The following is a 144179-nucleotide window of genomic DNA, read 5'->3' on the forward strand; positions in this document are numbered from 1 at the left end:
AATCAGTAGTTGTCTTGCACTGTAAGTCATGGGCTTTTACTTATCACATCTGCACAGTCACCTGAAAATGGGTGCGCTTCCCTGCCAAGGCAAATGTTTCTGGGCTGCTGGGACCCCATCTTCAATTTTTATATTTTTGCCAATGTTTTTGTTTTGCATTTTGTTTGCCAAACATCATATTTGAAAAAATCATTTCTCCCATTGCCAAACCAGTTGGATTTGGTAGTGCTTGTTATTTCTGGCAGATACATGTTAAATCTGGAGGTGAAGCAAAAACTAAATTCTTATCAGCTTTTCCTGCTCATTTCTCTGCCCTTTTTTTATCTCCCTCCTTATTGGGTATGTGGGCCACTGTAATTTCAGTGGGGGAAGTGGACCACACGGCCCCCCTTCCCTGGACGATTTTGGCCCCAGTGACACCAACTGGCCTTCAAATGCTGGGTGCCCTGGAACCCACCCAGGGCACCCAGCCACCACATTTGGGGATCGCAGGGGAGTCTGAATGCCCCCTCTGTCCCTGCCTGCATTTTGCAGAAGCTGGAATTGCTCTCACACACATGGAGCTGCTAAACATGCAGCTGCCTCTGTGTAAGAGCAGTCCTTTAGTCTGTTTCCCTGCGCGCGCCTGAGTGACGTTTTGGTAGCTTTACGGAAATGCAAAATCATTTTCATTCGGAAAATCAAAAATACTGTTTTTATAAGTATGGTACTGAATGTCTTGCATTATCATTTAGTTTTCATACATATTTTTTTACGAACGCAGAATTAGCGCTCTCGCTGCGCTCTCAGGAGAGCTTACCAGTGCGCGCACCCTGAGCGCTCAAACACAAAATGATACGGGTAAGCTTACCGGTGCGAGCACCCTGAGCGCACCAGGAAAAAATGATAAAGAAATATATATACATTGAACAAATAAATATAATTAATAGTTGTAAAAAACAGCGAAAAAAAAGAAAAAAAAATAGTAGGTTGCAAAGTCGATATACAAAGGAATTAGCTTTTAAAAAAACTTTGAAATTCACTGGAAAAACCATAGGTTTCACAAACGTTATAGTTAGGAATTAGCATTTAAAAAACCTTTGAAATTCACTGAAAAAACCATAGGTTTCACACTCGTTATAGTTAGGAATTAGCATTTAAAAACCTTTGAAATTCACTGAAAAAACCACAGGTTTCACACCAGTTATAGTTAGCTGAACATTTTACTCATACAAAACCATTGAAATTCCCACGTTATAGTTAGTTGGACTCACTATAACTCGCGCGCCCGCAATCCACTGCTGATGATGTCACATATTACATCATTCATGACATGGTCAGTGACATCACTGATGACATCACTGATGACATCTCAAATGACATCACTGATGACATCACTGATGACATCTCAAATGACATCACTGATGACGTCACTGATGACATCATCCATGTGAAAATATGATGCACCTCCTCACACTCTAATCTAACCTTTGATACCCCCAATGTTAAATACAAACTACCATTCCTGAAATTATTGACACACCAATACCAGTAACTACATACGCACTCACTGATTTCTAGGTCTACACACACATCCACTCATTCACTCATACAATAACTCATACATACATTCACTCATCAATAGAACACTATCTTATGCACTGATACACCTATAAAGACACTCACACGCTGACACTCATCCACAGAGTTACTCACACACCTAGTCAGTTATGCAAAGAATCAATCACACTCCCATTTCCTCAACTACACAGTTATACACACTAAACCTTACTTATTCAAACATATACTAACACATACTTACTCTCTTTCACAATCACTGATACAAGTACACATTGATCCGTACAGTCACTTACGCAATCACAGGCTCTCATTTATAGTCATTTATATATGCCAACTCTCACATGCACTGTGTTTTACATATGTACTTACTTGGACATGGAGCACTGAGATAGCAATTCACTCACCAGCACACCCATGCACACAGTCAACCACCCATACAGCTCTTTCCACATGCACTCTTGAACCCATATACCAAGTGAATCAACTGCTCACACATATATGCACAGAGTCACACACCTCCCAGCCACCCACACACACACTCACCCTCACATACAAATACTTGGGCAACCAATCAATAACCCATATAGCCACTCATATAGCTACTGATCAACACATGCAGCAGCTTACACAATAACAGACATACTGATGCACACATTCAGACAGTTTAGTCACTAACCAATGCATTCAGTAAGACACATTTAATCACTCACTCGTACAGTCAGTCACGCACCTACTAAATCCTTCATCCAGACACTCATACATCCACTCATTCTTCAATATATAAAACATATTTTACTTTTCAAAAACACACATTCACTGGATGATGTCATCAGTGATGTCATCAGTGATGTCATCAGTGATGTCATTTGAGATGTCATCAGTGATGTCATCAGTGATGTCATTTGAGATGTCATCAGTGATGTCACTGACCATGTCATGAATGATGTAATATGTGACATCATCAGCAGTGGAATGTGGGCGCGCGAGTTATAGTGAGTCCAACTAACTGGTTTTGTATGAGTAAAATGTTCAGCTAACTATAACTGGTGTGAAACCTGTGGTTTTTTCAGTGAATATATATATTTATATATATATATATGTATTATGAATGGGTGTTTACACATATGTATAAGTATCATGTATTTGTAGATATTGATATAGAGAAAAATGCAGACTAAGTTAGAATTACATTTTAAGCAAACAGTGAAATGAAGTTGGACAAAGTAACGTGTGTGGCAAGTTGCAGTGTCTGTTGTTTTGCTTTTTCTGTGTCGCTTTTTGGCATGGAGGAGGATGAGCAGAAATAGGACATGGACCCCCCTCATACTCCTCAAGATATGCCACTGATGACAATTCCTTTCTTCCAGGTGGCAGATAGATGAGCGGTGAAAGAGAGGGAGGGCAATGAAAAATAGAATTGCATGTGTGAGGCCCTTAAAGGGCAACTGGCTCACACAGCCTGATAGAGTAAATCTGTCTCATACCAGAGTGTTGCAATGAGAACCTCTATCTTGAAGAAGTGATAGCTGCACAGTCAGAGGGTGACTCAGGGCGATGCTGCCTGTATATTAGATTGTGACTGTAGCAGTCTTCCGGGAAATTAGGGTATTTCAAAGAGGACCTGAACACTTAAACCCTTGAGTGCAGAATAGTCACCGTGATGTATGTGACAAGCTTACAAGATAAAATGCGACTCTCTTTAAATTAAACAGTCATGTAACATACCCTTTATCGCAGTATAAGACCCACTGTAAAGGTCAAGTCCAGTGTGCTTGCAGTTTTTATGCTAGCTTTAGCTTCTCTCTAACCAGCGGCATATTGTGAAAAACATAATGAAAATACATATGTATCTGTATATACACAGGGTGTTTCAGCAGTCCCTCGCCATCCAATAGTCTGTATAAGGGTCATTCACATTTTTGTTCTGCCCACCACAGCTTTGGGCAACGAGTCATCCTATTTCATTTAGTGACTGTCTTGCACTGTAAATAATGGGTTTTTACTTATCACAACGAACACAAAGAGTTGGAGAGTCTGCTAGCAAACAGTGCTGAGTCTAAAAGGTCCTGTAAAGGAGACCACTCCTTTGCATTGCACTAACCCAGACCTAGTGGTCACATGACACTTGCCTCTGGTCAATATCCTATCAGCCCACCCATTTGGCGGAGCCTCGTCATGTAGGACGTCTAACCAGAGTGGTTAGTCAAAGCCCAGTTGAAATGGCCAGACAACACACACTACTGGTACAGATTGTTGAAGTGTCCATGCCACAAAGTGGTGCTGAAAAAGTGCAGTGCAAAAAATAGGGAGTGAAATAAGTGATATTAAAATGACGGTCGAGGCAAAAGAAACATTTTTATTGGTATTCACCAGGACGCCAGGTTAAAAAAGAAGTGTAAAACAGTGTGAAAAAATCACTGTGATGCTTTGCTGTGTTATGAATTAGGCCAACATGTTTCTGCCTATGGTGAAACTACACCGGCATTCTTCAGGGCCAGATACAAAAGATATTGCTACTGCAAAGATACACTCAAATGTTAAATGTGTAAATCAAAAAGAGAAGGACAGACCAAATCATTTGTTTAACGAACTGTCCCAACAGGTTAAGTGGTCATGTAGACCATCCTACCGTATCCATCCGAATCAGTAGTTGGATAGAGAATGTGATCCTGTAAGTGGAAACAAAAACCACAACTACTGTTTGTTCTAAAACATAACAAACTTGTCACATGTACAAAACATTTTATAGACTCAGCAAGGCCAATTCATACTAGAACCGCCAGAAACAGTAAAGGTTGCATTTAGAGTAAACCAGCAGTCATTGCTGAACAATAATTTCGAAAATGTATGCGACTTACCCAGCAGTATGTGGGAGTCAAGCCTCACCTCACCCGGCAACGGCTCGGAGATTGAGGCCCCGCTCTGTGCACAGAAGAAAGTAGAGCATGTAAGCCAAGGTGACTCAGGGGTCTCCCAAGTCTCTCTAGTCAGTGATAAATTATACTATCTGTGCATATAAAAAAACTAATTGTGTGTCTGCCCATAAAGATCGCTGTCCCATGGAGAACAAAGAAGGGTAAAAACTGTTAGACAAAACTAGTCTCTGACTGACCGGGTCAACCAGTAATGTATGCCCCCATTACCCACACACAAATTATGAGGTAGGCAGTTAATTAATCACTCAGAACCCTAACACAATCAAGAGATAGAAATAAACTGTGTTACTCAAGAGTGAAATTAGATGGGTGATAGAACTGAGTGACAGGACCTTAGCCCTGTGCTTAGCTGTGAGGGAGTAACAAACACAACTCAACCTACACTTGTAACCATCAACTAATAAGTAAAGAGTCCCTCAGTAAGCCTAAAGAGCCTGGAGGAGCGTGCCCTGGTCTGTCTACTCACCTCTCCGTCGGTACCTCTCGGCAATAACCAGAGCCGAAGGGAAGGCAACGAGGAGAGGTCAGGCTCGTCTTTTTATATTCCGCTTAATTGGCAGAAACGACAACAGCTGTTAGCCTATCTCCGTTGTCGATATTGCGAGAAAACATTCAGCGCGCATGCGCTGCAGAGTGACGCTACTCATCCTACAGTGTATGAAACACCGGGCATGCGCGGTACCATGAAGCCTGCCACCGGGTACTGGAGGTGTGTCTGAGGTTGAGACGAGCGCACTAGGCATGCGCGAAGAGGTAGCGCATGCCCCAGACTCGGTGACCAAGCGTCCGTGGTGCGCGCATGCCCAGCTGTATGCAAGCAATGCTCAGACACGGCCATCGTGAGCCTCTCAGAAGGTGCTTTGTTGTGTCGGTGTTCAATCAATGCCTCTCGATTATTATTGAAGGCTCTTTTGTGAGCCCGACGTATAGGAACTAGGGTAGGCTTTGGCTGCTCCACTGCTGTTCCCATCTTATGTAAGCTACAGGTTTAGCTGGCTCTGTTTCCAAAGGTGAGGGCTTATCCGACCCTTAGCGACCTAATTTTCCTAGGTTTAGATCCATTCTTGTGAGAAGGTTTGATAGAAGTCTGACATAAAGTGCCCTCTTTCCAAATGTTCACACATTACGCCAACATTTGCACCATAGCCCTAACTAACTTTTTGAATGCAGGGAACATTAGCGCATAACAGATGATAGCAGCGCCTGAGTTACTTTTGGTCCATTGAGTATATTTGGTTCTGCCATATGGGCGGTTGATGATTATTAAATCACCAATTGCCGCTTTGTGATTTCCTCGGTTTGATGATCAGCCATCAGCTGCTGGGAAACGATCGCTAGACCACCACTGGCCGTGTCTGAGCATTGCTTGCATACAGCTGGGCATGCGCGCACCACGGACGCTTGGTCACCGAGTCTGGGGCATGCGCTACCTCTTCGCGCATGCCTAGTGCGCTCGTCTCAACCTCAGACACACCTCCAGTACCCGGTGGCAGGCTTCATGGTACCGCGCATGCCCGGTGTTTCATACACTGTAGGATGAGTAGCGTCACTCTGCAGCGCATGCGCGCTGAATGTTTTCTCGCAATATCGACAACGGAGATAGGCTAACAGCTGTTGTCGTTTCTGCCAATTAAGCGGAATATAAAAAGACGAGCCTGACCTCTCCTCGTTGCCTTCCCTTCGGCTCTGGTTATTGCCGAGAGGTACCGACGGAGAGGTGAGTAGACAGACCAGGGCACGCTCCTCCAGGCTCTTTAGGCTTACTGAGGGACTCTTTACTTATTAGTTGATGGTTACAAGTGTAGGTTGAGTTGTGTTTGTTACTCCCTCACAGCTAAGCACAGGGCTAAGGTCCTGTCACTCAGTTCTATCACCCATCTAATTTCACTCTTGAGTAACACAGTTTATTTCTATCTCTTGATTGTGTTAGGGTTCTGAGTGATTAATTAACTGCCTACCTCATAATTTGTGTGTGGGTAATGGGGGCATACATTACTGGTTGACCCGGTCAGTCAGAGACTAGTTTTGTCTAACAGTTTTTACCCTTCTTTGTTCTCCATGGGACAGCGATCTTTATGGGCAGACACACAATTAGTTTTTTTATATGCACAGATAGTATAATTTATCACTGACTAGAGAGACTTGAGAGACCCCTGAGTCACCTTGGCTTACATGCTCTACTTTCTTCTGTGCACAGAGCGGGGCCTCAATCTCCGAGCCGTTGCCGGGTGAGGTGAGGCTTGACTCCCACATACTGCTGGGTAAGTCGCATACATTTTCGAAATTATTGTTCAGCAATGACTGCTGGTTTACTCTAAATGCAACCTTTACTGTTTCTGGCGGTTCTAGTATGAATTGGCCCTGCTGAGTCTATAAAATGTTTTGTACATGTGACAAGTTTGTTATGTTTTAGAACAAACAGTAGTTGTGGTTTTTGTTTCCACTTACAGGATCACATTCTCTATCCAACTACTGATTCGGATGGATACGGTAGGATGGTCTACATGACCACTTAACCTGTTGGGACAGTTCGTTAAACAAATGATTTGGTCTGTCCTTCTCTTTTTGATTTACACATTTAACATTTGAGTGTATCTTTGCAGTAGCAATATCTTTTGTATCTGGCCCTGAAGAATGCCGGTGTAGTTTCACCATAGGCAGAAACATGTTGGCCTAATTCATAACACAGCAAAGCATCACAGTGATTTTTTCACACTGTTTTACACTTCTTTTTTAACCTGGCGTCCTGGTGAATACCAATAAAAATGTTTCTTTTGCCTCGACCGTCATTTTAATATCACTTATTTCACTCCCTATTTTTTGCACTGCACTTTTTCAGCACCACTTTGTGGCATGGACACTTCAACAATCTGTACCAGTAGTGTGTGTTGTCTGGCCATTTCAACTGGGCTTTGACTAACCACTCTGGTTAGACGTCCTACATGACGAGGCTCCGCCAAATGGGTGGGCTGATAGGATATCGACCAGAGGCAAGTGTCATGTGACCACTAGGTCTGGGTTAGTGCAATGCAAAGGAGTGGTCTCCTTTACAGGACCTTTTAGACTCAGCACTGTTTGCTAGCAGACTCTCCAACTCTTTGTGTTCGTTGTAGTTTGATTAGGGGTATTGAGTTCGGATGGTCTATAAACAGAGTCCCTTTGACCCTCCTTCAACCATTGTTTTTCAGTTTTTTACTTATCACACCTGCAGTCACCCTTGATATGGGTGCACTTCCCTTCTAAGGCAAATGTTCCTGGACTGCTGGGCCCCATATTTAATTTTTATATTTTTGGTAATTATTTTGTTTTACATCATGTTTGCAAAACAATATATTTGAAAAAAAAACATTCATATCATTGCCAAATCAGTTGGTTTTGGTAGTGATTGTTATTTCTAGCAGATAAATGTTAAATCTGGAGGAGAAGCAACAACTGAATTATTTCTAGCTATATCTGCTCATTTCTCTGCCCTTTTTTCATCTCTCTTTAATGGGGCTGGGGCCACTGCAATTTTAATAAGGGAGGTTGTCCACACGGCCTCCTTCCAAGGCCGATTTCAGCCCCAGGGACAACACCCGGCCTTCAAATGCTGGGTGCCCTGGAGTCCACCCAGGGCACCCAGTCAACACCATTGGGGACCGCGGGGGAGCCTCAATGCCCTGGCTGTCCAACTGGTTCCTCGCTTTTTTCAGGAGCCGGCATTGCTCTCACACACATGGAGCTGCTAAACATGCAGCTGCCTCTGTGTAAGAGCAACCCTTTATCTGTAACCCTGCACGCAATTCTTCAGTCAGGTAAACAGACGAAAACTCCACTCTCAACAAGCAGGAGTTATTTCACAGGTCTTGCTTGCTGAGAGCAGAGCTTGTGTTTGTTCTTACTTTACGGGAGCTGTCGATGCCCTCTCCATCCAATAGTCTGTATAAGGGTCAATAAAATTGTATTTACGTCCACTACAGCTTTGAACAATGACTCATCCCATTTCAATCAGTCTTGCACTGTAAGTCATGGGTTTTTACTTATCACATCTGCACAGTCACCTGAAAATGGGTGCGCTTCCCTGCCAAGGCAAATGTTTCTGGGCTGCTGGGACCCCATCTTTAATTTTTATATTTTTGCCAATGTTTTTGTTTTGCATTTTGTTTGCCAAACATCATATTTGAAAAGATCATTCCTCCCATTGCCAAACCAGTTGGATTTGGTAGTGCTTGTTATTTCTGTCAGATACATGTTAAATCTGGGGTGAAGCAACAACTAAATTCTTATCAGCTTTTCCTGCTCATTTCTCTGCCCTTTTTTTTTATCTCCCTCCTTATTGGGTATGTGGGCCACTGTAATTTCAGTGGGGAAAGTGGACCACACGGCCCCCCTTCCCTGGACGATTTTGGCCCCAGTGACACCACCTGGCCTTCAAATGCTGGGTGCCCTGGAACCCACCCAGGGCACCCAGCACCACATTTGGGGATCGCAGGGGAGTCTGAATGCCCCCTCTGTCCCTGCCTGCATTTTGCAGAAGCTGGAATTGCTCTCACACACATGGAGCTGCTAAACATGCAGCTGCCTCTGTGTAAGAGCAGTCCTTTAGTCTGTTTCCGTGCCTGCATCTCTGCAGGCAGGGAAACAGACGAAAACTACACTCTCAGCAAACGGTAGTGGTTTCACAGGTCTTGCTGTTGAGACCAGAGTTTGCGTTTGTTCTGACTTGACAGGAGCTGTCAAAGCCACTGCCAATTCAGAGCAAACAGCTATGTCCCGGGTGGGCATAGGAGGAGCTGGCCCTGCGGGGCGGAGCCCCAAGGGCCATATATGGCTCCTGTAGAGGGGTTGTGCAGCTCCCCCTCCTTTGTTGTTCATGGGCTGGCCCCATGGAGGTGGTGGTACCCAGCCTGTAAATGGCCCAGAAGGAGCACCGCACAGACCCCTCCCATTTTACAAATGTTATTTTGGCCCCAGTGAGCTGGTGGTCCCTGGGGGGTCCATGAGGCCTCCCATTACCTTCAATGTATTCCCAGAGAGATGGTGATCCCCAGGGGGGCTGCAAGGCTGCCCATTTCTTTCTCTTTAGCCCCTGGGAGGTGGTGATGCATAGGGAGCATCGGGGGGTCTGACGCTGAAGCTGAGCCCCAAGCAGGAAGTGTTGGCAGCCAATCAGATCTCAGCACAAGATTGGGAGTGTTCGCCCAAACTCCACATCCCTAGATATCTGAATCTAGTTTTTCTTCAATATATCCTAAACTGCTGAACGTATTTATATCAATTCAAAAAAAGTTTCACTTTCTGAACCAACAGTTATTTATTTGCCAAATTTGGTTGAAAATTCCATTAAGCAGTTTGGGATGAAACCATGACTAAAATCCCTATCTGAATTTGCATGCCCCCTTTTTCTTGTCCCCTGCTTGATGGATTACCCCAAAACTTTCAAGACAGCAGCTGCAGTGAGTTTCTTAATAATTTTGAACATTTTGCAAGGATTCGTCAAATGGCACCAAAGGTATTGGCAAAACAAAAGGCGCTCTACCTATGGAAACATGGGACTAATATGTATATATATATATACATATACATAATTGTCCCATGTTTCCATAGGTGGAGCGCTTTTTGTTTTGCCAATACCTTTGGTGCCATTTGACGAATGGGACTAATATATATATATATATATATATATATATATATATATATATTCACTGAAAAAACCATAGGTTATAGACCATATATAGTTAGGAATTAGCATTTAAAAAACCTTATTTTACTCACACAAAACCATTGAAATTCCATATATAGTTAGTTGCACTAACTATATATCGCGCACCCGCAATCCACTGCTGATCATGTCACATATTACATCATTCATGACATGGTCAGTGACATCACTGATGACATCACTGATGACATCTCAAATGACATCACTGATGAGATCACTGATGACGTCATCCAGTGACTGTGTGTTTCTGTAAAGTTTAAATATGTTTTACATATTGAAGAATGAGTAGATGTATAAGTGTCTGGACGAAGGATTTAGTAGGTGCATGACTGAATGTATGAGTGAGTGATTAAATGTGTCTCACTGAGTGCATGGGTTAGTGACTAAACTGTCTTAATTTGTGCATCATTATGTCTGTTGTTCTGTAAACTGCTGCATGTGTTGATCATTAGCTATACGAGAGGCTATATGTGTTATTAATTGGTTGCCCAAGTATTTCTATGGCAGATTGAGTTTGTGTGGGGGTGGCTGGAAGGTGTGTGACTCTATGCATAGATGTGTGAGCAGTTTATTCACTAGGTGTATGAGTTCAAGAGTGCATGTGGAAACAGCTACATGGGCAGTTGACTGTGTGCATGAGTGTATTGATGAGTGAATGGATATCTCAATGCTACATGTCATAGTAAGTACATATGTAAAACACAGTACATGTGAGAGTTGGCATATATAAATAACTGTGCATGAGAGCCACTGAATGAGTGAGTGGTTGTGTCGATCATTGTGAACTTGTATCAGGGATTGTATAAGAGAGTAAATATGTGTTAGTATATGTTTCAATAAGTAAGGTGTGTTTAACTGTATAGTTGAAGAAATGGAGGTGAGATTGTTTCTTTGCATGACTGACTGGGTGTGTGAGTAACTCCATGGATGAGTGGCAGTGTGTGAGTGTCTGTATACACTGAGTGTATCTAAGGTTATATTAGAGTCTGAAGAGGTTTATCGTATTAGCACAAGAATGATGTCAAATGAGATGTCATCAGTGATGTCATCAGTGATGTCATTTGAGATGTCATCAGTGATGTCATCAGTGATGTCACTGACCATGTCATGAATGATGTAATATGTGACATGATCAGCAGTGGATTGCGGGTGCGCGATATATAGTTAGTGCAACTAACTATATATGGAATTTCAATGGTTTTGTGTGAGTAAAATAAGGTTTTTTAAATGCTAATTCCTAACTATATATGGTCTATAACCTATGGTTTTTTCAGTGAATTTTCAAGGTTTTGTAAATGCTAATTCCTAACTATATATGGTCTATAACCTATGGTTTTTTCAGTGAATTTCAATGGTTTTTTAATAGCAAATATCATAAGCTGTCGAATGTCAAGTACGTGGTAAGTGAAAACATTTTCGTGTTTATGCACACTGATCTGCTTTGAATGGTGCCCCCCCCCCCTCATTTCTATTAGGAGTACTCTCTCTTTGCAGATAGTGAAAGGTAGTTAACGCAGGCCTTTGCCCCCGTTGTAATCCGTCGTGCCTGCTTCTCTCTCCATTTGATTGATTGTTATCCAAGTATTTACTGTTTTAGAATTAGTTCTCTTTGGTTCATTCTCTATTTACAAACAAACACAGAGTCGCAATACTCTGTTTAGTCTTTGCAGATAACGAAAAATCGTGTAAAAAAAAAGAAAAGGAATCGAGCAAAATCAGTAGGCCACTAATGGGATCTCTTTTTGACCTCGCTAAAATAGAAACATTAGGAACAACCCCTCATGACAAATACAAAACTAGTGAGATGAACTGAACTCCACACAATGATGGCTGCAAAACAGCTCGGCTCCGCCACCCACCCCGCCCAAAATAACGATAAAGAGCGGCTGCCATGATTGGTTGCGGAATGGCCACAACGGAGCTACGAAATGGTGGTGCTCTCATGCTAACCCCAGCTTCAGTCTGAAACATCCAGAAACACTGTAGACTACCAATTCGATCAGTTCCGGTAGCGCCCCAATGTAACCCGGTAGAGAAGAACTAGCCCTCCCCTCTTTGACTGATGGTTCTTGTTGCCTGTCCCTTCTGTTGTCATTTAACAGAACTATTTAGCCTGCTGAAAGGGGTTGTGTTTCGACCGCTGGTTGGTGGAGACATTTTGACTATATTCTGGACCTGCGTTGTCGCGTAATGCGTCATATGACGCGCCGCGTTAGCGCATCCGGAAGTCATCCGGGGCGCGCAGCGCGTAACGTAAGCATAACAAGTCATGTGACTTGTTAATAAAACTTTTCATTGGTTCATTTTACTTTTCTTATTCTAATGATGAAAGCCTTGGTCATATCACCTAAAAATTACGCTTTTAATTACTTCCGAACATTATTTTTTCTTAAATATATGTTATAATGTTCCAGGCTAATGTACTTTCCCGGAAATTTTACAACTGTCCTGCAAGTAAAATATATTCTTTTTTCGAGAAAAAGAGCGTTTCTTCGTCCCATGACGGAGCCGTTGAGCAAAAGAGGGTCGACCTGCTGTCTTAGTCGCCGATACGCCTGAATATGAGATTCTTATCGATCACTTTATGTTGCAGGAATAGAAAACACAACAGCCCTTGACCATTTATCTTTACTGCGTTCCTTCGTATTATACCTTTTACCCTTCATGTAATTGGTCTGCTTTATTTCACTTGCCTTTTAATGATTCTAAAACAGTGACTATTATTAAAAACTTTACCAATGTATATACTACTACCATGTTTTCTTTTAAAAACCTTTATTGTGAAAATTTCATTATACAAATACGAGCCTATAACCACGTGGGCCTGCCACGGAGCAAACTGTAATCGTATATGATGAATAGACATTTACACTGTAGAGGAACGTAATGGGCGGGCCATTAGGTTGCAAGAACTAAGGTGTCTAACAGTTACGGAATCGGTGGACGTACATTTTATAATTAAAATACGACAGGGCCAGTTACAATAAAATTATCTAGATATACATTTGCGGGCAAGTACCATGGGTGACGTTAATTCGAATTTTCAACAGTACAGTAATCAATAACACATCAGAACTTAATATCAATAGGGATGTCGAAATATTCAATCAATTCTCGTCCCCGCCCGCCATGTGCTTCAAAACTGCATACGTATCTCGTGATTTCAAGGTTCTGCAACCAGTACACAACAAGGAGTTACGAGTCCCATTTATTCCGGCGCCATTTTGGGCGAGGACGGGCTGGTTCCAGGATATAGTCAAAATGTCTCTACCAACCATCGACTATGATGATGTTCATATGCTGTATTTATTAGAGTAACACTCATCTGTCCACATGAAATTAATTTGCCACAATCTAAACATGTCATTTTAATCTTTCCAAAGTTCTTCTAAATATTTGGGACCGTTTCCCTTGCCTCTGAAGCTCTCAGTGCCACTTCTTTGATGAATGTACTAGCAGGTCAGGGGTTCTCCTCCAAATCTCTCTTTTATGCAGCACTATAATTAATTGGTGCCACCTCTCCATATGACGATGCATGGTATAGTTACCACAACTATATTTTTTTTCGGTTCCTCTGGAGAGTTCATCGTGGCAGATGAAGCGTGTAACGTACCGGGCATTTACCTTTTTTTGCATGTACAGGAAAGGAAAAAAAAATCGAGCGTCCGAGTTCTAAGGTGTCCCAGGGCCATTTTAGTGGACCAGGCCCAAATCCAAAGAACAGGCCGCCATTTTGAGAGTCCTCTTGCAGCCGCCTGTCGCTGTAGCATCAAGAGCAGCCGAAACTCAGCTGAATGGCAACTGAAACGGTAAATGGGCGCCCCACTACATTTCAGCATTGTAGGATGACCACACCAGTACAGCAACTTGCTAGACATCACCTCGGTGCCATCCGGATCTCGGCGCCCCACTGCAGATGAAGTGCCTCTCAACTATGAAATCACCACGGTGACATCCGGATCTTGGCGCGTTGTGCTGCCTTCGGCCTATTCGCACATCGGTCCGCTACTGACGCCATCTCACAGGCTAATGGGGTGACCCACGCCGAGTTTCAGCATTGTAGGATGACCACACCAACTTGCTAGACATCACCTCGGTGCCATTAGAATCTTGGCATCTCAACGCCTAGTGGTATCTTCCATACAGAAAATATTGTTACGCTGCCTTTGGCCCCATTCGCACATCAGTCCGCAACTTAGACATCACCTCGGTGCCATCCGGATCTTGGCATCTCAGCGCCTTGTGGTGTCAGTCAGAAAATATTGTTGCGCTGCCTTTGGCCCCATTCGCACATCAGTCCGCTACTGACACCATCTCACAGGCCAATAGGGCGCCCCACGCCGACTTTTACCATTGTACGATGGCCACACCAGTGGCACAACTTGCTAGACATCACCTCGGTGCCATCCGAATCTTGGCATCTCAACGCCTAGTGGTATCTTCCATACAGAAAATCTTGTTACGCTACCTTTGGCCCCATTCGCACATCGGTCCGCAACTTAGACATCACCTCGGTGCCATCCGGATCTTGGCATCTCAGCGCCTTGTGGTGTATTCTCTTCAGAAAATATTGTTGAGCTGCCTTTGGCCCCATTCGCACATCGGTCCGCAACTTAGACATCACCTCGGTGCCATCCGGATCTTGGCATCTCAGCGCCTTGTGGTGTCTTCAAATCAGAAAATATTGTTGCGCTGCCTTTGGCCCCATTCGCACATCGGTCCGCAACTTAGACATCACCTCGGTGCCATCCGGATCTTGGCATCTCAGCGCCTTGTGGTGTCTTCAAATCAGAAAATATTGTTGCGCTGCCTTTGGCCCCATTCGCACATCGGTCCGCTACTGACGCCATCTCACAGGCCAACGGGGCGCCCCACGCCGACTTTCAACATTGTAGGATGGCCACAGAAGTGCGACAACTTACTAGACACCACCTCGGTGCCATCCGGATCTTGGCGCGTTGTGCTGCCTTCGGCCTATTCGCACATCGGTCCGCTACTGACGCAAACTCACAGGCCAACGGGGCGCCCCACGCCGACTTTCAGCATTGTAGGATGGCCACACCAGTGCGGCAACTTGCTACACACCACCTCGGTGCCATCCGGATCTTGGCATCTCAGCGCCTAGTGGTGTCTTCTATTCCGAAAATATTGTTGCGCTGCCTTCGGCCCCATTCACACATCGGTCCGCTACTGACGCCATCTCACAGTCCAACGGGGCGCCCCACGCCGACTTTCAGCATTGTAGGATGGCCACACCAGTGCGGCAACTTACTAGACACCACCTCGGTGCCATCCGGATCTTGGCGCGTTGTGCTGCCTTCGGCCTATTCGCACATCGGTCCGCTACTGACGCAAACTCACAGGCCAACGGGGCGCCCCACGCCGACTTTCAGCATTGTTGGATGGCCACACCAGTGCGGCAACTTACTAGACACCACCTCGGTGCCATCCGGATCTTGGCGCGTTGTGCTGCCTTCGGCCTATTCGCACATCGGTCCGCTACTGACGCAAACTCACAGGCCAACGGGGCGCCCCACGCCGACTTTCAGCATTGTAGGATGGCCACACCAGTGCTGCAACTTGCTGGACACCACCTCGGTGCCATCCGGATCTTGGCGCGTTGTGTTGCCTTCGGCCTATTCGCACATCGGTCCGCTACTGACGCCGCCTCACGTGCCAACGTATTTTCTCTGCATTTTACACCCTATGCCGCATAACAGGTCATGTGACTTGTTTATAAAACTTTTCATTGGTTCATTTTACTTTTGGTTTCCTAATGATGGAAGGCTTGATCATGTGACCTAAAAACAACACTTTTCATTGGATGAAAACTTTTTTTTTTTCCCAAACGATGAAAGCCCCACCTTGTTTCTGGATGTTTCAGACTGAAGCTGGCGTCAGCATGAGAGCACCACCATCTCGTAGCTCAGTCGTGGTCATTCCGCGAGCAATCATGGCAGCCGCTCCCCACCAGAAGCCTGCAGGAGTCGGAGCCCCCAAAACTTTTGATGAATTCTCAAGGCGGAGGGGACGCTTTCGAGAATGGGGTCCAAGACCTAGCAGACAAGCGTCCGATTTCCAAGGTGTCCCAGGGCCATTTCAGTGGACCAGGCCCAAAAAGGAAACAGCCTGCCGCCATTTTGAGAGTCCTGTGACAGCCGCCTATCGCTGCACCGCACGAGTGGGCGCAACTCAGCTGAATTGCGGCTTTTGACACAGTGGACCAAAAACGGACGGAATGGCAACTGAAACGGTAAAGGGGCGCCCCACTACAACAGATGACACTCCACCTGGAGAGGCCCGTTCACGCCGCCTCCCCCGGGGCGCCCCACGCCGTTATTCGGAGCAGCATTGTAGGATACCAAAACCAGTGCGGCAACTTACTGGACATCACCTTGGTGCCATCGTTCTGCTGCCTTGGAACTATTCGCGCAACAGTTTGCTACTGATGACCCACCCCCCGCGACGCCCCATGCCGTTATTTGCTGGGTGGCAACTTACTAGACATCACTTTCGTGTCATCTAGATTTCAGCGCGTTCTGCTGCCTTGGAACTATTCGCACAACAGTTTGCTACTGATGACCCACCCCCCGCGACGCCCCACGCCGGAAATCTGGACGTTGTGCTGCGTTGGGACTATTCGCACAGCCGACCGCTACTTCGTTGTTTTTCCCTAAAAATGTTTATATGTTATTACTATTTTTGTTTTCTTGTATATATTTATAAATTATTAAAGTTTTATAATCTTACTACTTTGTCGGAGTGCTATATATTTTTAATGTGACACATAATTGTAAAAACTTTGATGTACAAAGAGTCATCCCTGGAATCTTCCGCTTCAGGCTCGGTCCCCTCCCCAATCACAATACAGGATGGTTTTCAGATAATAGCAACGCTTCTGCTGTGACGGATCTCATCGAGTGTGGGCCTTGATCTACTATAACTCCTTTGAAGAGGGGTGATTCTTTACAGCTGTGGCCATAAACTACATCTGCAGGGCTAGCTGATACCCTAGGACCAGCCTGGACAATCGGACACAGAGGAAAAGGAGTGTCAGAGGGTGCGGTAGTGAATAGGGCGAAAGGGAGGTGTCGGGCGGGCACAGGGTGTGATTCTCAGGGAAGAGCAGCGCAGATGGGGGGAGGTTTATTACCCATGCATAAGACAGAGAGCGGGGGTGACCACTGCCTGGGGGAGATGCTTGCGAGGGTGGGGAGCCATGCTAAGGATCGACAGCGTGCACAGAGTGGGTCTGGTCAAGGCATCTAAAATGGCTGCCGTGCACGACAAAAGTGTGGCATTTGAAAAAAGACAAGATGGCGCAGACAATGTTTTTCAACACTTCCTGATTTCCTTCGAATCGAACGTTAACAGACGTTGGGGCATATTACCAAAGTTAAGCGATATTTATCCCTAACGATGCTTAGCAACGATTTTTTTACCGTCAGAAATTATCGCAGATAAACCTTGCTATTATCAAGGTTTATCGGAAATACGATAAAAAACGACCGCAATGCATTAATATCGCTGAAAACTCAGCGATATTCATGCATTACCGAGCTAATGCTCTTAGCCATGTTATCCACCTCCCATTGGATAACATGGCTAAGAACTGCTCAGGGCAGGTGGTAGCTTTTGGAGATATTCGCGCTTATCTCGAATATTTCCAAAAGTTGATAATAGGAGATAGCGATGTTGGCATGCCCACTTTGCATGTCATTAGTGATAAATATCACTCACATGCAAAGTGGGGCCCAAGATGGTCGCTATATTCTACTAGCCGTCGCTAACTGGTGTTAGCAACAGCTAGGTAATACACATATAATTTTATCTCCGCGAAGCGGAGCGCTGTTACAGATATATATCTTGTTTCTGAACGTTAATTTCTCAAAATGCACTGAAGCACATATATTGAGACCTAGCAAAGGCACATCGGGCTACCAGTCCCTACAATTTTGCCAAGTTTCGTGCAAATCCATTCAGCTGTTCGATCCTAGCGAGAGACAAGATGGCGGCCGCTACGGACTGTTTGGAATGTTTACAGACACCGGAGAGCCAATCAGCTTCGCTTCGCAAAGCTCCGTAACGCGAAAAGTACGCGAAGCGGTGCGCTGTTACAGATATATATCTTTTTTTGAACGTTAATTTCTCAAAATCCACTGGAGCACATATATTGAGATCTAGCAAAGGCACATCGGGCTACCAGTCCCTACAATTTTGCCAAGTTTCGTGCAAATCCATTCAGCTGTTCGATTATTATTATTTTTATTTTTTTTTGCCCCGCGGGGCCCTTTTAAAACCTCCACATCAAACCTAGGGGGTGAGCGACAATGTACTATGCCCCCTTATGGTCATTTGCCCCTTCGCTTTGGCCTCCTCTTGTCTCTCGATCCTACCGAGAGACAAGATGGCGGCCGCTACGGACTGTTTGGAATGTTGACAGACGCCGGAGAACCAATCAGCTTCGCTTCACAAAGCTCCGTTGCGCGAAAAGTACGCGTCCTGGGGCGCTGCCCGGTCCGCTGTTACAGATATATATCTTTTTTTAAACGTTAATTTCTCAAAATCCACTGGAGCACATATATTGAGACCTACAAAAGGCACATCGGGCTACCAGTCCCTACAATTTTGCCAAGTTTCGTGCAAATCCATTCAGCCGTTCGGGCTAAAAGTGAGGCCAACCGCCCTATGGAAATTAACATGGGAAAAACGCGTTTTGGGACCCCCCTTTTTTCTCGGCCCCCCCTTGACGAACCCCCCCAAAATTTTCAGGGGCTGCTCAGAAACAAAATGTGCCATTTTCCTGAAAATTTCAGCCAATTCCGTCCACAAACGCCAAAGTTATTAGACATAGAATTTTCAAAAATCCCATAGGGAAAAAATCCTAACTATATATACCTACTGGCGACCGCCAGTAGCTAATATATATATATATATATATATATATATATATATATATATATATATATATTACCTACTGGCGATAGCCAGTAGGTATATATAGTTAGGATTTTTTTCCTATGGGATTTTTGAAAATTCTATGTCGAATAACTTTGGCGTTTGAGGACAGAATTGGCTGAAATTTTCAGGAAAATGGAACATTTTGTTTCTGAGCAGCCCCTGAAAGTTTGGGGGGGTTTCGTCAAGGGGGGGCCGAGAAAAAAGGGGGGTCCCAAAACGTGTTTTTCCCATGCAATTTTCCATAGGGCGGTTGGCCTCACTTTTAGCCTGAACGGCTGAATGGATTTACACCAAACTTGGCAAAATTGTAGGGACTGGTAGCCCGATGTGCCTTTGCTATGTCTCAAGATATAGGCTCCAGTGGTTTTTACGAAAATTATCTTTGAAAAATATATATTGGGCTACATTGGGCTATATATATGTTGGAGCCCAAATGTAGCCCAATGTAGCCCAATGTAGCCCAATGTAGCCCAAAGATGGCCACCAGAGACAAAAAAAAACAAATGTAGCCCAAATATCAGCCAGATGTAGCCCAACTATAGCCCAATGACAGAATGTCCCAGAGTGTTCTAAAGAACAACTAGAGTGCTAACAGTCCTACTTATTACAAAGGTATGGCACACCTGAAGCCATCTTGATTGGAATAAAGTGGTAACTCTTAAAACATTTAATTTAAAAAGGAACAAAATGAGGGGGTTCATTTTGCCATAGAAAGTATGATTAGCGAATATATGACGAAATCCCGCATACCATCAGTCCGCAAAAAAAATCCCGCATGTACTATTAGGCCGCAAATTAAAATAACGAAAACTTTTAGAACGAATATGCCTTTAGCATACACTAAACAACTAAACTACCCTAAACCCTAATACACTACCCCCAGCATGACCCTACACTACACAAACAGTACAACACTACCCTAAACCCTAAAACACTACCCCCAGCATGACCCTACACTACGCAAACACTACAACACTACCCTAAACCCTAAAACACTACCCCCAGCATGACCCTACACTACGCAAACACTACAACACTACCCAAAACCCTAAAACACTACACCCCAGCATGACCCTACACTACGCAAACACTACAACACTACCCTAAACCCTAAAACACTACCCCCAGCATGACCCTACACTACGCAAACATTACAACACTACCCAAAACCCTAAAACACTACACCCCAGCATGACCCTACACTACGCAAACACTACAACACTACCCTAAACCCTAAAACACTACCCCCAGCATGACCCTACACTACGCAAACACTACAACACTACCCTAAACCCTAAAACACTACCCCCAGCATGACCCTACACTACGCAAACACTACAACACTACCCTAAACCCTAAAACACTACCCCCAGCATGACCCTACACTACGCAAACACTACAACACTACCCTAAACCCTAAAACACTACCCCCAGCATGACCCTACACTACGCAAACACTACAACACTACCCAAAACCCTAAAACACTACCCCCAGCATGACCCTACACTACGCAAACACTACAACACTACCCAAAACCCTAAAACACTACCCCCAGCATGACCCTACACTACGCAAACACTACAACACTACCCAAAACCCTAAAACACTACCCCGAGCATGACCCTACACTACGCAAACACTACAACACTACCCAAAACCCTAAAACACTACACCCCAGCATGACCCTACACTACGCAAACACTACAACACTACCCAAAACCCTAAAACACTACCCCCAGCATGACCCTACACTACGCAAACACTACAACACTACCCAAAACCCTAAAACACTACCCCCAGCATGACCCTACACTACGCAAACACTACAACACTACCCTAAACCCTAAAATACTACACCCCAGCATGACCCTACACTACGCAAACACTACAACACTACCCAAAACCCTAAAACACTACCCCCAGCATGACCCTACACTACGCAAACACTACAACACTATCCTAAACCCTAAAACACTACGCCCAGCATGACTCTACACTACGCAAACACTACAACACTACCCTAAACCCTAAAACACTAGCCCCAGCATGACCCTACACTACGCAAACACTACAACACAACCCTAAACCCTAAAACACTACCCCCAGCATGACCCTACACTACGCAAACACTACAACACTACCCTAAACCCTAAAACACTACCCCCAGCATGACCCTACACTACGCAAACACTACAACACAACCCTAAACCCTAAAACACTACCCCCAGCATGACCCTACACTAAACAACCACCACAACTCTACACTACACTAACACAACACTACACTACACAACACTACACTACACTACACAATCACTAACCCACGAAAAAATTAACACAAACCCACTTACCTCTCTCGTCATCGTGGTTTTCACAACGCAAATGCATTTACCATACATGCCTTTAAAACGTAATTCTTTGTAAAGGCATGCGCGATAAATGCACATGCGTTTTGAAAAAATGCGGGATAATGGTATGCGAAGTCAATGACCTTGCGGGATAATGGTATGCGGACTGAAAGTCTGCGGGATAAAAAATGCGGGAAAATGGCTGCAAACCATGATTAGCAGCAGACTTCCCTGGTGAGCACTAGCTTTACTACAGTGATCTAATGAGCAACTAGAGTGCTAACATTCAGAATTTATGGCAAATGTGTAACACATCTGAATGCCTTCTTGATAGAACCAAAGTAAACAAGCATTGAAAATGCAATAGATCTCGCCCTCGTTTAAGTTAAAGCCATTCTGTTTGTAATGAGGTGGCTTTTTAGCTTTGCTTTTATTAGTGTTTTTAAAACTTTCATGTAAATAACATGCATATGTATGCATATATGTATATGTATGCATGCATTTATATTTATATAGATATGCAGATTATATATGTTTATATATGTATATTACCTACTGGCGATAGCCAGTGGGTATATATAGTTAGGATTTTTTCTCTATGGGATTTCTGAAAATTCTATGTCTAATAACTTTGGCGTTTGTGGACCGAATTGGCAGAAATTTTCAGGAAAATGGCACATTTTGTTTCCGAGCAGCCCCTAAAAATTTGGGGGGGTTTCGTCAAGGGGGGGCCGAGAAAAAAGGGGGGTCCTAAAACGCGTTTTTCCCATTCATTTTTCCATAGGGCGGTTGGACTCACTTTTAGCTCGAACGGCTGAATAGATTTACATGAAACTTGGCAAAATTGTAGATATGGTTTGCCCGACGTGCCTTTGCTATGTCTCAATATATGTGCTCCAGTGGATTTTGAGAAATTAACGTTTAAAAATATATATATATCTGTGACAGCGCTCCGGTTAGCGCCCCGGTTCGCGTACCTGACGCGTAACGGAACTTCGCGAAGCGAAGCTGATTGGCTCTCCGGTGTCTGTCAACATTCTAAACAGTCCGAAGCGGCCGCCATCTTGTCTCTCGGTACGATCGAGAGACAAGATGTGGTGAAAAACGAAGGGGGAAATGAAGGAAAGGGGGCAAGGTAGACCACTCCTGACCCCCTAGGATTGATGAGGGGGATATTAAAGTGCCCCGCGGGGCAAAAAATAAAACATTTTTTTTCCCCGATTTTACGCCGTAGAGGCGCGTCCCGGTACGCGAACCGGGCAGCTCACCGGGCAGCTCACCGGGCAGCTCACCGGGCAGCTAACCGGGCAGCTAACCGGCAGCGTAGCTGTCAACATTGTAAACAGTCCGGAGCGGCCGCCATCTTGTCTCTCGGTAGGTTCGAGAGACAAGATGTGGTGAAAAAAGTAGGGGTAAAGAAGGAAAGGGGGCAAGGTAAACCCCTCCTGACCCCCTAGGATTGATGAGGGGGATATTAAAGTCCCCCGTGATTTTTCGCGGTAGAGGCGCTTCCCGGTACGCGAACCGGGCAGCTAACCGGCAGCGTAACGGGAGTCCGCCATCTTGTGTTTTTGGAGCGTCCGGTTCGCGTACCGGGTAGCGTCTCGGTAAGCGTAACAAGGGGAAAACCAAGAGAAACAGTAAAAAAAAAATTAAGGGAATAGATTTCCAGCAAACTTGGCAAAATTGTAGGGACTGTTTGTTTGATGTGCCTTTGCAAGGCCTCAAGATATGTGCACGTGTGGATTTTGTCTAATTAAGGTTAAAAAAAATATATATATCTGTAAGCATGCTCCGGCACGCTTACGTTACGGGTTTTGTTTGCGCTGCAGAGCCGATACGTCACGGTTATGCGACGCGTCATGAGGCGTCTCACGTGGCTACGTGATACGTCACGTAATAAAGAATATATTTTACAGCTATAGATATTAGCTTTTAAAAAACCAATGAAATTCACTGAAAAAACCATAGGTTATAGACCATATATAGTTAGGAATTTGCATTTACAAAACCTTGAAAATTCACTGAAAAAACCATAGGTTAGAGACCATATATAGTTAGCTGGACATTTTATTGACATAAAACCAATGAAATTCCATATATAGTTAGTTGCACTAACTATATATCGCGCACCCGCAATCCACTGCTGATGATGTCACATATTACATCATTCATGACATGGTCAGTGACATCACTGATGACATCTCAAATGACATCACTGATGACATCACTGATGACATCTCAAATGACATCACTGATGACATCATGACACACCAATACCAGTTACTACATACGCACTCACTGATTCCTATGTCTACACACACATTCACTCATTCACCCATACAATCACTCATACATACAGTCACTCATTATTACAACACTATCATATGCACTCATACACCTATGCAGACACTCACACACTGCCACTCCATGGAGTTACTCACACACCTAGTCAGTCCTGTAAAGAATCAATCACACTTCCATTTCCTCATCTATACAGTTAAACACAGAACACCATACTTCAGTGACATCACTGATGACATCACTGATGACATCTCAAATGACATCACTGATGACATCTCAAATGACATCACTGATGACATCATGACACACCAATACCAGTTACTACATACGCACTCACTGATTCCTACATCTACACACACATTCACTCATTCACCCATACAATCACTCATACATACAGTCACTCATTATTACAACACTATCATATGCACTCATACACCTAGTCAGTCCTGTGAAGAATCAATCACACTTCGATTTCCTCATCTATACAGTTAAACACAGAACACCATACTTTTCACACATATACTAACACATACTTACTCTCTTATACAATCACTGATACAAGTACACATTGATATGCACAGAGTCACACACCTCCCAGCCAGCCACACACACACTCAGTCTTCCATACATCCACTCATTCTTCAATATGTAAAACATATTTAAACTTTACAAAAACACACAGACACTAGATGATGTCATCAGTGATGTCATTTGAGATGTCATCAGTGATGTCATCAGTGATGTCATTTGAGATGTCATCAGTGATGTCACTGACCATGTCATGAATGATGTAATATGTGACATCATCAGCAGTGGATTGCGGGTGCGCGATATATAGTTAGTGCAACTAACTATATATGGAATTTCATTGGTTTTATGTCAATAAAATGTCCAGCTAACTATATATGGTCTCTAACCTATGGTTTTTTCAGTGAATTTTCAAGGTTTTGTAAATGCAAATTCCTAACTATATATGGTCTATAACCTATGGTTTTTTCAGTGAATATATATATATATATATATCCTGCTCCTTGCTTGTCCCGGTAAATGAGGGGCACTCTAACATACACAAGGCTTCAAGCACAAGTCTTTATTGATAGGTATAGAAATGCCTTGCTGCCAAATCCTTTCACAGTCAGGTTCACGCTGCCTGACGCGTTTCGAATAGTTTCTTCCTCAGAGGCTGCGTAGAAAATGAAAAGCACCTGCTGTTGGCGTTTGCTCCCTGATCTGCGTTGATGGCACGCCCCCTGATGGGCTGCTCTAATTGAGTCTGCGCCGTGCATATTGGGAAATGTAGTCACCATCAGCAATCCTTCCTGGTGCAGTAATGTTCTGTTGGCAAAAAAGACCCGTGGATAGGTCCTGGAAGCAGGCACTTCCTAAATCCAAGGTGTATGCCCCACATGCGGGAACCGGCAATTGTCGACCCCCGTAGTCCCCACATTATCGGGGTGGTGCCTCCTCGACGGCCCGGAAGCCGTAAAAATATCCTGCTCCTTGCTTGTCCCGGTAAATGAGGGGCACTCTAACATACACAAGGCCTCAAGCACAAGTCTTTATTCGAAACGCGTCAGGCAGCGTGAGCCTGACTGTGAAAGGATTTGGCAGCAAGGCGTTTCTATACCTATCAATAAAGACTTGTGCTTGAAGCCTTGTGTATGTTAGAGTGCCCCTCATTTACCGGGACAAGCAAGGAGCAGGATATTTAGACGGCTTCCGGGCCGTCGAGGAGGCACCACCCCGATAATGTGGGGACTACGGGGGTCGACATTTGCCGGTTCCCGCATGTGGGGCATACACCTTGGATTTAGGAAGTGCCTGCTTCCAGGACCCATCCACGGGTTTTTTTTGCCAACAGAACATTACTGCACCAGGAAGGATTGCTGATGGTGACTACATTTCCCAATATGCACGGCGCAGACTCAATTAGAGCAGCCCATCAGGGGGCGTGCCATCAACGCAGATAAGGGACCAAACGCCAACAGCAGGTGCTTTTCATTTTCTACGCAGCCTCTGAGGAAGAAACTATTCGAAACGCGTCAGGCAGCGTGAACCTGACTGTGAAAGGATTTGGCAGCAAGGCGTTTCTATACCTAACAATAAAGACTTGTGCTTGAAGCCTTGTGTATGTTAGAGTGCCCCTCATTTACCGGGACAAGCAAGGAGCAGGATATTTAGACGGCTTCCGGGCCGTCGAGGAGGCACCACCCCAATAATGTGGGGACTACGGGGGTCGACATTTGCCGGTTCCCGCATGTGGGGCATACACCTTGGATTTAGGAAGTGCCTGCTTCCAGGACCCATTCACGGGTCTTTTTTGCCAACAGAACATTACTGCACCAGGAAGGATTGCTGATGGTGACTACATTTCCCAATATGCACGGCGCAGACTCAATTAGAGCAGCCCATCAGGGGGCGTGCCATCAACGCAGATAAGGGAGCAAACGCCAACAGCAGGTGCTTTTCATTTTCTACGCAGCCTCTGAGGAAGAAACTATTCGAAACGCGTCAGGCAGCGTGAACCTGGCTGTGAAAGGATTTGGCAGCAAGGCGTTTCTATACCTATCAATAAAGACTTGTGCTTGAAGCCTTGTGTATGTTAGAGTGCCCCTCATTTACCGGGACAAGCAAGGAGCAGGATATTTAGACGGCTTCCGGGCCGTCGAGGAGGCACCACCCCGATAATGTGGGGACTACGGGGGTCGACATTTGCCGGTTCCCGCATGTGGGGCATACACCTTGGATTTAGGAAGTGCCTGCTTCCAGGACCCATCCACGGGTCTTTTTTGCCAACAGAACATTACTGCACCAGGAAGGATTGCTGATGGTGACTACATTTCCCAATATGCACGGCGCAGACTCAATTAGAGCAGCCCATCAGGGGGCGTGCCACCAACGCAGATAAGGGAGCAAACGCCAACAGCAGGTGCTTTTCATTTTCTACGCAGCCTCTGAGGAAGAAACTATTCGAAACGCGTCAGGCAGCGTGAACCTGACTGTGAAAGGATTTGGCAGCAAGGCGTTTCTATACCTAACAATAAAGACTTGTGCTTGAAGCCTTGTGTATGTTAGAGTGCCCCTCATTTACCGGGACAAGCAAGGAGCAGGATATTTAGACGGCTTCCGGGCCGTCGAGGAGGCACCACCCCAATAATGTGGGGACTACGGGGGTCGACATTTGCCGGTTCCCGCATGTGGGGCATACACCTTGGATTTAGGAAGTGCCTGCTTCCAGGACCCATCCACGGGTCTTTTTTGCCAACAGAACATTACTGCACCAGGAAGGATTGCTGATGGTGACTACATTTCCCAATATGCACGGCGCAGACTCAATTAGAGCAGCCCATCAGGGGGCGTGCCATCAACGCAGATAAGGGAGCAAACGCCAACAGCAGGTGCTTTTCATTTTCTACGCAGCCTCTGAGGAAGAAACTATTCGAAACGCGTCAGGCAGCGTGAACCTGGCTGTGAAAGGATTTGGCAGCAAGGCGTTTCTATACCTATCAATAAAGACTTGTGCTTGAAGCCTTGAGTATGTTAGAGTGCCCCTCATTTACCGGGACAAGCAAGGAGCAGGATATTTAGACGGCTTCCGGGCCGTCGAGGAGGCACCACCCCGATAATGTGGGGACTACGGGGGTCGACATTTGCCGGTTCCCGCATGTGGGGCATACACCTTGGATTTAGGAAGTGCCTGCTTCCAGGACCCATCCACGGGTCTTTTTTGCCAACAGAACATTACTGCACCAGGAAGGATTGCTGATGGTGACTACATTTCCCAATATGCACGGCGCAGACTCAATTAGAGCAGCCCATCAGGGGGCGTGCCATCAACGCAGATAAGGGAGCAAACGCCAACAGCAGGTGCTTTTCATTTTCTACGCAGCCTCTGAGGAAGAAACTATTCGAAACGCGTCAGGCAGCGCGAACCTGACTGTGAAAGGATTTGGCAGCAAGGCGTTTCTATACCTATCAATAAAGACTTGTGCTTGAAGCCTTGTGTATGTTAGAGTGCCCCTCATTTACCGGGACAAGCAAGGAGCAGGATATTTAGACGGCTTCCGGGCCGTCGAGGAGGCACCACCCCGATAATGTGGGGACTACGGGGGTCCACATTTGCCGGTTCCCGCATGTGGGGCATACACCTTGGATTTAGGAAGTGCCTGCTTCCAGGACCCATCCACGGGTCTTTTTTGCCAACAGAACATTACTGCACCAGGAAGGATTGCTGATGGTGACTACATTTCCCAATATGCACGGCGCAGACTCAATTAGAGCAGCCCATCAGGGGGCGTGCCATCAACGCAGATAAGGGAGCAAACGCCAACAGCAGGTGCTTTTCATTTTCTACGCAGCCTCTGAGGAAGAAACTATTCGAAACGCGTCAGGCAGCGTGAACCTGACTGTGAAAGGATTTGGCAGCAAGGCGTTTCTATACCTATCAATAAAGACTTGTGCTTGAAGCCTTGTGTATGTTAGAGTGCCCCTCATTTACCGGGACAAGCAAGGAGCAGGATATTTAGACGGCTTCCGGGCCGTCGAGGAGGCACCACCCCCGATAATGTGGGGACTACGGGGGTCGACAATTGCCGGTTCCCGCATGTGGTGCATACACCTTGGATTTAGGAAGTGCCTGCTCCCAGGACCCATCCACGGGTCTTTTTTGCCAACAGAACATTACTGCACCAGGAAGGATTGCTGATGGTGACTACATTTCCCAATATGCACGGCGCAGACTCAATTAGAGCAGCCCATCAGGGGGCGTGCCATCAACGCAGATAAGGGAGCAAACGGCAACAGCAGGTGCTTTTCATTTTCTACGCAGCCTCTGAGGAAGAAACTATTCGAAACGCGTCAGGCAGCGTGAACCTGACTGTGAAAGGATTTGACAGCAAGGCGTTTCTATACCTATCAATAAAGACTTGTGCTTGAAGCCTTGTGTATGTTAGAGTGCCCCTCATTTACCGGGACAAGCAAGGAGCAGGATATTTAGACGGCTTCCGGGCCGTCGAGGAGGCACCACCCCGATAATGTGGGGACTACGGGGGTCGACATTTGCCGGTTCCCACATGTGGGGCATACACCTTGGATTTAGGAAGTGCCTGCTTCCAGGACCCATCCTCGGGTCTTTTTTGCCAACAGAACATTACTGCACCAGGAAGGATTGCTGATGGTGACTACATTTCCCAATATGCACGGCGCAGACTCCATTAGAGCAGCCGATCAGGGGGCGTGCCATCAACGCAGATGAGGGAGCAAACGCCAACAGCAGGTGCTTTTCATTTTCTACGCAGCCTCTGAGGAAGAAACTATTCGAAACGCGTCAGGCAGCGTGAACCTGACTGTGAAAGGATTTGGCAGCAAGGCGTTTCTATACCTATCAATAAAGACTTGTGCTTGAAGCCTTGTGTATGTTAGAGTGCCCCTCATTTACCGGGACAAGCAAGGAGCAGGATATATATATATATATATATATATATATATATATATATATATATATATATATATATATATATATATATATATATATATATATATATTCACTGAAAAACCCATAGGTTTTAAGGGGTGTTATATTTAGCTGGACATTTCTCATACAAAACCATTGAAATTCCTCCGTTATAGTTAGTTGAACTAACTGTAACTCTTGCGCCCGCAATCAACTGGAGATGATGTCACATATTACATCATTTATGACATGGTCAGTGACATCACTGATGGCATCTCAAATGACATCACTGATGACATCATCCAGTGAATGTGGTTTGGTTTTTTTATTAAATATCTATTATATATTCACCAATCTACATTGAAGAATCAGTGGAGTAATTTATAGTGTTTCACTAAATATATTGGATAGTAACTAAACTGTGGGAATATCTGTGTTACTTGGTCAGTTGTTGTGTAAACTGCTGCACCAGTTGGTTACTAGCCAGACCCCCCAGGATATAGCGGCATGGATTAGCAAATTTAGCGGCACAAATATGGAAATTTTGCCGCACAAATATGGAAATTTAGCTGCATTTTTGCAGCACTTTATTTTACTCATAATCATTCATTTTCAGCTTTAAAACAATGGAAACTGTTTTAGCAGAGTATTCCACTTTGAAATAGGCCCTGATGTGATGTTATTTCCTGTGATGTCCCTTCCACGAACTCCTAGCATTTTAGTGAATTGACGCCCATGCTCTAGTTGCTGCCAAGACCTGGAACGACCTCCCCCCTCCAGCTCTCTACAGCCCCCTCGCCTGCCAGACTTCAGTCTTCAATAGAGACCATGTGCCCAGATACCCCTACGGGTGACAGTGTTGTGGTTTACAAATGCTGTTTGACTGTAACTATCAGACCACATATTTGAATTCAGTCTTCGGTTAACCTAGCCTATATTCACCTACTCTCCAATTGTAAACAGATGCAGGATCGGTCTGTCTAGAAGAGCAACCTGGTGTTAGGTACCAAAGTGCCCAGTGTGTAGAATATTCAGGTACAGCTCAGTGTGCGATCAGATCATGCCTCTATGTCTACTGTTAAAAGAGAGGAGTGTGAATTGGGATTTGTCAATCCACAAAACTGTGTTGCCTGTGTCCGAACTGGTTCAACCCCAAAATCTAATCTAATCTATCTTGAATTTGGATTTATGAAAATGTTCGATTGAAATTAGACTGTAAAAGTTTGTAAAACATATCGTTCGGTATGTGGTGTAAAACGTATAAGCTTTTTTACGTGTGATTGAAACGAAGAGAAAATAAAGGAAACAGAACAAACAAGTTGGAGTACGGAGATTAATTTTCGATAAAATTGGAAAGTTCGTTGACATAAAAGTGGGCTAACCCCAATTTAAAGCTGTGCACCTGGGTCAGGAGTGAAACTTCGCTCCTCCCATTCACGACATGAAATTAGAACATACACTTGAGAAAACATAGTAGCTACTAACAAAGTTGTATATGTATGCAGAGCTGCATATCATTTGCTTATTAGCATACAGCAGCCTGGTTGTCGTATTTTATTTTCAAAACGCTCACGACATGTTACAACATAGCAACATATTCTTTCCTAATACAAAAAGTCTAAATCATTACACATACCAATGCTTGGGACGTTGAGTTCCAGACTAAGTGCAACTACCAGGAACATATGTAACAGTACATAACAATAGGCACCACAAAAATCACACCGGAGGTGGCATCACCCACAATTGTCACACAATACTTTACACTACAATTCCTATTCTTGAAACTCTCTACTTTCTAGAACAAAGAAGGATGTACTTTGGTGCATTACTCTCACCCATAAAAAGAAGTAACAGAGCTATACGTTCTGTGAAATAGTAACTCCTGGTATGAGTAAAACCAGTCACCAGGATTTGCAGTGCCCTCCCTTGCAGCTACTCTGCCTTTTATTTGTTTTTGTAAAAAAAATGTAAATGATGTCCTTACATATTTTATCCATATCACTTTATTTCATGAGAGTCAACTATTCTTTGATGTCACTCCTTATGAAGTCATGAAGGTCAAAGGACTTGTTGGTTATGTGCAACAATTGTGGCGGGACATCAGCCTTAAAACCACTGACAACAGTGCCTGGACGAAAGATGCAAATATATGCATTATTAAGACTTCAAGAGATTGGCAACTAGAAGTTTGTTACATTGAGTTTCAAAATAGGGTAACACTACACCACAATCTGTCTGCAATTGAAATAGACAAAGACAGAAGATAGATTTTCCAATACCTTACAATGGTAGGTTTACAAACTATGCTAGTCTTCTGCAAACGTTACAGTTTACGCCCATAAACATGGAGTTCACGCCACTGCCACCATGCTTCCTTCTTATCTCAAGAACATTGGAGTTAGTAACATACAACGAAGAGAACCCATGAAGAAACATAAAGTGCAGATTTCGCCGGCACTTTTGAAAAAATGCCGCGATATTTACAAAATTGCCGATTTCTCGGACACTTTTGTAAAAATCGCGGCATTTTTTCAAATGTGCCGATTTCGCGGCAAACCGCGAAATCGCGAAATCCTGGAGGATCTGACTAGCTACGTGAAAGTCCATATTAGTTATTCATTAGTTAACTGACTATTTTTATGTGAGAGTGAATGTGTGTGTGGTTCGGTGGGGGATCTGTGACTGCCCAAAGATAACTGAATAGTTAATGCAGTTGGTATATGATGTTAAGACTACATGTTTTAATACTTGTTTGGGTGAGTGAATATCTTTATGGGTGTGGTGATGAGCAAATATATTTCTCAATGGTACATGTCCAACAAAGTGGAAAAAATATAAAGCAGTGTATGTGACAGTTGTTGTATATAAATAAGTATAAATAAAACTCATTGATTGCATGACTGTATAGATTACTGTTGTATACTTGTAATCGTTATTTTATAACACACATAGGGGCCTATTAGGATGGCGGACGTCCGCCATCCCCGAGATGGAGGGACCGTCCGCAGGGGCAGGGGCGGTCCCTCTGGTGCAATTAGGATGTGACCGCCACCCTGGCGGTCACATCCCATATTTTTAACCTTGCGGCGGGTGCTGCTTGAAGCGCACCCGCCGCAAGGTTAAAAATGCATGTTTTATATTTACATGCACAAAGCGGCAGGCACCGCGCGGTGCCTGCCGCTTTGTGCATGTAAATGCTGGGGGGTACCATAGGTACCCCCCATATGCACCCCCCACCCCCGACACCCTGGGGCCCCCAAACACCAAAGACCACATGCTTTTCCACTGCAGAAAAACCGCAGTGGAAAAGCATGTTTCCATGCACATCCTAATTTGGCTGATGGTGTCTTGCAGACACCCCCACCAAATAGCCCTCCACACCCCGCGGATCAGCGGCAGATGGACCTGCCGTCCGCCGCTGGTCCCACCGCAATCCCACCGCCATCCTAATCTGGCGGTGGGTGATGTCTGTGGCCGCGGCGGTGAATCCGCATCCTCCAGGCCGGCAGTGGCTTCCGCCCCTAAGTATGAGTTACTATCTATATGAATAAATGAAGTGGTGTTTGTATAAGTGTGGAGCTGAGTAAATCTAACTATGATCCATTGTTTGCATAAGTGAGTAGGATGACTGCATAAGTAAATAGTATGTGTGCTAGTGTGTAATGTCAATATAGGTGTATAAGTATATTTGATAGTGTTCAATTGATCATTAACACCATGTATGAGTGAATATATAGGTAATTGATTACATGTTTGTGTAGATCTAGGAATGACTGAGTGGGTGCTTAGATACTTGTATTGGTGTGTTAATGGATTCAAATATGGTACTCTGTATTTTACAGTGAGTGATGAAAGATTATAGTCAATCAATCAATCAATCATGCCATTTGTAAAGCGCACTACTCACCCGGGAGGGTCTCAAGGCGCTTGGGGGGAGGGGTATGCTACTGCTCGAACAGCCAGGTCTTGAGTTGTTTCCTGAAGGCGAGATGGTCCTGGGTCAGCCGAAGGTGGATGGGGAGGGAGTTCCAAGTCTTGGCAGCCAGGTAAGAGAAGGATCTTCCTCCGGCAGTGGCTCTTCGGATGCGTGGTACGGCTGCGAGGGCGAGGCTGGTGGACCGTAGCTGGCGGGTGGGCGTGTAGAAGGTCAGGTGGTCGTTGAGGTACTTGGGGCCCAGGTGGTGGAGAGACTTGTGTGCGTGGGTGAGGAGCCGGAACGTGATCCTCTTGTCGACTGGGAGCCAGTGCAGGTTCTTCAGGTGGCTGGAGATGTGGCTGCGTCGGGGGACATCCAGGATAAGTCGGGCGGAGGCGTTCTGGATGCGCTGGAGTCTTTTCTGTAGCTTGGCTGTGGTTCCGGCGTAGAGGGCGTTTCCGTAGTCCAGTCGGCTGGTGACGAGTGCCTGGGTGACAGTCTTCCTGGTCTCGGTCGGGATCCAGCGGAAGATCTTGCGAAGCATACGCAGGGTGTTGAAGCACGATGAGGAGACGGCGTTGACTTGTCTGGTCATCGAGAGGGAGGGGTCCAGGATGAAGCCCAGGTTGCGTGCATGGTCGGTTGGCTTGGGTGCGGTGCCCAGGGCTGGGGGCCACCAGGAGTCGTCCCAGGCGGAGGGCGAAGATCCCAGGATGAGGACTTCCGTCTTGTCCGAGTTCAGTTTCAGGCGGCTGTCCTTCATCCATAGTAGTGTATGATGAGGTGTATCTGATTGTCACGTGGATGATGTCATCAGTGATATCATCAGTGATGTCATTTGAGATATCACCAGTGATGTCATCAGAGATGTCACTGACCATGTCATGAATGATCTAATATGTGACATCATCACCAGTGGATTGCGGGCGCGAGAGTTACAGTTAGTACAACTAACTATAACGGAGCAATTTCAATGGTTTTGTGTGAGTGAAATGTCCAGCTAACTATAATACCCCTAAAACCTATGTTTTTTTCAGTGAATTTCTAAGGTTTTGTAAATGATAATTCCTAACTATTACCTGCCTGAAACCTATGTTTTTTTCAGTGAATTTCAAAGGTTTTTTAAATGCAAATTCCTAACCCAAACCTGCCTGAAACCTATGGTTTTTTTCTGTGAATTTCAAAGGTTTTTTAAATGACAATTCCTACTTATAATGTTGACCACTTCCCCATATTTTCAACAAGAAACTAAATCTGCAATGCCACCTAAAAAATCAGGCAATAGTTCCACTTACCACTAACAAATTAACATTTAAGTACTGTAAGAACGTCGAATATGTACTGCGTGAATTACATTCAACTCACACCCATGTTTAAAGAGCAATATGTGATAGAGGTTCTAATTATACACTTCCTACACCCAACAAAATTACAATACCCAGTGCCATGATCACCACAACCATCCCCACATACCCCTCCCCCTACTACCTCAGAGGCACCACAAAACAGGATAACGGACCTTTCCAAAATAATATATCCCCTCAACAGTACACTAGCTCAATCTACAGAGATGTGGCAACCAAGTATGTATAAGGGAAAGAACTCGAACATCAACAGTAAAGTACACACGGCTAAGACTACCGGTGAAATAATATACACAATTCACTATAGAAATCAAAAACTTTTCAGTGTGTAGATATACCATTGATATGTCTAGTGTACTGAATAGTGGACACAACCATATTATCTCAGACACTGGGGAATATTTCGGTCATGTAGCTAGCTGTGTTCACCCCCCGTTGAAACAGAAGCGGAGTGGGCTAGTCCGACGTAAACAACGTCAACATAAGCCTATAAATAATTAGTCTACGCCTTGGGCATGATTTACTTCTGCAAAGAGAACAGCCTGTGCCGCAGTGAAGGTCCGCACCCTGCCACGTGGCTGCGCCATGACAGCGTGCCTCCTCGATACAGGCCCATTGCGAACTCAGCGCCACACCACCGCAGACGTATGTCTGTGTCGACTAGTGCTTTCCATCAACACTGCGAACAGCAGGGTTCACAACTTGAATTCAACTTTGGATCTAAATTTGGCGTCGGTATATGTGCTGAGAACTGCCTTAAATCTACTCTGCGGTCAGTAGAATTACTTGATACCAGTTGCGCATCAGCACTACAGAAAACATAAAATTCAGTTTCGATTTATTTAAAGCAGAGACAATTGTTTTATGTCCTTAGATTTTGTTAAAGTTTGAACAGTAGGAAATTCAGCCTTCATTTATTAACAGCATTCAAGTTAGCCTTGATTTATGAAAGGCAGAGTCAATTTTGTTAATGGATGCCACAAAAAACGTTCATCTATGTCTGTACTAAGTACTACCTTCAAGTGTACCCTGCGATCAATAGATTTTACAACTTTATACCAGAAGCCGAGAAGCACTACAGACAACATTGAATTCATTCTCGATTTATTTAAGGCAGAGACATTGCTACTGTGTCGTCAGGTTATGTTAACGTATGTGACAAAAAAGCATTCGTCGATGTTTCTGTGGACTACTGCCAAAATTTACTCTGCGAACAGCAGGATTCACAACTTTAATTCAGCTTTCCATCTACACTACGGACAGTAGGAAATTCAGCCTTGATTTATGTAATGCAGAGACAATTCTACTGTATGTGTTTAGATTGTTTTTTACATAAGTCCCAAAAATCATTTGTCGATATCTGTGCTGACAACTGCCTTAAATCTACATTATGAGGGCTCACGATTCAGGTGGAATGGTGATTGCACATGTCGCATTCCAATAGCCAAGAGACATTGCGACCAGTGCGACCCGCCCAAACCACGAATCATCGCAGGGTGTGTACACGCTGAGTTCTTCAGGTACCACTAACTCACTGCACCACAAGTCATCTACCCGTGGCCTTATTAAGACAGAATTCACTAGGCAAAAAACATTACTCCCAGTGCGGCCTGCCCGGACTATGCATCATCGCAGGTTATATGCACGCTCAGTGCCAAAGGTACCAGTAACTCACTGCACCATAATTCATCATAACGTGGCTGTATTCAAGCATAATTCAATAGAGAAAGACATTGGTCAGAATGCGGCCCCCCTTTACCACTCATTATCGCAGGGTACGTACAAGCTCAGCGTCAAAGGTACTACTAACTCAGTGCACCAAAAATCATCGCCACGTGACCGTATTGAGTCAGATGTATTATTTAGAAGAAAATATATCATCGTTTTTGGAAATCTACTTCAACTTACTCCTGTGAATGGACAACCAGTATTTATTAAAAAACTTGATTTTAAAGACTTTGCTACCAGTGCGACCTACTTGGAGCACGCATCATTGCAGGCTCCACAGAACTTTGTTGCTTCAGGTGCCACTAACTCTTTGCACCACTTATCATCGCTGCCTGCACACACACTAAATTACCAATACTGTGCAGCTCTAATCAATGCCACGTAGTCGTGGGCTCTTGCTAACTGCTACCTCCTGCCTACAATGCGGTCATCAGAGCTCACAATTAATTACACTGTTGATTTATTATTTGCAGACTACAATACCAAACTAAGTATAACATTTATCAAAACCTATACAATATCCCTTTTATTATGCTTCCTTTAACACCTTTTTTTATATCACATATAGATTTACTTGAATAAATAATAAATTTCACGCTGCAAGTGCAAAGGTACACTTAATGATAGTCTACACTGTGGATAGCATAGGTCACAATTTGAACCTCACTTTTTCTTCATTGGAAACCTGAATTTCTTTTTTGGAGACAAAAATTCTACACCACTGGAAGAATAATCTGATTCTGATCATTTTGTTGCTGAAGAATTCATAACCATTGATAGCACTTTTTTTTCTCTCCCTCAAAGTACATACAGTCTAGTATGCAACATTCAATTCTTTGAGTGAGTCCATTCAGACCACGCATCATCGCAGGGTGAGCACACGATAAATACCAGACATACCACTAACTCAGTACACCATAAATACTCACCACAAGCCTTTATTAAGGCAAAATTGTGATGTCAAAAAACATTATCCCCAGTGCGGCCTATCCAGACCACGCATCATCGCAGGTTACGTATACACTCGTCCCAAAGGTACTTCTAACTCAGTGCATCATTATTCATCGGCACATGGCCATATTCAGGCAGAATTTAACTGATTCTTCATTCATTATGTATAAAGCGCAATACGAAATGAAGTAACCTCCCTCAAACCTACACAAAATCGCCACTTGGCCTTACTAAGCCACAATTCACAAGACAAAAAACATTACTATCACTACGTCGGTGCCCAGTCCACACATCATCATAGGCTCCACAAAACCTTGTTGTTTTAGGTGCCACTAACTCAGTGGAAACCAAACTAAGTATATCACCTATCACACCCTACACAATATCCCTTTAGTATGCTTCCTTCAAAATGTTTTTTATATCACTTATCGAATTAGTTGAATAATAAAATGCACGCTGCATACTTGTTCGATCTTCAAGTTCCACTATAATTGCAGATGATGCACTCCACCCTAAGATGTACACTGCGGACAGCAGGGTTTTCAACTTGAATTCACCTTTGCCTCTACACTATAGACAGTAGGAAATTCAACCTTGATTTATTTAATGCAGAGACAATTATACTATATGTATCCAGGTTTTGTTAAAAAAGTGAAAAAAACATTTTTCTACAACTCTACTGACTACTAGCTTCCATGTATTCTGTGCACAGTAGGGTTCACAACTTGAATATACCTTTTCATTCACACTACAGACAGCATTGAATTCAGCCTCGATTTATTTAAAGCAGATTAAAAAATAGTGCTGTTGCACTGCTAGTATGCGCAATTACCTTCAATCGTTGCAGTCTGTGAACTATGATAACAAAGAATGTAGAAAATTGCGCCAAAATGTACCTCCACCACCGGCAATACCAAGTACCTCTTGGGTATCACCTTCAACATCGCCACCAGACATACGTTCCCATTTTGAGAAAGTTAAAATGCACTATGTGAAATGCAATTGTTTAATTTGTTATGGGAGGCAATCAGTAGACCTAGTTTACAGAGCAATTGATAACCATCAATGCTAGTTTTTTTTCCCCCTCATAGTTCATATAGTCCAGTATGCAACAGTGAGTAATTTCAGTACAGCCCGCTCAGACCACGCATCATCGCAGGGTGAGCACACGATAAACACCAGACGCACCACTAACTCAGTACACCGTAAATAATCGCCACGTGCCCTTGTTAAGGCAAAATTCAATAGTCAAAACACATTTTTACCAGTACGGTCTGCCTGAACCATGCATCATCGCTGGCTCCACACAAATCGCCCCTACCTCAGTGCACCGCAAATCATGAACCCTTTATGATAGAATGTTCTGTGTATTATTTCACGTACAATGCTCCTACCTTTGTACAACAGAAGTCATAAACCGTTATGATTAAATATCTGTATATGATATCATGATTACTATTCTACTTGTTACCAACAACAACGTAATAAAATGGAGTCGAGCACACGTGCCCGTACCCACTTCAACTATCTATCTGTGTCTGTGTATTTATTGTGTTTGTAAAATGCTGCTCCTCCGCCCTACCACATTATATTGTGCTATAAATAGCGTATGCAACCAACTTACCTGTGACAGTCAGTGTGAGCTTTTGCTCCTTTTTTTTTAAAGCATATATATATATATATAGCGCAAAATCAACCCAAAACTATATCAGCTATTTACATGAGCACCGTATTTACAATACATTTTCAGGCACGCGTATATTACGTCATTACTCTACAATAACAGGATGTGGACTCGAACACTGATTTCCAGCATCAAATTCTACAGTCTACCTGAATGACCACATTTGTATATATATTAGCTGCTCTTCATGTGCCAAAAACTTAACTTAAACCCTTTCACAGCCCTGTATTACTACAGCTACAACACTCCACTGAATTTACAATAAACATTCATGATCGCAGAAATACGTCATGTCCACCATCTTTTATGTATGCAACTATGAACGAATAAAGGGTCAGTGATACTCCGTACCTTCCATGTTGGCCAAGTTGTGGAACTTTACAGATATAATGATACATTTGTTTTTAAGACCCGGGTGATGTCAGCACTACAAAACGGACACCAGAATAACTTAATTTCTCATAAAGCTTACGACGGGACCACGCCCATAGCTCCAGAATCATGCTTCAGAGCCTCCCGCAGCACTAGCTTAAGTCAGGCCAGCCCACTCCACTTAAGCTACCAGGAAAACACAAAAACGAAACATGGCCCAGATTTCCATTGCAGTGATTTCTTAGTTCCAGGTCTAGTTGTCAGAATGGCACACGCACTCCCTCTTGGCTGGTATACACCCACACCACACCCATCCAACGCATCCGTCTCTACACACGTGACCGTACCTATAAAAAAGAGGGGGTGCAGGTGCTGTACGCCATTTTAGAGTTGCTCCCATCGCAAGCGCTGTGATGGCCCGTCCTGGTGGTTCCGACGCCTCATGTAGGCCCGAACTACCGAACAGTAGGCCCACCACCATGTGCGTGGCCTCTTTGGTTACTGAGTTAGTGGTAACGGAAGGACTGAGCAGGTGAAGAACCTGCGATGATGATGGGAGCACGAGTGCGTCATTAGCCATAGAGATATCAAGCCTCAGCACCATATGTGAGACTTCTTAGTGGCAGATCGGGACTAATTGATGTAGAAGGTGTCCTGTCCACGAAAAGGTGAGCAATGAGGCCTGGGTGCGCATTGGAGGGAGTTGAAGGGCTGTACCAGCCTGGATACAAAAAAGCGATGCAGCGATTTAGACAAATGCAGTCCTATATAGTGTATCAAATTGCATGTGTATATATTTTTTCCAATAGCAGGAACGTTTTTATAATCGGTCAAACGTCCGGAATATAAACTATACAAATAGTTGCTTTTAATTGTGAGAGGGAACGTGTGTGAAAGGGTGATGTTATTCAACTCCACATTAAGATAGTAACAATTACCATTCATAACATCTTTCTTTTACTATCTTTTAGATGTAGAGCTTCAGGGTGCATTATGTCCCGGCACGTGGTGAAAAACACACTGGTGACAGAAAAGTGAGCTGCGAATATTCTTTGCAGTCACTCTCTCACTTGCTCTCTCCTTTGATAAAAAAATTACACAAAATATTAACTTCCTTCTTATCTTACCGATTGTGTTTCACAAATTGGTGTTCCCCCTAACACCTCTAAAACTCAACTTTGAACGATTCTGCGATGATGCTTGGCCATCGTAACAACTTCTGAGAAAGTTGCTTTGACACATAATGCACCTTCTTGAATCAGGCCAATGGCAAAAGGTGAGCAAAGAAGCATGTTTCCGAAACAACAAGTCATCAGTGAAAGGAGAAAGTGAGTAGTGTGCAGCAGTTTCACTGCGTAGGAATGTACAATTACCTCCAGCCAGTGAGAATAGATAGGTCACAACAGTTTGAAGCTCAGATGTACGAGCCCCTTGCACCACTTTTGTGTCACTTTTAACACGGGAAAAGTGGCCCAAGGAGCTGCTAAATCTGCCTTTGACTTCCCAAGAAAAACACTGCGAGTCAATGGGGTGCAACAGTCTAGATACCCAATATTGAGAACTCACCGCTATGCAGTGGGAATGCTTGGGGTATATTATTTTGAAAAAAACAGTGCACAGACACCTCCTTAAAGTGGAACTTGTTGTAATATAGTGTCCTGAGTGTACAAAAGTATAAACCAAAAATATACGTGTGCATTTGTATGTAGTATGCTATTACTAACTCTATATACTATCTATCAGATCACTAAACTGGAGGGTGAACTATGAAGCCGCACGTCCTTGGACACACAACGGAGGCAAAAGGTGAGCTACGAGCATTTTCTCCAGTATTAACTGCTCCATCTATAACTTTCTCTCTCTCACACTGTTAATGTCGTTTTTTCTCTCTTTCTCTCGCTCACTTTCTCTCACATCGTTTCTCTTTCTCTTTTAAAGTTATGGACCCTGCTGTCCACTCTGACATGTAGAACCAAAGCTGAGTTCAACTTGTGAACTCTGTTGGTCACAGTGTTTACACAAGGTAAGCAGAGCGGCCTAGATATACAAGTCCTCCGATTAAATGCATTAGAATTAAAAGACCGTATTTACAAGCCCCTTGCTCCACTTTTGCGTCACTTTCAACATGAGAAAAGTGGTGCAAGAGTCTTGTAAATAAGCACTAAAAAATATTGTCCTGCATAATGACTTGATCTCTCACCTAATTCTGTCTCATCTCTGAATCATTTTAAAGACCTGTTGATCTGTAATGTAAATCTGATGCAGTAGGCACTTCCATGCAGACACTGCTTGAACGCGGGCCTATAAGACAAGTGAAATGTATCAGGCACACGTATAAATAAGAATATATCGTCAAGTGTTACCTTGACTTGTAATGTTTGACCTCATTTAGTCACATTGATATAATTTTAAACACTCATTTTCTTTTTTGTTTTGCAGATTACCTACCGTACTTCTATTGGAGTCCATATCACATTTTGTTTATTATATTGTTTTGTTAAAGTTATGTTTCTAGTTATTTATTGTATTGTTATCTTTTAGTTATGTTTCCAGTTATTTATTGTTTTACTAAAAGCTAATTAAAAAAAAGTGTATACGTCTTTTTTTGGGGGGTGGTGGTCCCTGATAGAAATGATATTTATAATTTGAAGTATAATTCTGAGGCTAACTCTTTGCCAGATCTTTACCAGAATCTATAGCTATGACTAACGGTTCCTATGGAAAAGTTTTAAAACTCCAGCACAGTAACTTTTTCCATTAGCAACATAGTGTGGTGTACTTCTAACCTCTGTGCTCATGTAAGTGTTCCATGAACTGTTACTATGGTAACAGGCAGAAAGCTGTTTGGGGGTCGGGTTGAAAGGTACTGGCTGTACAAAAACCGTTATATTTACCCTGGATCCTCTACATGACAGAAAAGAAAGCAAAGTAAAACAAAACACTGTGTACCAGATTTACAACCCCCTAGCACCACTTTCGTGTCCAAGCCCCCCCTACAAAATTAGAAGCATGTGAGCCTCAACGATGCCCCTCAAGCCCCGGGAAACACTCCCCCCCGGGATTTGTGTATTGTGGGAGGCAGGCTGCGTGGCCCTCCGCCTGGTGCCCTTGAGGGCCCTGAGGACCGCCACGCCCAGGGCCGGTTCCTACAGTGTCCCGGGGTGCCTACCCCAGGACACTGCTGTTTGCTATGAGAGGGCGAGAGATTCACGCCTTCCGCCCTCCCATAGTAAGCTTAGTTTGCATTTTGAAAGACAGAGCAGTGAAATCTGTTCTCACTTTCAAAATCCAAAGAAGATTGCATTTCTACATGCAAGTTAGCATCTCCACTTGCGGAAAAGCAATGTCGGCTCCCGAAGAATGCTGGAAGCCGGCGGGACCATGGAGGCATTGTAGCTCCCCTAACGGTCCTCAACCTTTTTTATAAGGCCCGGGGGATAGATCCCCGGGAATATTAGAAAGTACTAATAGGGGCGGAAAAAGGAAAAGTTGCGAACCCAGCGCAGCGCTCAGTGCGGCCCCCTGGTGTGCACGCACTGGATGCACGACTCATAATCTGTAGGCTGCGCAACTCCAGCGCCTTTGCTGCACAACTTCTATGGGTTTGGGAGCCGGCATTACTTTTCCACATCAGGAGCTACTAACATGCAGCTCACCATGTGGAAAAGCAATCTGATTTATATTTTGAAAGAGAGACCAGATTTCCTTGCTATGGGATGACGGGATAGGCATCCCGGGACACTGCAAAAACCGGCCCTCCCACAAGACATAAAGCCCCGGGGAGTGGTGGTCCCCGATGCTTTGGAGATCTTACAGTACCCCCGCCTACGCAGCCATGATTTTTTTTTATAGCCCCAGGGGGTAAAGGGCCCTCAAGTGCTCCAGGAGGGGTGTCATGTATTCCCCCTCCCACAATACATAAAGCCCCGAAGGGTGATGGTTCCTGCAGCTTTAAGGACCTTCGACCCCTCCCCCCACCATTTTTTTCTTTTTAGCCCCGGGGGGTGATGATTCCCGAGGCTGGGGGGCCACTCTGGGCCCCACATAACATTTTATAATTTTGCCCGTGGTTTTAACCCCCCCAGAGATGAATTATTTAAAACACTCTGTTTTATTTTATTTATTTTATGGCACAGTGCACGCACCCTACACGCACCTGCCGGGTTTAATGAAAAATAAAAATGTGGGCCCTGGGGTTCCTCCTGGGACCCCGTAAGCAGGTCTAGAGGGTAAAATTATTTCTACCCTGCCCCCTTTCTTTGTTTTGCACACATATTCCACTGACTTCCTCAGCCTCGCTTCTACCGATGCACAAAATGGCTGACAGTTCCTGGTTTCGAATGTTTACAACCACTTGACAGCCAATGAGCATTCATCGCGTGATTGGGACGGTGCGCTTATGTTACGATGACAATCCTCGCACACTCTGCGGATCCACCGCGCCCATAGATATATAAATGACTTTAACTGTAATTTTCTCAGGAACTACTGAACAGATTGATACCATATAAGCAAAAGGCACAAGTCGGAACTGAGGAGTACCTCTTTGCCAAATTTGGGGTAATTCCGTGCAGCCGTTCGGGCTGTAGCTGTGGCTAAAGGTCCTATGGGAAATTCTCAAGTACTTATATCTGTGACTTTTTAACTTCGTCGACTAGTCATATTGAGAGTATTTACCTTAACGTTATCCGTTAAAAATTTGTGAATCTTTTTGGTTCCATATAGTAGAGAAAGACTGTAAATGTAAACAAGAACTACATTAGCGCATCATAACAGCAATGGTAAAAATGGTAATACCTAATTTGCAATATTTTCTACATGTTTTCAGGTGTTTACCTATCGAGTATATAGGACAGTCACAGCTGATCAAAACAAGTTGTAATGGCAGGATAAGAAACATAATTTTAAATTCACAAACATAATGGACATATCTTACTATACTATGTTCAAATTTTAAGCTGTGGCTTTTTTATAAAAAAAATTCAAAGACAAAACAAACTACCAAGTAATCCAAAGTTTATGACACCACTAGTGTATTATACATTTTCTATCATAAAATGTTAAAGACAAACCTGATGATTCCATTAGGTCCGTTGCAATTTTCAGATTCTGACAACTAGTACGTTCCATGTTTGAGACATCGATGTAATGAACTAGAATAGGAGGATATACTTTCTTCAATCTCTGCAATTGGCTGTAACATTCTGCAAACTGAAAAAAGAGTTAAAAATGTATATGTTGTACAAATGTCCAAGCTTAATTTTAACTTACATAAAAACAACTGTTCTAAATAGGATAGGCGTTGAAAAGCAATTATCAGAGGTTTCAAACCAACCGCGTTAAGACCATACTAATGGTTAGACAAAATTATATGCGAATACCAATATGCTTCCGATGGTACCTATGGATGCGCTCGGTAGGCGTTCATAAGTGTCATCCCTAAAAGCTCTCTTTCCTATTTACAACTATTCTAACGAAAACAGTTATTAACATAAAATAATATAAAGTAATGTATCTTCAACAAATTAATGTTTTTGGAAGTATCATTACCAGCATGCAAAAAACACCACAATTATAGCTGTCCTGTTATCTTTGGTTAGACTCTATCACTAACTGCCATTGGTCATATTCGGGACACTTCAATATCTGTAGGAAAACCTTTTAGAGACATACGAATGGTTATGTTAAATATTTTGCTTTGATTCAACATGTTGAGATTATAAGTTGTACGCAAAGGCATTTTGCTAGCATTATTGACTAATTTTACAAGCTTTTCTTGCATATCGACACTACGGTATGGTCCAGTAAACTTATGCTCCAAAATGCCTCCTTTTCTTGTTGTTTGCTTGCAATTTGTCAGAATTACTAACTCTTCTTCTCCGAAGGTGTACAGCTTATATATTAGTATGCTAATGTAAATCATTTGTCTGTGGGTGATGCGTTGCACTTACAGAACGTTCTATTTTTAAAAGCTTAGATAACTCTCAATTAACCTAAAAAAAGGTATAATTATATTTGGTAAGCAAAATAGGAAGTAGCATTGCATTATACAAATGTTGGTCCGACATTGGTTACTCACTTCATTCACAAACTCCTGGCCTTTATCTGATAGATCCCTTTTTGGACTCCCATGGACTCCCATGATCTAGAAATTGAGAAATAAACATGAAGGAAAATTGAATCACATGTCTTCAAATAAAAAAATTCACAACAACATTTTCACTTTGTATCTAAAGTGCAGGCTAAAAACGTGTAACGAGCATTTAAATGAGAAACATATGGGTTTCAGAACAAAACGTCTATAAGACTATCACAATGGAGATTTACATTTTCTAAAAATATTTATAGAAGGAAGAAAAATTATTACTCACATTGTTCAATGTCAAATGACATATTTGGCCAATAAAATCGGGAGGACATGCTTTTTTTTTCGTTTTGTTGAAACTAGAATGACAACTAATTCTACCAAAACATGACGACAGCACAGTTATCTGTCTGCAAACACATGCAATACACAAATGCTTATCTCAGAATGCTTTTCTATTATGAAATGTTAAAGTCAAACCTGATAACTCCATTAGGTCCATTGCAATTTTCAGCTGATAGCATATGGAAAGCAGTCAGGGGATCTAGTGTGTCGAGTTATTGACCACCACCTGAGATAGTGCATGGGCAGGAATAAACAGCTTGTGGCGAGCAGTACGTCCCATGGTTGAGACATCTGTATAATGAGCTAGAACAGGGGGAAAACCAAGTTTAACTTTATTAAAAAACATGGAAAGCGTGCTAAAATACAACTTTGACCAATCAATTACATGTGCACTGCATGGGGAGGAAGCAACAAGTGGTGCACTACTTCAAAAATGAAAGGCGACAAGATTAAGTGATTTGCCTAGAAACATTGGCTACCAAGGCAAGTTATTTGACGCATAAGAGTTGGAAACCGTGCTAAAATACACTAATGCCAAAAACATTACTTTTGCAATGCATGGGGCACGTGACACACTACTTACACGAGGAAAACTACATTGCATTAACTTGAATAGCACGTAGCACACTGCTGCGGGAGCGGTCATGTGGCACTTGGCAAATTAAAGAAACGCAGCAGGATTAAGTGATTTGCACAGAACAAAGGATAGCAAATCTAGTTTACTATTATAAAAAAAAACATGGAGAGAGTGTAAAATACAACATTAGCCAATCGATTACATGTGCACTGCATGCGGAGGAAGGAGCACGTGGCGCACTAGTTAAATAATGAAAGGCGGCAGGATTAACTGATTTGGCCAGAAACAACGGTTACAAAGGAAAGTTATTCGACACATAAGAGCTGGAAACCGTGCTAAAATACACCATTGCCGAAAAGATTACTTTTGCAATGCATGGGGCACGTGATGCACTACTTACACGATAAAAATGACATCGCATTAACTTGAATAGCACGTAGCACACTGCTGCAGGAGCGGCCGCGTGGCGCTTGGCAAATTAAAGAAATGAAGCAGGATTAAGTGATTTGCACAGAACAAAGGATAGCAAATCTAGTTTAACATTATTAAAAAACATGGAGAGCATGCTAAAATACAACATTGGACAATTGATTACATGTGCAGTACATGGGGAGGAAGTAACACGTGGCGCACTACTTAAAAAATGAAAGGCGGCAGGATTAACTGATTTGCCCAGAAACAACAGCTACCAAGGAAAGTTATTCGACATATAAGAGCTGGAAACCGTGCTAAAATACACTATTGCCGAAAACATTACTTTTGCAATGCATGGCGCACGTGACGCATTACTTACAAGAGAAAAATTACATTGCATTAACTTGTACAGGACGTAGCACACTGCTGCGGGAGCGGCCACGTGGCGCTTGGCAAATTAAAGAAACGTGGCAGGATTAAGTGATTTGCACAGAAACAAAGTTTACAAAGTCAACTTTAACAATATAAAAAAGCAGGAAAGCGTGCTTAAAAACAACATTGCCAAATCGAAAAAGAAATTGTATTTACGCTGTACTTAAAGATTGTTCAGATTAATTAGTTTAATTATCCTTAAAAAAAGTGCCCACCTACGAAGAAGTGGATAAGAACACTATCAATGGCTGTGACTGCGGATTAGGAAAAGGTTGAGAAAGTTGGAAGGTTATAAATGCTTTGCAGAATGATGATTGGTTGAGCATGATGTCACTGGGCGTGAGAGCTGTGATTGGGCATGTTGTAATTGAGCATGCGCAAATAAAATGTAATACGTTAGGGGTACACGGCCAGATGGTGGGACCTATTGTGTGCATGCACAACATTAACACCCATGCGCATGGGATTGGAGACCCCCCCACGGTCCCCAACGGTGAGGGACAGCCCTGGGGGATGGGTTACTCGGGATACAAGTAGCATGGGAGGAGGGCTACGCGGTCCTCTCCTCATTAACAAAAATACATTTAAAAAACAGGCCGGCCCCAGGGAATGGGCTCTCCGGGACCTTGAAGAGGCCTCAGGATGGTGGCTATACAGCCTTCCTCCATAAAAAAACCGAAAAATATTTGGCCCGGGGATGGGGTCCCCGGTGCCCGGAATTGGCCATGGGAGGGGGGCTACGTGGGTCTCATGCCATAAAAAAATTAATACGGATACTGCGCGCATTGTCATAATACCATAAGCTCACCCTTTCGATCAAGCACTGAATGCAATTTGGCTGTCAAGTGGTTGTCAACATTCGATACTAGAGACTGTTGGCAGTCATTTTATGCCTCGGTAGAAGAGAAGCTGAAGAAGTCTGTGAAATGTGTGTTTAAAACGTGAAAAGGGGGAGGGTAGGCACACCCTGACCCTCTAGGTCTCCTCAGGGTCCCACATTGTTTTTTTGGGGGGGGAAATCGCGGGGTGCACGCATGATCTGCGCACTATAGCGAGATTAAAAAAAAAAGAAACGTGGGCTTCCGCGTGTCTTTCATAATTTGCATTCATTCAACTGTTTAGAGGAGATGCAGAAGTGTTGGATCCAGGATCCACCACTGAGTAAGAAAAGGTAATAATAACACTACTTACCTGCTAACTGAATTTCCTTTCATAGGCTAACATTGAGTGGTTTCACTTAGAAATTCTTCTAAGTATGGAGTTTTAGACCTTTAAAATATTCACCTAAAAACATCCGAACAACGAATTCCAATTTACTCACCTGTTATCAGGAGAGAACCCAGTGCTGCATCTTTTACCCCAGCACTGACCCAGAAAAGTAATTCTAAGCATACTTACAAGTAACTTGTATTTCCTTCCATAGGAATCCCCTTCCTATGAAAAAAAATGTAATACATTTAGATTTGCGGGTGAGGCCCTGGGGGATGGGGTCCCCAGGGCCCAAAAAAAGTAAATGGAAGGGGGCCAACACAATGTAATGTAATTTAAAAAATGAAATATCTAAAAATAAATAGATTTAAAAAATAGTAAATCAGTATCAAAAAAATAAATAGAAAGATGAACACATTTAAAAATTGTCATTTAAAAAACCTTTGAAATTCATTGAAAAAAACATGCATTTCATACAAGTTATAGTTAGGAATTATCATTTAAAATACCTTTGAAATTCACTGAAAAAACCATAGGTTTCAGACAAGTTATAGTTAGGAATTAGCATTTAAAAAAACCTCAGAAATTCACTGAAAAAAAACACAGGTTTAAGGAGTGTTATAGTTAGTTGGACATTTCACTCGTACAAAACCATTGAAATTCCCCCGTTATAACTTGCGCGCCCGCAATCCACTATTGATGATGTCACATATTACATCATTTATGACATGTTCAGTGACATCACTGATGACATCACTGATGACATCTCAAATGACATCACTGATGACATCACTGATTACATCATCCATGTGACAATCTAATACATCTTATCATACACTAGTATAACTTTTCAATACTCTTTGTAAAATATGAAGTACCATACTTGAAACCATTGACACACCAATAACAGTTTATAAAAACCCACTTAGTGATTCCTACATCTACACACACATCTAAACACTTACCTATATTTTCACTCAAACATGCTAACAAAGATCAATAGAACACTATTAAATATACTTATACACCCTACTCACTAATGCAAACAATCGATCATACTTATATTTACTTAGCTACACACTTACACAAACACCACTTTATTTTTTGATATAGATAGTAACTCATACTTAGTGTGTAATAACATCACTATAACAAGTATGCAGTTATCCATACGTCAGTCATACAATCACTGAGTCTTATGTATACAATCACTGAGTCTTATGTATGCTTATTTATATACAACAACTGTCACATACACTGCTTTTTATATTTCTAGTTTCTTGGACATATATCATTGAGAAATATATTTACTCATTACCACACACTAAAGAGATTCACTCACCCAAACACATTCATTCACTATCCCATACAAATACTTACTTAACAAATTAATAAGCAATATAGACTTTCACATAGCTAGTAACCAACGTATGTAGTAGTTTATACAACAAGGGATAGAGTTATACAGGTATTCACAAAGTTCAATCACTATCCCATATATATAGTGAGACAATTTAAATTCGTCACTTAGACAGTCACTCGCATTGCTACTAAATCCTCCATTCAGACACTTATACATGCACTCAGTCTTCAAGGCAGATTGCTATATATATAATATTTATTTCAATTTTGAACCAAACCACATTCACTGGATGATGTCATCAGTGATGTCATCAGTTATGTAATTTGAGATGTCATCAGTGATGTCACTGACCATGTCATGAATGATGTAATATGTGACATCGTCAGCAGTGGATTGCGGGCGTGCAAGTTATAGTTAGTGCAACTAACTATAACAGGGGAATTTCAATGGTTTTCTATGAGTGAAATGTCCAACTAACTATAACACTCCTGAAACCTGTGGTTTTTCAGTGAAAATATATATATATATGTATATATATATATATATATATATATATATATAAAAATATATATATATATATAAAAAAATAATAATATATATATATATATATATATATATATATATGTATATATATATATATATATATATTACCTACTGGCGGGCGCCAGTAGGTATATATAGTTAGGATTTTTTCTCTATGGGATTTTTGAAAATTATATGTCTAATAACTTTTGCGTTTGTGGACGGAATTGGCTGAAATTTTCAGGAAAATGGCACATTTTGTTTCTGAGCAGCCCTTGAAAATTTGGGGGGGGTTCGTCAAGGGGGGGCCGAGAAAAAAGTGGGGTCCCAAAACGTGTTTTTAACATTGAGTTTTCCATAGGGCGGTTGGCCTCACTTTTAGCCCGAACGGCTGAATGGATTTGCACGAAACTTGGCAAAATTGTAGGGACTGGTAGCCCGATGTGCCTTTTGTAGGTCTCAATATATGTGCTCCAGTGGATTTTGAGAAATTAACGTTTAAAAAAAGATATATATCTGTAACAGCGGACCGGGCAGCGTCCCAGGACGCGTACTTTGCGCGCAACGGAGCTTTGTGAAGCGAAGCTGATTGGTTCTCCGGCGTCTGTCAACATTCCAAACAGTCCGTAGCGGCCGCCATCTTGTCTCTCGGTAGGATCGAGAGACAAGAGGAGGCCAAAGCGAAGGGGCAAATGACCATAAGGGGGAATAGTAGATCCTCGCTGACCCCCTAGGTTTGATGTGGAGGTTTTAAAAGGGCCCCGCGGGGCAAAAAAAATAAATAATAATAATAATCGAACGGCTGAATGGATTTGCACGAAACTTGGCAAAATTGTAGGGACTGGTAGCCCGATGTGCCTTTGCTAGGTCTCAATATATGTGCTTCAGTGGATTTTGAGAAATTAACGTTCAAAAAAAGATATATATCTGTAACAGCGCACCGCTTCGCGTACTTTTCGCGTTACGGAGCTTTGCGAAGCGAAGCTGATTGGCTCTCCGTTGTCTGTAAACATTCCAAACAGTACGTAGCGGCCGCCATCTTGTCTCTCGGTAGGATCGAGAGACAAGAGGAGGCCAAAGCGAAGGGGCAAATGACCATAAGGGGGCATAGTAGATCCTCGCTGACCCCCTAGGTTTGATGTGGAGGTTTAAAAAGGGCCCCGCGGGGCAAAAAAAAAAAATAATAATAATAATCGAACGGCTGAATGGATTTGCACGAAACTTGGTAAAATATTAGGGACTGGTAGCCCGATGTGCCTTTGCTAGGTCTCAATATATGTGCTTCAGTGCATTTTGAGAAATTAACGTTCAAAAATAAGATATATATCTGTAACAGCGCTCCGCTTCGCGGAGATAAAATTATATCTGTATTACCTAGCTGTTGCTAACACCAGTTAGCGACGGCTAGTAGGAGATAGCGACCATCTTGGGCCCCACTTTGCATGTGAGTGATATTTATCACTAATGACATGCAAAGTGGGCATGCCAAGATGTTAGCGACTGGAAACAGTCGCTAACATCGCTATCTCCTATTATCAACTTTTGGAAATATTCGAGATAAGCGCGAATATCTCCAAAAAGTAACAGCTGCCCTGAGCAGTTCTTAGCCATGTTATGCAATGGGAGGTGGATAACATGGCTAAGAGCATTAGCTCGGTAATGCATGAATATCGCTGAGTTTTCAGCGATATTAATGCATTGCGGTCGTTTTTTATCGTATTTGCGATAAACCTTGATAATAGCAAGGTTTATCTGCGATAATTTCTGACGGTAAAAAAATCTTTGCAATGCATCGTTAGGGATAAATATCGCTTAACTTTGGTAATATGCCCCAACGTCTGTTAACGTTCGATTCGAAGGAAATCAGGAAGTGTTGAAAAACATTGTCTGCGCCATCTTGTCTTTTTTCAAATGCCACACTTTTGTCGTGCACGGCAGCCATTTTAGATGCCTTGACCAGACCCACTCTGTGCACGCTGTCGACCCTTAGCATGGCTCCCCACCCTCGCAAGCATCTCACCCAGGCAGTGGTCACCCCCGCTCTCTGTCTTATGCATGGGTAATAAACCTCCCCCCATCTGCGCTGCTCTTCCCTGAGAATCACACCCTGTGCCCGCCCGACACCTCCCTTTCGCCCTATTCACTACCGCACCCTCTGACACTCCTTTTCCTCTGTGTCCGATTGTCCAGGCCGGTCCTAGGCTATCAGCTAGCCCTGCAGATGTAGTTTATGGCCACAGCTGTAAAGAATCACCCCTCTTCAAAGGAGTTATAGTAGATCAAGGCCCACACTCGATGAGATCCGTCACAGCAGAAGCGTTGCTATTATCTGAAAACCATCCTGTATTGTGATTGGGGAGGGGACCGAGCGTGAAGCGGAAGATTCCAGGGATGACTCTTTGTACATCAAAGTTTTTACAATTATGTGTCACATTAAAAATATATAGCACTCCGACAAAGTAGTAAGATTATAAAACTTTAATAATTTATAAATATATACAAGAAAACAAAAATAGTAATAACATATAAACATTTTTAGGGAAAAACAACGAAGTAGCGGTCGGCTGTGCGAATAGTCCCAATGCAGCACAACGTCCAGATTTCCGGCGTGGGGCGTCGCGGGGGGTGGGTCATCAGTAGCAAACTGTTGTGCGAATAGTTCCAAGGCAGCAGAACGCGCCGAAATCTAGATGACACGAAAGTGATGTCTAGTAAGTTGCCACCCAGCAAATAACGGCGTGGGGCGTCGCGGGGGGTGGGTCATCAGTAGCAAACTGTTGTGCGAATAGTTCCAAGGCAGCAGAACGATGGCACCAAGGTGATGTCCAGTAAGTTGCCGCACTGGTTTTGGTATCCTACAATGCTGCTCCGAATAACGGCGTGGGGCGCCCCGGGGGAGGCGGCGTGAACGGGCCTCTCCAGGTGGAGTGTCATCTGTTGTAGTGGGGCGCCCCTTTACCGTTTCAGTTGCCATTCCGTCCGTTTTTGGTCCACTGTGTCAAAAGCCGCAATTCAGCTGAGTTGCGCCCACTCTTGGGGTGCAGCGATAGGCGGCTGTCACAGGACTCTCAAAATGGCGGCAGGCTCTTTCCTTTTTGGGCCTGGTCCACTGAAATGGCCCTGGGACACCTTGGAAATCGGACGCTTGTCTGCTAGGTCTTGGACCCCATTCTCGAAAGCGTCCCCTCCGCCTTGAGAATTCATCAAAAGTTTTGGGGGCCCCGACTCCTGCAGGCTTCTGGTGGGGAGCGGCTGCCATGATTGCTCGTGGAATGACCACGACGGAGCTACGAGATGGTGGTGCTCTCATGCTGATGCCAGTTTAGTCTGAAACATCCAGAAACAAGGTGGGGCTTTCATTGTTTGGGAAAAAAAAAAAGTTTTCATCCAATGAAAAGTGTTGTTGTTAGGTCATATGATCAAGCCTTCCATCATTAGGAAACCAAAAGTAAAATGAACCAATGAAAAGTTTTATAAACAAGTCACATGACCTGTTATGCGGCATAGGGTATAAAATGCGGAGAAAATACGTTGGCACGTGAGGCGGCGTCAGTAGCGGACCGATGTGCGAATAGGCCGAAGGCAATACAACGCGCCAAGATCCGGATGGCACCGAGGTGGTGTCCAGCAAATGCAGCACTGGTGTGGCCATCCTACAATGCTGAAAGTCGGCGTGGGGCGCCCCGTTGGCCTGTGAGTTTGCGTCAGTAGCGGACCGATGTGCGAATAGGCCGAAGGCAGCACAACGCGCCAAGATCCGGATGGCACCGAGGTGGTGTCTAGTAAGTTGCCGCACTGGTGTGGCCATCCAACAATGCTGAAAGTCGGCGTGGGGCGACCCGTTGGCCTGTGAGATGGCGTCAGTAGCGGACCGATGTGCGAATAGGCCGAAGGCAGCACAACGCGCCAAGATCCGGATGGCACCGAGGTGGTGTCTAGTAAGTTGTCGCACTTCTGTGGCCATCCTACAATGTTGAAAGTCGGCGTGGGGCGCCCCGTTGGCCTGTGAGATGGCGTCAGTAGCGGACCGATGTGCGAATGGGGCCAAAGGCAGCGCAACAATATTTTCTGACTGACACCACAAGGCGCTGAGATGCCAAGATCCGGATGGCACCGAGGTGATGTCTAAGTTGCGGACTGATGTGCGAATGGGGCCAAAGGCAGCGTAACAATATTTTTTGTATGGAAGATACCACTAGGCGTTGAGATGCCAAGATTCGGATGGCACCGAGGTGATGTCTAGCAAGTTGCTGTACTGGTGTGGTCATCCTACAATGCTGAAACTCGGCGTGGGTCGCCCCATTAGCCTGTGAGATGGCGTCAGTAGCGGACCGATGTGCGAATAGGCCGAAGGCAGCACAACGCGCCAAGATCCGGATGTCACCGTGGTGGTTTCATAGTTGAGAGGCACTTCATCTGCAGTGGGGCGCCGAGATCCGGATGGCACCGAGGTGATGTCTAGCAAGTTGCTGTACTGGTGTGGTCATTCTACAATGCTGAAAGTCGGCGTGGGGCACCCCATTAGCCTGTGAGATGGCGTCAGTAGCGGACTGATGTGCGAATGGGGCCAAAGGCAGCGCAACAATATTTTCTGAAGAGAAGACACCAAAAGGTGCTGAGATTCCAAGATCCGGATGGCACCGAGGTGGTGTCTAGCAAGCTATGCAGTTGAGTTGTGTGCGCACTTGCGGCGAATAGGTCGAAGGCAGCATAACAATGTTTTTTGAATAGAAGACACCACAAGGCGTTGAGATTCGGTTACCACCGAGGTGATGTCTAGCAAGTTGCCGCACTGGTGTGGCCATCCTACAATACTGCTCCGAATAACGGCGTGGGGTGCCCGAAGGGGGGGGGAGCCGGCGTGAATGGGCCTTCCTAGGTGGAGGCTCGTCTGCTGTAGTAGGGGGCCCCTTTACCGTTTCAGTTGCCCTTCAGCTGAGTTTCGGCTGCTCTTGATGCTACAGCGACAGGCGGCTGCAAGAGGACTCTCAAAATGGCGGCCTGTTCTTTGGATTTGGGCCTGGTCCACTAAAATGGCCCTGGGACACCTTAGAATTCGGACGCTCGATTTTTTTTTCCTTTCCTGTACATGCAAAAAAAGGTAAATGCCCGGTACGTTACACGCTTCATCTGCCACGATGAACTCTCCAGAGGAACCGAAAAAAAATATAGTTGTGGTAACTATACCATGCATCGTCATATGGAGAGGTGGCACCAATTAATTATAGTGCTGCATAAAAGAGAGATTTGGAGGAGAACCCCTGACCTGCTAGTACATTCATCAAAGAAGTGGCACTGAGAGCTTCAGAGGCAAGGGAAACGGTCCCAAATATTTAGAAGAACTTTGGAAAGATTAAAATGACATGTTTAGATTGTGGCAAATTAATTTCATGTGGACAGATGAGTGTTACTCTAATAAATACAGCATATAAACATCATCATAGTCGATGGTTGGTAGAGACATTTTGACTATATCCTGGACCTGCCCGTCCTCGCCCAAAATGGCGCCGGAATAAATGGGACTCGTAACTCCTTGTTGTGTACTGGTTGCAGAACCTTGAAATCACGAGATACGTATGCAGTTTTGAAGCACATGGCGGGCGGGGACGAGAATTGATTGACTATTTCGACATCCCTATTGATATTAAGTTCTGATGTGTTATTGATTACTGTACTGTTGAAAGTTCGAATTAACGTCACCCATGGTACTTGCCCGCAAATGTATATATAGATAATTTTATTGTAACTGGCCCTGTCGTATTTTAATTATAAAATGTACGTCCACCGATTCCGTAACTGTTAGACACCTTAGTTCTTGCAACCTAATGTCCCGCCCGTTACGTTCCTCTACAGTGTAAATGTCTATTCATCATATACGATTACAGTTTGCTCTGTGGCAGGCCCACGTGGTTATAGGCTCGTATTTGTATAATGAAATTTTCACAATAAAGGTTTTTAAAAGAAAACATGGTAGTAGTATATACATTGGTAAAGTTTTTAATAATAGTGACTGTTTTAGAATCATTAAAAGGCAAGTGAAATAAAGCAGACCAATTACATGAAGGGTAAAAGGTATAATACGAAGGAACGCAGTAAAGATAAATGGTCAAGGGCTGTTGTGTTTTCTATTCCTGCAACATAAAGTGATCGATAAGAATCTCATATTCAGGCGTATCGGCGACTAAGACAGCAGGTCGACCCTCTTTTGCTCAACGGCTCCGTCATGGGACGAAGAAACGCTCTTTTTCTCGAAAAAAGAATATATTTTACTTGCAGGACAGTTGTAAAATTTCCGGGAAAGTACATTAGCCTGGAACATTATAACATATATTTAAGAAAAAATAATGTTCGGAAGTAATGAAAAGCGTAATTTTTAGGTCATATGACCAAGCCTTTCATCATTACAATAAGAAAAGTAAAATGAACCAATGAAAAGTTTTATTAACAAGTCACATGACTTGTTATGCTTACGTTACGCGCTGCGCGCCCCGGATGACTTCCGGATGCGCTAACGCGGCGCGTCATATGACGCATTACGCGACAACGCAGGTCCAGAATATAGTCAAAATGTCTCCACCAACCAGCGGTCGGAACACAACCCCTTTCAGCAGGCTAAATAGTTCTGTTAAATGACAACAGAAGGGACAGGCAACAAGAACCATCAGTCAAAGAGGGGAGGGCTAGTTCTTCTCTACCGGGTTACATTGGGGCGCTACCGGAACTGATCGAATTGGTAGTCTACAGTGTTTCTGGATGTTTCAGACTGAAGCTGGGGTTAGCATGAGAGCAGCACCATTTCGTAGCTCCGTCGTGGTCATTCCGCAACCAATCATGGCAGCCGTTCTTTATCGTTATTTTGGGCGGGGTGGGTGGCGGAGCCGAGCTGTTTTGCAGCCATCATTGTGTGGAGTTCAGTTCATCTCACTAGTTTTGTATTTGTCATGAGGGGTTGTTCCTAATGTTTCTATTTTAGCGAGGTCAAAAAGAGATCCCATTAGTGGCCTACTGATTTTGCTCGATTCCTTTTCTTTTTTTTTACACGATTTTTCGTTATCTGCAAAGACTAAACAGAGTATTGCGACTCTGTGTTTGTTTGTAAATAGAGAATGAACCAAAGAGAACTAATTCTAAAACAGTAAATACTTGGATAACAATCAATCAAATGGAGAGAGAAGCAGGCACGACGGATTACAACGGGGGCAAAGGCCTGCGTTAACTACCTTTCACTATCTGCAAAGAGAGAGTACTCCTAATAGAAATGAGGGGGGGGGCACCATTCAAAGCAGATCAGTGTGCATAAACACGAAAATGTTTTCACTTACCACGTACTTGACATTCGACAGCTTATGATATTTGCTATTAAAAAACCATTGACATTCACTGAAAAAACCATAGGTTATAGACCATATATAGTTAGGAATTAGCATTTACAAAACCTTGAAAATTCACTGAAAAAACCATAGGTTATAGACCATATATAGTTAGGAATTAGCATTTAAAAAACCTTATTTTACTCACACAAAACCATTGAAATTCCATATATAGTTAGTTGCACTAACTATATATTGCGCACCCGCAATCCACTGCTGATCATGTCACATATTACATCATTCATGACATGGTCAGTGACATCACTGATGACATCACTGATGACATCTCAAATGACATCACTGATGACATCACTGATGACATCTCATTTGACATCATTCTTGTGCTAATACGATAAACCTCTTCAGACTCTAATATAACCTTAGATACACTCAGTGTATACAGACACTCACACACTGCCACTCATCCATGGAGTTACTCACACACCCAGTCAGTCATGCAAAGAAACAATCTCACCTCCATTTCTTCAACTATACAGTTAAACACACCTTACTTATTGAAACATATACTAACACATATTTACTCTCTTATACAATCCCTGATACAAGTTCACAATGATCGATACAACCACTCACTCATTCAGTGGCTCTCATGCACAGTTATTTATATATGCCAACTCTCACATGTACTGTGTTTTACATATGTACTTACTATGACATGTAGCATTGAGATATCCATTCACTCATCAATACACTCATGCACACAGTCAACTGCCCATGTAGCTGTTTCCACATGCACTCTTGAACTCATACACCTAGTGAATAAACTGCTCACACATCTATGCATAGAGTCACACACCTTCCAGCCACCCCCACACAAACTCAATCTCCCATAGAAATACTTGGGCAACCAATTAATAACACATATAGCCTCTCGTATAGCTAATGATCAACACATGCAGCAGTTTACAGAACAACAGACATAATGATGCACAAATTAAGACAGTTTAGTTACTAATCCATGCATTCAGTGAGACACATTTAATCACTCACTCATACAGTCAGTCACGCACCTACTAAATCCTTCATCCAGACACTTATACATCCACTCATTCTTCAATATGTAAGACATATTTTAACTTTACAGAAACATACAGTCACTGGATGTTGTCATCAGTGATGTCATCAGTGATGTCATTTGAGATGTCATCAGTGATGTCATCAGTGATGTCACTGACCATGTCATGAATGATGTAATATGTGACATGATCAGCAGTGGATTGCGGGTGCGCAATATATAGTTAGTGCAACTAACTATATATGGAATTTCAATGGTTTTGTGTGAGTAAAATAAGGTTTTTTAAATGCTAATTCCTAACTATATATGGTCTATAACCTATGGTTTTTTCAGTGAATATATATATATATATATATATATATATATATATAGTTCTTTTTTTTTAGCAAGGCCACAAGGCTGAAACGCGTTGGTGTGTCAGCTGGGCACTGAATAAACACTAAAATTAAAGTTGCTGTGTGCGGCGTCTTTTGGGGAAAAATTTACTTTGGGCACTGGTCTGGCCCAACGCCGGCACCCGCTGCAGAGCGATCCTGCCAATAGACCACATTGCAGTAAAAAAAAAAATTATATATATATATATTCACTGAAAAAACCATAGGTTTCAGGAGTTATATAGTTAGGAATTAGCTTTTAAAAAACCTTTGAAATTCACTCAAAAAACTATACGTTTTAGTGGTGTTATAGTTTGCTGGACATTTTACTCATACAAAACCATTGAAATTGCTCCTATATAGTTAGTTGTACTAACTATATTTCGCGCACCCGCAATCCACTGCTGATGATGTCACATATTAGATCATTCATGACATGGTCAGTGACATCACTGATGACATCTCAAATGACATCACTGATGACATCACCCAGTGAATGTGGTGTGCTTCGTTATTTAAATATGCATTATATATATAGCAATTTGCATTGAAGAATAAGTGGATATATATAAATAAATATTTGGATGGAGGATTTAGTAGCAGTGTAATTAACTGTTTACTTGACCAATTTATAATGTCTCACTAAATATAGTGGATAGTGACTAAACTGTGTGAATATCTGTATCACTTTGTCAGTTGTTGTGTAAACTGATTCTACAGTTGTTACTAGCTATGTGAAAGTCTATATTAGTTATTGATTAGTTAACTGAGTATTTGTATGGGAGTGTGAAAGTGTGTGTGGTTCGGTGGGGGGTGTGTGACTGTCCAAAGATGTGTGAATAGTTGATTCAGTAGATATATGAAGTTAAAACTACATGTTCTAACAGTTGTTTGGGTGAGTGAATATCTTTATGGGTGTGGTGATGAGCAAATATATTTCTCAATGGTACAGGTCCAACAAACTAGAAAAATAAAAGGCAGTGTATGTGTCAGTTGTTGTATATAAATAAGTATACATAAGACACAAAGATTGTGTGAGTGACTGTATGGATAACTGTAAACTCGTAATAATGATTTTATAATTCACTAAGTATGACTTACTATCTAAATGAATAGAAGAAGTGGTGTTTGTATAAGTGTTTTGCTAAGTAAATATGTAAGTATGATCCATTGTTTGCATAAGTGAGTAGGATGACTTCATATGTGAATAGGATGCGTGCTGTTGTTTAATGTCGATATAGATGTATAAGTATTTTTGATAGTGTTCTATTGTTCATTGACAGCATGTATGAGTGAATCCATAGGTAAGTGATTAGATGTGTGTATACATCTATGAATCACTGAGTGGATTTTTAGATACTTGTATTGCTGTGACAAAGGATTTAAATATGATACTCTGTATTTTACAAAGAGTGATGAAAAATTGTAATAGTGTATGAAAAGGTGTATGTGATTGTCACGTGGATGATGTCATCAGTGATGTCATCAGTGATGTCATTTGAGATGTCATCAGTGATGTCACTGACCATGTCATGAATGATCTAATATGTGACATCATCAGCAGTGGATTGCGGGTGCGCGAAATATAGTTAGTACAACTAACTATATAGGAGCAATTTCAATGGTTTTGTATGAGTAAAATGTCCAGCTAACTATAACACCACTAAAACTTATAGTTTTTTGAGTGAATTTCAAAGGTTTTTTAAATATTAATTCCTACCTATATAAGGCCTGAAACCTATGGTTTTTTCAGTGAATTTCAAAGGTTTTTTAAATGCTAATTCCTAACTATATAAGGCCTGAAACCGATGTTTTTTTCAGTGAATTTGCAAGTTTTTTTTAAATGCTAATTCCTAACTATATAAGGCCTGAAACCTATGTTTTTTTCAGTGAATTTCAAAGGTTTTTTAAATGCTAATTCCTAACTATATAAGGCCTGAAACCTATGGTTCTTTCAGTGAATCTGCAAGGTTTTTTAAATGCTAATTCCTAACTATATAAGGCCTGAAACCTATGGTTTTTTCATTGAATTCGCAAGGTTTTTTAAATGCTAATTCTATTAGCGGATAACGTTTTTATATATTAAAACGTTTTTTAAATCTCAAATGCCTGCTTTGCTAACAGAGTTTTTAAGCACAGGCTCTTTTGTCTCTGGTGGCCATCTTGGGAGACTGCATATCAGAATTTTTTTAATGAAATATAAGAGGTTTTGAGAAGTCACTCAAAATGTGCCCTAATTTTTCTTTCTTCAGCACTAATCATAATTTCTATGGCAAAATGAACCCCCTCATTTTGTTCCTTTGCAAATTAAATGTTTTAAGTGTTAACACTTTATTCCAATCAAGATGACTTCAGGTGTGCCATACTTTTGTCATAAGTAAGACTGTTAGCGCTCTAGTTGTTCTTTAGAACACTCTGGGACATTCTGTCATTGGGCAATAGTTGGGCTACATCTGGCTGATATTTGGGCTACATTTGTTTTTTTTTGTCTCTGGTGGCCATCTTTGGGCTACATTGGGCTACATTGGGCTACATTTGGGCTCTAACATATATATAGCCCAATGTAGCCCAATATATATTTTTTCAAAGTTAATTTTCGTAAAAACCACTGGAGCACATATCTTGAGACATAGCAAAGGCACATCGGGCTACCAGTCCCTACAATTTTGCCAAGTTTGGTGGAAAACCATTCAGCCGTTCGGGCTAAAAGTGAGTCCAACCGCCCTATGGAAATTAACATGGGGAAAACACGTTTTGGTACCCCCCTTTTATCTCGGCCCCCGCTTGACGAATCCCCCCCAAACTTTCAGGGAAGGACCGGAGCGCCGGGAGGCAAAGTTAAGGAAAATTTCAGGAAGATTCCTCAACCGGCGCCAAAGTTATTCCCAATAGAATGTTGCGATTTCCCTATGGAAAACAATCCTAACTATATATACCTACTGGCTATCGCCAGTAGATAATATATATATATATATATATATATATATAGTTGAAGGAAGCATTTTGAGGTGGAGAGGGTAGACAATCTCCTTCCTATTGATGAACATCACATTGAGATGCAAATTTGTTTTAACCCCTTGCATGCTGATGACGGCCCCCATCCGTCATGCACTACGGAGCTCGTGTGCTGATGATGGCTGGGGGCCGTCATAAACCCGCCCACTCGCGATACTGCCGCACAGGTGCAGAATCGCTGCAGCATGCAAGGGGTTAAGGTATTGATGAGAAACAGAGCCCACTGGCAGTAGTGCTTATAAATTCTAGTGGATATTGGACTCTGGAGATTCGATTTCCCAGAACTCACAGATATTTTCTTTGATTGGGACTTTTTAATATAAATCTTCCTGAAGAAGGTGATGGCCGACTATTAGTGCCACCGGGGTATTAATTCCTCTTGAATCCTGAGGGTCTCTGGGGGCCAACAACCCCACCAGGTACCTCCAGTAAGCGCCACTACACTGCATTGCAAAGAGGTGGGCCAGACCACCCCCTTTTTACAACTCTCTATAATGCAGGTCTGTGGCGCTTACTGGAGGTACCTGGTGGGCTAGTTGGACTCCAGGGACTCTCAGGATTAAAGGGGACTAAATCCCCCAACTTACAACTTGCCAGAGGGCTTGTTTGCAGAGTGGTGGAGAAAGGGGGCATGGCCTTTGTCTATCTCTCACCAATCCCACTGCGTGGGTCTTACTGGAGGTCAAAGGTAGGCTAGTTGGCCCCTAAACGACCCCCAGCAGTGAAGGAGACTTCAATCCCCATCCAAGAGCATGCCAGGGTGTGTGTTTGTAGAGTGGTGGGCAAAGTGAGCATAGCCTGGTATGAGTACTTACCAGTGCTGCTGTGTGGGACTGACTTGAGGTAATAGTTTGGGAAGTTGGCCCCCAAGGATGTCCTTGGGGGCGAACTACCCCTCTTGTTACCTCCAGTAAGTCACACAGTGGGATTGCTAAGACGTCTTCGGAGGCCATGGCCCCCATTCTCTACCACTCTTCAAACTTGCCTCGTGGCAGACTACAGGATGGGGGATGAAGTTATTCACACACCAGCTCAATTACTCATCCAAATACTAGCAAATTCTTATGCTCTTATACAATCACTGAGACAAGCACACACTCATCCATACAGCCACTCTCACAATCACACACTCTCACTTATAGCCATTTACATACTCCAACACACATATATACTGCCTTTCACATATGTAGTTACTCACATATGTACCACTGAGATATACATTCACTCACGAACACACCCATACACACACTCACCCACCCATACAGTCCATCACAGATGCACTCTTGAAACTATGCACCCAGTGAATCACCCACTCACACATCTATGCACAGAGTCACACTCCCCAACCACACAAACACTCAGGCACCCATACAGATACTTAGACAACCAATCAATAACCCATATAGAAACTCATGTAGCTATTCACAAACCCAAGCAACAGCTTACACACCAACAGACAGATGGATACAGACATTCACACAGTTTAGTCACTAACCCATGCATTCAATAAGATACGTTTAATCACTCACTTATAGAGTCAGTCATGCATGTACTAAATCATCCATTCAGACACTTAAACACCCACTCATTCTTCAATACGCCTTTCCCTAAATTTGTTACACAGATTTTAACTTTACAGAAACACACAGTCACTGGATGGTGTCATCAGTGATGTCATCAGTGATGTCATGCAAGATGTCATCAGTGATGTCACTGACCATGTCATGAGTGATGTAATATGGAGGGGCGTGGCTAGCAGCCAAGCATGGCGGCCATTCTTTAACGGAGCTCCGGACCAGGGCTGACCGAATCCTGAAATTCCTGGCCTGATTGCTGTAGGAACGGCATTTCAAGCACGGGGAAACGCAGCTCGAAAGACACAGAAGTCTCAAGGCTGCTCAGAAGATATGGAGAACGAGTCCTGCCGCAGTTATGCCCCCGGAGGCCTGATGACGCAGCAGACATTGTGGCCAGTAATATTGCGCCTGCAAGTCAGGGATACCGCGGCTGTGGAGAAGCGGATTTGGCCTGGAGAGTGCTTTGCCGCCGAGTGAAGCTGAGGGAAGTCACTGCGGCGCACACCTCATAAGGGTGCCTATGAGGGTTAGTGTGCAGAGACACCGAGACAGTGGATCCAGAGAATACGTGAGGCCGTGGACGCAGTGAGGCCTGCTCTCCCACCGCACAAAGAAGACTCCCTGTGGTGGAAGAGAGGGCGGCGTTCAGTGCCTGAGTGAGGGACTGGGGCTGCGTGTTGTGGACGCTGACCGCAGCCGGAGCGGGAGCGGGTAATTGAACTACGGCCCCAAAATGGAGTGCGAGACTGCAGCAGAATCCTGCCGAGGGCATACTGACTGGTGTGGGGTGCAAGGCGGTATGGTGAGCCTGTATGCACGTATATTTGGCCCTGAGATGCCTGCAGGAGTGTAAAAAGCAGCACACCCCCGCAATAGCGGGGGAGGGCGCGCATGCACGACAATTGATGAAGGACTGTACATTGTCAATTTCAATGTGACCAGTGACTGTGACCCCAGCAATGCGAGCGCTGTTGTGGGGGTGAAAGACGGAGATAAGCCTACAGTACCCCCCTGGTAAATCACAGAGCACGCAATTCCTGGCCTGTTGAGGCGCGACGCGTTTTCCGCAGTCTGACATGGTGAGCGCGGAGTGCGCGTGGTGCTGTACTGAGGGATAGTGTGCCAGCAATCCAGTAAGTGACATCTCTGTATGGGTGAGGTAGGTGCCTGCGATCCCCCGCCCTGCTGCATACCAGAATGGCTGCGGAGCAAGACCTTACCCACAGTAAGTGACAGGGGGCAAGAAGAGGACAGACTGTAAGATACTGATCGGTGGCATACCCATATGTGGGCTGCAGCGTTATTGTGTGGAAGCTGGGAAGAGTGCTGCAGGAGTGCACTGGTGACCTGTGTCAGCATCGATCTGAACTGTTTCTGATTTACGTGTACTTCCGGTTGTTGGATTGATTTGCGTAGGGAGAGCAGGACTTTGTCCCAGACACAGCGGCTCCTGCACCTCACAAACCTGAGACAGAGTGTACTCCACAGGTGGAAGCACCTACACCTGTGGATAAGCTTGATCTCATACTGCAGAAAGTCTGCGAATCACGGAACTACAAATTTGGACTTTGACTACTGGCCTTAACTTGCTCAGGGCAGATCACGCTAAACCTGCGGACAAAATGAAAGATAATGTCATGAGGTTGGAGGAGATGGTCCTGCGACAATCGCAGGCTGAAACCAATATCACACAGCTGCAAGACCAAGTGGCTACCCTGGTAGATAGGGTGGAAGACGCAGATGGGATGTCCCGAAGTAATAACATCCGCGTTATCGGGCTGCCGGAGAAAAGTGAAGGAAATGACTGATGAGATATATCGAGAAGTGGTTCCGGGACCACATCACCAATGAAGGACTCTCCACACAATACTGTATAGAACGAGCAAATAGGATACTTACCGGTCGCCCGAAACCGGGAGCCCCTCCTCGCCCTCTCATCGTAAAACTACTGAACTTTCGCGATAGAGATGTCCTTCTGCAACAAGCCTGTGAGTCATCTCCGATACATTTTGAGACTACCAAAATCTCACTATACCCAGATTACACGATGTTAGTCCAAAGGCAATGCTCTTCCTTTGTAGCAGTCAAGAAGAAACTACGAGACTTAAACCTGAAATATGCACTGCTATTTCCAGCACTTTAAAAATATTGCACAATCAAAAATCCTATTTCTTCAAAAGCCCCGGAGATGTGGAAGACTGGCTAGAGGTGATGGAACTAACGAACACTGCGAAGACTAATTCTCAACTCACTGCAACGAGCGGAACAAGCTCAGCAAGGACCTCTGGGCGAGGTTGCCGAAGAACGCGTCAGACTCCTGCACGGCAATATCTCACCACACAGCAGATGCAAAAGAATAAATTGAAGGCACTTATAGTGGCAGCCACATTCATGCATACCTCGGGAGTGGAAGCTAAGACCTCCTTGGAAGACGAAGTAATGCACGAATCGAACTCTGAGGGCAGTTGTGGAAAAGTAAATTTTGCCATGTTCTGTGTCCCTACGCGTCCTCCATCATATGTTATCTGTGCATGATTAATATGCATATGTATTCCCCATGTTCGATTAATGACGCAATTACAGTTGTGTCCATCTCTAGTATGCCAGTTTCCAGTTCTCGTGAATACTACGAATATCAGGCCTATTTAAAGTTACGTTGCCACGTTTCTCAGTGTGCACGTTATTCCATTGTAAAGTCCCCGTTTCTAGGCCTCAAAAGGGCCTGGACACCAGATTCAGCTCCTGTCTCCTGAGCCTCGCTGAGGAGCGATACAGCCCCCACCTGTATCCCTGACCCTTCACTTACTTCCTGCCTCGCAGTGCCTGGCCCAGCCTGGCTCTGCCTCTGAGTCTGCCAAGAGTATGTTATGATTCTAGTTATCAGTCCAGCCCTCCTTCTCTGCATTCCTAAAGCTACTGAACCGCATCAATCGTTTCCGTCATTGTCTAGCCTTTACGTCTCCATGTAAGAGAAATACTGCATTTAATGGTCATTTAATATTCTTCATCACGCACTACATGTAGAATAATGCATGCACCATTCTTAGAGTCTGTTAGCCTTTACCCCGATAACTTTTGGATTCTATCAACATGTTCTCTAAACATCAGATACTAGATACTGCCTAGGTACATGTCGCCCTGACTCTCCAGACTTCAGTCTCTGCTCCTAGCACAGAGTTCGTAGCCCCCAGCTTCTCCTAGTAACACGTCATTGCCAGTTTGCGCGCACCATCAGGTTAGAGGTCCCGGCTCCTTAGGTAGCCCCCTCTATGTTTCCGCCCCATTTATGACATATTCTGCTACGTTTACATCACATGTCTATGTATACGCCCTGTTACACCTACTTTCACCCTTATCTTTCGCGACTGCTACGCGTCACACCCTTTGCTCCACCCACCGCTCCGCCTATCATATGTACTGTAATGCAACTGTTTTAGTATATATGATCGTGTATTGTTATTAAATGTTAGCGCGCTCATCCCAGATCCAGCCCGGCAGCTGTCGAGGCCCCCCTGTCAGGCCCTGCCATCCTACTCCTATGCAGGTTGTCCTGTTCCTGTCCTTTATGCTGTAATAAACCTGCAAAACTCCTACTACCTCGAATCTTGACTCTTATTTATTGAGCTATCTGTTATTTATTTATCCATTCAAAAATAGAGGTATTATTTATTTATTTACCACATAATGGCGCCCGACAGGGACTTGCCCTTTCCCCACGCGTCGGTGAAGCCACGCCGGCCCCCTGACCCTCTGCAGTCGTGACGGAACTCTTCTGCGCACCGGCAGATATTTCTGCTTTAAGTATCCCTCAGGCCCACAGAGGAGACGGAGGAGGCGGTCCAGCATCCAGACGAGACGGTGGAGGAACGCGGCGAGTCCCGACCAGAGCCCAAGCCGAGAGTCCAAGGTCCGAGGTATCCGGAGGCCCACCCATAACAGAAGTCCGAAGTTCGTCCGTCCGGCGTCGAAGCAGTCCAGTCCAGTCCGAGGCTTTCCGTTCTTGCTGCCCGGTGAGTACCGTTGCTGGGGTAGTATCTAGACAGGGTCAATCTAAATTGTCTCTGGTCCGATGGGTCTGGGTACGCAGATCTGAAACGAAGTGTTCACCTAGGTGGATACGGGTCTTGATGCGTCCCTTTATGGGACCGGTATGTTCCGTGCTGTTTCAGCAGCGCATCCAGTAATTCTAGTCTGTTCCGTTCTCGAGAAATTCATGTGTTTCTGTTCTCAGTGTTCCAGGTAGTATTCTGTCCGAACTGTTGCTTCATAATGTTATTCAATGTATTTTCAATGTCGTGGTATGCCTGAATTGTTTTCTCAATTGTTATTGTTCCTCGTGTATTGTATTGTGTTTAGATTCACGTTTGCAATGTCCCTCTTTTCGAGATTACGTCAGTTAAAAACTAGAAAGGGTCTGCTAGAAGAAGCAGTTCCTGTCCCGCCTAGGGACAGTCCAGGTCATTTTATGTATCAGAAGCATGGCATAAGCGCCATATTGTATCTAGATTTATGGGTAGAGTATACCAAACAGTTAGAAGAAAAGTATAGATGGCCCGTATCGGGTACATGGGATGCCGAGTGCATCATGAGAGTAGAAGAAGCATTATGGAAAAAGAAAGCCAGACAGTCACAGAAAGATGCCATCGAGTTATGGCGCAAAGAATCTCATAAAAGAACCGAAAAAGAAATCAGAAAGTCAGAACTAAGTAGAGAATCCTTGGAACGAGCCCAGGAAAGGGAACTAATCGAGATTGGTGAACGAGTTAAAACAGAACAGTCAGACAGACAGAGGCATGCCCTCATCAAGGGTATGTATCCTCTTCTTGCCGAGGGCTTGCCAAAAGCGACCCCGGAGGCATTCAGTAATTTTCCGCCACCCTTAGTTCCGACCAAGCTACGTCACAAACCGACCGCAGCTGATATTTTCATTTCGTCCTATTTGGACGACACAGTCCCAGAATATGCAAATCCCGCTCCGCCAGTCCCTGTAAATCAGGCACTTCCCGCTCCTCCAGACACCGGAGTACCTGTTACGGTACCCCCGGTCCAGCCCGCCATACAAGTCCAGCCTGCATTTCAATTTCCCGCCGCGCTAGTACGAAGAGCATCAGTAGACGACTCTAGTTTAGGGGCCGCAAGGGGAGGTCCTCCAGGAACCCCGCCGCCACACAAGCGTTTAACGTTAGCCGAATTACATGCACAAGCGTCACAGCGTACGCCCAGATATCAGTCTGTTGCAGAAATAAGAAAAGCCCTTACCGAATGTGGCTATGATCCAGTCCCAGGCGAGGATAATATGGTTTTATATTCATTACGCGTGAGAAAGGTGACCGAGTATCTAGTCACCCTACCAGATATGAAAGAAGATCTAGACAGAATATATCGTTTCATCCGTACAGGGGATGATCCAGAAAGTATTAGTGAAGTCATGTCTCAAAGGAAAGCTGAGATCCAGCTCATGTTATTAAAGTTCCTGATTAATTGTCTAATAAGAGAACAAGATTCCCCGACTAAAGATCAGGCCGAAATGAAAGTCCTGACAAGGTGGAGTGATAATATAGCCGAGGGTAAGCACAAGACTATCAGTAGTATAGAGAGTATGTACAAGAAAATCCGTAAAGAAATAATAAAGTTACACGAACAACGTAAAGTAGCACAAGTAAGCGAGAAAGAAAATGACTCTGCGGAAGAGGTAGAGGACGAGAATCCCGCCAGAATAGCGTATGTAGGAAAATCTAGATTTCCAGATCGCCATTTACGCCTAGAACACAAGTCAGTTTTACATCATCCAGCACCAGAACAAGGTTCTCTAGAACAAGTATTTCAAGCTACCGATCACATTCTGAAATCACGAATCGGTTATAACGAATTAAGTACTATGCATGAACAAGAACTAGTCCGATCAGCAGTCCGATGGATTACTGATTCTACCACTTTTCCAGACGAAATAGTGGCACAAATGTTTCTGAAATTGCCCCCAGCCGAGCAACGACTGGCGGGTATGTATATGATCCAGCACCTCATTACATTGTATGAGGGTCAACATTCTGATCCAGGTCCGTTACACGATGTCCTGAAGGAGTTACTCCAGTATAAATGGAAAGGTTTAGGTACTGATTTAATTAGTGTCATTCTAGAACAGCGCCACAAATATAGTATGTTTTTGAACCCGCATTTTGTTCATGTCTCACCCCCAGAAAGTAAACCCTTTTACATAGACAGACAGAATCCGTTACGAGAAGTGCATCCAGTTAAGACAGAGGGTGGTGAAATGCAACGAGTGTTTGTTTACACCCCTATCACAAAGATGGAACTCTTAGAGATGAAAAAATTAATTCCCTGTCATGATAAAGATCCAGCAGGGTTCCACCGAGAATTGAAAGACATGCTCCGTATGGGAGAATACACGTATCCAGACATTATTAAAATGTTAAAGGTCCTGTTGCCCGCAGGGGTATATGAGAAACTCAAGGAAAAAGAATGGGAGGTGGGAGAGAAAAAGATCGATTGGGCAGTTCTAGAAGCTGAAGACAAGATACGAGTACCAGGTACCGGTCTTGGAGATAAATGTAAAGAATTACCTGAACTGTTAATACAAGTTTTGCCCAGACTATTAGCAACTAAAAAGGAAGACTGGGATGCAATCTCAGCATGTAAACAGAAACAAGACGAAGACACTAGTGATTTTTACTCTAGATTTGAGAAATGTTTTACCATAAACAGTGGCCTCAAGCCAAATAGCGAGTCATACCCTCACCTTTTTGTTACTAAATTAGTCGAGAATTCAAGTCCACAAATTAAAAACCGAGTTTTGAAAGTCGAAAGTACCTGGCAAGCTAATACCCCGTCCCAGATGTTACAGATGCTTCAATACCACCAGAATAGAATCAGAGAAGAGCAAGATCACGAGAGAAAACGTATGAAAGACACGAAAATGAAAGTACTAGTTGCACAATCTGTTCCTCAAGACAGTCAGAAGAGGGGGTCAAATCAAGCCAGTCATCCTGCAGCTCCCGTTAAAGGGAACTGCAACTATTGTAAACAGCCAGGACATTTTATAAACGAGTGTGCAGTTCTGAAACACAACATAGCTACCGGTAAGACTAAAGAAAGACCACGTCCGCCCAGACAAGAGCAAGTTTCACAGACTTCTCAGCCACAGAATGCACAACAGACAGTTCCAGCACCGCAGCCCATCGCTGCAACACAGCATGTTACACAGCAGATGTACCAGTATGCTCAGTCAGAGTATCCAGAGTATCAACCGTATTCATGAAACAGCCTGGAGAGGGAGGTAGGCTTGCCTCTCATCGAGATACCTGTAGATCAAGAAGGTCCCTATGTTCATAGTCAAGTATTAGGGAAAGATAGAAAGTTTCTGATTGATACAGGGGCAAGTAGGACCACTATAAGTCACGCCGAAGTTCCAGGGGCTCCGCTCTCAGGCTCTAGAAATGTTTCCCTTGGATTTTCAGGAAAACCTATTGTAAATGAAATATCAAAGCCAGTTACTCTAGAAGTAGGTCCACTGTCCCGCACTACTGATCTGTTACTTACTAAGTCATGTCCAGAGAATTTGTTAGGCATTAAAACACTGAAAGAGTTAGGTGCAGTCATATGCTGTTCCCCCGAGGGAATACGATTGTTCCTACGCGACTTCAAGGGTCACTATGTATTACGAGATTTTGATCCCAGATTGTCCAATGTCCCGCAGCATCTATGGGCGCAAGGTCCAACTGATGTTGGCTATATGCAAATCACACCCCATCGTGTGACTCTCAAGCCAGGTGTAGTGTTACCACGAATCAGACAGTACAGATTGCCACCTGAGGCTGTAGCAGCCTTATCCAAAATTATTGACGAGCTCATCGCTCAAGGAGTAGTTGTAAAAACTGACTCCAATGTATGTAATTCTCCGATCATTCCGGTCATGAAACGTACTGATCCAAATGCACCCCCAGTATATCGATTAGTGATTGATCTCCGAGAGCTTAACAAATGTATTATTCCCCAGTACCCAGTTGTCCCAGATATCTCTTCCCTATTGACAGCCATTGATTCCGAAGCCTCATTTTTTACGGTCATAGACCTCAAGAACGCGTTTTTCAGTGTCCCCATTCATCCAGACAGCCAGTTTCTTTTCGGATTTTGTTTAAATGGAAGGAGCTATATGTTCACACGCGCTCCTCAAGGTTTCACAGAAAGTCCTAGTATTTACAGTCAAGCACTCAAGAGACAACTAGACAACATTCACATGCCAATTGACACTGCCCTGCTCCAGTATGTCGATGATCTACTGATCACAGCCCGTTCTGAACATGCTTGCGAGCGAGCATCCCTTACAGTCTTGTATTTCCTAGCCGAGATGGGGCACAAGGTGTCCCCTTCTAAGCTTCAATTCTGTGTCCAGCAAGTGGTCTACTTAGGACACTTACTGTCCAAGAGGGGTAGGCAGTTGACACCAGACCGTATCCAGTTAATAGCGAGTCTTCCTCAGCCAAAGACCCAGAAGGAGGTACGTGCTTTTATCGGCCTTACTTCTTATTGCAGACAATGGATTCCTCAGTATGCATTTCTAGCTAAGCCACTGATACAGTTAACAACACAGGAGGCAGCCGTATCGACTGTCCTCCCTTGGACATCTGAACATACACTTAGTTTTAATGAATTAAAGAAAGCTTTATGCCAAGCTCCAGTTCTAGCAACACCGAACTACAGTAAGCCTTTTACACTTTTCGTCACAGAACGCGAAGGTACAGCATTATCTGTTCTCACACAAGATCAAGCAGGTCAATACAAGCCATGTGCTTATTTTTCGAGCACCTTAGATCCTGTAGCCCAGGCTCTGCCTGCGTGCCTCAAGTCAGTTGCAGCCACAGCACTAGCTATCAGACAAAGTGATTCCATAGTCTTAGGACATTCCTTGACAGTACAAGTCCCACACTCTGTGGAAGTTCTTTTAAACCGAACACAGACTCAGCACTTGACAATTGCACGTTTAACAGGTTATGAACTGACACTGTTCCAGCCACACATAGAAATCAGACGCTGCAACGTTCTAAATCCTGCTACACTGTTACCATCAGCTAACCCAAATCCTGCCACACACGACTGTGTGGAAGTAGTTAATATTATGACTAAGCCAAGACAAGATCTGACAGATATTCCATTACCAGATCCCGACCTGACACTTTATGTGGATGGTTCATGTATGAGAACAAGTACAGGAGAACTAGTAGCCGCGTATGCAGTGACTACCGACACCGAAGTTATAGAGACACACCGCATTGACACCCTGTCTGCTCAAGCAGCGGAGCTAGTTGCTCTGACTCAAGCCTGCATACACGCCAAGAACCTGAAAGTTAATGTTTACACAGATTCACGTTACGCATTTGGAGTCGTACACGACTTCGGAGTGCTCTGGCAGGAGAGAGGTTTCATGACTTCTCATGGAACCAAGATTCAGCATGGTCTCCTTATTCAAGCTCTGTTAGATGCAATACACTTACCGACATCCATTGCTATCATGAAGTGCAAAGCACATACGAAAGTTACTGACACTATTTCTCAAGGTAATGATCTAGCAGATCGCACAGCCAAGCTCACAGCTCAGACTCCAGACATTCCAGTTAACATGACACTGACACACACTCCAGATCCGACTACTTGTATGACAGTTAAGGACCCCACTCAAGATGTCATAGATATCCAGTTACATGCTATTCCAGATGAAATCAAGAAATGGTCCGAACAAGGAGGGGTCCAGACAGATCAAGGATGGTTAACGAAGGGCAGAGCCACATGGTTTCTCCCCGACTCTATGGTTCAAGTCATTATTAATACCGCACATAGTCCAGCACATTTAGGAGAAAAAGCTATGTTAGACAGTATCCAGAACATTTGGTTCAACAAGCATTTGCGAGCTGCAGCCAAGCAGAAAGTCCGTACCTGTATGATATGTTGCCAGTTTAATCCAGGTAAAAGTGTCCCGGTGGAACAAGGTGGATTCCAGCCCCCTGACCACCCTTTTGAAGTCCTCCAGATGGATTACATTCAGATGGAGCGATGTCGAGGTTTCAAGTATGTCCTTGTAGTTGTATGCGCTTTGTCCAGGTGGACAGAAGCATATCCAGTTCCAGATTACACAGCCGCGACCACTGCCAAGCAGTTGGTTCGTGAGTTCTTCCCCCGTTATGGACTCCCTAGGGTCGTGTATTCTGATAACGGCCAGCCATTCTCATCCGAGCTAATGAAACACGTTTCCCTTTTGTTAGGGTACCAGTGGAAGTTCCATTGTGTACGCCATCCTGAAGCAGCCGGTCTCGTAGAGAGACATAATCAGACCCTGAAAATTCGCATAGCCAAAGTATGTAAAGAAAAAGGTGTAGACTGGCTAATAGCTCTGCCAGTTGCCCTGTTCTATATGCGCATGGTCGCACATTCCAGATCAGGTCTGTCCCCGTATGAGGTCGTTTTCGGCCGCCCCCCTAACATGTGGGGTACTCCTAGACCTCGAAGTATTACCGATGTTTCAAGTAATATGCTGACAGATTACCTAGCTTCCTTGATGTCTGCCCTCAACTCTTGTCGTTCACAGGTTGCCGCCGCATTTCCAGACAATACCGAGGTGGCACCGCATGAAATCGTTCCCGGATCCATGGTCCTAGTGCGAAATTTTGATCGCTCAAGTCCGCTGGAGCCTCGCTGGAAGGAGCCCCGACAGGTCCTCCTGGCCACCCGTACAGCCGTGAAGTTGGAGGGACGCAAAGGCTGGGTGCATCTTTCGCATATCAAGAAATTTTATGGATTGAAGCCAGTTTCAAAGAACATTTCCGAGGATTTAAAGGACTGCCAAAGTACTATTCTTAAGGACTGTCCCGCAAAAGACAATGTTACTGCACCCTCCCTGTTAGAGACAACTCCGCAACAGGAGTATAAGACAAAGTTAAGGTCTAGTAAAATAAGTCAGCCAGTTTGATTGTCTAAGTCCTCCCCTAGGTGAAACGGTTAGACCGGTTTCTGACATGTATAAAATAGACCCCCATAGTGAGAGAGTTAGTCAAAACTCAATCCGATGTATCGCTTTTCTATGTTTCATATTATTTCTCAGTATTATGATTTCCTGCACCAGTTATGCGTTTTATCTGTATTTTCCAGTTTCTCATGTAAATAAGTCTTCTAATGTTACAGTAGAGCACACGTTTAGTGATCTGCCTCCTCATGAACTCTCTTACCGCCTCGCTATGCGTAACAATTCTTTTATCCGCATGTTACATTATTCACACCAGGCCAGCAATGCCACTAATTGTTGGGTGTGTGGTCGACTCCCCCCTTTCCAGACACCGAAGGGAGTTCTGCCACTCTTTCCTTATCCATTTTCACATAATGGTTTGTGTGGAGCATGGTCCACGTTAACGTCATCCTCAACAGATATGTCTTTTCTTAACAGTACATGTTTCCCAGACAAGCAAGGTCTTCCCCACAGAACAGGGTTAGATCTAGAGAATGAAGTTTACAATTTAGGAAATTATTCTTCGAATTTCATGGTCCTGAATATTCAGTCTGATACTACTCCAGACTTACCTGCTATTTCAGTACTACCAGTCAAAGGCGAATTATGTGTCCGAAATAATGGTTCCGTACATGTAGGCCATAGTGATTGTACTACTATTGTCAAGTATAGTGACAGTGGGAAATCTATTTTCAAAGCTTCACGTCATTCTTATTTTATTTGTGGTCAAACCGCATATGTTCGTCTGCCCCTCGATTGGGAGGGAACCTGTTACATTGCCTTCCTACTGCCACCAGTTTTCCTAGCCCCATCTGATTATCATAGAAACACACATCTAGTACACATTAGACATAGAAGGGAGATTGCGTCCCCAATTGTCGATTATACTGAAACTGCTCTAGAACAGTATACAGATTTCAATAGAGGTTTCTTCTTCTTTATAGGCCCTATCCAGAACAGTAAGCTAATCCGTAGGTTAACCAGAACCCTTGAAGCTGTAGTAAATGAGACTGCCTCTGCTCTAGGTAACTTAACCGAAGAGCAATCTGCTATGAGATTTGTCGTGCTCCAGAATCGTCTCGTCCTTGACGTCATACTGGCCGATAGGGGCGGGGCCTGTAGAGTCATCGGATCTAGTTGCTGCATTTTCATTCCAAATAACGCACCGTCTGTTTATTCAGCTATAACCAGACTCCATAAAATTGCCCATCTGTTACACCAAGATCCAGGCACCTGGACATGGTCCGGTTGGTTCTGGAATATAATTTCCGCTTGGGGATGGAAAGTCTTGTCCTTTCTAGGTATTGCAGTAGCGATCATATTCAGCTGCTGCCTCTGTATACAATGTGGCCCTGCGATTTGCGGCATTTGTGCTACCTCTTGTATTCCTAGTCCCAAGTCCCGTTCTAAAACCCGTTCCCAGAAAATTCGAGACGAGCAAATGATACTGTATGAAATGATAGATGGTATCATGAATATTGATGTTTCCTGATGGAAACGTAGTGACAAGGAGGGAATGTGGAAAAGTAAATTTTGCCATGTTCTGTGTCCCTACGCGTCCTCCATCATATGTTATCTGTGCATGATTAATATGCATATGTATTCCCCATGTTCGATTAATGACGCAATTACAGTTGTGTCCATCTCTAGTATGCCAGTTTCCAGTTCTCGTGAATACTACGAATATCAGGCCTATTTAAAGTTACGTTGCCACGTTTCTCAGTGTGCACGTTATTCCATTGTAAAGTCCCCGTTTCTAGGCCTCAAAAGGGCCTGGACACCAGATTCAGCTCCTGTCTCCTGAGCCTCGCTGAGGAGCGATACAGCCCCCACCTGTATCCCTGACCCTTCACTTACTTCCTGCCTCGCAGTGCCTGGCCCAGCCTGGCTCTGCCTCTGAGTCTGCCAAGAGTATGTTATGATTCTAGTTATCAGTCCAGCCCTCCTTCTCTGCATTCCTAAAGCTACTGAACCGCATCAATAGTTTCCGTCATTGTCTAGCCTTTACGTCTCCATGTAAGAGAAATACTGCATTTAATGGTCATTTAATATTCTTCATCACGCACTACATGTAGAATAATGCATGCACCATTCTTAGAGTCTGTTAGCCTTTACCCCGATAACTTTTGGATTCTATCAACATGTTCTCTAAACATCAGATACTAGATACTGCCTAGGTACATGTCGCCCTGACTCTCCAGACTTCAGTCTCTGCTCCTAGCACAGAGTTCGTAGCCCCCAGCTTCTCCTAGTAACACGTCATTGCCAGTTTGCGCGCACCATCAGGTTAGAGGTCCCGGGTCCTTAGGTAGCCCCCTCTATGTTTCCGCCCCATTTATGACATATTCTGCTACGTTTACATCACATGTCTATGTATACGCCCTGTTACACCTACTTTCACCCTTATCTTTCGCGACTGCTACGCGTCACACCCTTTGCTCCACCCACCGCTCCGCCTATCATATGTACTGTAATGCAACTGTTTTAGTATATATGATCGTGTATTGTTATTAAATGTTAGCGCGCTCATCCCAGATCCAGCCCGGCAGCTGTCGGGGCCCCCCTGTCAGGCCCTGCCATCCTACTCCTATGCAGGTTGTCCTGTTCCTGTCCTTTATGCTGTAATAAACCTGCAAAACTCCTACTACCTCGAATCTTGACTCTTATTTATTGAGCTATCTGTTATTTATTTATCCATTCAAAAATAGAGGTATTATTTATTTATTTACCACACAGTGTGGCTCTGTTTTCGTCTGTGACCCCGCAAGTCATTAAAGAACTATACGGCTAACTGTACCTGCAAGTATATGTTATGTGCCTACACAATGATCTTTTGTAAACTGTATACAGTAACGATGGTTTCATGTACAATGTTCATTATTGATGTAGCCCAGGTTCTGTAAAAGCTCTGAAGTATGGTTCTAGACAGAGTACACCACATGCGAGGCGCTGGCGATGTCCCCCACACGGTGAAGTCGCTATGCATGACCATTATGTTTTTATTGTTTCAGTTCAGTTTTATGGTCCGGTATAGTTGGGTAACCAGACCGGGTATTGGGATGTTCAGGGAGAGGGAAAGTCTCATGGTATGGAACTGGAAAACTTGGCTCCTTTACTTATGCATCATATACAGTCCCCTAAAGATATAGACTGGTTATGATGATGTGGAGAAGTGTGGCTCACCGATTAGAGGGGCAGACCCTGAGGCAGAGGTCTGGCCCGGGACCAGGGTTCAATTCCCGACGCGGCAGGGTCTTGGGCTCAATGTCCACAGACTCGATAATTCTCGCCTCGGTGCCTACTCTAATCATGGGTCCCACTCTGCAACTCTGGGCAATAGCTTGCTTAATCTCCACAACGGCCTCGAAAGCGCTAGGATGCCTGACTTCACCTTGGGGGTGCCCAGTAGGGGGCATCTCACAGGGAAAGCCAGGAAGGGTTCCACAGCGGTATACAGCACCAGGATGCCTGAAAGGTGATAGTGCGCTTTACAAGTATACATACATGAATGTACAGGGTAAATACACTATAATAACATGGAATATACGGAGCATGGGAACAGTGCAGAAACGGCATAGGTTGCACGCGCAATTGCAGCGTCGTAAAGCACAAATAGTATACTTACAAGAATCCCATATGAGAGACAGCGAGGTAGCGAAACTGTGAAAGAAATGGAGGGGGAAAATCTTCTCCACCTCTTACTCCAGTTATGCAAGGGGAACCACTATTTGGGTACGGCATGGAGTACCATTTATCGCTATCGAACAGAGGGTGGACAAAGTAGGTAGATACATATTTGTCAAGGGTACGCTAGACGGGCAACCTGTAATTCTCGGCACGGTATATGCTCCAAATGTTGAGCAAGATAAGTACAGGGATGTGGTGAGCGGGGCACTTGCGGGGTGGGAGTCACTGCCATGGATTCTTGAAGGTGACTGCAATGCAGTAATGGACGTGACCCTAGATAGGTCACATCCGCCACTACAGGGAGCAGGGGTATTCAAGAAAGCTGAGGCATTGTTTAGATGGGCACAAGGTTAGGAATTATGTGACATATGGAGGATGAGGAACCCCGCACACAGGGAATATTCCTAATACTCTGCAGTGCATGACCTTCATACCAGGATAGACTGGATATACTGCTCCACCAGGATAGCAATGCAAATGATCAATGCCACGTACTTGCCAAAAATCTTTTCTGATCATCATAACCCACTGAAAATAACTGTGGCTTAGGGGAGGGTACCCACACAGGTTCACACTTGGAGGCTCTGACCACAGATGTTGGAAGACTCAGTATTCCGTAGCAACACACATTGCACTTGTTTTCGGCATACGCAGAGGACATTGTTCTATACCTACATGACCTCAATGTGCCCATAACTGCAATATGTGACATGTTCTGCCACTTTGAAACTGTGTCTGGATTAGCCATTAATGTGGGGAAATAACATGATTTCTTCTTTACAGAACAGGCAGAAACTGCAAGTATAGACTTTGGAGACGCGCAGTTAGCGGTGGCCCCAACTACTTTTAAATTCTTAGTGATACAAATTCATAGGACACGTGCAGATATGCTCTATGGTAACTTGCACAAAGCAATCCGAGCTCTACGATCCAGAATTATGTTCTGGATGGCATTGCCACTGTCTGTGAAGTGGAGGGTGGCCCAAACAAAAAAGTGGCACTGCCAAGACTATTGTACTATTTCACTCATCTACCTTTAATCGTACCGTGTGCCACGTTTCAACAGCTGAACACGATGCTTATTGACCTTATTTGGGGGACTGGTAGGAGGCGTATAAGCCTGAAGAAACTGCAGGTGGGTACGCGAATGGGAGGCCTGGGAGTCCCGGATCTGCAATCATATTATTATGCATGCCAATTACAGTGGCTATCCTATTGGATAGCGGGACGCAACTTACAGGAAATAGGGTACAGGGAGACAGACATTGACAATGGTGCATTACACGTACTATTATCACCTGGTGGCAGACCCCCAAGAGACCTCCCCCGATTACTGGCCACGGCGCTCCGATGCTGGAAGGCGGCAATACACTATACACAAGCCACTCTGGCGTATGCAGATAACATTCCTTTATTGGGGATCCCGCTAGCGGGAGGCAGACTAACGAAACGCAAACTGCAGCCCTGGTTGGAGGCAGGGGTTAGTACGGGGTCCAACCTGTTCGGAGATGGAATATTACTGGACTACGATACTTTTGTCAATGAAACTGGGGCCCTGGCGCATTTATACTTACTGCACGCTGCACTGATGAGATACATTAAAACACACTGGGCCCCACGAAGGCAAGAGCCCCCTACCAATGACCTGGAAAAAATGGTACATTATATGGGAAGAGGTAGACACCTTATACGATGGCTCTATACAGGCATCAGCTCAGATGCAAAGGCCACTCTAGACACACTAAGAACTGCACGGGAGGGAGACATAGACAGGGATCTAATAGATAAAGAAAGGGTGAGGGTACTGGAACACCCAAGGAAGGCATTGAGGAACACGAAATTCAAATTCATACAGACAATGGTATTGCACAGAGCTTATCTTACTCCATATAAATTAGATAGAATGTTCCCCCACACTCAGCCTTACTGCCTAAGATGCTTGCTGGAGGGAGAGAACCAACTTCATATGTTATGGATATGTCCAAAAGTGCGAAGTTACTGGGACACTGTTAGGCAAAGAACAGTGGAAGCGGAAAGCCAAGAAATACAAAACACAATAGAGGAATGCATTTTAGGACTCCACAAACAAACAGCCAAGTACAAGGTACAATACCGCTTTATAGATCTAGTGCTCATTTTAGCTACACGAAATATAACTATGAGATGGAAATCGCGAAAAACCCCGGACGTGATGGCCTGGCATACGGAATTACTGCGTTGGGGCACTGCTTAGAGTGCGGCATTATGCAGAGAAGAACTCAGGGGCCTGTGGAAAACCCCAATAGCACTGGGATGGGATGTGATGTTAGAAGCCATAAAAACCGTAGAAGTTGTTTATGACCCTAAGAGGAGTAGACCACTGACTACATAGAGGAGAAACTATACCTCATACATAGTGCATGAATAAGGAGATGCGATGTAAGCACAGTAAGCCATAAGGTGCGCATATTGGATGTTGCAATTGCGCAAGATTAAGACATACGCGTGAGACTGGGGAGGGAGGGGGGAGTTGAGGACCGTTTTCTTCATTAATATGTTGCTGCATTGTTATTACTTGGAATCGCTGTTCAGAAGGGCACGCAAAATATTGTAATTGCTATATAGACTGTTTATGCGCGTATAAATCGCAACAGGATTAGATTGTGGATAACTATTCACATACAGGAATAACTGCTGATGTTACTAAGATGTGAAATGTTGACATGGTATGAAAATTTCCTAAAAAACAATAAAGTATGTTTAAAAAAAAAAAGAGTGATGTAATATCTAATGTCATCAGCAGTGCATTGCGGGGGCGTGAGTTATAGTTAGCTGAACTAACTGTAACGGGGGAATTTTTATGATTTAGTTCGAATGAAATGGCCAACTAACAATAACTTTCCCTAAAACCTAGGGTTTTTTCAGTGAGTATATATATATATATGTATATATATATATATATATATATATATACATATATATATATATATATTGAAAAGCAAATGTCCCAGTACGAGAGGAGCAGCTTCCTGGCTGGTGCTGGCAGCGGGGTCCGGGACGCCCTCGCAATTAATATTTGACAGCAATAACTCTTCAAAAAGAAGACACCGCACACCACTTCACGTTAAACCTTAGTTTACTTCTCTATAGGTTCCCCACCTACGCGTTTCGGACATAGACTGTCCCTGTTCACGGTACAAACATTTGTCCTTCATTACTGTTTGTTATTTAACTGACGACACCACTAGGCAATTTAGGATGCATTATGGGCTCAGTAGTTTGTATGTAAATTACACATTAACTGCTGGTCTGTTCAGACCGACTGGTGCACTTTTCAACACTTTTGATACCAAAGTCAGATGAGAGATTGGTTGTCCATCACACATTGTGTAAATAATTACAAAATTATCGAATTATTAATGCGTTTTGGATCAAAGTCAAGGGCTAAGTGCCCACACATATGTTGGTTTAAGATATATGGCGTCATAGTTACATATAAATTGTATTTATATGTAGGGTCACGGGCTGAGTGCCCACACTATGGATGCTGTGTGCCTGTATCAAAAAAAGTGTTGTCAGTGCTCCAATCAAGGTGTGAAAAAAATCAGTCAATTTCTCATTATACATTTTAACAATTTTTACAACTTCTTCCTCCCTTTCTTCTCACACGAATTGCAGATCGTTGTTGAATAAGACATTATGTGTGAATTCATTCAATTTCATCAATTAAACCTCTTAAATCATACATCACTGTGAAAGCAAGTCAATGACTCATTTATAAATGAACATAAAGTTCTTCATCCGCGTTCAGACCCCAAGGGCTTCTTGTCTTGAATCTAATTATAAGTTTTGATTCCAAGCGCCTTAAGTTCTTAATGCGGTCTCCACCTCTTTCATTGTCCTTTACCATAGCAATCCCGGCATATTTCATATCCTTCCATGATTTTCCTGGATGAGTTTGCAGATGTTTTGCAGTGGCATAGCCCAGGTCACTGTTCTGGATTGCTTTGGTGTGTTCAAGTATTCTTTTCTTTAATGGGAAAACTGTTGAGCCGATATATTTTTTACCACAGAAGCATTGGATTTGATATACCACAAATTGTGAGTCACAAGTTATTTTATCTTTGATTTAGAAAATTCTGCCTTTTGGATCTTTTACAGTTTTCATATTTTGTCCAATCGTGCAAGCTTTGCAGGTTAGGCTTTGGCAAAACCTCTTTGACGTTTTTCTAGCCATGTAGGAGTTTTTAAATAATTGAAATGGCTATTTACCAGGTTGTCTTGGAGTGATGGTGCTTTTCGATATGCAACAAGCGGGCCTTCACCAATTAATGTGCCTATCTCTGTGTCTTTCTTCAAAACACTCCAATATTTTGTCAGAATTTGTCGTATTTTGTGGCTTTCTTTCGAATATGTGAGAATCAATCGTGGTTTCTCATTTGCATTTTTTCCTGTGGATTTGGTTTTGGGTATAAGAGTTTCTGCTCTGGTTTTAACTCTTGCTTTAGCTTCGCCTTTTATGATATCAGTATGTCTGTATCCTCTTTTGGTAAACCGATTTTTTGTTTCATTAAATTTGTTTTCCATTTCGCTCGTTTCTGAGCAATTCCGTTTCATTCGTAAAAATTCCCCAAAAGGGATACTTTGTTTCAGTGGCGCTGGATGGAAACTTGTTCCGAAAAGAACACTGTTGGTCGCTGGTTTTTTTCTAAATACTGTGCTTTCCAGTTTGTTGTTCATAATGTAGATTTTTGTATCCAGAAAGTCTATCTCTTGTTTCTGGATATTTGAAGTAAACTTTAGTCCTACATCATTGTTGTTTAAGATGTCAATGTATTCAGTCAGTTTTTGTCTTGACCCTTTCCATAGGAGAAATAAATCGTCGATAAATCTAAGCCAAAGTACCACGTCCGTGGTGTATGGCTCATTCTCATCTCTCCAAGCTATGTTTTTCTCCCACCACCCCATGGTGAGATTCGCATAGCTTGGAGAGAATGAGACACCCATGGCACAGCCACATATTTGGGAATAGAATGATTTATCGAAGACAAAGACATTATTTTCGAGACAGAAAGTTATCATTTCTATCAACATGTTCGTGTGTCGTAGTTCCGATAACGGTCTTTGACTCAAGAAGTATTTGATTGCCGTCAAGCCTATGTTGTGTTGGATGGAAGTGTACAAAGATACTACATCAATGGTAACTAGCCAGTAGTCAGGTTGCCATTCTACTCCCATGATTATTCTTTGGAAGTCCCCTGTATCTTTTATATATGAGTTTAGGGACGGAACCATTGGTGCCAGAAAGTAATCCACATATGTAGCGACATTTTTGCACAGTGATCCACAACTGGATATAATTGGACGTGCGGGTGGTTTTATTAGTCTTATGAATTTTCGGTAGAAAATACATAGTTGGCATGATGGGGTGTGAGACTGTTAAAAAGTTCTTCTCTTCCTTGCTCAATAAACCATTTTCATACCAATTTTCAATGCGCTTGTGTAGGGTTTTTTTTCATTTCTGGAGTTGGATTGCGTTGGATTATTTTGTAGTTCGATGTATCAAGCAGTTGCCGTTTGGCTTCCTCTAAATAATTAGCTTTGTTCTGGATGACAATATTGCCGCCTTTGTCAGCCGGCTTGATCTCTATAATGGCATTAGTTTGTAGATTTTTCAATGCCCCTCTTTCCTTTTGAGTTAGGTTTTCTTTGCCACTGATAGTGTTTTTCATTGTTTCCAATTCCGTCACAACTAGATCATGGAAGATATCTATACGGTTCCCTGGATATAAGATAGGGCAAAATTTTGATTTATTTTTCAAATTTGTTTTCGGATGAGAGTCAATTACATGTCCCATTTGAGACACTATTTGAGTGTTGGACTGTTCAGTTTGTTCTATTTGATGTGTCAATTCATAAGCCACCTGGAGACTGTTGTTATCTGCCATCCGGAATTCCTCTGATTCACTGTTGGTGTTCGACTCAACTGGTTTGTCAATTTTTTCTTCACTTTTGTTCTTCACAAAGAATTTTTTGAGTTTTAATTTTCGAATATACTTATACACATCTATTCTTGTTTCCACTTCGTCCTGGTGTTTGTCAGGACAGAAGGTTAGTCCTTTCAGTAACAAATTCTCCTCAGTTTTTGTTAATGTATAGTTGGATAGATTTACAATCAGATTTGGATCATTTTTAATTACTTCTTGTTGGTTATTCTGTTTCGGAGGGGATATCTTTGATTTCCTGCTTCTCCTGGTCTTCCTCCTTGGATAGGGTTTGTCGTTTGTCCCCTTCCACTTCCTCTCATTCTTGTGTTTCCTCGTCCTCTTCCCTTTGTTTTTGGAGCTTGTTGATCTTGATAGAGGAGCTCCATTTCTTCTAAAAAAGTCAGCCTTTTTTGTACTATGCTCCTTTGTTCACCATCACTGACTCCGTCCCTAAACTCATATATAAAAGATACAGGGGACTTCCTAAGAATAATCATGGGAGTAGAATTGCAACCTGACTACTGGCTAGTTACCATTGATGCAGTATCTTTGTACACTTCCATCAAACACAACATAGGCTTGACGGCAATCAAATACTTCTTGAGTCAAAGACCATTATCGGAACTACGACACACGAACATGTTGATAGAAATGATAACTTTCTGTCTCGAAAATAATGTCTTTGTCTTCGATAAATCATTCTATTCCCAAATATGTGGCTGTGCCATGGGTGTCTCATTCTCTCCAAGCTATGCGAATCTCACCATGGGGTGGTGGGAGAAAAACATAGCTTGGAGAGATGAGAATGAGCCATACACCACGGACGTGGTACTTTGGCTTAGATTTATCGACGATTTATTTCTCCTATGGAAAGGGTCAAGACAAAAACTGACTGAATACATTGACATCTTAAACAACAATGATGTAGGACTAAAGTTTACTTCAAATATCCAGAAACAAGAGATAGACTTTCTGGATACAAAAATCTACATTATGAACAACACACCGGAAAGCACAGTATTTAGAAAAAAAACAGCGACCAACAGTGTTCTTTTCGGAACAAGTTTCCATCCAGCGCCACTGAAACAAAGTATCCCTTTTGGGGAATTTTTACGAATGAAACGGAACTGCTCAGAAACGAGCGAAATGGAAAACAAATGTAATGAAACAAAAAATCGGTTTACCAAAAGAGGATACAGACATACTGATATCATAAAAGGCGAAGCTAAAGCAAGAGTCAAAACCAGAGCAGAAACTCTTATACCCAAAACCAAATCCACAGGAAAAAATGCAAATGAGAAACCACGATTGATTCTCACATATTCGAAAGAAAGCCACAAAATACGACAAATTCTGATAAAATGTGTTTTGAAGAAAGACACAGAGAAAGGCACATTAATTGGTAAAGGCCCGCTTGTTGCATATCGAAAAGCACCATCACTCCAAGACACCCTGGTCAATAGCCATTTCAAATATGTAAAAACTCCTACATGGCTAGAAAAACGTCAAAGAGGTTTTGCCAAATGCCTAACCTGCAAAGCTTGCACGATTGGACAAAATATGAAAACTGTAAAAGATCCAAAAGGCAGAATTTTCGAAATCAAAGATAAAATAACTTGTGACTCACAATTTGTGGTATATCAAATCCAATGCTTCTGTGGTAAAACATATATCGGCTCAACAGTTTGCCCATTAAAGAAAAGAATACTTGAACACACCAGAGCAATCCAGAACAGTGACCTGAGCTATGCCACTGCAAAACATCTGCAAACTCATCCAGGAAAATCATGGAAGGATATGAAATATGCCGGGATTTCTATGGTAAAGGACAATGAAAGAGGTGGAGACCGCATTAAGAACTTAAGGCGCTTGGAATCAAAACTTATAATTAGATTCAAGACAAGATGCCCTTGGGGTCTGAACGCGGATGAAGAACTTTATGTTCAATTATAAATGAGTCATTGACTTGCTTTCACAGTGATGTATGATTTAAGAGGTTTAATTGATGAAATTGAATGAATTCACACATAATGTCTTATTCAACAACGATCTGCAATTCGTGTGAGAAGAAAGGGAGGAAGAAGTTGTAAAAATTGTTAAAATGTATAATGAGAAATTGACTGATTTTGTTCACACCTTGATTGGAGCACTGACAACACTTTTTTTGATACAGGCACACAGCATCCATAGTGTGGGCACTCAGCCCGTGACCCTACATATAAATACAATTTATATGTAACTCTGACGCAATATATCTTTAACCAACATATATGTGGGCACTCAGCCCTTGACTTTGATCCAAAACGCATTAATAATTCGATAATTTTGTAATTATTTACACAATGCGTGATGGACAACCAATCTCTCATCTGACTTTGGTATCAAAAGTGTTGAAAAGTGCACCAGTCGGTCTGAACAGACCAGCAGTTAATGTGAAATTTACATACGAACTACTGAGCCCATAATGCATCCTAAATTGCCTAGTGGTGTCGTCAGTTAAATAACAAACAGTAATGAAGGACAAATGTTTGTACCGTGAACAGGGACAGTCTATGTCCGAAACGCGTAGGTGGGGAACCTATAGAGAAGTAAACTAAGGTTTAACGTGAAGTGGTGTGCGGTGTCTTCTTTTTGAAGAGTTATTGCTGTCAAATATATATATATATATATATGCTGCAAAACTGTAAATGCTGTTCCCGTTCAGCCAGCCTCAAAACACAAACCAAACGCTATATCTCCTTGTTTAAGGTAACTTCAAGCAGCGGACACCAAATGCTTTCAAGCGGTGATTTATTTGAAATAAGGCAGACCAACTCAACGTGTTTCGGGAAAACTCCCTTGATCACGAGTACTGTGCTGACTACTTCCTGACTTTTAAATAAACATGTGATGTAACTACAATAGATAGTGAAAACAGACTTCACGATTCAACGTTAACTCCCGATAGAATCACAAAGCAATAAATAAAAGTGTGTAACCAGGTCACATACTTTAACAAAGTTGGTTGTACTTTTGTGCTAAACAAAATATCTTAATGAATTGTTACATTACAAGTATTCCTGCTTGTAAATCGCACGTCGTCTTGCCGAGTATCAACAAAATAACAAATGTGACAGCATTCTCGTGGCAACTAAATACATTTCTTACATTCAACATTAATGCAAATACACAGATTTGTGCAAGCAATCCTACCACGGTATGGGGTTCTGCCACGGCATGCTTGTAAGTTGCAGGTTGTATTGTGTGTTACTGATGATCACATGAAAAAACTTTTTGTTTGTATCGATTGTACTATCACACAATATAGTAGAAGCCTTAGGGACTTCACAACAGTGCGCTGAGTGACAAGTACGGAGTTCTCCATACCTTCCTTTGACACAAGTGGGTGCACTTGCCAGGTCAACATGGCAGTTTAAAACTACACTTGCAGACACTGCAGTGGCAGGCCTGAGACATATTTACAGGGCTACTCATGTGGGTGGCACAATCAGTGCTGCAGGCCCACTAGTTGCATTTGATTTACAAGCCTTGGCCACACACAGCGCTCTTTACCAGGGATTTACCAGTAAATCAAATATGTCAATCATGGATAACCAAACATAATCACGATTTACACAGGGAGCACTTGCAGTTTAGTGCTGATCAGCAGTGGTACAAACACCAGCAAAAATGAAGTCCAGCATACAGTAAAAAATACAGGAGGTCAAAGCCAAATGGCATCTGCGTTTTGGCTAGCAGGCCACTTCCCTCCTGATGATGTGGGTGCCAGCGACGGCTTGCACTTCCATCCAAAATTCAACAAAGGGTTTACAGTAAACCCAAGTAGCCCACTGCACTCTAAAGCTGATTAATCCATTCACTGAAAAAACAAATGCTTGTTTTTTTCAATAATGCATTAATCAGCTTTGAAGTGTTGTGGTTTACCCTTTGTTAAATAAATAAATAAATAAATAAATAAATAAATAAATAAATAAAATAATATATATATATATATATATATATATATATATATATATATATATATATATATATATATATATATATATATATATGCAAAACAAAGTCACAGCAGTCACGATGAAAATGACGAGACGAACCCAGGAATAGGTGCTGATTATTTTATTCTGCTCTCCACCACACCACCATTACGCGTTTCGGCCGACCACGGCCTTGATCACATATATATATATATATATATATATATACATACTCCAAAGAACCCCTCGCTGCCGCACTCTCAAGCGGGTGCCGTGTCATGCGCGGACACACGCACTTAATATCACGCTTCAAAGAAAGTTATGACCAACGCTCACAGGGAAGAATTATCCAGTTTATTGGATGATTTGTGCACTCTCCAAAAAACGCGTTTTGGGTATGCACCTTTTTCGATGTTAGAGGCCGCCATTATAGGCACTTCTTTTATGTCATTACATTTTCTCATGATAACAACACTAAAGACGGACTCAATAGTCTCAGTCATGCATCAGCGCCCTCTTGTAACATTGCCATTCATCTCTGTTACAATACATTTTGTTTGTATGCGACAAAAAACATTTCTGATTCACATTTGCTATACATGACATTTTTGATTTTGTGCTTTTTAGTTCATTTCATTGTGCTTCCACTCGTTATGTCTCTTTGTGGGCTCATATAACTATTTGAATAGCGCCTTGGATGGGCATTACATTATTCTGTGTATATGAACACTCAATATTTTTCGTATCTTGCCCTATATGGGCTTAAATTCTAAAAATTCTTTAAAAATGTACATGAATTATTTAGTTCATTTCAGTATATCAATTTGTTCTAAACTCACTAATCGCATAGTGAAATCTCGTCCTGTATGGGCTATGCATGTCATTCTATTCAGTACGAATAAACATTCTTTAATTTTATCCTGATCTAAAGGTGAACCCCCAATTCCTCACTCATATTTAGACAAAAAGGTATTTTTGTTTGTAAGTCTATAATACATCTAGATTCCAGTCTTCTTAATTTTAGTTCCCTATTCCCCACTCGTTCTTCTATGGGTAGGTGTTCTAGGCAAAATAATTTTAGAAGGTATCTACTGCTCTGGTGATGAGACTAAAAATGTCTAGCCACTGGGTATGTGGCATCTTTCTTACTGATTGCCCTCATGTGTTCTAAGATCCTTAGTTTTACTGAGTGAATAATGCTTCTTAGATTTTATAGTTGGCAAGGACATGTGAGGCAATATACTGTGAATACTGTTTGACAATTCATAAATTTCTTTATCTCTTTAGGTTTTATTAGGCCTGGTACTATGTAGTTAGAAACTTTTTTACTGTATGTACAGTCCTTACATTTTGAACAAGGAAAAAAGCCTTTCAAATATCAAGCAAACCCTTTCTGTTGTTGCTTCTCTAAGTGACTTTCCAAGATCTTATCACAGATTGAGCGAGATTTTCTGTATGTGATAAAAGGATGTGGTGGCAAATCTTTCCCTATGATATCTGTTTTCAGGATCTTCCAATTACTCTGCATAATAATCTTGTTGCTCATGGCGGCATTCAAGAATTTGGTAATCATCCTGAAATTATCATGTATTTCATCTATTCTTTACTTGGTCTTATCTTTTAGTAAGTATTCTCTTCTTTTCTCCTGCACTCTATGCATGGCATTTGGGAGTGTTTTTCTACGATATCCTCTTATCGTACATCTTCCTATACTTTCCTCTGTGGCTGCCTGAAAATCATTTTCTTTTGAGCAGTTGCGTTTTATTCACAAAAGCTCAACATAAGGTATACTCTTAAACCGTTTTGTAGCATGGTTGCAATTTACGTGCAGTACTGAATTGCCCACAGTTGGTTTTCTATAAAGGGAAATGCAGATTATAGTCTCGCAGATGAATTCCTGTTGATCAAGTAAATTTCTTAGCTTATTTCACTTGTGAATTTTAAATTTCTGGTATTGTTGTTTAGGAAGGAAATATATTGCTTTGCTCACTCTTCTGTTCCTCCCCACGTAATGTATAAATTGTCTATGTACCTTTGCCAACTGATTATCCATTCAACCTAGTTGTCTTGGGCGTCCGACCATGCCACCCGCTTCTCCCACTAGCCCACAAACAAGTTTCCATAGCTGGGGGCAAAGCAGGTGCCCATGGCTGTCCCCCGTATCTGTCGCTAAAGTAGTCCTTGAAAGTTAAACATTTTATTATTTAAACAGAACTCAACGAACTCTAGCAGCATCTCATTATGTTGTAAATATTTTAGGGGATGACTTGTGAGAAAATGTCTTACAGCTTCTAGTGCATCCTCATGTGCTATACTCGTGCACAGGTTAACAACATCCAGTGTAATAATCATAAAATCTGATACCCATGTTGTGCCTTAATTTGCTGCAATAAATCTTTGGTATCTCTTGTATAAGATGTCAACTCTGATACAAATGGGAATAAAAAATTATCCACATATGTTGACATGTTCTCCATTAGACTTACTATTTGTGAAACAATAGGACGTCCAGGTGGATGGATCCTATTCTTGTGGACCTTCAGTAGGTGATAAAACGTCGGTAGAACTGGGGTGTGATATTCGTTAGAATCCGTGTTCATCTTTGGATAGCATCCCTCTCTGATCCCATTTGTGAATCAGATTGTAAAAATCCTTTAAGCTGTTGGCATATTCACTTCTCGTTATTGCCGTATAACTTGTCTTATCCTTAAGTTGTCGAAGTGCTTCCTTTCAATAGTTTGGATTGTAAGACAATGTTTCCTCTTTATCTGAGGGTTTATAAACAATTGTGTCATCCTTGCGTAAGTCACTTAGAGCTTGTCTTTGTTGTCGCATTATGTTGTTTTTCATCTTTTGTTTCTTCTTTTTCCCCTAGGCGAAGAGCCAGGAGATATTTATTAATACTGTCTGCAAATACATTACTAGCGTCCACAGGTACTTGAGGCAATAATTTCGATGCGGGCTTGAACTTGGTGGAACCTCCTACTTGAATTATTCCTAGGCTCTCTACTCTATTCATATTGTCCCTTATGTCTGTTGTTTGTGAGCATCCTTCAGATTGTAGTTCCTCTAACAGTGCAGTGTTTGTAGATCTTCTCCTGTTAGAGTTTCTGATGAGTTTTCAAGTATAGTTTGTTCCTGTCTTTGTATGTAGCTCAGTGTTCCTTGTCCTTTCAATTTGAAGAATTTATAGAGTTTTAATTCTTAAGAATATGAACAAGTCTATTCTTGTCTGTGCATATTCAAAGTCCTTTGTTGGGCTAAATGTCAATCCAAGTTGTAATACGGATTTCTCTGTTTCGGTGAGTTGATGATTGTTAGATTTTCTACTTCTTTTGTGTTCCTCATTTGCTCCATTTGGTTCGGTTCAGAGTGTTGCCTGTACCTCCTCCAGGATCCTCTCCACGTTGCCCGTTTCCACGGTGTTCCGGAGGTTGGCTCTTTCCTCCACGGAGCCAGGTTCACCAGATTAAGCAGAATTTCTTGTGAAAAGGTGTAGGGGTGCGTGGACCAGATCCCCCTACTGCCCCTTTCTCCGTTGACTGCTCTGCATCAGTTACATCAGATTCTGAGGTTTTTCTTCGCTCGACCGCTGTGCAGTTTACAATACTCCTTAGTTCTCGCCTTGGAGCATCATACTTTCTTGCAAAGGTCTGAACTCTCCCCTACTTGTAGTCCCTTGCATCTCTTTCAAATTTCTCTTGTTTTCATAGTTTGATCCACTTTTTGTAGCTGGTTAGGTGACTTTCAATTGTTCTCGTAATTCCTCAGATTTTGTCTTGTCTAGATGTATCCTGATCTCTTTTTCCAATTCTTCTATCTCTTTGATGACCTTCTCACTGTCACTTCTTGAAATTTTATCGAGAATTGCTATCATGTCTCTTGAAGAATTGACTATATGTTCAGCCCATTCTTCTAGCAGTTTGGGATCTGGGTTCTCCATGCTGGAACCGTCTATATCCTCAGTCCTCTTGGCACCCTGTTAATCTCTATGTAAGGCTGTAATGAAGTGGCCTCCCACCACTTTCTTGTTTCTCTTTCGCACAGTCTTTCTAACTTGTTGTATTTACTCGTTAGGTTTTCATTCGTTCCAATGGGGGTTCTGCTGTTTTTGCTTGCATTGACAGGCTGTTTCCTTTTAAAGATGACTGTGGCTGCTTCTTGGCAAGCCGCCTTGCTAAACATATCAATTCTATATAAATGTGATCTTCTCTATGGATTTGATTCCCCTCACTCTGCGGGGTAGTTAATAAGGTACAATAGAATCGCACTCACCGGTGACAGATCGCTAATCGGAATCGCGTTCGACAAACCCTGCTTTCTGGCAATCTCTCCACAATGGCTCAGTGCTGTTCTCTCTTCGCCGCAGTGCCAGAGCTTCTTTTAACATATAAGCTTCAAAGAACCCCTCACCCCCACACTCTCGAGCGTGTGCTGTGTCATGCGCATGCACACATTTAATATCACGCTCCAAAGAAAGTTATGACCAGCACTCACTGGGAAGAATTATCCAGTTTATTGGATGATTTGTGAACGCTCCAACAAACGTGTTTCAGCTATGCACCTTTTTCGATGTTAGCGGCCACCATTTTATGCTCTTCTTGTATGTCATTACATTTCATCATTATAACAACACTAAAGACAGACTCACTAGTCTCAATCATACATCAGCGCCATCTTGAAAGATTGCCATTCATCTCTGTTACAATACATTTTAACAATACATTTTGTTTACATGCGTCCAAAAACATTTCTCATTCACATTTGCTATTCATTGTTACTGTATAGGTGAGTAAGTATGTGTTAGTATCTGTATTAATAAGTGAGTTGGTGTGTGTAAAATTGTATAGGTGAGTATGTGGCTGTGTGATTGACTGTATGGCTGAGTGAGTAGGTGTGTGAGTAGCTCTATGGGTGACTGAGAATGTGTGAGTGACTGTGTGGCTGCATGAGTAGATCTATCAATATCTTTATTGGTGAGTGATATGGTGTACGAGTGGCTGTATGGGTGACTGGGTGGATGCATGTGTAGACCTATGAATCAGTGAGTGGGTATGTAAGTACTGGTATGGGTGTATCAATGGTTTTGAGAATGTTAGTGTGGATGTTGGGGTGGGTGTATGAAAGGTTACATTGGGGTATAAGTAGGTGTGCGTCAGACATTCTGTGGAGGATGTCATCAGTGATGTAATTTGAGACATCATGAGGTGATGTCACTGACCATGTCATGAGTGATGTAATATGTGAGGTCATAGGCAGTGAATTGTGGGGGCACGGGTTATAGTTAGCTAAGCTAACTATAACTGCTGAATTGCTCTGGTATTGTACAAATGATATGTCAGTCTAACTATAACGTGCCTGTAACCTTTAGTTTTTTCAGTGAATTTCTAAGGTTTTTTTTAAATCATATATCCTAACTTGTACGTCCCTGTAACCTTTGGTTTATTTAAGTGAATTTCTAAGTTTTTTTAAATGTTAAATTCTTACCTATAACATTCCTGTAACCTCTGTTTTTTTGCAGTCTCAAAGGTTTTTTACAAATTCTATTTCTTAATTTTAACTGCCATTTTTTCAAAGTGAACATCTAAGATTTTCATATTTTCTTTCTATAATTGGGTTTTGTGTATTATATTTATATTATATACCACTCGTTTTTTGATTTCGAATGTGTTTATCAGAAAATACATGTATAACTGGTTTGATTTTTAACAATTTTATGAGTCGGCAGAACATTGTCGCATTTACTGTGGAGAATCTGTGATCAATAAACGTATTTCACATACTGAAAAATACACTTAAAGACATTTTTTAAATAAAGTTTCAGTCTGAATAATTAGGAAAATATTGTTTTAACTTTTCTTTCTGTGATCAAATTAGAAGAAAGCCCCCTTTACAACAAAATGTATATTTGAGATTTCCGACGTCATAGAGGTGATGTCAGTAGTCGTAAAGAGCGTGTGGTTTGCACAAAGTGTAAAACATATATATAGAGATATTCTACAGCATATTTAACATTAGAGCTTTATTAGTGTACTTTTCTAACTCATATTTTTCTAGTGAGTTTCCGGAAAAATTGTCTTCAAAGACTATTTTCCATTTTCATGGTGACGCCGGCCATCGCGATGACATTGGTAGTCATGAAGAGCGCATGTTTTGTACAAGGTATAAAACAAACAAAAAAGTGTAAAAAGTGTATAGACACATTCAACAGTATGTTTAACAGTAGAGGTGTATTTATATATTGTTTACACATATGTGAAGTTTTTTCTAAAGGTTTTTTTCTTTCGTTTTTGGGGATCTTTGTGATGATGTCCCGCAGGATCACAGTTTTGTTGTTATTTTGGCCCTGTGTAGGTCCCACTGGGACCCCCCAACAGGGCCCAGGGGGGAAGGGTATCTCTACCCTGCTACCTTATATTCTTCTTTAAAATTAGACACATGACAGAAGACTAAGTCCCCTAGTACTGTAATGGCTGCCGGAAGCATTTTTCCTCATGTTGCATGCGGCCAATCCTAGCTTCACTCCAATGGGAACAAGAGGGCCCAAGTGTAAAAATCCCCCTTGGCCAATTAGAATGTTCTATGTTTTTTATTGTGTTTGTAGGACTCTTGCTAGAGTCCCTTGTAATCAAACAGTCCAGATGTACAAATATGTTCCAGCTTAAATATCTCGAAAACTACTGAAAAGATTTCCACCAAATCCTAAAAAGCTTGCTTTCTGGACCAAGACCCAGCCTGCTGTCAAATTTGGTATAATTCCATTCAGCAGTTTTCGCTGTAGCTCTGCCTAACACAGTCTATGGAAAATGCATTGGGAAATTTGGCTTTAGGACCCTCCTTGTTTCATGGCCTGGCTTGACGGATCATGCTGAAACTTTCCAGGAAGGAGCTGAGGTTGGGAAACATTTTTATGGAAAGTTTTGTGAAGATTCGTCAAAACGGCATCAAATGTATAAGCTAAGCAAAAACACATGACTATAACTACCCAGTGGTGACCGGTAATATATTTATATGCATTCTTTGATCTACTAACCCTTTTTAATGATATTCTCTTACACAAGATATACAGTTTACATTTTGGGAATTAACATAAAATATCTTTTAGCATAAAATGTGGTTTGCTGGTATATCGCATTACTTTATTTCTATAAGTGCATGCTTCACTTAAAAGTTACATGAATTGCAAGCGAGAGACTGGCTAGAGCAAAAATATCTCTCAGCGAGACATTTGCTGTGTGAATCAGTCTCCAGCAAGTTAAAATTACACAAAAGTCGGAGAATGTGAAATTTTAAGGCCTACTTTTTGTGCAATAAAGGCAGCCAAACATGAAATATTTACATATATGGATTTGTTCAAGAATAAGGGACGAATGTGTATGTGAATACACAAGAAGAACAGGGAGAGAGCTAATGTTTTGCAGCTAATAAAGTCTTTGAACTATGGTTCTAGCTATTCCCTAACTGAAGGTATGTATTATAAGATGTTATAATGTATCTTCTGATTTTCTATGAGAGAGACAAACAGCTTTGCCACAGTGAGAAAATATCTGGAGAGATTTTTCACTAACAGGACATGTAAAATATTAAGATACATGTCCTACTTTTCAATTACAATACACCTTGACCAATAAGCATTTAAGCCTACCTTAAGGGAAACGTATATGTATTAAAAACTGAAGGTTTAGACCTGGCAAAAGGTTTATTATACTAGGTTGAAATGGCAGTTTAAAACTGCATTACAGGTTGTGATGGCAAGCCTGAGACATGCTTTTCAGTGCTACTTTAGTGGGTGGCAAAATGAGTGCTGCAGCCTACTTGTAACATTTAATTTACAGACCCAAGGCACATATACTATGGGAATTATAAGTAAATTAAATATGCCAAATATTTGGATGCCAATTTTACCATGTTAAAAAGGGAGAGCACAAGCACATTACCACTGGTTAGCAGGGGCAAAGTTCCAATGCCAACACAAATAGGGGGATCTCACAGAATAAATAGCAATTTCCAAAAAGGGCCTATGTGGCCTGAGTGCGGTAGTGAGGGAGAACTAGGGGGCTCTTATATCAGCAGATGATCTGTAATGAAGAGTTGATGTATCTCTTATTAGCCAGATGAGGGTGACTGGGGGAGGCTCAGGGATTCCAGTTACCAACAAAGGGATCCCATGGGCCAGTAAAAAGTGTCTGAGGATTAATTGGCCTGCAAAGCAACTATGAAGAAGGGCAGATGGCTTCTGAAAGAAGGTAGAGGATCCTGCAGCAGTTTCATGTCTCTGCACCACAAGCTAGCCACAGCCCCTGTCACTCACCCCCAACACACAACTGGGCCAATGGCACCCCTCTATGGATACCACTCCCCCACTCTCTCTGGCACAAACAATCATGTGGAGAAGAGCCATGTAGGCATACACGCTGGAAGTAGGGGAGCAGGCGTGCTGCTGCACCCCCAGAAATTACCATGTTGAAAGGTGAACGAGCAACAAAGACGCCTTTAACCCCTTCGCTGCGCCGAACGTTCCGCGCTGGTGCAGAACGTTCTATTGCGCGGGCGGGGCCGGAACGTTCAACGGACATGCGCAGCACTACCGAGGTAGTGCATGCGATGTCCGCTGAGGTATGTTACACCTACAACGCAACTTTTACGTAGCATTCCGTTACAACGCAGATTTTACAACGCGGGATCCATTACATCGGATGTCATTACAATGCATGGCATTACATCGCAGATGCTATTACAACGCATACTATTACATCGTAAGTATTGGTAAGTATTTAATTTTTTTTTATTTCATTTAATATTATTTAATTGATTTAATTATTATTAATTATAAAAAAAAATATTTATTTTAGTTTTTAAATATTATAAATTAAATATAGTGATTTTTTAAATAAGTATGAGTATAGGAGTATATGTTTTGGGGTACAGGGGTGCTTTTAGGTTTTAGGGCAGGGTTTGGGTTTTGGGGTACAGGGGTGCTTTTAGGTTTTAGGGCAGGGTTTGGGTTTTGGGGTACAGGGGTGTTTTTAGGTTTTAGGGTAGGGTTTGGGTTTTGGGGTACAGGGGTGTTTTTAGGTTTTAGGGCACAGGGGTGTTTTTAGGTTTTAGGGCAGGGTTTGGGTTTTGGGGTACAGGGGTGCTTTTAGGTTTTAGGGCAGGGTTTGGGTTTTGGGGTACAGGGGTGTTTTTAGGTTTTAGGGCAGGGTTTGGGTTTTGGGGTACAGGGGTGTTTTTAGGTTTTAGGGCAGGGTTTGGGTTTTGGGGTACAGGGGTGTTTTTAGGTTTTAGGGCAGGGTTTGGGTTTTGGGATACAGGGGTGTTTTTAGGTTTTAGGGCAGGGTTTGGGTTTTGGGGTACAGGGGTGTTTTTAGGTTTTAGGGTAGGGTTTGGGTTTTGGGGTACAGGGGTGTTTTTAGGTTTTAGGGCAGGGTTTGGGTTTTGGGGTGCAGGGGTGTTTTTAGGTTTTAGGGCAGGGTTTGGCTTTAGGGATAATTAAATTATATTTACCATTTTAAAATTAATTGAAATATATTTAATAAATTAAATTAATTATTTTACATTAATTACATTTTTTAATTAAATTAATTAAATTAAATAAATTAATATTATTAATTTGATTTAATTTCATTATAAAAAATATGTACATTAAACTAATTACTTTTTTTAATTAAATTAAATTAATTACAATTTTTATTATATTTACATTTATTAAATAGATATTATTTTATTAAATTAAATTAATGACAATTTTTAAATGTCTTTTAATTAAATTATTTAAAAAAAATTAATTACAATAAACTAAATAACATTTTAAAAAAAAGTCAACTTACCTATACTTACGATGTAATGCCATGCGTTGTAATAGCATCTGCGATGTAATGCCATGCATTGTAATGACATCCGTTGTAATGGATCCCGCGTTGTAAAATCTGCGTTGTAACGGAATGCGTTGTAATACAACGCGTTGTACTGACACCAATCCTCCGCTGAACGTGCACCGCACGGAAGGGGTTAAATGTTGTGTTTATCTTCATAAAAAAACTCACATTTGTTTTGTGTTTAAAGACAACGGTCAAATGTCAAGCTGTGTCTTCTGGCAAATTGCTGCTTATTCCAAACCTGACACTTACTTTAATTTTTCTGACTGCAAAGTGAGAGGATTTTCTACAAATTACCTAGGTGACAATCTTTTTGGGGTACAGCTAGTGAAAAGAAAGGCTGTAGGATGTTAGTTTATTTTCTAACACTATACGCAATTTAAATACCTGTAAATTAACTATACACATATTTCAAAATATATCAGCATTTTGGAAAGAACAAAATGAAGTAAATTTTTTTAAAATAATGAAGTTTGATGGAAATAAAGATCGAAACATGGCTCAAAACAAATCAAGACACTTTACTTGGTGATGGGCAAATGATAAATATTTAATGAACTCCAATATTCACACATCGTTATTTGTGAGCTATATTTTTTTACCAGTAAAACTGCATGTCTGTGTAAGTTTAGTGGTCATTTCAAAGGAAAATGTGCTGTCAGTAAAAGACAGTGTGCAACCACAACAGTGCCCCAAAAAGTGCAACCTAGTACATACCACACCGACAACACTCTCCTGCTTAATGGGTGTAGCATATTTGCTACACTTGTTCCTTGTGACTTGGATTTTTCATAATCACTATGACTTTAGTGATGTAACATTAATGGCAGCACCCCCACTCTGATAATTGTTCCAGCACCACTGCATGTAAAAGAAGGGCCCCGCTGCAATACAATGTTGGGGTGAAGTGGCACTACAATAGTCTTTTGCCCCTACACTGGAGTTTTCCTGTACATTCTATACGAGTTTTGCCTGTGATCCAAGCTCCCTTTGAAGTTGCCTGTGATATAGCTGTTTTGTGTTTGAGAGATGGTCACGCTGCTGCTACATCTGTTAAACTTGTTTGAGATAAAATTGGCTCTACTGCATCTGTTCTTCGTATGTGAAGGAAGAGACTCTGGTTCTGACTATGCAGTATCTGTCAATAATGTCTGAAGAAAGCTTGCTGTGGTCCTGCCTATGCGGTACATACTTACCATAATAACTGTTGTCCGATCTCGCACCTTTCCCGCCCACCCAAAATAATAGAAAAATAATACATTCTCAGCTTATGAAGTACATCCAACATGATCATCTTCTTAGTTTTCGTGCTGGTCGCAGCATGGAGTCGGCCTTAATCAAGGCCACCGAAGAGATCAAAATGGCAGTTGACCAGGGAAAGGGGGTAGCCCTGGTCATGCTTGATCTCTTAGCGGCCTTTAATACCATTGATGACGGATTGCAGTTGGACCGCCTCTCAAATTTAGAGATCACAGGCATGGCCTGGACACTACTGAAATAGTTTCTCCAGGACCGTATGCAGTCAGTCAGTATGGACCACTTCTCCTCCCGATCCCTTCTCACTTCCGTTCGGGGCCCCACAAGGACCGCATAAAACAAATTGAATTCTCCCACTCTTCATATGCAGATGCCACCCAGATTGTTGTCTCTCTGGCTAATGATGATAACAACACTGGCCCCAGGTTTAGCAGCTGTATGCAGGCCTCTTAAATATGGATGGGTAGAAACTGTCTAAAGCTCAACTCTGCAAGGAAGCATGATTACCGGGCTGGTGGTAGGGCTGCGTCGGTATCAGATGTAGTTGAATAATTCATTGTTAGTGACTGCAGCAGAGGCACGACTGGTCTGTGTGGCTCGGGAATCAATCACCAAGTCCGGCCCAGTAATCACGCGTCCTCCATCTAAACAGGCTACGGTCCCCGTGGCCTCTTAACACACTTACCTTGCACCAGCCGTGCGTGCCACGCTTTGGGCAAGGCGTACACAATTCTCTAACTCAAAGTGGTCAGAACGCTTGCTCAGGTCTAATTAAGCTTCCACTGACGCCTGTCCATACCGGCTATCTCGCCTACTCCGATTCTGCGTGCTCATACTTGTCTCGTCCTGATGATGATCGCACATTCATGAGATCGAAACGCCGTCGACCTTTACAACCAAAACGTTGTTGTCAATACGATGTAATTTTTAATGTCACGAAAACACCTCACGGTACAAAAGGGGGTGGTGATGGACGGAGCATCTGAACCAATCAAACACTCACACCCAGTCAATAGATCTGGGTTTAATCCATCATCGTTCTTTAGCCCACTCTGCCACCCCAGTTCAGACATGGCTTAATGCAAATCAGTCTGACCCTGTGCCTCATGGGAACAGTCCAGCCCGAACTGCCAAGCCATGCCTTCCATGGACTGGAAACAAGCTTCCGAGGACCGGTTTCTGGCATTACAGCCTTCTTCAGCCTGGCTTGCATGAATCCAGTGGCAAAGTGAGCATGGGACTCACGTCTGAGCATACCCTGCCACACTTATGGCGGCCAAAGCGGTACAAAAGGGGGTGGTGATTGACGAAGCATCTGAACCAATCAAACACTTACACCCACGCACTTTTGCTTTTTGTGTGAGCACCATAACTATTACTAGAATTATACTATGATAAAGAACTATTACTAAAATTATACTATGATACTCCATTTATCAGGCCCGGACTGGTCATAGCGGGCCCCGGGCAATCCCCCGGTGCGCCGCACAGGTGGGGGCCGATTTTGTTACAGGGCTGTTTTTGCAGCATAGCTGCAAAATCGGCCCTGTACCAAAATCGGCTGAAAACCGGAGAGCTCGGCGGCACTTCCAACCCCCCTGAGTGGGGAGGGGGGCCCGGCCGAGTACTTTGCCAGGGCCGGTTTTGGTTCCCAGTCCGGCCTTGCTGTTTATGCTGTTAATAAATGTGAGTTCATACCAAACCTTGTGTCCCTGCATAGATTGCATAACCAGTCCAGCCTTGACTTTTACTTTGTTTTACCTGACTAAGGCTGTCTAAAATAAGTAAGTGGCTTAGGGCACACGAGGACCTTAGTGGCCTCAACCTGACCTTTCTTTTTCAAAATAAATGCTGTGTTTTCTGTGTCCACAGATCCTAATGCACAGACGGGCCATGAGGCCAGTGAGAGGGCCACGGTGCGAGCATAGGGTGAACGCTGAGCTCTCTCTCCCCGGGCCCAACACGCATAGCAGAGACACGCGTGCATGCCCTCTTTTTAGTTATACATTGGCTTCCATGAGATATGATATGTAGGCATGGTGGAGGGGAGTGCTAAGTCATCAAGTCCCTGCCCCCTACCTCACATCATTCATAGGAGAAGAAATGACTGGTACGGGCCTTACTGGCCTGTTCTATTTATACTTTCAGCCCTAAGCTAGGGTGGCGATGTAATCAGTACTCCACGGCTCCAGGTCGGCAATGCTGATAGGTAACAATGTGTCCTCTGCAGAGGCGCAACTAAGCCAAATTTCGAAGGGGCTAAAACACAATTTCGGGGGGAGGGCTGAATCTTTAAGCACTAGGCAGAGTGGAGCTGCAGGGGCCCTTAGGAGGGGCGAAACAACAAGAATGCCTCATTAACATGCAAATGGTCTTTAAAGACCTGTGAAGTGCTCGAGTGCTGCTGTGTGTGTGCCGGGGAAGCTGTCCCATCCCGGGCTGCCACAAACGAGGGGGGGTGGGGATCTAAAGGCTGCACGTGCCGCTGTTTAAGGGTGTGTACTAAGGAATAATGAGATGTAATTTGCTGGCAATTAATGACAATAAAAGAAACCTGGACGTTTTGCATGATAATGAAAATCCCCAACACTTATTCAGGTCTGCTTCATACTCGACGAAACTATCAGAAACAACGTGTTGCAATCTCTGGTGTGTGGGGAACCTGCCAATGTGGGTCAGAACAGACAGATGTGCACTGATCTGTCTGACCTTTCCCAGCTTGAGAAACTTTATCATCCCCTGTGCACAGTTAGGCACTGTAAAACTGGAAACCACGCAGCATTGTTTTCGTCAAGAAAACCACAGAATTGTTCTTTCATGCGCTGCCATGAAAGCAGCGCAATTCGGCCTGCGGGTACAGCGCAGCCGCGGGAGGGCCTCTTCGGTCACCGGAAAGACTTAATTGAAATTGTATGCCGTGGCCTGGAGCAAAACATTAATTGAAAACAATCGTACTCTTTCTTGGTCGGCGTACTACGTTCACCTCTTTCTTTGCGTTCCCTTTCTTCTAGAATTTAGGGCTTACAAAGGTGTTTCTCTCGAAACCTGGATATCTGTGGTACAGACTTGCCTTTTTATCTACCCCTACAGATACAAATGCATTCAAATTGCAGACAAGGGCTAAATGAAAGTTACTAGGTAAACTGAAGTTATCTTTTAAAGGAGCACTCCAGGAGACAGACATTCTATGGCCCCAGAAGTCGAAGGATCAAGCTATTGCCCTGTTTCTCTTTCCAGCATTCATAGGGGGCGATATTAACACGCAAATGGGTATTTCGACCAGGACCTTGAAAAGATGCACAACACCTCCTTTTGGTGCCATCCAGTGATTCTCACCATAAAAGCCAAAGTTCCAGCAAGGTCCCAGTCTTTTCTCGTTATGTGTCTAATGGGGAGACATACCTGCCAACCTGAGCAAAAATCTCACTGTGACGGGCGGCGGAGCCTCGTGCTGAGAAGTACCTAAGAGGCATTTTTGCCCCCACCCTGCCCCCAAGCCCCCTACTGCAAAAACGTTTTAAAAAGCTTGCTGAGGCTGGTGCCAATCTCTGTGGTGTCTTCACACCCCTTAATGGATGGCAGCAGTTCAAAGCCTCGGAAAACGAGCGGGAAATCCACTATTTACAGGAGTGTTCTGCTCGTTTTCCCTGCCACCATGTGATATCGGCTCCACACTGGGTGACCATGGGAAGGGAGCCGTTATCATGTGTCACATGGTGGCACCGTGTGAGAGGAACTGGTGAAGTGGCGTTAGGGCCAGAGCTGCCGACTTTGGAAGCGGGGAACTCAGGCCCATATTTATGCAGCATTTGCATTGTCCTTGAGTCATGCAAGGTGACACAAGAACAACACCAATTCTTCAGTAATATTTACAAAGCTACACAAGGCCTGATTTGCGTGGCCTTGCGTGACTTTGTAAATAAATCTACCTCAAGGCAGCTGCTTGCACTGCATTTCTTACATTTCAACTTGGGCTGCATTTCAGGAGTGCTGCGTGGGAATTCCATGCATCCACCAATGGACTTTGGTGCGTTCTCAGATTTACATAGCTTTATAAACTTGGGAATGCGTCAAAATGCTATGCCTTTCCAAGTGAGGTGTAATGAGGAGAAATATCTTTATTTCTCCTCATTATTTCCTCTTTCAACGTGCGTTGCTTTCTGCAGCACACATATAGAAAGAGGAAACTGCCCCAAGGATTGTTTTTGTGCTGGAAGATGTACCTTAATACACAAAAACAATCCTGCCCGTAATACAGGCAAGGTTACACTGTGGTGAAAGACTGCCTAGGTTGGCGCTAGGCTGCACACAGTGCGCCAGCGCAAGGAGAGAGCACAAGCATCTGTATCTTTGCAAATATGGAGCATTTCTGGCCTTTCATGCAAGGCAGCGCTGCAACTTTGTTTGTTGCTCTGCTACGTTGCATGAATGTTTAGTAATTGTGTACCTAGGTTCGGGTCTCAGCATCAGCTTCTTGGCAAATCTCTTATAAAACTGCAAACAAAGTCTGAAATTGTGTGTAGTGAAGCTTTCTATAGTTCGATTTTACTCTACATGGGATAGAGGAGGAGGAACCTTGGTCTTTGTGCACCACACTTCATATTTCAGACATTCAGGACAGCAGGTGTACTAAATCGGTGGGGTACAAATAGCTGCCCTAAATATCACCCACTTATAAAGCATATCAAGATCTCCCAATCATGAATTCAGTTTCAAAAGGTGTTACGAAATGGTGCATTTCCCAGCACAATTTGCAAATAAAGTTGCTGAAAAAGCAGAAATTTAAACAGGAAGTTCTGAAGGTGTTCTTTTGACATATTTCAATAATCTAAGAGTATCTCAAGCAATCCTGATCTTCCCAAAGTGTTTGGGGATCAACGTTAACGTTATTTTCAAACCAGCATTGGCAAAGCTAGTAGGTCTTGTCCGCAACACAGAAACTGCCCCATATTGCCTTTGCAAATGTTTTTTATCCTAAATGACCACTGTGCATGCTCAGCTATTGGCAATCATCTTGAAATAGTTTGCTCTAAATTTTAGGAAACAGCATTCCAAAATGTCTGCTATGTGTGCACCCAATGCCCATTTTGCAATGCTCTTTAAAAGAAGAAATATTACAAAGTGGTTGCTGTACATGTTGAAGCAAAGTGGATATCTTGCAGTGTTTATATTTTTTCCAAACGCAATGCAAGATGAGCACCCGCTGATGCAACAAGTGAGGCGATGAGGCATGGTGAGTGCCATGTGCTGGTGGACAATTAAAAAAAAATGTGAGCAGAGGTCAGGTTAAAGAGGGTGGAGAGAAAGAGGGATGGTAAGAGAGAGAGAACATATTTTGCAATGCAAAGCAGTGCAAGATCCTCATTTCGACAGTGGAAGGGAATAAGTTATCCAAGCACAACACAGGGATAGCAAAATGCTCCTTGGATGGAAAAAACACAAGAATACAGAGGAGAGCCAGGAATCGTTAGTTGAGACAGGAAAGAAAGCCATTGCATCGCGAGGAAGGATATGCAATAAACGTCTCTCTAAGGCCCTGATTTCTTAATTTTCTTAACCGCATAGCGTTGCGATCCAAATTTGATGCACTATGTTGGTTAAGCAGGAAAACACAAAGCAGAGCCAAATACAAAGACTGGTCTGGTGTTGGGTCCATCCCTTTGTGATGGAGCTCAAATTAGACTGCCTTACATCACACATAGCCTTGCACCATGATGCACAGGTAAGAGTGTACTTTTTTGCACAAAGAACATGGTACTGACCACCACATTAATACCAAACATGCTGTACACTACCCAGCACCTCAAAATTTACCAACAGAACAACCATCTAGCTGTGCATCAGAGTGCTCCAACACCTGTAATATCAAATTGCCCACCCCCAAACTGCCCTACCAGACAGGCAGCCCCATCTGGTACATACTGGCTTAGATCCACTGATGTGCCGCTCAGAAGCTACATGGCTCAGATCAATGCTCCCTGTGCACATCAGAAAATCTTACCATCAGCCTCACTACTCAGGAAAACAATCAATATGCTGATTTGACTCCTGGTCCCAGCAACGTAGCTTCACACCTGTAGACAAACCTCTCCTACCTTCCTAATCAGAGAACTGCTCCCAGCCAAGGAACCCGACCCATGAAATCACTACAGATGCTTCGAAACAAAACACCCAAAGTTTCACGCCTGACATATCTAGTACCAGTCAACAACTTGTTCTGAGTCAGTCCCCTCTCACTGCCTGTACGGCGAAACAAAGCTCGTCTTCTACCCAGATTTCGAATCCAGGGGTCAACAGGACACCCTAAATCGGGCAAACCATCTAAAGTTGGCTTTCCCTTCCCTGGCCCATATTGCCTCTGAGGACATCACATCAGTTGAATCTTTGATGCTAGTTCCGCCTCAAAAGAATCTACATTGGTTCCCTTCTCATCAGAAGCAACACATAGCTTAAGCCTCAAAGTCACAGAGGTCTTTAAGGAATGGGGCATAAAAATCACCCTCCTTGCTACCCCACCCTCCTACCACCGACCCTTCCTCTCAACTCAAGTGCTGGAAATTCATCCACCTTTTCAGTACTGAGAGGACTGTGTAGCAACACATCAGTCCATGATAAAGCATCAGCATCTCAAACTGTACAAAAATCATTTCACACTGAGAGCCCGGATTGGGGTTGGCTCTCAGGAGTCCTAAACACAAGGAGTAGAATCTGATGCTGCAGGCCAAAGTATGGGACAAATCATATGTCCCACAAATTATGCTCCTGGAACATCGCCGGTCTGCACAGAAAACTAGGCGTGGATGATAACTTTCCGTTTCAGCACCAATTTGATGCAATGGTTCTACAAGAGACATGGGCAGTCTTGCTCCCCAGCATTCAAGGTTGCTCAGTCCATCACAAACCGGAAGAACAATAACAAAATTCAGGTTGCCACTCCAGGGAGCAGGACACCTACTTCACTCTGTCTGTTGCAGAACATATGGAGTTGCTGCCAGAACTGGAGGCTGGTATTCTGATCTCACTACTTACCATATAAACGTGCAAGCAAGTCCTGATCATAATACACAACTATATGCAACCCACCCCAAATTTAAAAAACGTCATCAAGAAAATCAAATCAATCATCCTAAAGCAAATGCACTGCACTTTGGAAACCTTCTTTATCATCACAGGAGACTTTAAAATAAATTTGATCAGTTCCGAATCACCTGATGAATTTCTCACCCAACGGAACAATTTCTGGGACATACAGCCCTAGGTGTCAAAAGCCAGGAATCGGAAAGACAAACGTGGGGAGAACTTTATGTTAGACATTCTGCTCCTCAAAGATGACTGTGCTCAATGGTAGATCACCTGATGACTGCCTGGCAAATTTCACTTACATTGGCCCACAGTCGGCGTCTGTTATCGACTACACATTTTTATTGCTCTCTCTATTCCCTGTCATTCATTCTTTCTGAGGAAAAGTGTTCTTATGATCGGCATCATTTGGACCGGGACTCCATTGTTTTTTCATTGCCATTTCGTGTCAAACACTTCCACACGACCCACCTGGTCGTTTCTGCTGATGCCTGAGGAAATTCTAACTAACACGACAAAAACCATCTTGCAGCCTGCATTTCTGCCCAGGAACTGTCGCACACCCAACCCCTCCCCTGTTCTTTGCAGTTCGACAGAAAGCCATGAGACACTCACGCCCTGTGTAAATGATTTGTTTTCCATCTCCTGGTCCCTGCCTGGTAAACATCCTTGACACCGTGATCAGGTTATCTGGATAATGGTCTGACTGCTGGGTCTTGATCAGGGTGATTGGACAATGGTTTGAATGACCGAGCTTTGATCAAACTGATCGAACAATGACCTGAATGACCGTGCTTTGATCAAGCTGAGTTAACAATGATTTGAGTACCAAGCCTTGACCAGGTCACCAACTGCAAACATCGTCTGGATCTTGTTATCAACTGCAAACACTGCCCTGATTGAGCAATGGACTAACAGCCAAATGACTGGAATGAAAAAGTATAAAAGGCTTGTAAGCCGCGGAGTAAAGCAGCAGCATCCTCTGTCTTGTTTCTAACGAGATTGGGACTCTGTTCCATAGCCCGGGCTATTTGAATAAATCTGGGTTCCTCCTGCAGATGAAGGCTCCTGTGTCTCCTTTTACTACGTATGAAGGGTATGGAAGACTTGGGCGGTTCCCCCGCTGCCGAGACCCAGTAAGTGGGTTATTCCGGTTCTTCATATGGCGCTTGAACAGGGACCTCACTAGTACGAAGGTCAGGCCCGGTAGATGTGAGGAGGTACACGGAGAGACTCCGACGGAGGCGCCCTACCCGAGGGATTCTTGCAATCCGGTAAGCTGTACGACTCACCCGCAGTTCCTCCCCACCCGGTCTGGACCACATGACCGCATCCTCGCTGGAGTCCCGTAGCAAATAATTTCTGGAGCAATCGGAGAACTAACTCTGTAAGGTAAGGGTGGACTGATCACCCACCAAGTCTGTATCATTCTGCTGTTATTGACTTCTGCAAAAGCCAAGCAAACGAGGTGAGTTTTTAAAACCCACTGGTGTCAATTATCTGTTTACAAGCATGCCAGTCAGTAGTAAGTTCAAGAAATTATGTTGTATGTGTACGCAGGACTCCCAGCTGGAGACGGCTTGTCCGCTTCCTCCAGATGGGACCCCTGGCCATACGATGTATGTTAAACATGGCCCTTCTGCCATAATGTTTTCCACATTCTGGGTAAAATATTCTAAACAAAGTAACGCGGAATTACAGTGGCCACTTTATGGCTCTTTTAATTCCCACGTTCTCACCAATTTAGAGGAAGAATTAATGAAAAGAATCTGTCTGATTTTAGAGGAAAGAGATAGAGCAGAGAGCTAGAAAGCAGAAGGCTCAAGAAAGAAAACAGGAACGTATGTCAATGGCCGACCACGCCAGAGAAAATTTACAAAATCAAATGACAAAATAGGTAGAAATAGCCGATAGGGAGCATGGGGCCCGGGTACAAAAATGTTATCCAGCTCGTGCGGAGAAAGAAAAGGGCCCTATAGAAGGGGGAGAAGTGTGATTCCTTGCTTGATACCATGCTAGAAAGCCTTCCTGCATATGCCCCAATGTACCCTGCCCTGACGCCTCACACCCCGCATGTCCCCCCGCCACCGGCCACTAATGCCCCCACTGCCCCTCCTACTGTTCTCCCTGTCACACCAACCCTCCTGATTTTTCCTATGACACCGACCACGCCGGCTAACCCTGTCCTTGCTGCGGGAATGACAACAAGTCTCCATCCGCCCAACCCCTGTGGCTTTACCCATACCCGCCCTTTTCCTACTTCCCCGTGGTCTACAGTTAAGCAGGATTTATATAAATTATAGAATTCCCCCCGACTGGCCTCCTTGCACTCTGTAGTCAGCTTTTCATCCCTTCGAGAAAATGACCTACAGAAGCAACAGTGTGAATGTTGGATAAATAACAGGAATATTTATGCCTTTAAAGACATATGGTCCACCTTTTCCCAGTGGACGATTATGGAACAGACCACCTGGGCTGAATACATGTGTACGCTGGTCATACAAAGATTCGAGAATGCGCTTATGCAGATACCGACCGGATTAATGGAACTTAGGTCACAAATAAGAAGAGGTGATGTTCAGGGAGAGGGGATGTTTGGCGCTAGGTCTGCTTTAATGGCTTACCGTGATATGACCGCTTTTTTCAATACCCCTCTAGAAACAGCTATGCCAATGAGAGAGGCGGCCCCTGTCTTTGTCAACGCATTTACCGATGCCCAAAATAATGACCGAGGGGCTGTTGAGGCACACTGGCGCAGGCTTTGGGTTCATGTTCCTTGGAAAAGGTCAGAAGTAATGCAGTTAAAAGGACAATTACCAGATCCCCAGAAGAATCTGGCTGCCTTTTACAGAGAATTAGGTCAGATTATATCTGCAGGTACTCTCGTTCTTGAGGATATAGATTTACTTTTTGGTACGATTGTCCCCACTGAAATTTGGGACAAGATTCGACATACTGACCATGAAGTGGCGTTGGGAGGTAAATGGGCTGACCTAGAAGCTATGGAAGAAGCAAGGGTAGGAGGGACTAAACCAGAAGCTACCATCCTAACTTTGCCCGGTAAAATAATAACGTTTATGAAAACACTTTTGCCGGAAACTGTCATTAACTGGGATAAAATAAATGCCTGTAGGGAGCAAAAAGATGAGAATGTTGCTGACTTCTTTACCCGTTTTGAGACAGAATACAAGGGGCATAGTGGTTTGGATCCCCGGACCCCAGGTTCTGGCCCAGTGTTTGTCGATAAGTTTGTCAGCAACTTGCTTCCTGAGATTTCTGCCAGGCTTAAAAAAGTTGAAAGTACGTGGTCTGCCCAAACTATGACTGGTATCTTGGCTATGGCACAATATCACGAGAATAGGGAGAATGAAGATAGAGACAAGGAAAGTAAGAAGGTTAGGGATCTTAAGACTAAGGCACTTCTGCCGTAGGCTTACCCTCCCCGAGGTCCTGATGCCCGCGGGAATTTCAGACCTCAACCCCAACCCCCTCCGAGGGCTCGCCAGTCTACCCCCTCCAGCCCTCAACATACGGGAGCCCTCCAAACAGATCAGTGTGCTTATTGTAAGGGATACGGCCATTAGATAGATGAGTGTCCCGTGTTAGCTCAAAACATCCGAACAGGGAAGACTCGGCCTCGCGCTCCTAGGGAGGGGAGGCCGACTAGGGACCATGGCCCGCCCCATCCACAGGATAAAGAACGTAGGCCCAGGGATGATGCTCCCGTCCGGCCACGCCCAGCCAATAGGTTTGATGGGTACGAAGCAACACGTACTTATTGCAATGATGATTATGACGAAGTTGATGCGACAGGGTCCTACCAAGCATAGGACAGCCAGGAAAGGGGTATTACCAGAGTGCAAATTCCAGTGGATCAAAGGGGCCCGTATGTTCAAATGTCAGTTGTAGGGAACAATCAGAATTTTCTTTTGGATACTGGAACCACCAGGTCTTCTATTGCATATCTGTCAGTCCCGGAGGCACCCCTTTCTGGCAATATGAATGTCTCCGTGGGTTTCGCAGGAACACCTGTGACGAGCCCTGTCTCTGAACACTCCCACTCGATATTGGCCCTGCACATGTTGACGCTCCCTTGGTCCTTACTACAGGTTGCAGTGAAAATTGTTAGGCATGGATTTACTGAAAGCTCTGTATGCGACCATATCACGTAGTCCCCAAGGTGTATCCCTAATAATTTCTCCCACCGCAGATTCCTATATGTATCTGTCTGGTCCCCTCCCAGCAGAATTGCAGTCTTTACCTTCCTCCCTCTGGGCATCATCAGACACTGATGTAGGGTGTCTCAACATATCCCCTCATGTGGTACGCATCCAGACAGTTGCACTTCTACCCCGCCTCCTGCAGTATCGACTACCCGCGGAAGGAGAAATGGCCCTTTTAACAATAATATCTGAATTATTGGACAAGGGCGTAGTGGAGGAAACACGTGGCAATATCTGTAACAATCCCATTATTCCCGTTCTTATAAAGACCAATGGAGATGCTCTCTTCCCTAAAATATACAGATTCGTGATTGACCTGAGAGCCCTTAACAAAATAAAAATCTCCCAATATCCTGTTGTCCCCGACATTACAGCCCTCTTAACGATGATCCCTTCTGACGCACTGCACTTTTCTGTCATAGACCTAAAGAATGCTTTTTTCAGCATTCCTATACATTCTGACAGCAGACATTTTTTTGGTTTCTCCCTTGGTGGGCGGAGCTTTAGATTCTGCCGCGCCCCTCAAGTTTTCACCGAGAGCCAGTATCTATATTCCCACCTCAAAAGTCAACTAGATTCCTTGGAAATCCCTGATAACTCCACACTATTACAATATGTAGATGACCTCATTGCTGCAAATTCTGCCCCATCATGTAAAGAAGCTACTCTCTGTTTGTTACGCCACCTTGCCCTCCATATTCACAAAGTCTCTTTGAAAAAGCTTCAGTTTTGTCAAGAGAAGGTGACCTATTTAGGTCATCTCATCTCGAAGGAGGGAAGGGAGCTCACCGCTGATCGTGTAGCCATTATCAATGCTATGACGGCCCCACGAACACAAAAGCAGGTGTGAGCCGTCATAGGCCTAACCTCATACTGTAGACAGTGGATTTCCAACTTTTCGGCCATGGTCAAACCTCTTCTTGCCCTCACCACTAAAGACATATCAGACATTTCCTTTCCATGGACTAGAGAGCATGCGCAGGCCTTCCAAGATTTAAAGACGGCTCTGTGTACTGCTCCAGTCCTCGGTACTCCTGATTATAACAAACAATTTTTCCTTTTTGTACATGAGACAGATGGCTGTGCATGCGCTGTCTTGACCCAGATGTTCGGAGGTCACCATCGGCCATGTGCCTATTTTTCAGCCACCTTAGATCCTGTTGCAAGGGCTCTCCCAGGATGCCTTCGGGCGACCGCTGCGGCCGCCGTCATGGTCCGTCAGAATGCGGATATCGTCAGGAACTCCCCCCTGACTCTGATGGTCCCTCATTCTGTAGATACCCTCCTTAATAACATCAAGACACAGTACCTCACTAGCGCATGACTCACAGGATATGAACTGACACCCTTTCCAGCCACATTAACATCAAGAGATGCACGGTACTAAACCCCACCACATTACTCCCACTGGACACTCAGGATGCCCGCTTAGACCCACATGACTGCATATTAAGAACAGAGGAGGAGACGAAGGGACGGGTTGACTTACAGGATACCCCGATAGCAGAACCATAAGGTACAAAAGTGAGTTGTTGTTTTATCAGTAGGCGTTTTGTTTTGTGAAATGTTTACTCTCCAGCGTTAATGGTCCACCCTCACGCTTTATGACCCAGGTCTAACTCTAGTGCCTCTACGATCTGACAGTTCAAAAGGAAATAGTCAATCCTTTAGCATGACCTGTGAATGCATGAAAGAAAGGTATAATCTTTCTCCTTCGGATGTGTCAAGTGTCATGTACCACTCGGACCATTATGTCTCCCAGTATAGCTTGCTTGGTCCTTGGTGTTATGTTTTTCGCATGGGCCAGAGCAGTCTATCTGTGGGTCGAGGCAGGGTTCCAGTATCCACCCAGTGCCACCTTCATATGGCCGATTTAGGTCAGGAGTCTGGACAGAGATTATAGCAAAATTAATCTGTCAGTGTTCAGTGAGTAAATGAATCCCACCATATTTGCTGTGGCCATTCTTGGTGAATAAATATTGATCCCTTTGGTCTACCCATGTGTGTTTGACCATGTACTATAGTCACTTTCTGAAAAGGATGGCTACCCAACAGGTTTGGTTGAGGGTCTGAGGATGCTTCTTGTGGGCTTTCCTGTCTACCTCTGAGGTTGCTACTATTTTCTTGCCCCACCCAGTCCATTCTCAGCTTCTCTGCTTTCGGTTTTGACTGTAATGCCTCTTAGTTAATGTTAGGGGATGTTGTGGCTTCGTATCTCAGTTATTTTGTCTGTTTAATGTAGTGGGCCATGCCATTCATATTCAAGGAGAGTACATCCAACTTCTTAAAGCGGAGGGAAGTTGTCATAGCTGAACAGGCTGTTAGTAGCTTGTTGAGGACTCATGCGAGAAAGAGGTGCTAGAACATGAGAGAAGACTGATTGAGAAAATTTTGTATTTCTAGTTTATGGACACTGAGTACATATATAGACCGAGGTGGGTAGATACCCGGATCAGAGACACCTGCCAAAATGAATACGATTATTGTGCAGTTGTTAGGGCGACGAGTGAGGACATGGCGCTGTAGGGAGTATTAAAAATAGCACTAAGTACAGAGCAATGGTAGGCACAGCGGCTGTGTACTAAATATATCGATGACTACTAGTCACATAGTCACTTTCTTTAAACAGGCCAGCCCTATTTCCCTTACCCAGTTCCTCAGCACTTCAGGCATTAGACTTTCAGTTCAGTATTCCCTGGGGTCCTTTAGGTTCCTGGGACATTAATTGATTCATCTACTATATGCCACCAGAAGAGTCTAACTGGCAACATCCAATACAATGCCCAGTTACTACTAATGCCCTTCACACTGGAGAAGGGGGGAGGATAGAGCAGTTCATCACAAGCCTGCAAGCTGTATGGCATCACCTCTTATTCTGTGCAGTTCTTACCAGGCACCTCATGGTGAGTACAGCAACCGCCTCCCTCACCACCCCTCTCCCTGGGAGGCTGCTCAAGCCTTCAGGGGAATTGAGATTTGATTCTGTCCCAAACAGTTGGTTTGAATGAGTTTTGTTTGGCCCTCTGATCCCATTCCTTGATCACAGCATCCAGATGCTTTTGTTCCAAAGCAGGGTAATCATCAACAGTCATGAGTTTGTTTCTCCCAAGGCTCCAATTTCGGTCCGCACATCAGGTACGTCCTTTGGAAGAGGAGTGTCCAAGTCTCTTTTGTCTGATAATTGCAACAGGAGTTCCACACCATCCAGTTCCTCAAATTCTGAGGTACATTCCATTGACTGTGAGCAGCATCATGGATGGTTCTGACAAGCCATAATGAATGTTCAACTTTCGAAGTGCAGATCTTCATGCCAAGACTTTCTTCTTTCAAAGCATTGCTTCCTGGGAGACGTCTGCAGGCATACATAGGGCCTGATTATGAATTACTTGTAATATTTCGAACCATGAGTAAACTCCTCTTTACGCATGGGTCAGAGTTATGTGTTTGAAGGTATTAAATGCTTCTAATAATAATTGGATGCGCTACATAAAAAATAATTCAACATTCATTAAAGTTCGGCAGGTAAAACCTGCTGAAATTTAACGGAGGAAAACGGTATTTGCAGAAATCCGCAAGTTAATCCCCATGAACTCTTAATATATGTTATTTATTGTACCGAATAATTAACATACCCCATGGTATTGTTATTCATCAGGGTCGATAAATAACACCTTAACTCATAATCAGGCTCTATGTCTTTATACATTAAAAGGCAATTGTGCTGCTTAGCTGCCACAATGAGTTGACACACCTGTTGCATGCTATAACAGGCATGTGCGTCATACGTTTTTTGTGCCCACTGGAGCTGATTTGATGGGCCTGTAGAAACTCCACTGAGGGGGTGAATGACAGGCCTGTAAGTTCTGTAAGAAGGGGGACTAAACAAAAAAAATAACGTAATGTACCTCACATACCACTGGAATACCCAAGAATCTGCCTTTATTCCTCCAGCTGTGATTTTCCACCTCTACTATCTTTTTCTGCATCATCCAGAGCTCAAGGTCCATGTCTTGACCCCCCTTTAATTGTGACTATTCGATCTTCGAGGTCCAGCACCATTCTTTTTGTTTTGTCTAGGTGTGCTTCGAAAGCCCTTAGATCCACAAACAAAGATTTTATATCACTAGTTGTCATTTTGGCGACCAAGTCCATTGTCTATTTAATGGAAGTGAGTTCTTTCATATGGCTTTTAAGTGTTACATCCTCCAACCCATCACATCTTGAGTTCGCCTTCTCTGCACCTACTTCTGTGAAGAGCAAGTAACATGCAACCTTACCTTTGAATATTCATGGTGCGAGGAGGGGAGGGCAATGAAGAGAAGGTGTTTGCATGTGAGCAGTTGCGGTCTCTTGAGGAAGGTAGGTCTTCTCCTGAACTGCTATCACAAGTACACGTGGCTTAAAGTCTCTAGGCTCTGCTGACTCTTTTAGGGTGAAGCATATGCGCCAAGGATGGTTCACCACATGCCTGCTGCGTAGCACCTACCTTAACCCATGTAAGCTGGTTCCTCAGTGTGGGTAAAAGAGCAAGGCCTCACTTGAAATGAAAGCCTGTCTAACAAAATTTTGGGATATTCCCAACCTAACAGTATGAAGCTTGCTGTTTGTGGAATAGGTTTATGTTCACACATGTTCACAACATGATTATTGTAATGGACTCTATGTAAAGCTTCAAAAACAATATTTAAAAAGTTACAGAGCATGCAGAATGCGGCGGCAAGAATTATTCTTAATCTTCCTAAATTCCAACCTGTTTCCACTCCTATTAGAGGACTCCACTGGCTTTCAGTGAGTAACCAAATAAAATGTAAGACACTATCGGCCACATGCATCATAGTAGGATTTAGCAATTCCTAAATTGCGAAAATTAAGGAATCGCAATTTAGGAATTGCAAAATCCTATGCATCAAGAACTCCTAAAAGTTTTTAGGATTTCTTAATTTTCGGAAATTGCGATTCCTTAATTGCGAATCGCAATTAAGGAATGGCATTACATTGATTCCTATGGGCCTAGAGGCCCATAGGAATCAATGCCTTTTTGCGAATTTTTTTTTTGCCAATGACATTTTGTTGATGCATTGCAAGGGTGCTGAGGGGGGTCCAAAGGACCCCCCCCCCTGCACCCTTGAAATGTTTGTTTTAGTGCAAGTTTCACACACACATGTCCAAAGGACATGTGTGTGTGTAACATTACACTTTCCATAATGCATTTTTGTGCTTTTTTAAAGAATTTCGCAAATTACCACGAGGGTCAACCTCGTGTTAATTTGCACTTCCTATTTCGAAATTCGCATTTTTTTACAAATTCATGCATTGCATTTAAGGAATCGCACAAATGCGATTCCTTAAATGCATTTGCATTTTTAGGAATTGCAAAAAAAATGCGGATTTTCAAAAATTGTTTCATGCATCCCAAAAACTTATTTAGGAAGCACAAACGGCCGAATTTACTGATTCGCACCGTTTGCACTTCCTAAATAGGTTGATGCATGTGGCCGTTCGCCTTATCTATAAGGCTTTGCATGACTTAGGTCCCCGCCATCTCAAACAGTCTCTAACCTGGTAGGTTCCCAGCATAGACTCCAGATCTAAAAGCTCCATGATGGTCTCCCGCCCCAGATTCAAGTGACTCAAATGGGGGGGGCAGTTGTTTCTCCTCAGAAGCCCCTGCACTTTGGAACAGTCTGCCTATAAACATCAGAACAGCTTCTACCCTATTTCCTTTTAGGAAACTGCCCAAAACGTGTCTTTTTAACATCTAGTCTTTAGATCTTTCCTTGCCAAACTGCTACACCAAATCAGCGCCAACACTAAGTCTGGGCGGAGTTGGTGGAGTGTTACTACGCAGAGTTCCACAGAGTGACCTAAAAACTCTGTGGAACTCTGCTCCGCTCCACTGAAGAGGACTTACCTGGTCGTCTCTATTCTCTGCCATGCCCAGGCCGCCCTCCTTCTCGCCACCGTGGTCTCCGCATCGCCGTCCTCGCCGGTCGCATACCCACTAAGTTGTACGTCTTGCGAGGACTGCGCATGTGTGCACGTATGCAGTCCTCTTAAGACATACAACGTAGGAGTTTTCACTGGCGAGGAGGAGGGCAGCCTGGGCATGGTAGAGACGGCATCAGACCAGGTAAGTGATGCTTTCTCCCGACTTGGGCAAACTCCGCTATGCCGCGAAGTCTGAGTTTTTGCCCTAACTCTGCGTTCCCAGCAGAGTGCGGAGTTGGCAAAACTCCACTGCCGGAGCGGAGTTCGCTACCCAGTCTTAGCCAAGACACCCATGGGTATTCATACGCTTTAGAAATTTAACACATGTTGTGCGGTCTCACCTATCAGACTGTGGCTGTTGTTCCTCCTCTCCACTTATGGCTTTTATCTGGTTCCAATCAGGAGGGTGAGCCCCTTTTCCAGAGTGTCAGATCTATGTCAGGCTCATAGGGGGGCATGGAGTGCTCTTGGCTCAGTCTTCTACGGGTATGTCTCTCTGTAGTGGGAGCCCAGTTTTCACCACAGACTCATGCGGCCCCAAGCAGATTTAAATGAAACTTGTGGCCATGATGAGGTACCATTATCCCCCTCACGTTTTCACAATATTCCATCTACTAATGGGAAGGCTCAAGAAGTCGGAAATCAGCTAGGACATGAATAATCCTCCGCCCCACCTTTTCCTGACATGCCTAGGTCCCACAGTCTCTGCACCGCTGAATGTGGAAAAAAGTCAAGATCCATAGACAGCTCCAGACCAGATTATACACCACCCTGTAGATACATGTAAACCCTTCATGGTACAAATTGATCCTTGCAGTCTACTCTTCCGCTGCAGCAGTCTATACCATTCCAGACCTGTACCAGCACCAATACCTGTTGCCTAATGATCTCCTTCATGCCGCATATCACTTGTTGGGGCTCTGGTGGTTAGCAGATCTGTGCTTTAGCTGACTCCACGGCAGAAGGACAAGCTGCGGATGATGATAAGTGTTAACCAAAGGAATGGGTGCTGTGCGGGGCAGGGGGGGCTCTGCACTGTGGTGTTGTTAAGCCAATGAGGCTACACCTATGTAGGGAACTTTTCATCAACCCTTACCCGCCGTCATAATGGTAAACGGTGCCCCGAACCAAGTATTGGAGATTCAGGAAATAACACTCCCACTTTCCTGCCTGGGTCCTATCACTGCTGTCGGTCAGGGTGGGCATCCTGTGCAGTGTGTGGCATGGATCTTAGGAGCCAGGATAAGTATTACATATCTGAGGCTGCGTGTCGGGTCTATGTGCCTCACTGCTTGGGCACCCACAGCATTATCACCCCCTCCGTCTCCGCACTGTGCGGTGCTAATGCCAGCTGCATAGGGGTTGTGATATGCCCCTGGGCTATTGTATACTGCAGATTAGTGCCAGGTTTATGGAGTGCTCTATTGGGAGCTGGTCATCTAGATTGTGGCCAGGCTCTACCCCCAGCAATGTAACATTTTAATAAAAATTCAAAAATATAAGACGCATTCAAAATGTTACATGTAGAAAGACCTACTTCACTACATATTTGTGTATAGGAAAAATAGGAAATAACACAATATTTGTATAATAAAGAAATACCATAGAAATACCAAGTGAATGGTCCCTAAAAAAGACTTCAGAAAAGAAGGTTGAAAGTTACGAAGACAGAAATAACGTGAGCATTGCTTTTTCATGAGGAAGAAGTGCCCTTACACACCCCAGAGGATGTCATGCTTCATCACTGGGCCTGCTTCTCATCGGGCCAGCACTGCAATGCTTGATGGGCACCCGCGAAGGGGCTCTTTAGCAGGGATCTTTTGTTGATGAAGCCATTGGGTGCATGTGGGTGTGTGGACTGGGTTGTCAATCCTTCTGTAGTCCGTGCCTATACACACTGCAAAAGATCCCTGCTAAAGAGCCCCATGGCGGGTGCCCATCAGGCATTGCAGTGCCGGCCCGACGAGGAGCAGGCCCAATGATGAAGCAGGACATCCTCCGGGGTGTGTGAGGGCACTTCTTAACAGAACTGAACACTCTCACACTTACACTTAGGAACTGGGCACTTCTTCCTCATGAAAAAGCAATGCTCACTATGTTTCAGTCTTCGTAACTTTCAACGTCCTTTCCAGAAGTCTTTCCTAGTGACCATTCACTAGCTGGGCTATCTAGTCCACACATCCACATGCACCCAACAGCTGCAACAACAAAAGATCTCCACTTAAGAGCCCCTTCGCGGGTGCACATTGGGCATTGCAGCACCGGCCCGACGAGGAGCAGGCCCAATGATGAAGCAGGACATCCTCCGGGGTGTGTGAGGGCACTTCTTAACAGAACTGAACACTCTCACACTTACACTTAGGAACTGCACACCAGTTTATTCTTCAAATTTACGATTAAGGAGTGAGGGCCCGATGTAGGTAAATCCCATTTACCGATTTTGAAATACCGAATCCTACCGATTCGGTATTCAAAAATCGGTAAATGGGATGTAGGTCCCAACATCTGGATTCGTTACCGAATCCTTAACAATTCTTAAATTACCGATTTGGTAAATACCGAATCGGTAATGCCCATTCATTCCTATGGGCTTTGAAGCCCATAGGAATGATTAGGCATTACCGATTCGGTATTTACCGATTCGGTAATTTAAGAATTCACAAGGGTGCAGGGGGTGTCACTTTGACACCCTCTAGCACCCCCAAAACGGCCATGTGTGCAATGTGGCACACAGACATGCCCTAAGGGCACGTCTGTCTGTCACATGGCACATGTGTACATGCACAGATGTGCATGTACACAGGAATCGTTTTTTTACCATGGATTTGTATTCCATGGTAAAATACCGAATCTGTAAGCCATGTGCTGCCGGAACATAGGCTACCTACATTGCATTTTCGGTAATTTTACCGAATCGTTATCATTACCGAATCGGTAAATATTACCGACTCGGTAAATTTACCGATTCGGTAATGATAACGAATCGGTAAAATTACCGAAAATGTGCCCCTACATCTCCATAGCCCTTTACCGATCGGAAACGGCCGAAAATCGGTATTTTCGGCCGATTCCGATCGGTAAAGGGCTACCTACATCGGGCCCTGAGTGTGCAGGACCTGGTTAAAAAAGCTCCTGGTTCCTCTTCTTCAGAGACTTATTCATGCGGAACACTCATTAATTCAATTATTTACTTCAATTACAATGGATTAGACTTCTGTTTCACTGATTTTCTAAGATGGGATAGTACACAAAGACATGCATGTGGAAAGGCTGTTCACGTAAAATAAGAGTGCACAGTGCAAAATATGATTAGATGTCAATGCAAGCTGCGTACGGTCCAGTCATTCACACTAAACCATGTCTAAGTTATAAATGATTTTCTAATTAGTATAAACACTCCAACAAGTATGTTGTAAGGGTACCCATTATTTGGTCACGTTTCCTATCTTGTTGACAATGTTGGAAATGTTTTTTTTAATTCCCATCAGAAAGGAGTAAAAAGCTGAAGGATTGGTGTCAAAGGCTGAGATGTTTTTTTACTATTCTGACCTCCTAAATAAAGGTTTTCGAAATTCCTGTAATTTGCTTTAGCGAAATAATGAAAAACTTTCAGGAATATTATGTGCAATTATTTGAAATCCAAATCTGGCATTCAACACTATATTTTAGCACAAAATATGTCCTAATGTCCATTGTGGACAGGGGGAATCATTTTGCGTTAATAAATTAAAAACAAGTGCTTATGTTTTTTCGCATTGTCTTCCCTCTCTAATTTTGCCCTGCATGGCAGAGTAATTATTAAGTATGGGCAAATTTTGCGGATTTGCAGCCCCAAATTTGCGCGAAATCGCAAAAAAATCTGCGAGTTCGCGAAAAAATTTGCGAACTCGGAGATTTGCACAAATAGACTGTTTGCCACTGTCTAGTGGCAAATCAGTAAGTGCTACCTCGTTGGGTAAATGTATAGTGCTTTTCCTACACTACAGCTGCGTAAAGGGCCAGAAGAGTTATCTTCAGTGACCACGTGTGTCTGTAACTTTGCCACCGCACCGATAGGCGCCGAGGTCCCTCGAGTGAGCTGTCCGTCATAGTGGGGAAAAGGGCGGGAAGACGTTGCATACCCTAGTGTGTGTGTGGCTGGGCCAAACGGGCGGGGCATCTATGCGAATTCACATGCCTCTTGTTTATAAAGGGTCAGAGACCGATCAGAGCAGCAGATGAGGAGAAAGCAGCTTCCTGGTCACTGGAAGTACACGGGGATTGCGCTCGAGAAACTCGTGGATGCAAAGACCTCCATCAAGGATTACATCTAATTGTAGGCGGTAGATATGGGGAGGAAGCACACCTGGACCGTGCTCACTAGTTGTTTGGGCTGATTATAATGCGCAACTGAATTTGAGATTCAACTCTGGCACCTGCTTATATCTGTAAGTGCTTCCTGTTGAGGTTTGTGACAGGAGCATCGTGACAGAATGAATCCTGCCTTCATATTTATCCATGAAGATGCCACCGTGTTGTGCAAGACCTCTACTCAACTGGAGTACTTTCTACTGGCTAATCAGTAAGTGCTCCTACCAACAACAAGGTAGCACTTGGTCTCTATCTCCAAAGGAAATGAATTTAGTAAAGGTGTGAGTGGATTACCTACAAAGTCGTTCACTGGGCACTTTCAGACCTCTGATAGTGTTCCCATCAGGCAACCGACCTGTACCGCCTTCATCATTTGGGACAGACATCATAAAGCACACTGGAAGTGGCCCAGTGTGCGATCACGCACAAATGTGCTAAAGTAGTTCTTTATACCCAAACGATTGGCTTTATCACTGAGTAGGTATCAGGGGTTGCTCACAAGCAGTGCAAAAATATTAAATTAAACAAATTAATTAAATCTAAACGGTGATGGTGCCATTAAAATAGGGTAGAGGAAGGAAAACAGTTTAATGGGGACCTTCCTTTCCCAACATTAAAAACAGTGGAAAAAGGTAGCATTAACAAATAACTACCTTGACAGTTGTTATAGTCATGGTCGACATGTTTCTGCAGTGTTACCTTGGGCCCAGAGGTCACCTACTGCTTCATCAGGACCTAGTGATTCTACTGCTTGTAGTGAGAATGATATAAAAAAGTGTAAACAATATCACCTTAAGCTCTCCTGGATTGTGGAATTCCCGGATTTCATATAGTAACACACACACCAATATGCAAAAAAATAAAAGAGAAAACACATTAAGCTATTTTGTCACATCTTGCTACAAAACATTCACAGCTCTATATAGTAGCTGTGGCTCACATCCTTACAGTAATGTCAACAACCACATATCATATGCTTGCTTCGCGAGTCATGCAAGAGCAGAATGACTTCTGGTCTGGTACACTCACCTATTATTTAGGAGAGTAGCGCCCCACCTCACCCGGCATCAGCGCAGGTTTCAAGGAGCCCCGCTCTGTGGGAAATAATGAATGGATAAACGAACAAAGGCAGAAAGGTCAAAGGAAGCACCAAGACGCGAGGGCAACCGCTGTGTAATTGTCACTGAGCTTTATCAAACAGTCTCGAGAAGAATATCCTCACAGTTAGTATAGCTCGAGACTGTGTCCTTTGAACAGTTGTACTCTAAATGCACTGCGCAACCTCTAGGATCATCGCGCTCGATTAAGCACTCGTTCCATGTACTTATGCAGAAACGGGTTTTGCTTTGACGTGAGCCATCAATTGGTTCGCTACAAGAGTGGCATCTATGTAGAACCGCCATACTTCTAAATCAATCACCCTTCACCCAGGTCGCTTACCTGCCCGTCGGTACTCCAGACGTCCTTCTGGACTGTCTATGGGAGGTGCCGAACGGGCAGGAAGTGCCGATATTTACAAATGTTGTATTTCCTGAATTCTCCGTGTGGCGCCCTGACGTCATCGCGGTGCGCCTGATACTCATGGGGATTATAGTTCAAGGGGATATAATTGGTTAAAGACCAGCGCTTAGCGCGAATCGATCTCTTACACTCGAGGTTTTCAGTGCTAACCTCCCAAAGTCTAAACACAGATTCAATTATGTAGGCAAAACGTCCTACACTAAAAAGCTCAAAAAACAGAAAACAGAACATTGTACTGTAGCTTTGAGAAAACATGATCTGCGCATATCTAGTCTGATCAATACACAGTATCATTGTATAAAAAGCTTATCAACATGACTCTAACGTGTGGGTGAATCATCTCGTGATCTATATGTATACATGCCTTAGATATAGAGTAAGGATACATTCTTCATGATCGTGAGATCTTTTTATCAAGACGGTCAGGACATCAGGACTCTTACAGATTTTATAGAGACATCCACGGAATGTCTTCATTCAGTCCTTCTTTATCCGTCCGAAGCTTATGTACCCATTTCTGTTCACGTCTGAACAGAAACGTCTTTGTGTCGGTAATATGTGTCGGCATCAGAGGTTGTTCTAACACTGTCCAGTGTAGATCATTCGGCGTGTGCCTAACTTGCAGGAAATGATTAGTAAGTCTTGTTGACTGTCTCGAACACCGGATGGAACTTTTGTGTTCGGTGATACGTGTCTTTACCTTACGAGTCGTCATGCCCACATACCTTTTCTGGCATGGGCATGTGATCAGATAGATTAGATTAGATCTATTACAAGTGGTTAATCTGCGTTGTTCCCATGGGCGATCTGTACCAATATCTATTGTCTGTGATCTGGTGGTATTTGGACATACTGCGCAATTGCCACAGGGATGATGCCCGGTAGCTGCCGGCATGTCCCACAGGGTACCCAGCGCCCTTGGTAAATCATCTTTAGGCCGGGTATGCACAAGTCTGTCCTTTAGGCTTTGCCCCCTCTTGAACGCAAAAAGAGGGATCTGGATACCATCTGTTCCAGTATTCAGAATACTCCAATGTTTTTTCACTATTCGTTGAATACTATTAGACTGAGTCGTAAAAGTACTCACAAATGTCATGCGATCTTCTTTGGATTTAGGTGGTGAGATCTCCAATAGCCCCTCTCGGTTATTATTTGAGGCTCGTTTCTTAGATCTGCGAACTAGATGTCTAGGGTATTCTTTATGCAGAAGATCTTGTTCTAAACTTCCTGCATGGTGTTCAAAGCTGTCTCTTGTGGAACAATTCCTCTGTATCCGCAAGAATTGCCCGAAGGGCAGATTATCCCTCAAGGACTTTGGGTGACAACTATTGTAATTCAATAGTGAGTTCCGTGCCATAGGTTTACGGTAGAGTTCGGACGCCAACCCCGTAGGTGTAGAGGTTATAAGTAGGTCCAGGAAGGGCAAGTGTGTCCTATTGTATTCTATGGTGAACTTTAGGAACTGGTTCCTGCCGTTCAGCCATTCATGAAAAGCAGCAAGTTCTGCCTCGCTCCCTCTCCATATCACCAGGACATCATCTATATACCGTTTCCACAGACGTAATTTGTCTGTGAAAGGGTTGGTCTCAGAGAAGATGTGATCTGATTCAAACCTGTGGACATATAGATTTGCTAGGGACGGGGCAAAAATACTGCCCATGCTGGTCCCGCTTACTTGCAAATAGAGTGAATCCTCATATCAAAAAAAGTTTTCAGTCATCGCTAGGCTAGCCAATGACATTATCAATCTTACAGGTGTGATAGAATCTAGTTGTCTCTCTGTGAGAAGTGCCTCCACCACCTCTAATGTTTCTAACTGGGGGATCGAGGTGTAAAGACTCTCTACGTCAAATGACACCAAGATGTCTGTGTTCTCATTGAAGTCGATATCAGGTAGGAGCCTCAGTACATCGTTGGTGTCCTTGAGGTAAGTCGGCATTTCGCTCACCATCGGTTTAAGAAATACATCCACGAATGTTGATAATGTTTCTAATAACGAGCCGATCCCTGAGATAATAGGGCGGCCCGGCGGCGGTCGTTGTGGCTTGTGTATCTTGGGTAAATGGTAGAAATAGGGAACTCTAGGATTCTCAGTGCATAGAAATTGTCCTTCTTTGGCTGTTATCCAGCCTTCACTTAGGGCTTCTTCCACAATATGCTTGATTTCTCTGGTCAGTCTCTCAGTGGAATCTATTGATAGTTTACGATATGCTCCGATGTTATTGAGTTGGCGTAGGCACTCTGTCTGATAGGCATCTGCATCCAGCAGCACAATCGCCCCGCCTTTGTCCGCCGGTTTAATAACCACGGACTGATTATTTGACAAGCTCGTAATAGCCTCTTGTTCCCTTCTCGAGAGATTGTGGAAAGGGCTATGCTCTTTTAGGAAAAGTTTTTTCAGGTCAGCATCCACCGCTTCCTCAAAGGTCAATACCTTTGCCGGGAGACCTATGGTTGTAGGGTTAAAAGTGGAAGGTCTATGAAGACCTGTGTTCACCACTCTCGTAGTTATCTCTCCGGGATTTTGTTGTTTGTGGGCAAAAAAATAGTGCAGCCTAATTTTTCTATAGAGTTTGCCCATTTCTATCTGGGTGACAAAAGGATCACTTTTATTGGTAGAAACAAAACCAAGGCCCTTGTTGAGTACCTCATTAAACTGTTTTCCTTCCTCTACCCTATTTTAATGGCACCATCACCGTTTAGATTTAATTAATTTGTTTAATTTAATATTTTTGCACTGCTTGTGAGCAACCCCTGATACCTACTCAGTGATAAAGCCAATCGTTTGGGTATAAAGAACTACTTTAGCACATTTGTGCGTGATCGCACACTGGGCCACTTCCAGTGTGCTTTATGATGTCTGTCCCAAATGATGAAGGGCGGTACAGGTCGGTTGCCTGATGGGAACACTATCAGAGGTCTGAAAGTGCCCAGTGAACGACTTTGTAGGTAATCCACTCACACCTTTACTAAATTCATTTCCTTTGGAGATAGAGACCAAGTGCTACCTTGTTGTTGGTAGGAGTGAAGATAGAGGGCTGTAGCACTTTGGTCGTTAATATTCCCTCAGACCCCTTTTTGTATGTATTGTTATGAGAGTAGCTGTGGGGCTACGGGTCTTTTAATATTTACCCTTTTTTTCTTCTTTTCTTCTCTTTTCTCATTAGTACATGGGTTTTCATGAATAACAATAACATAGGCAGAACGGGTTTAAGTTGAGGCATAATAGTAGCGGCGGGGAACCACTATAAATATTTCCCTATTTCGGCATAATGGCTACCAATTTTGGCTTAGCATTTGATGAGGAAGAAATACAGAGTATTCTGTTAGAGAATCCCAGTATTGTAGATCTCCTACCTACGACATCAGCTAATACAGATGAAGGCTGGACAAAAGTCCTCGTACTAAAGAAGAACCAGGCTAGAGTATGTGTGCATGGGACAATAATGGCAGAATACCTGCGTGGGAACTGCGCCCCAACAGGGCTTATAGTGACTAATGCACCACGACTGTTTCTGGATGATAAGGATTTCCTGAGAGATTGGTACCTGATAGCGTGGAGATGCACCCGCGACTGGTTGGTGTTAATCATCAAAACAGCTAAAAAAACAGCGGATAAGATTCTCGTGGAAATCCAAACCTTAGAAGGTCAAATTAAGGCCACTATTTCAACAAGTAAGGCATTCTCCAAGAAACAAGATGAAGGCAACAAGACGAGCAAAGAGTTTCGTGACTCGATCCTGTTTACTAAATTAGAAAAGTTTAAAAAAGATCTGGCCAATTTTAGTATGACCAGGATTTATCCATACACGAGTGACGACTACTCCCCACCAGTACTCAATAAGAGCACTCACAAAGGAGGCTCCAACTATGGCACTTCGGGTTCGGATAATGGATCAAGTGATTCGGACACTTCCAACCAAGGTGGCACCTCTGGACCACCGAGAGGTAGAGGGCGAGGGAACAACAGGAGGAACTGGAGAGGCTATGGCCAACAATTTTGGCCGCCTATCGGACCCCCACCATGGTGGCAACCGTCCCCCTGGGGACCTCCATCATTCCCCCAGTACCCCCCAATGGGACTTTACGATCCAAACCAATCTTTCCAAACCTATAATCAACAGCCTTTTTTAGGATCAGGCCGGAGAACACGGGGCCGACAACGGACAGCCCAGCAGGGCCAGGTACGTTGGAACTTACCCCCCCAAACAATGGGTCTGAGGAGCGGGGAGGTTATCGGCCAAGACCAAGTGGAGACGTCGACAGGACCAACACTGTGATCAATCTCAGCTCGTACCAGCTTACTACAATTGAAGAAGAGGTACTCAACAAGGGCCTTGGTTTTGTTTCTACCAATAAAAGTGATCCTTTTGTCACCCAGATAGAAATGGGCAAACTCTATAGAAAAATTAGGCTGCACTATTTTTTTGCCCACAAACAACAAAATCCCGGAGAGATAACTACGAGAGTGGTGAACACAGGTCTTCATAGACCTTCCACTTTTAACCCTACAACCATAGGTCTCCCGGCAAAGGTATTGACCTTTGAGGAAGCGGTGGATGCTGACCTGAAAAAACTTTTCCTAAAAGAGCAAAGCCCTTTCCACAATCTCTCGAGAAGGGAACAAGAGGCTATTACGAGCTTGTCAAATAATCAGTCCGTGGTTATTAAACCGGCGGACAAAGGCAGGGCGATTGTGCTGCTGGATGCAGATGCCTATCAGACAGAGTGCCTACGCCAACTCAATAACATCGGAGCATATCGTAAACTATCAATAGATCCCACTGAGAGACTGACCAGAGAAATCAAGCATATTGTGGAAGAAGCCCTAAGTGAAGGCTGGATAACAGCCAAAGAAGGACAATTTCTATGCACTGAGAATCCTAGAGTTCCCTAATTCTACCATTTACCCAAGATACACAAGCTACAACGACCGCCGCCGGGCCGCCCTATTATCTCAGGGATCGGCTCGTTATTAGAACCATTATCAACATTCGTGGATGTATTTCTTAAACCGATGGTGAGCGAAATGCCGACTTACCTCAAGGACACCAACGATGTACTGAGGCTCCTACCTGATATCGACTTCAATGAGAACACAGACATCTTGGTGTCATTTGACGTAGAGAGTCTTTACACCTCGATCCCCCAGTTAGAAACATTAGAGGTGGTGGAGGCACTTCTCACAGAGAGACAACTAGATTCTATCACACCTGTAAGATTGATAATGTCATTGGCTAGCCTAGCGATGACTGAAAACTTTTTTCGATATGAGGATTCACTCTATTTGCAAGTAAGCGGGACCAGCATGGGCAGTATTTTTGCCCCGTCCCTAGCAAATCTATATGTCCACAGGTTTGAATCAGATCACATCTTCTCTGAGACCAACCCTTTCACAGACAAATTACGTCTGTGGAAACGGTATATAGATGATGTCCTGGTGATATGGAGAGGGAGCGAGGCAGAACTTGCTGCTTTTCATGAATGGCTGAACGGCAGGAACCAGTTCCTAAAGTTCACCATAGAATACAATAGGACACACTTGCCCTTCCTGGACCTACTTATAACCTCTACACCTACGGGGTTGGCGTCCGAACTCTACCGTAAACCTATGGCACGGAACTCACTATTGAATTACAATAGTTGTCACCCAAAGTCCTTGAGGCATAATCTGCCCTTCGGGCAATTCTTGCGGATACAGAGGAATTGTTCCACAAGAGACAGCTTTGAACACCATGCAGGAAGTTTAGAACAAGATCTTCTGCATAAAGAATACCCTAGACATCTAGTTCGCAGATCTAAGAAACGAGCCTCAAATAATAACCGAGAGGGGCTATTGGAGATCTCACCACCTAAATCCAAAGAAGATCGCATGACATTTGTGAGTACTTTTACGACTCAGTCTAATAGTATTCAACGAATAGTGAAAAAACATTGGAGTATTCTGAATACTGGAACAGATGGTATCCAGATCCCTCTTTTTGCGTTCAAGAGGGGGCAAAGCCTAAAGGACAGACTTGTGCATACCCGGCCTAAAGATGATTTACCAAGGGCGCTGGGTACCCTGTGGGACATGCCGGCAGCTACCGGGCATCATCCCTGTGGCAATTGCGCAGTATGTCCAAATACCACCAGATCACAGACAATAGATATTGGTACAGATCGCCCATGGGAACAACACAGATTCACCACTTGTAATAGCTCTAATCTAATCTATCTGATCACATGCCCATGCCAGAAAAGGTATGTGGGCATGACGACTCGTAAGGTAAAGACACGTATCACCGAACACAAAAGTTCCATCCGGTGTTCGAGACAGTCAACAAGACTTACTAATCATTTCCTGCAAGTTAGGCACACGCCGAATGATCTACACTGGACAATGTTAGAACAACCTCTGATGCCTACACATATTACCGACACAAAGACGTTTCTGTTCAGACGTGAACAGAAATGGGTACATAAGCTTCGGACGGATAAAGAAGGACTGAATGAAGACATTCCGTGGATGTCTCTATAAAATCTGTAAGAGTCCTGATGTCCTGACCGTCTTGATAAAATGATCTCACGATCATGAAGAATGTATCCTTACTCTATATCTAAGGCATGTATACATATAGATCATGAGACGATTCACCCACACGTTAGAGTCATGTTGATAAGCTTTTTATACAATGATACTGTGTATTGATCAGACTAGATATGCGCAGATCATGTTTTCTCAAAGCTACAGTACAATGTTCTGTTTTCTGTTTTTTGAGCTTTTTAGTGTAGGACGTTTTGCCTACATAATTGAATCTGTGTTTAGACTTTGGGAGGTTAGCACTGAAAACCTCGAGTGTAAGAGATCGATTCACGCTAAGCGCTGGTCTTTAACCAATTATATCCCCTTGAACTACAATCCCCATGAGTATCAGGCGCACCGCGATGACGTCAGGGCGCCACACGGAGAATTCAGGAAATACAACATTTGTAAATATCGGCACTTCCTGCCCGTTCGGCACCTCCCATAGACAGTCCAGAAGGACGTCTGGAGTACCGACGGGCAGGTAAGCGACCTGGGTGAAGGGTGATTGATTTAGAAGTATGGCGGTTCTACATAGATGCCACTCTTGTAGCGAACCAATTGATGGCTCACGTCAAAGCAAAACCCGTTTCTGCATAAGTACATGGAACGAGTGCTTAATCGAGCGCGATGATCCTAGAGGTTGCGCAGTGCATTTAGAGTACAACTGTTCAAAGGACACAGTCTCGAGCTATACTAACTGTGAGGATATTCTTCTCGAGACTGTTTGATAAAGCTCAGTGACAATTACACAGCGGTTGCCCTCGCGTCTTGGTGCTTCCTTTGACCTTTCTGCCTTTGTTTGTTTATCCATTCATTATTTCCCACAGAGCGGGGCTCCTTGAAACCTGCGCTGATGCCGGGTGAGGTGGGGCGCTACTCTTCTAAATAATAGGTGAGTGTACCAGACCAGAAGTCATTCTGCTCTTGCATGACTCGCGAAGCGAGCATATGATATGTGGTTGTTGACATTACTGTAAGGATGTGAGCCACAGCTACTATTTAGAGCTGTGGATGTTTTGTAGCAAGATGTGACAAAATAGCTTAATGTGTTTTCTCTTTTATTTTTTTGCATATTGGTGTGTGTGTTACTATATGAAATCCGGGAATTCCACAATCCAGGAGAGCTTAAGGTGATATTGTTTACACTTTTTTATATCATTCTCACTACAAGCAGTAGAATCACTAGGTCCTGATGAAGCAGTAGGTGACCTCTGGGCCCAAGGTAACACTGCAGAAACATGTCGACCATGACTATAACAACTGTCAAGGTAGTTATTTGTTAATGCTACCTTTTTCCACTGTTTTTAATGTTGGGAAAGGAAGGTCCCCATTAAACTGTTTTCCTTCCTCTACCCTATTTTAATGGCACCATCACCGTTTAGATTTAATTAATTTGTTTAATTTAATATTTTTGCACTGCTTGTGAGCAACCCCTGATACCTACTCAGTGATAAAGCCAATCGTTTGGGTATAAAGAACTACTTTAGCACATTTGTGCGTGATCGCACACTGGGCCACTTCCAGTGTGCTTTATGATGTCTGTCCCAAATGATGAAGGCGGTACAGGTCGGTTGCCTGATGGGAACACTATCAGAGGTCTGAAAGTGCCCAGTGAACGACTTTGTAGGTAATCCACTCACACCTTTACTAAATTCATTTCCTTTGGAGATAGAGACCAAGTGCTACCTTGTTGTTGGTAGGAGTGAAGATAGATGGCTGTAGCACTTTGGTCGTTAATATTCCCTCAGACCCCTTTTTGTATGTATTGTTAATCAGTAAGTGCTACCTTGTTGGGTAAACGTATAGTGCTTTTGCTACACTACAGCTGCATAAAGGGCCAGAAGAGTTGTCTCCAGTGATCACGTGTGTCTTTAACTTTGCCACGGCGCCGAATGGCGCCGAGGTCCCTCGAGTGAGCTGTCCATCATAGTGAGGAAAGGGTGGGAAGACGGACTTGCATACCCTAGTGTGTGTGTGGTGGGGCCAAACGGACGGGGCTTCTATGCGAGTTCACATGCCTCTTGTTTATAAGGGGTCAGAGACCGATCAGAGCAGCAGATGAGAAGAAAGCAGCCTCCTGGTCACAGGATTGCGCTCGAGAAACTCGTGGATGCAAAGACCTCGATCAAGGATTACATCTAATTGTAGGTGGTAGATATAGGGAGGAAGCACACCTGCCTAGCCTAGACCGTGCTCGCTAGTTGTTTGGGCTGATTATTTGAGCTTCAACTCGGGCATGTGCAAAAAAACCCGCCCGCGAGCGAATTTGCTAATTTTTCGGCAATTTCGCGAGATTCGCGGATCGCGAAATTGCCGAAAATTTGCACATTCAGCGAGCGGAACGGATTTTGCGCCCATATTTAGTAATTATGCAATGTGGCATGATGGCATAGTTTTAGGATCTTCACGTAACTTGTGCAATGTAAATAAATTCACGAAATGATGCAAATGACACCAGCATAATTTAATTTTAAGCCTAATATTCCCCCTCATTTAACAAGTCTTTATATTGAAAACCAAGCAAATGCGCCCTGTGTCTAGACCAATAGGATGGGACAGGAATACCTTATTTCATGGAAAATAGAATGTGGGTAAACCCACAGATTTATCACCTGCTCCTGATTATGGGATACATTCTATGCGTGAAAATAAAATTTAGACCAAATTATATTTACAACAGTAAATATTTGCTTATGTCAAAACAACAACTTTCAGAGGAGGGTCAGAGGGAATATATTTAACGACCATTCAAGTAAATACCCCCAGTGGAACTATATAAACAACAAAGAAACCTGAAGGTCGGAACTGGCTGAGATGCTTAGACTATCACTGGACTCATCACAACACGGTGCAATACATCAGTTATCACGTGATGGAATGGCACTCAACTTGACAGTTCGAGTCCTATCAGCCCACCCACATGGCGGAGCCTCATCATGTAGGACGTCTTGAACAAGGTCTGTGTACTGAAGCCCAGATGTATTTTGGCTTCGTATCACTAGGCCGTAGTCCAGTCAATGCAAGTGTCCTTACCAATGGTGGAGCTGATGAGTGCAGTGCAAAAAAATTTTGGGGAAATAAAGTGATGTGTGTTAAAATGGCGGTCGAGGCAAACAATGAAAATTTATTAGTGTTCACCTGGACGTCAGTTTAAAAGCAGTGTAGGGACAGTGTGAAAAAATCACTGTCTAATTTGCTTGGTAGTAGATAGGGCCAACATTTTTCTGCCGTGAGGTGAATGTTCACCGGCATTCGTCAGGGCCAAGCTCATACATATGCTACTGCAAATTACACTATCGTAGGTGTACAGAAGAAAATAACAAAGAGTCTAACAGACCATACTTTGGTTATTCAAAGTCTAACAAGTGGTCACTGGGACCATCCTACCATGTCCTCCCGGTAGATGCAGATGTGGAGGAAGTCTTCCCTGTGAAAAGTTACAAAAAGGAAAAAACTTATGGTCAACTCATTGACATTCTCCTGATTAGAATAAAAAGTGTAATCAATCTACAAATCGCACTAAGTAAACAAACATTTTATTTGTGCGATACCAGTGATAGTCTATATAACTCAAAAACCTCAGCTTTGCCATTCAAAATAATGATGGCCACTTCAATTGTGCGCTATAATAAGTCGCCAACAGATAATCTGTACATCAGTCAACAACATAATGAAGCACTTACCCAACTCTGTATGGATAGCCTCACCTCACCCGGCAACTGCTCGGAGAATAAGGCCCCGCTCTAGACATATAAACAAGGACACTTTCAGGAATTGATAAGTGTCACAATCCATGTCTATATACATGCTTTGAAAACAAATATTTGAAAAAAACATGTATATGAAAAAAATGTATATGAAAAAAACCACAGTTTTCTAAATTGCCCCTCATGATCGCCTCACCCATGGGACCAAGCTGGGAGCGTTCAACCTATCAGATCCCAAAACAATCCTCTAGCATTTAATACCAAGTTACTGCGCCTTGATGGATGCCGCAGATCTGTCTCCACTAATCAACACTCTGCCCCAAATGAGAAGGTGCCTTGCTGGTGTGAGACGCTTGTCTCTGTGTCCAAGTTAAATAGAAGAATAGAGAACGGGTCTCTGTCATAATCAGACCATCACTGCTATTCAAAAAAGGAGTAACACTGATCGAGTGTAACTGTACTCATAGTTTGAGAGATCAATAATGAGAGATAACCTTAATAATGAGACGCATGTCTCCGTGTTTAGGTTAAGTCACCAAAAGAATGCCAAACAGGTCTCTGTGAAACTCAGTGCATAGCTGTTATTCAAGGATTATATAGCGCTCATGAAAAACAGCAGCGCTCTCGTGGTCTAGGAAATTAATGCCATGACTGGCCTTCCACATGACCGGCCGAATTAAGCTCCTAATCAAGGATAGGCAGGAGAACTGATTGAGTGCTCGTACTTCTAAAGTTAGAATAAGTATATAAAAAGCCCTAAAACGCCCTTATAAAAGCGCGTGTGCAGCCCACTTACCTGTCCGTCGGTACCTCGCGGCGTGGTCTCGAGCCGAAGGGGAGGCACCGACGGTCAGGCGGGGCCCCGTTTATATACTACCACTAATGGGCGCAAATAGACAACAGCTGGTTAGTTGAAAGCTGTTTTGCGCATGCGTGCATCTCAATCTGCTACGCGTCCAGAGGGGCGATGTGTCCGTTGGACCACGCTTGCGCATACTTCTAAGACTGTTCATTCGCGCATGCGCATATGCGCCTAAGGACAGATGTAAACGATCCTTCCCTCCATCGGGAGCGCCGCTCTAACGCGATGCTCACAAAGAGTGACATTGTTGTGGTGAGCTCTGTGGTACACTAGAAGGCAGTCGTTTAACACGCCTGGACCAACGGACACACGCGCCCACTCGGCCACTCAACAAAACGAGTCCACCATCAATAGATGCACCAATGGTACAACGGCCCACAAAGTATCTCAATATCCTCACATTGGCCAAGTGATTGATATTCAAGAATGACATGCCAGAGTGGCAAAAGAGATCATTAGAAATTCCATTAATCTCGCTCTCAAAAACCAGAAAAATGGCTGATTGCCTTATATTGATGAGGCGTCTCTGACTAGGAAAGGTATTTCATCTACAAGTACGAACCTATGTCTAAGCCTATGTTAAATATACAATACAAAGCATCGAATCTATGTCATAGGCTCATCCACACCACATCATAATAGGCCCCTGCATCAAGGCAACTGAACCAGGGCTGTATGGTCTGGTGAAATGTATCAGAATAAAGGCAGATCTCCAAAGACGTAATTAGCTCCATCTCAGGGACATGAGACATGCCTGCACCAGAATTATACAGTCTATTAAGTTTCGTCAAAAGTCAGGCAAATAACCAGATTTAGACTTGCCATCGCCGAGCACCCGGTGGTTGGTATGAACACCGGATGAACACCATGTTCACAAAAAGTGACTCGGGCTTGACCAAGACTCATCGATATAGACCTGACAAAGAATCTATCTATATCGCAACTCTAGGGGTTCTAGTGGCAAACTGGGCAACCGGAACCCCATAACAGTCACGTATAAGTGACTCAGGCTTGACCAAGACTAATCGGAAGAGACCTAAAAAGGATCTAGCTGTATCTCTACTCTAGGGGTTCAAGTGGCAAACTGGGCAACCGGAACCCCATATTAATCAGATATTGGACAGTCGCAGACTGTAGGTCAATTGAGCACCAGATGGCAAGTGTGATAATCAGATCGAGACCCACGGTATGTTGTCATTCAGCCCTATTGTATCGGTCTTCAATTTAAAAATCCAGCGTTGTTCTTTAACAAAAAGAAACCGTGAGACATCTGTAATGTGTGGCGGGATATATGGCTGTTCTAATACCACCCACATCAAGTCTTCAGCTTTGTGTTTCATGTCTAAGAAGTGATTCGTTAAACATGTAGATTGTTTGTTGCAACAAATCGTACTCTTATGCTCGCTGATACGTGCCTTAATCTTTCTTGTAGTGTGGCCAACGTACTTCTTCATACAGGGACAAGTGATCATATAAATCAATTTCTCTGAGTTGCAGTTAGTATGGTTGGTTAACCGCCAAGGTCTTGCTGTGCCGATGTCAATTGTCAAGGTCTTCTGTGTCTGTGGGCAGTCAGCACAGCCCCCGCACGGATAGTGACCCCGTACTGGGCTAGTATTCCAGAGAGTGTTCGTAATTGACTTCTTTTGAGTTCTAGGTCTGGTGTGTACCAGATTGTCCCTGATGGAGGGGCCTCTTTGAAAGCAAAGAGTGGCCGAGGTATTTCTCCCGCTCGAACTGTCAAGTTGAGTGCCATTCCATCACGTGATAACTGATGTATTGCACCGTGTTGTGATGAGTCCAGTGATAGTCTAAGCATCTCAGCCAGTTCCGACCTTCAGGTTTCTTTGTTGTTTAAATATTTGCTTATGACCAGGGCCACTGGAATTATGCGGAAAGTGAGGGCCAAATTATGCATCAGAGTTAAGTAAACTATGTGGCAAAAAAAACAAATTATACATTGTGATGCAGCACATTCTGCAATAGTATTAATTCATTATTTTGTAATTTTTACATTTGTTAACACTGTTTGGGCATTGGTTGCACCTCATTAGTATCAGTTTAATGTACAAATACAGCAATAAGCAACAGAAAGGTGACCAGTCAACTTTAGAAAGGGCCTTCAACTCTGTGGCAACATGTGTCACTGAGTTTTTAGTATCTAGTGAACCTTTTGAGCTAGAAACAAATTTTATTTTTGTAAAAATCTGCAGACTATGCAGCAGATGAAGGATTGTTAGCCAATTGCTGTACAGCCATATTTACAGAAAAAAAACTCAGCAACTGCACAATTTAAAAATTCCAGCGGCCCTGCTTATGACAAATGTACCACAAAGTTGGATTTATTTTCATTGAAGTACTGTGAGGGCACACCAGTCCAAACTAATGTAGAATTCAGGATGGACAGACCTGAACAATTATATATCAATTGGTAAACATTTTCAAGTTTAAAGAGTAAGTTTATTAAGATAAAAGCAATAATACAATAAAAATAAAGAAACAGTGAGGGAGGAAAAAGGGATGGGGAGAAAAATATTCTGTTGATATACATCCATGTCTGAACAAAAGCACAATATGAATATGAAAAAGAAATACTAAAAGATACCTGATAATAAAGTAAATAGTACAATACAAAGTCAAGGAGGTTGCAAAACTTCCTGTGTGTCAGGGGCAAAAACAGAAGACACCTTTACAGAGTTATCAAGGAATTGTGTAACAGGTGTCCATAAGTCCTTTTGCTTTAAAACAAGAGATAAAGGTTGCATATATGCAGCATCCAAATTTTGATTATGACATACTGCATACTAGCACGCTACTGTGTAGAGTCTTTCCAATGTCGGGTAATTTGCTGAAAAGCAATTGCTAATAAAAGATCCAATATTCAGATATTAAAAGAGCAAATTATCCAAATATCAGAAACACTTCCCAAAAACACATTACGCAAAGAAAAGGAGATGTTGGAATGAAAAATAAGGCTAATTTTATGCCAAACTTGTAACAAGAAAGCAGCAACAGCTGGACAAATCAATAGTAATTGTTAGAAATCAGCTGATTCTGCAGAACAAGTCCAGCAGGTAACCGGGGTATCTGGGTTAAACTTATGGAGGCAGTTTCGGTGGCATGAAAAGTCTATTATAAATGAATCAAAGTGATCATGTTGTGTTGGCTGCACCAGAGAATTTACTAATTGTAATCCAAATCTGTCTCCGATGGTCAGCTGTAGCTTTAGCATAGTCCTGGGAGAAATTGATGTTGTGACCTGACCAAGAAATGTGTTTGAGTTGTTTCGTCGCCTAGATGACCTACATTAGTTCTGTGAATTCTAAATATTAAAGTATAACACCTCAAGGTTTTTTAGAAGCCATAAATGCCATAGCCAGATCACCCAACCTCTGTGCTCGCTGAATATAGACCCGTCAGGCAAATTCAGAAGCAGAGGCAAGAAAGTTTTGAAAAAGGAAATCGGGTTAGACTCTTCCGTCCATTCGGGAAGACCATAAATTCTTAGATTATTGCACTTGTTACAGTTTTGAAAGTCTTCAACCTGTTTCTGTAGGGAAGTGACCTGCATTTGAAGGACAGACACTGTAGTACAGGTTGCATTAAAATTGGTTATTTGCTGTTCAGCTTTAGAAATGCGTTCTTCCATAAGTGACCATCCGTGACTGAGAGTCTGTAATCTGGTGTTAGTCTCTTCCATACAAACATAAAGCCCTTATTTAATCTAATAAAAGATCCATACAGATCGAAGGCCTCGTCTTTGTAGAGATGGAGGATCTTTTTTCAGACTCTTGGTCCACACTTTTTACCAATTGTAGGAAGCGCAGGCATACCGGCCACATTAGAAAAAGAGGTACAAATGTTCTGTGAGGAGTTTTCATCCATGTCAGCATGAGAAAAAAGTGCAGGCAGGTGCTTGAAGGTTTTACCGGAAGAGAGCCCGAGGTTTTTTAAGATGACACAATTTGCCCGGAAAGCTTCAGAATAAAGAAAAATACAATGCTCAAAAAGTATGAGCCAAATCCAAAAATGTATAAGTAAAATACCCAGTAAGCAGGGGATCGCTGAAGAATTGAAAAGCCATTAACAAAACATATCCTGTCTCTCCAAAAATATACTGATTAGAGGCCAGCAAAAATCATATTAAGGAGTCATAAGCCATTTGTGAAGAAAGAAGAAAGCAGGCAGCAAACAATCTCCTCACAATGCGCTCATCATTTCAAAATGGCAGCTGCTTCTTTATAGAAATGAAGCACAATGCCCGTAGCTCACCAAATGCTGCTCCAGAATCTCTGAAAAGGGTACATGCTACAGTCGCTACATGCCACCCATGAAGAATGGCCCTTGGCAAGACCAGAAAAGCTGAAAAGCTGCCGAAACACCACCGCAGCCTGCGCCGTCCCTCGGAGCCTCACAGAGACACCATCATCTTGGGCCCACGTCAAGCCTCGCCCTCAATTGATCTACATTATATACATTTTCTATGCATTCACACTCAGTTTTTTTACTGCACATGGAGCACCCTACACTGGTATATTTCTTATGTAGTGAATTTAACTATTGTAAGATATATCTTTTTACCAATTAATGTATTATTTTGTGTGGATCTATCTTTTTTGGTAGTAGAAATATATTTTAGGAAGCATTAGTTCTGTACTTACCCCCTCTAAATAGGTGATGGTTGAGTTCAGGTGGGGTCAGCAGAGACTCTACGTGATTGGTGTACAGTACCCAGCTAGGGCACCCGCTATGTCACAAACACACCCAGACTAGTTTGGCCTACTCAGTGATCAGTGGGTTGCAGCTCACTGATGAGGCTCAAGTAGGCCAAAACCAGTCACAGGTTGTTTGTGTTCCCGTATGCAGGAGACCTAGCCTTGCAGTTCAGATGACTGTTCCTTGGGGGCAGGATCAAGACTGATTTGCATATGGCTGATCTCTGTCTCAAGTGGCAAAATGATTAGAAAAAGATGGTCTGGAATGTAGCTTGAGTGATCACCTGTGGCTACATTAATTTAAGTATTCCTTCCATTGCTACATTTTTTGTTGTCATAGACAGTCGAAGTGCAACAAAGATGCCCAAAAGTGGGCCCCATGCTCCCTGAGCCAAAGAACAGGACATGTGTGGCACTGATGAGGCCATAGTAGACCAAAACTAACATGAACTTGCTTGTGTTCCTGTCTTGATGGAACCTGGACTGGCAGTATATGCTGGACTGTTGTTATTCGGACAGGGCCAAGGCTGATTTACATATGGCAGAACTGTGTCTAGCCTAGCACAGTGGATGAAAAAGAAAGGATTGTAGTGCTGCCCAGCAATCACCAGTGGCTAAGATTATTTCAAGCATTCACTCTCTCACTCTGTTGTTTATTGGAGTAGACATTTTAAGTGTGAGTGCCCACCCAGGCATGGTCCCCATGCTCAAACTAACAAAAGACTCAAGCGGTACCTCATTGATGAGGAGCAAAAAGGGGACATGGATGTGGGGATGTTTATTTCTCATTTGGAGCAGTCTTAGTTTGGCAGTTTAGAACAGACCAAGACTAATTTGTCTATGGCAGTTCTCTCTCTGTAAATGTAAATGTACCGATATTTAAAGAGCGCACAGCTACTTCCCTGAGGTAGTGTCCCGGCGCTGTCCGTATACCGCTTAGGAACCCTTCCTGGTTTTCCCTGTGAGTGTCCACTCCTGGGCACCCCCAGAGTGAAACCAGGCATCCCAGCGCTTTTGGGGCCGTTGTGGAGATTAAGCAAGCTATTGCCCAGAGTCGCAGAGTGGGACCCATGATTAGAATAGGCACCGAGGCGAGAATTATCAGGTCTGAGGAAATTGAGCCCAAGACCCGCCGAGGCGGGTATTGAACCCTGGTCCCAGGCCAGAGCTCTGCATCAGGGTCTGCCGCTCTAACCATTGAGCCACACTTCTCCACATTCTCTGTGGTACACAGTGGGTGAAAAACAATGACATGATATACATCACCATGCAATCTCCAGTGGCTGAGTTTAATTCAAATATTTCCTCTATCACTGTGTTGCTAGTTATGGAAGGAAGTAATTAATGGATCATATATGCCGCTATTGGTCTCTACTCAACACCAGTATCGGTGGATAGTGTGCAGTATTGATTGGGATTGTTTAGTGCTTATAATGCCAGTGGATACATTGTGAGTGATAGAAGCTAACACGATCTTACTGAATCTATGATTTCACTTGGCAGCTAGTAGAAAAACATTCATTGCTGTACCATTGTTTTTCAAAATTTTCATGACTTTGTAGAAAATGGATTGATGAGGACGAAGGCCACAACACATAGATTAAAAACCAGCAACTATGGGGAATATTAATCGGTTAAGAGGACAGGTTCTTCAAAGACTCACGTGAATGTGGTCTGGTGTGACAGATTTGCATAGCACATTGATTCCATCAAAGGGAGGCACCAGCTCCGTTCTTACAATGCTACATTTTATTTCATTTTGGAGTCTTATGAATCAATACCTTAGCTAATACATAAGTGTTAGAAATGGGGGTCTCTAGTTGGCAAAGGTAGGTACCTTTGACCAAATAGGGACCCTTGCTTCTAGTCAGGGTAAGGGTGAAACACACTGTAGATAACCCCTGCTCACCCCCTTGGTAGCTTGGCACTGTCGTATCCCCAAGGCAATGTGTAAAGTACTTGCACCAGCACCCCGCAGTAACACAGTGAAACACCACAAATGGACACCACACAGGTTGTTATAAAAATAAAGTTATCTTTATCTAATTATAGGCAAAATGACAATCATCCAACATATGTGTATACTTGTAATTGACTTTTCACGATGATATGCAAAAATAACTTGTCGGTTCTTCTTCTGACTTATGGTTAGTTCAAATGTCACAACACAGTTCGCTTACCCACCGACACGTGGTGCGCTCGTGGTTATAGCATGCTCATCACGTTCGTAGATGATCTACGCAGTCAGCGAGTGCAAAGTTAAGCCCCCAAGTAGATGGAAAAAGGAATCAAAAGGCACAAGGGTGGCCCGGTACTGCTGTCACATTCCTCAGCAAGTACAGACCGTCAGAGGGACTGAGAACAGAGGCGCAATGAAGCGGTACCACTGGAGCAGCTCCTCTGATTACCAGCTCGCCCCCAGGTGATGCACACAGCGGCTCGGGACCAGAGTCCAAGCCTTACCTGACGGTACTCCACTCTCCTCCTCCTGCACGTCAGACATCCTGCTGGGCAGCTCCGATGCCAGCAGCGGCTCTGTGACTGGGGCACTCTGTTGCTAGGCGTTGCTGTTGCTGGACGGGTTATGGCGCTTCCTCTTCTTCTTTCACGATCTCGGGCAAGATTCTCGGGCCAGTGGCGGTGATGCTCACTCTCAGGTCTTCAACATCTCGGCTCACAGAAATCCTTTTGAACGTTGCGTCTCGGGCCGGTGGCGGTGACAGGCACTCGCAGCTCCTTTACTGATGATAGGGTTTTAAACTTTGGTGTTCCTGAGTTTCCACAACAGGAGGCCAGCTCTTTGCAGTCCCTTGGAGACTTGTTCCTTCAGGACACAGCACACAGCAAAATCCTTAGCAAGCAGGGGGGACACAGCACACAGCAAAGTTTCTTGTCCTCTCCTCAGTTAAATCAGCAAACTGCAGGCCAGCCCCAGAGCACACAGCAAGGGCAGTACTCCCCCTCAGTCTCTTCAGCTGTTCTGCTTTATTTATTTATTTATCAAGTTTTCTATAGCTCAAACTTGACTCAAGAGGGTATCAGAGCGCTTTACATTTAGGATCGTTGCGTTACATTGGCAGAGGTTCCTCTTGATCACGAAGTAGTCTCGGAAACTTTGATTACCCTGAGTTTCCACAACAGGAGACCAGCTGTCCTCAGGCCCTTGGAGATATCCTTTTCAAGTAGAGGACACAGCACACAGCAAAGTCCTTCCCCTTTCCTTGGCAGAATAGCCCCTGCAAGTCAGCCCCTGAACACACAGCAAGGGCAGTCCTTCTTCTCAGCTTCTGACGCTCTTCTCCTTGGCAAAGGTTTCTCCTTGATTCCAGGATGATCTGAATTACAGGGGTTTCAGCTCTCATTTTTATACCCCAAAAGTATTCTCTATGTGTCAGGGGTCCTGGGCCCACTCCAAACCAGTTCTGGGTGCACTCTGCCATTGCACAACTTCTTCCATTGTGAATGTGGGCCAGGGTCTTCAGACACACCACAGGAGGTGGAGCCAGCATTTTGAAAGGCAGGCACAGCCCTATTCAGGCCCAGGTGCTACTCCTTCCGCCACTCCAAATGCACATCGGTCTATTCAGCCTAGCGCTGACTCAACCAGACTCCTGGAGCCGCCCCGGTCACTCTCAAGCCAGACAGACAGTCAATGCACAAACAAGAAAACAGACACTTTTTAAAGTGCTATTTTCAAACACAGAATTTAAAAACCATCTTTACCAAAAGATCTGTTATTAAATTCTGGGTTCAGGGATACCAGAATCCAATTTTCTATCTCACTCCTAAGGGAAGATAACCATGTTACACAGCATTCCCAATTCTGGCCTATGGGCAAGATAGCATTTCAATAGTGAAAAACGAAATTGGCAGAATTTCACTATCAGGACATGTTACCCACACTAGTACATGTCCTACCTTTCACATACACTGCACCCTGCCCAGGGGGTATGTTGGGCCTACCATAGGGGTGCCCTATATGTAAAGCTTAGGCCTGGCAAGTGGGTACACTGGCCAGGTCAACATGGCAGTTAGCAAACTGCACACAGGCACTGTGGTGGCACCCCTGAGACATCTCTTTGGGGCTACTCCTGTGGTTGGCACAATCAGTGCTGCAGGCCAGTAGCGGCCCGTGGTGGGAGTGCTGCTGGGCGCTGATGTGGGGAGGGGTGGAGGGTAGCAAACTACAGAGTAGGGCCGATTAGAGGTAAGTAAACATATAAATAAATAAAATGAATTTCGTTGCAAGCTGTGCATTGCATTTGTCGATGCAGCGCGTGCAACAAAATTCGTTTTATTTATATATATGTTTACTTACCTCTAATTGGCCCTAATCCATAGTTTACTACCCCCCACCCTACCCCTCCACACGTCAACGCCCGGCAGCACTCCCACCACAGGCAGCTACCGCTACTGCTGCAGGCCCACTAACAGAATTTGAATTACCAGCCCAGGCACACTCAGTGCACTTTACTAGGGACCCACTGGCAAACAAGTATACCAATCATGGATAACCAATCACCATAACAATTTACACAGAGAGAATATGCACTTTAGCACTGATCAGCAGTGGTAAATTGCCCAGAGTCCTATAGCCAACAACCACAGGTCAGGAAAAACAAAGGAGGAAAAAGCATAACGTTTGGGGATAACCCTGCAAAAAGGGCCATTTCCAGCAATAATAGAGTGAGGATCCTTTATTCAGTGAAGCAACCTTCTGCCAGTTTAATTTGTGCAAAGGAAGCTGTGAATTAAATAAACATGTGGCTCTGAGCATCTTGGCTATGAACTACCTTACTGAAAGTCTAATCAAAGTACAAGATGTTTCTCTTGACTATTGATTGTGAGGTCGAATTCTAGATCAATCAGCATGTACTCTTGGTAAAAGAAACCATATTAGACTTTAGAAACCATCCTACAAAAATATTTTGAACAGAATATCGACTAACAAAATATTGTGAAGTGGAGCATCGGTAGGTATGAATAGATTTATTTTGTTACTTCACATCTATGTCCCTTGAACTTATATATATCAGCAACATACATATATATGGACTTAAATGTAGTAAATCTAAAGCTAAGTCCTTAAATATGTACTTAGGTTACCTTATCTTCACAATATAATTAGGTTCACAATTTTTGGGTAGTTATTGTTCTAGCGACAATAATATTATAGTAACATAATATTTAGAACTCAATGATCTTGTGCATTTCTTAATATTTATTAGCATTGAGCTTAGCATATCTATCCAAGAAAAGGACAGACACTGTCAAGCGGAGCCAAACTGCACAGCTATAACATAATTTAGGAAGCATAACATTTGGTTAATATATTTAAGTAGTATGATAAGTTATTTAGCAATTAAAACCTGCAACTGCAAAGCTGTGATTCTGGAAAGGCTACTGGTGCTTGAACCACGGTTAATGTGCTGAGCACATAGTTAGTGGTAAGGGCCTCATTTGCAAAAGAAAAAACAACGGACCTGATTCCCAAAGGTAAACTGAGACGAAAGTCTAACTTTTTGACTTTCGGTATTCACAAGGGGCCTTTATGAGTAGTAAAGTTATACCTTTGTCTCAGTTTAACTTAATTTTTGTCTCAGTTAGACTTAAGACCAAAACTTAAGTTAAATGGAGATACAAGTATAACTTTACTACTCCTAAATGCCCTATGCGAATACAGAAAGTCGTAAAGTTAGACTTTTGTCTCAGTGTACCATAGTGAATCGGGCCCTACAACCTAAAAGCACTTTAAAAGTACTAATATTAGAGGCATAAAATAATTTTCT

Source organism: Lissotriton helveticus, chromosome 2_1, assembly GCF_964261635.1.
Source record: "Lissotriton helveticus chromosome 2_1, aLisHel1.1, whole genome shotgun sequence".
NCBI lineage: Eukaryota > Metazoa > Chordata > Amphibia > Caudata > Salamandridae > Lissotriton > Lissotriton helveticus.